Genomic DNA, 121,896 nt, shown 5'->3' with positions numbered 1-121,896 from the left:
GACATTCTCAACCTAGATTACTAGGACACAGTTTCCTTCTATAATCAACAACACACACTATAAGTGATATCATTTCCCAACTTATCGGGCTTATTGATTTATCGAACTAAATCTCACCCATTGATAAATTAAAGAAATAAATATCAAAAATATCACTACAACAAAAACCCTCATAGACATCGGTTTCCCACCGATTTCTATTTCATTTTCGACCGATGTCTATGAAGCCGATGTTAAAAGTCTGCCATTTTAGACATCGGGTTAAAACCGGTGTAGTATCACTTAACGACACTGTTTCATCAACGGTGTAAAACCGATGTAATATTGTATGTTAATAACACCAGTTTTGGCAGCGGTAAATGACCAATGTAATATTATTTAACAACACCAGTTTTGCAACGGTGGAAAACCGATGTAATATGTATATTTTTTAACAGCACAAATTTAATTTCCGAAACAATGAAAAACCGACAATAATAAAAAAAATACACAAATATTCACAAATTATACAAATATTCTTCATTCAACAATATCCATAAAATACACAAATATTCACAAATTATATAAATAATCTTCTTACAACAGTATCCATAAAATACCCAAACATTCTTTTTACATCAAAAGCTAGCTAATAGATATTAACATCAAGGTAGAACATTCTTTTAACAACACATCAAGGTAGAACCGCACTTCAAATGTAATCTAGCATGCATTCAGCCCACTCGAACCGCACTTCATCAATTTCAACTATGGAGTACTTGAGATTTGTAAATTGTAAAAACACATAAATAATATATTAGTAGGCATCATACAACAACTTACTAGGCATAATACAACAACTTACTAGGCATGATAATGGTTGAACAAAGAAATATGACTACACAACAAATCCAGTGAAGCATAGAAGAGCAAAGCTACCTCTGATGAAGCTTATAATTGCAGGGAGCAGTGTTGTCATTTTTAGTCAACTTCTATAAAATCTTCTACCATTGTTGAATGTATGTTTGTAGGACATAAACAATGTTTGTAGGTTCAAGCCGAAATAAATAAATGCTTAGGACATATTTGAAGGAAAACATCAAATAACAAAAGATGAGATTATACTATGTATAGCCAGCCGTGGTTATATTTCTTCAAATTTATTAACATATAAAGCAGTGGTATTCAAATTGTTCACACATGCTATTAGTCTGCCAAGAACATCATCAAATTTTAGTAATTCTTTTGCAACTTTAACAGAAGCATCAATTGCTTTAGAACTTAGTTGTATTTTTCCTTCTCATGAATACATCAAGTAAATTAGTTGTGTTTTAGAACTGTGGGAAACAACACCCAAGGTGAGACATGCATAAGACTTACAGAAAAGACATACTATGGTTGCAGAGCAATCATCTAGTAGAAATCAATTCACTAACAATTATTGAATTGAATCAGAGATGTAAACCAAAGACACGCAGGTCACTCTAGAATAATCATTAACAGTGGTTGAACTGAAGAAAAGATGTAAACCAGAGAGACGGGGAAAAAAATGATTTCTTTATTTATTAAACTTTTGATGAATACCCAAAATCACAGTGAAAACACTTCTTTAAATATCACAGAAATATATTGTATCTGTTCTCACTTATAATTTGTTTCACAAGGCTAATCAAGCATCATAACAGGTATCAATAAACTAGCACAGATGTAATTTTCAATCAATCTTTATTTAAAAAGATAGATTTTTTTTATCTATGTGCACTGCCTGTGATCTAATAATCTAAAACCCAAACGTGTGATTTTCTCAGATTACTTGATGAAATTGAATCTAAATCTGTCATATGAGATCAAATAAACTAATAAAAACCTTTGCAGCATCTATATGCTTGCATGTTCTGCATGACCTGACAGGATTGTTTAGCATAAAAAGAACAAACATGACTATGAAAGGCATGCTATCATCAGCATATAAATAGACTATTTAATGAAGCAGTGAAAAAAAGAATCAAGATGACTATGAAATACATGCTATTCTTGGCAGATAAGATATCTTACCTCTGAACTACTGTATGCACGAAGAACTGTGAAAGGTTGAGGTTTCCCTCGAACATCATAGAATACTACACGTCCATTATTTGTCCCAGCAGCCAATAGATTACCATCATCACAGTATGCCAGCGATGAGAAGGGTGCCTCAAAAGGCATGCAATATGAGGGTCTTTTTGTTCCAGAATCAAACATATACAACTTTTTATCAAGACCAACTGTAACAATAATCTACAGGGAAAACAAGTCAGGATATAATGGCCATTGATTTTCTATAGAACAAGCACCTCCCATCCAACAAAACTAGCCAAACCATGTATAATTATCCACCAGAAATCCAAATCATTTAATAGAATTTCTCCAAACCATTGAGTGAATGGAGATCAATTTTTTAGTGAATGCTGGGAACAAATACAATTTCTCCTTCATTTTAGCAGATTAAGAAATATTATTTTACTAACCTTTGGTCTGCGATCAGTTGTATCCCAAATATGAACAGATCCATCATCCCCAGCTGTTGACAAAAGATGTCGACTAAATCGAGAATAATCAAGTACTCTTAGTACCTGAAATCGCATCACCGATACAGATTCATGTTAAACCAAAAAAGATGTTAGTAGAGCGAAAGTTTGGAATTTTCAAAATATTTGACAGCCAATAACCTGCCCATTTGGATCCTTGAGTTCAGCCCGTGTTCCGGAAGCAAGATAATGAAGTATGAGATCCCCCTTCTCGTTGATGGATGCTAAATGTTCATCTTTGCAGTTGTACATTACACCTGTAATTGTGTCAATATGACCACTCAACCGTTTGATGCACCTTTTCCTCTGCAGGTCCCATATTTTGACAATATGCCCACTTCCTCCAGAGCAAAGATATCTAGAACTTTTATTACTAAAGCTGATACAATTTATGGATTCCTACAAAATAGAGAAAAGTAAAAAAATCTTTAAAATGTTTGATATATTATGCACTCATAATTACACAGATAAGAAGTGTTTTTATTACTTAAACCCATGGCCATATTGTCATTTAGGTCCTGTTAGGCATCAATCAGAATCGGTAAGCTTACTAAAAAAATACAGGTATAGTCACCCAGACTGCGAGTATGCACTAATTTGTCCCTAATCACAACAAGGGGAAACAAGGCTCAGGAGCGGTACTTAGCATTACAATGAAACATACAAAAATAACGTAAAGGATTCATATTATTACAATTGCAAATATCGAAACACGGCACAGTCATAAAATTTCTCTTAATTTTTACCATCAAGTGAAAACTTGCAGAATAATCAAGCTGTACTCATTCTATGTTTACAAGCAACATTTTCCATGCTCTGCACTCAAATGCAAAGAAAAAAAAACTACCTGGAAAAGGAGAAAATCTAGCTTTTAAGTCTCTTATTTCTTCAATGTGTAACATCAGAATAAGCAATTTTTGCAAAGTCATCAACTGTAAAAGTCAAAGTCAGACTTTGCTATATTGGCAGACATTGCTGTACAATTAGATGAAAAGAAATAACCTACCTAGCAAAAGAGATATGCTAGCTATTTTCTTCTTATTTGTTCAACATGTATGCTAAAATTAATAAGGGAGTCAAACGAACAATCACCATTGTTCGAAGAAAATATTGATGGAAGAAAATACCCAGACACAACATAGCAAGAAGGTGGCAATTTCTATCGTGCCAATAGTTCCAGTGCTTTTCTTCCAAGAGAGACAGAGAGACAGGGAGGAAAAAAATGCAGGCAATGATTTGAATGGCATCCGGGCATCTGTAAATTTCCAGAAAACCAGATGTATTGATCACAATAGAACAAATTAATGAGCAAACAATGAGCTACCTCAATGTCATCAGCAAGGTCGTTGCCGTGAGAAGGAAAGGATCCCATACTTTGGCCATTTTTATTCCAAAGTGATATCTTTTTATCGTCACCAGCACTAGCAACCACTAGGTCTGCACGAACATAAAGATTAACCTTTAGTAAGATTTTCCCACCGTAAAAGTCAGCCACCATCCGCTGGATTAACAAAATTAACTAAGTTATACAAGATACAAAATAAATTTGAATGATGAGTCATGGGAAAATTAAATTCTGACGGAAAAATTCCAATTCGATCATAATCAATGATAGCAATTAGTATTACCTCTCCCTTTTGCTTCATTCTGAATCACTCTCCATGGACATGGCCTTTAATCCTCTTCTCCTCTGCGAATTATGGAACAGGAAACAAAAGAACATGAGATGTGAATGGGATGCAGGAACGAGACGAGCAAATTAGTCGAAGGTAGAGAGAGAATTTCTACCTTTCTTGATCCCTTCTTCTCCCTGACTACATACCTCTCCTGTGAGAGATCTGACAGCCATGCTCCAGGACTCACCAACTAGATCGAGTTTGTCAAAGAAATTAGAGGAAAAAATTAGTTTTTTCGACTGTTTGATCTTAAAAATCAGATTTTTGGAGGGAATGGAAGCGTACGAGTATGCATTTTTGGACGAATTTGGATCTCTTCTTGGGTCGCTGCGGCAGCTTGCACCCCTTCATCACCATGAAGTCCTCCTCCTTCTCCTTGTTCGACAGTGAAACGAAGAATCGAGGTAGAGAGGCTGCCGAGGCTCTTTCGTCGGCGTTCTCGCCCTCGCATACCAACGCCGCCGATCCCCTGGTCGTGTAGCAACGGTCATCCTTATCCGGCGACGACGAGACAGATCGGGAGTTATGGTTCTCGCTCCCGGCCGATTCCGACCTCCTATGGATAAATCCGAGCAGTGGTTACTTCCATATCTCACCGCCGACACCTCAAACTAGATCAAACCCTAACTTTTCCGGATCAACCTCCGATCTATTACCTGAGGGGATAAAGAGGCGGGTGCAGGGGGGACTCTTGATCTGCCATGCGGCGGACATTCCGAGACGCGATTCCCCTCCGGACGCCAGATTTTGCGGCGGATCCTTTGTCCCTGACCTTGATGTGGCGGAGGCGCTTGCGACACCCCCATTGCAGAGTGATGCGAGGACCGTTGCAGAGCCCATCGTGGCGGAGGAGAGATTGTTTTTGTTTTTTCCTCCTCCTTCTTCTTCTTCTTTCAAACAGGTAAAGGAAAGTGCTGCAAAATCTAAACTCGAGAGTAAAGAAGCATACATAGAAAGCAACCACCACTCCAGCCACGTAATCGGAGGGCAGTTTAATGGAGGCACTAAAGAATCCATGGAGGTAGAGATCTTGCGACGCAAATGCAGCACCTGATCACAGAACAAGGTAGGTTCAAAGATGCCCCTTTCTTTTTTTAAAAAAAAATCTTTTAACAGAACCTATTCGTTGGTCGAGGGAGAGGTGGACAGTCCGGCCGTCGCCGTGAAGCATGAGATTGGAGTCTTCGAACTGTTGGGTGTAGCCTTCCTCAAAGGAGATAGTGGCGACGTTGGGTAACTCCGAGAGGAAAGCAGCCTCATGGGAAGGGAGCAGAACTGAACACAAAAATAGGAGGAAGTAGAAAGGAAAAGATAAAGTATGGACTACCGGAATGCGAAGAAGGCCTCCTCTTCTCAACCAAATGGAGGAGTTGGAGGAGATGCGGTGTGGTTGGAGGAGAAGCAAGTTCATCGTGTCTTGATCCTGATCGGGAAAGGATCTAGGAAGGGGGAAGGGGGAAGAGGGAGATGAGGCTGAGAGAGACGGTCGGAGGTTTAAGTTTAGGCTGAGAGAGATGTCTCGGTTTAGGTTTACGCGAGAGAGATGGTCCCACGGAGGAAGGGGCGGGATAAAGATTTAGGTTTGGAGGGAACTTCACAGTGTGCAGATTTTGGCTTGTGGGGAAATTAAAATATTTTATTTTGGTTCATTAACATCGGATTTTAAAAACCGATGTTAAAATTGGTGTCTATTAACGAAAAAAAGGGCGCTCATAGACATCGCATAAAAAACCGATGTCTATGAGCTAAAATCTGCGGTCATAGACACCGGTTTTTAGAAAAACCGGTGTAAAATACTCAAAGACATCGGTTTTAGCCTAAAACCGTTGTTGTTCCACTGATGTCTATGAGAGATTTTGTTGTAGTGTATGTGCTTGTTATTATATTAGGATTAAGAGCACACACTTCCATAATAACTGAGATCTTTGTTTCTTTATAAAGTCAGTATAAAAGAAACGACCTCTAATGGTCCTACTCAATACACTCTTAGTGTACTAGTGTAATTATATAGTTAAGATAAACTAACACCTAATTACACTACGACCTTCCAATGGTTTGTTCCTTTCCATCATAGTCATGAGCTACTGTTTATAATTTATAAGGTACTGATAACATGATCCTCTGTGTGTGACACCACACACCATGTTATCTACAATATAAATTAATTGAACAACTACATTTATCATAAATGTAGACATTTGACCAATGTGATTCTTATTTCTAGATAAATGTTTATACCAAAAGCTAGGCTTTTAGTTTGCACTCTAACACATAGTTGTTATCCTTTCATGCATATCATGTTTCTTAACATATCATAAAACATGCATATTTGGGCACACAGCACATGCATGAATCATAAGCATACATAATGAACATATCACTTATCATATCATAAAGCATGCATAATTGGGCACATAACACATGCATGGATCATAAGCATACGTAATGAACATGTCATTTAACTTAACATAAAGCCTGCATAATTGGGAACATAGCACATGCATGGATCATAAGCATACATAATGAACATGTTATTTAACTTAACATAAAGCATGCATAATTGGGCACATAGCACATCACAAGGACATTGTCATGCATGGATCATAAGTATACATAAAAGAGCATATCACCTATCATAGAAAGACATAACCATTCATGGAATCATTAAATAACATCTCTTAATCCATTTACATAGCATGTGAGGTACATCTAGGTCACTAAACCTATTATGGCCGAAAGTCATGAGTAGGGACATGATCTCTAGACAACATACAACATAAGAATCTCATGATATCTTCACATACTAGCATAAGAAAGATCATAAGCATGTTAACCTAAATTTTTAAGTCCTCCTAGGTTTCTAATTCTTTCATGGCCGAAACCTTCATGAAGAGCAATCAAGTTCTAAGCAACAAGCAAACATGTAAACCCTAAACTCATATCATATCATATTTCATAAGGAACAACTTGAGCATATTTAGTTTGGGTTCTAAGTTCCCTAAGCTTCTAACCTTATCATGGCCGAACCCTAGCATGTCTCATTCTAGGTTACAAGTAGTATGAAAGTGTTGAACCTTAAGCCAATATCCTACACATTTCATGAGGAACATCATAAGCACATTTGGTTCAAGTTCCAAAACTTCCTAAACCCATTAACTCAAGGTGGCCGAAACACATCAAGCATGGAAACTAGGTTTCTAGTGGCATAAGAGCATGAAAACCACAACTACATTTCATAGCATTTATCACAAGAAACATCATGAGCATATCTAAGTTGGATTCTAAATTTCTCTAGGCCTTTAGACTATTAGTGGCCGAAACATGTGAGCATGGAAACTAAGTTTCTAGTGGCATAAGAACATGGAAATCACAACTACATTTCATGGCATTTATTGCAAGAAACATTATAAGCATATCTAGATTGGGTTCTAAGTTTTCCTAGGCCTTCAAACCAATGTGGCCGAAACATGTGAGCATGGATTTGTTTTTCATGTGGCCTAAAAGCATGGAAACCCTACACAATTTTCATGGCATCATTACAAGAAACATCATGAGTAAACTTAGTTTAAAATCTAAGCATCCTACTTTAAAACTTAGTGTGGCCGAGAGTTACATGTAACCAAATTTCTATGTAACAAGCAACCATAAGAACATCAAACTAGTTTCATATCATTTCATCAAGAAGGTCATGAGCCTCCTAGACTTGGTTTAAACTTTCCTAGGCCTCAAATCTCCTCATAACCGAATCTTCATAAGCATGAAATAGAATTCAAACCAACATACAATCATGACATAACATTTTAGCTTCATATCTTGTCTTAGGAAAAATCTTAGCATACTTAGTTTTAGGTTTAAAACTCTCCTAGGCCTTTAGTTCTTCCATGGCCGAATATTCATGAGCATGGAGATGGAGTTTCAAACAACATACAAGTAAGAGAAAAAGTTAACAACACCATTATCATAGGGTACATAACACAAGAACAAGGAAACATGTTTAGTTGAGTCTTAAGCTTACCTAGTCCTCTTGTTCATGCTTGGCCGAGAGTCTAAGGTTCATGGATCTAAGTTTTCATTATTCATTCTAGCATGGAAACCTTAGATTAACCTCTTACATAAGATACATGTCACAAGAAAATAATAAGCATATCTAGTTTAAAATTTCTTAGACTCTTCCTCTTGTCTTGGCCGAAATTTCATAAAGCAAACCCTAGGTTTTTAAGCGTTCTATCTTCATGGGAAAAATCATATAAGCCATTGTACCACAGGTGAGGGGAATCTTACCTAGTGTTCACTTGTTAATCCTTAAAGAAAAGGGTACCCTTGGTGAAGAGGAGGAAGGGAGCTTCTTCTTCTAGCACTCCTTTTTATTTCACTTGCTTGGAAAAGGTACACCTTGAAGGCTCTTTCTTGTAGTTTAGTTTTCTTTAGAGAGAAAACCTAAACTTGGCTTTTGGAGGTGAGGGAGGAGAGCTCTAATTTCGGCAATGGTGAGGAAGAAGGAAGAAAATGAAATCCTTTTCTTTCTTTCCTTTTTATGCTAAGTGGGTGGAAGATACAAAGATGAACTTTGCTTCCCTTTCTCCTTAATTCATGTATATACTTTTCTAATGAGAATATGTCTTCATTCCTCTCCCTTAATCCTTCTCATCATTGCTCTCTTAAACCCCACGAAAATAGAGAAGAAAAAAAAAAAGAAAGACAACTTGTCTTTTGCTTACTTCTTTTTTTAACCAAGAGGTAAACAAGAGGGAGAAAGCTACTTGATTTTCTCTTGTTCCCTCACTTAATTATATCCTCACTTTTAACTACAATTCCCATCATTTTCCATTCATATGTTATTCATTATCCTAGTGGTTATCATACATAATTTTATTTCCATCCTTTGTGAGAGGTTCAAGGTTCAAACCTTCACCTCTCCTTTTTATTTCTCTTATTTCTTTTTTCTTTTGATTCTTCTTACTTTTATGCTCTAAAGCAAATAACACCCATATACTTATCTTATAATTTTGTGGGTGTTACACCAAGTCTTAGCACGAGTGCACATAGGATGAACAGAGCAAGCAAGAGCTCGAAGTGGAGACCCGTAAGGTAGAGAAGAGTCATCTGGAGCCGAGTTAGGTGGAGCCAATGAGGAGATATACACCTTGATATCGGGATCCACCGAGGATGGTAATTCACTAATATTGGGAAGAGTGACTGGACATTGTGGTGCACTTTGTGATCCTGAAGGAGATTGTGCAGCAACCTGTAGATCAAGAGGAACATGTACTAGAAAAGGGGAGAAGATAACCTGATAAGGCGGTGATGATGATGATGCAATGAAAGGAAAACTCATTTCGTCAAATTGAACATGACGAGAGATGAATATCTCCTGTTAACATATGAAGGCACTTATAACCCTTATGAGAAGAGTTATATCCAAGAAATACACATTTTATTGAGCGGAAGTCAAACTTACGTTGGTTGTATGATCGTGTCAGTGGAAAGCATGCACACCCAAACACTTTCATAAAGTTGTAGTTTGGTGATTAACCCAAGAATACCTCAAATGGAGATCTTTGAGCAAGAACTGGCGTAGGTAGATGATTGATAAGGTAGGTATCAGTTAAGAAGGCTTCATCCCATTAGCAAAGGGGCATAGATGCATGAGCAAGCATGATGAGACATGTCTCTGTGAGGTGCAGAATTTTACGTTTGGCAATGCCATTTTGTTCGTTAGTATGAGGACATGATAGCTAATGCTGAATACCATGAAGTGCAGTCAAGTTACTGAGAGATTGAAACTCACCTTCCCAATTAGTTTATAATCTTTTGATTCGACAATTGAACTAAGTCTCAACCAAAGCTTTGAACTGAGTAAAAAATGTGAATGACATCTGACTTGCGTTTGATAGGATATAGCCAAGTGTAGTGACTGAAATCATCAACAAAGTGTACAAAATAGCAACAGTCAGATTTAGAGAGTATTGGGGTAGGCCCCTAAACATTAGAGTGAATCAAATCTAAAGGTGCAGTAGATTTAGTCATAGATAGTTCAAAAGGCAATTTACGGGTCTTGCCCAAATGACATGCATCACAAGAAGAAACAGTCTTATTGTCTAACACAGGCAACTGAAAATGTGAAATAACATAAGAGGCCATGGCTGTGGATGGATGGCCTAAGCCTTGATGCTAGATGGTAGTGGAGCACCGTGTGCTAACAAGGGTTTGTTTGTGGGGCACACTGTGCTGATGAAGACAATAAAGCCCATCTTTAAGAAATCCCCAAAGGAGTTTCATCTTTGTATACTGGTCCTTTACAACACAATATGTTGGATGAAATTCAAGGAAAACATTATTATCAGCAGTGAATCGAGCGACACTCAATAAATTTTTGATAGTTGCAGGCACATGTAATATATTAGCCAAGTGTAGTGGTCTGTCCAGACTAGGAATAGTAGAGTTACCAATACTAGTAATATGAAGTGTCTTACCATCACCAACAACAATAGTTTTAGTACCTTGATATGGAGCGTGAACTTGGAGATTTTCCAGATCTGCTGTGATATAATCAGTAGCGCTAGAGTCAGGATACTAAGACGAATCTGAAACAGTGGATGGTGCAGCCATCATAGCGGTGAGTGTAGTGGTGTGCTGAAAATGTTGATCAACCCGCGAAAATAATTTATTGCAGAATGACCCTTGTCGTTGTAGATTTGACAATATGGAGTAGAACGATAATTTTCGACAATATGACCGAAACGAGAGCAGTTAGTGCATCGAAGACGACAATTACCACTATTTCAGGAGCCTCGGTGACCGCAACCTCAGGATTGGGCAAGGTTACACGTAGAAGCCCAATCAGAGTGTGACCCATTTGGAGAAGAACCATATGTGGGCTGCCCAATTTGTTCAAGTCCTCCATTCGTTAAAGGGTGAAGTGACCCATGGGAGCGAGATGGTGGATTTCCAGTGCTTGCTCACCATTGTCGCAAGGAAGGTCGATCTTCACCTCCCTGACGCATACTGTTGCGGTTGCTGCCGATTGAGAGATTGGCCATCTATGGAGTGTAGGTGAGTGACCCTAACCGATACTCGTGGGAGAGGAGCATTCCCGCCATATCGTTGAATGACATTGTGTCGGGTCGCGTGGTAAGTGCGACGACCAGAGATTCGTACTCTGGTCCCAAGCTACCAAGCATGTGGAAGATGAGTGTTGAATAAGTGTGAATAGAGAAAGAGGTGGAAGAGGAGAAGCTCCATTGTGAATGGGACTTTAGTCCCACATTGGGAGTTTCAAGACACTTTTGTTGGTTTATATTGATTCACATATATTGAGGTTATGAACAAATGCATGGGGAGATGCTCTCTCTCACACATGGGTGTGCAGGGGGGGTGTAAATCCAGGGTCCAGATTTGCACTGAACCAAGTTGACTCGTGTGCGAGTGCGACCTACGTACACGAATGTCGGACCGGGCGGGGCAAAAATTTGCCCAAGTTGAAACAATCAACATTTTGCCACGTTGATCTTTTTGCTGTTGTGAAACAGATGCATTAAATTCGAGATTAATGCAGAATAAAACCGGCCGAATAATAATGAGTGACTCGGTTAATAATGACCATTAAGGTCATTAACGCTGCCTTGATATGAGCCTCCTATATAAGGAGGCTGCGATCATAGGCAGAAAAATAGACACATAGCAAAGAAAGCATAAGCTCTCCTCCTCATTCCCCTCCTCTGTCGTGCAACTCCTGCTCGGCATAGTGCCCGCGATAGCATTCGGGTATTACTCAGCTCGCCGTGACCACCAGTGCTTAGTCGGATTCACGGTCGGTCGTTGTATCCTGGGAAACAGACGTCCCTTGTAAGCCTCGAAGCACAACCGGAGGTGGGCGAATCTGTTTCAAGGAAACTGCGCCTCGTAGGCCTCGGTCAGCTCGCCCGGTCGGTCTCTTTATCCGCCCGACCGATTTCTCTGCCCGCTCGGGATTCTTGCCTGGTCTGTCAGCTTACTCGGTTGGCCAATCTTTTGACAACCCGACCTGTCTGCTTCGCTCGATCGACCAGTCTTTTGACAGACCGGCCTGTCTGCTTCACCCGATTGGCCAGTCTTTTGACAGCCCGACCTGTTTGCTTCGCCCGATCGGCCAGTCCGCACTCGGCCTGTCTGCTCGACCCGGTCGATCTCTCTAACAGCCCGCTCGACCTGATTGCTTCGACCGATCTGCCGCTAGGCCTGTCTGCTGCCCAGTCTGCCTCCTGACAGACCTGTCTTCCCGATCTGTCTGCCTCTCTCTCGGTCGGTCTGCTCTGCCCAACCTGCCTCGCGGTCTGCCCGACCTGCCTCTCTGATCCGACGAATACTTTGCCTGGTCGGCCTTACTGCTCGGTCGACCTTTTTGATCTACTACGCCCACCCAGTCAACACAGTGCAGACTGCCTTCATCACTTGGCAGAAACCAACCTCTGCTGGTAGCCTGAGATTATCAGCTCAGGTCATCTCAATTGTAAGTTGAATTTAATTTGAGTATTTAAATTCAGCTAATACCCGGTCTATCTCCGGCTACAGATTGTTTGTGTCCAACAATGAGGTCATCATCGGAGATACATTGTCCAATGGCAACTAAGGTATCTACCATTTTCACTGTCTGAAGCTGGGAGCGCAGATGCATAATTCTTGCCTTCGATTATGAGGCAAATTGTTTCTCTAATGTTGTTGAGAGGCACCACGACGTCGTGCACGAGGAGCCAAAACTTGGCCCAATATAGTTTCAGAAAGTGTCATCATCAGCATGAGAGGAGTCGCTGATCTTGTGTCTCCTAGGCGGTGAAATCTGGATTGATGGAGTAAGCAATCTCTCCTTTGTCGTCTTTCTCCTCAATAAGTTCAGATGACGTTGTTTCTGTAGCATTAATATATAAATTGGTACAGGTGATGCCCCTTTAGCATAGGGGGTATCTGTGATTTCCACAGCACGTAGTTGTTTTGGTCGAGCTTTGTTGATATGGTTAAGCCAGAGAGCAGGTTTTGCTATGTCGCCATAGAAACTAAAGTTTGGCAGTTTTCCCTTACGCGCTCTGATACCAAGAAAGAAGATGAAGAAGAGTATAAGGAGGCGGAAGATAAGCTGAAATGATTTCTTGATTCGATATATTATTGTGAATAATTTAGACAATATTTATACATGGTTTACTTCATAGAGAATGATTCTCAATCCCTTGATTGTAGCATAATTACTATGAGTAAATATTCGATAATATTTTCGTGATTAGAATGATCCTTAATTCCTTGATTGTAGCATGTGATTGTCTTATCTTTATGAGATTTTGGTGTGATTATTTCTTTCCTTATCATTAATAAACTAATTGAAAGAAGTAAAGGATAAGTCACGTTTAACCTTTACCTATAGATACTATATGAAGGTGTGTGTAACTTGTTTCTCTTATGAATGATGACCTTGGCCTCATCCTTGATATGAATGACTCATTATTGATTTGCTATTGTAGACAAGTAGGAAGATAGAATATTTGGAATGTAAACCATAACATATCATATTTGCTGATATGCACTTAAATGTGCTTTGGTTATGATAGAGTAAATTTTGATTTATTCCTAAACCAACTTTCCATTGGAATGTTACTGGTCTGAAAGTTCAAAGAGATTTCCTGAGCTGATTGGTTGTAAGCACTAACAAATTTGAAAACAAGAGGTTCTTGGGCGTTGATGTTATTTGGAATTAGTTGGAGATTTTTTTTTTAATCTTAAAAATGACTATGCAAATAAAAAAAATTTGTGGCATTAGAATTACAACTTTTAGAATGGTAAGTTGTGTTGATGCAATTTTCTCAATTTAAAAGGAATGATTTAAACAATTTAATTCATCCAAAAATCATGACAGTTTGTTTAATTTCTTGATGTGCCAAGTCAAGCTTTTTGGTCTACTATTGTTTGAATTATTTAGCTGGGAGTCCAGCCATAGTACTAACCGATTACATGGGCAAAAAATAGTGGAGATGATAAAAATAGGAGAAAGTACCGAAGATAGCCACATAATAGTTTTTCTAAGCAATCATCATAATATACAAAAATAGAGGAGAGATGAGTGATTAGTTTATCCCTTAAATGTGCAGCCTATCATATGCCCTCTTTACCCTGCAATTGTCAAGGTGTGGTATCCTTCTTAAAGCAGAGAGCCTCAAAAGGTGAGCACAATTGTTGAGGTGATTTTTTTTTTTTTTGGTAGGGTACATCTAAGAGTTATTGCTAGTTAAGTTTGCATTTGCTAATCTTATTTCATTGGTTGAGAGGCCTCAGAACATCCACAATGGGGATATTTAGAGAGAGTATTTTTTTTCAAATATTCATAAATCCCAAATCTTCACCACTAGAAGGGGTGGAGATTGGGATATTAGAGCTTCCACGATAAGAGCAAACATTTCTCCTAAATATTTGTGATCTTCATGTCTATATCATCAATTAAATATCTCACTCCTCAAATATTCCAAATTCTACAATCAAATATTCCACAAACTAAATTTTTATAATCCCCACCCATCAAATATTCCACTCCCAAATATCGCAAATTTTACAATCAAATATCTCATCAACTAAATATTATAGGTCTCATTTTTATTTTATTAATTTACATCTAATTTTACATTTAAATAAAATTAATTATATTTTTCAATTCTTCAATTTAATATATTTTGTCTATAATTTGTCCATAAATATTTTTTACTTAATATCTATTTGCATATTTTGACAATTATTCAATATAATTAATTTAATATTAATATTTTATTTAAACAGAAATAGGACCGGATGTACAAATTTTAAAAGAAATAGTACAATATACAAATACATACAAATACAAATACAAATGTTTCACAAATTTAAAATTGAAATAATTAAATATTTCATAGATGATAAATTAATTATTCACTCATCACGACGATATGTTTTCCAGATGTGTTCAACTAAATCATGACGAAATTGATGATGCACCTAAATATCAAGGAACTTAGAAGTTTTTGAATGATTCAGCAAATTTGATGGTTGAGCCCTAATTTGTTGTGATAGTATCTTGTTCTTCGCGATTCCAAATCGATATTGCATGACCTTTGTCCTCTACAATCATGTTGTGTAAAATAATGCATGTATCCATGAACCAATGTCGCCTAGATCTCTTATAATTGCCCAACAAGCTTGGTGCACTGTAAATGCCCGCTCGACATCTTTTCTTGCAGCCTCTTGTCTTTCTTTATATTTCATTTTTTTCGGATTTGGGCCAAGAAAAACTCTTGATGAAAGTGGTTCATTCCGGATATATACCATATGTTAGGTAGTACCCTTTTGTATATTGTGTAATATTCACAATAAAATTAACCTCTGGTACATCTCCTTTTAGACATAATTAAAAATAGACGACTCATTAATCACTGTGATGTTATTATGATATCCAACAACTCAAAAAAAAAACATGTTATATCCACAAATCGACAGATGCGATCGCCTCAAGCACAATTGTTGAATAGCCATTGTCGCGTCATGTGTATTGTGCTCTCCACGCGATTGGACAATTTTTCTAAATCCTAATGCATGCAATCAAGACTTCCTAACATCATGCATTTCAAGCAAACAAGCAATATCAAGTTGCATTGGGTTTTCTTAAGTACTCAACTCCATGTCACACATTGGCAAAAGTTGGACAAGCATTCGAGGGCAGTTGTTTCACCCATCTACAGGTATTCGTCCAATTGGTCGAATCTGCCCAACCCCCAATTTTAAATATCTACTGGGATGATTTCCTAAATTAGTGACTATGCGCAAAAATAACTTTTTCCTCATTTGTTATTGTCGTCGGAACATGTCATTGGTATACACCAACTAGAAATAATCACTGACAAGTTGAGTGTGTTTAACTATATACGTTCTTTGTTAATTGACCTTCGTTATGTACTGTCATAATAATTTTGCATAAATTTAACCACTCTAAGTTGATTGTACACTACTATCATGTACGGTTCATTGATATCTAGACACTACGGATGGTTTGCAGTGGTCGGTAGGTAAATGGATGGTGCTTGAAGGGATGGTGCTTGAAGAAGATGACTCATCTTCGGATGTTGAACTTGAGACAAATATTGAGATCTGATCAGGCAGCTTTAGCTATTGCAGTCCAATAGCTTTCGCAACTTACAAGATTTAAGCATGTTCCTTGGGTTGAAATACATTGATTGAACTAGGAAGTCAAGATCTGATGAAACTGCATTTAAATCTATCTGTTTTTGCAAGTACAGTGCAGAAATTAATCTTCCAAGTTCAACATATTTTGTAGAAGAGATTGAAGTTCTATAGCAACTGGAATTAAGATTCAACACATTTTAGTTATGGCCAATTCTTTATAGGTGGATTAGTTGACATACAGAATATTGTTCATGGAGTTTCTCTTTGATTTATGAATGAAGTATTAGAAAATCTGATATGATCGAAGTAAATGATTCAGCACTAGTTTTATCTTTGCCAAGATAATTTGATGGATTGAATTGTATGACTTATTAGTTTATTTAGTAGAATTTTATACTAGAAATTATTCAAATAGGAATAAAACCTATTTTTAATCAGGATTCATATAACAAATCAAATATAATTAACTAACAATGATAAATTGGTTGTTTATTGCCTTCTAGAAAAATTGATGTGGCAACAAAGGATAAGGCGGCGTAGGAATCGAAATGGATTTGATAGTAGATTAGAATGGAAATGAGTATCATTATTTCAATATAGTGTTTAGTTAATTTAATATTTTGGAATGAGAATCAATTCAAATTCTAAAAATGCCCTTGAAGACCACATCCGTCCACATCCTCCTCTCTTAAAAATGTCCTCTCATCTCTCAAGAAATGTCCTCTACGTCCACATCCTCGACTATTTTGGCGTTGAGAAGCTTCACAAGATTACTGTCTCGACCAAATTGTGACCTTGAAGACCACCATCTACACGACGAATATATCGTCTGATTGGTTAGAAGTTACATACCCCTAAATCAAACGCCACCTAAGATTTTAGATATATGTTACAATTGGATTTGTAGACGATTCTTACTAGACAATGTGTGCATTGTAAACATAATGAATAAGAAAAATGATATGCTCAAGGAAAGAGTCACAATGCAATGCTTAAGGATAGACGCATAAAATGATGGGACTCACAAAAAGTGAAATGTTAAGTCATGAATTTATATGTTTATCCTTGAACATTCACTTTCCCTCAGTTTAGAAGGAGAGAGTCTATTCCACATCCGACTTTCCTTCACGAGTTCAACCGGTTTAGGCAAAGCTCCCCTTCCTTCCCCAAGCTTTGTGGTCTAATCCATTCCACTCGACATTGATGAGATTCGAGGTTACAATATCTTCCGGCACGCCCCATGTGGTCCTTCTTCCACAAGCCACGATCCAATCCTCCATTCAACTTTTAGTCTTAATTGTTCTTGTTAATTGTTGGTGTTTTCTATTCATTTTCCCTGCACGTAGTTATTACATTTGAGTTTGGTACTTTAGCTTCATTAATCTGCTTACAATGTGTTTGATGAAATGTTTCTTACAATAGTGTTGCTTTAGTCATGCAATTTTCTTTGATTCAAATTCCTGCAATGTTTTTTTTTTATGTACTTCAAATTAGTTGATCTTGTTAGTTGGTTGTGGATCATTTTTCTATTGATTTCATTGTGATCATAGATTAGTTTCATATCCTTTGTTAAGATCTTGGTTAGGTGCTTAGGTTTTCATTAATTGCAATTGCTCACTTGACTTGATCTTAGGATTTAGTTGAAACCTCAAAACCCTACGGAAACTTTGTCTAGAAATTGATATTCACCATCATGTTCTTCGAGAGATGATCCAGGTCATGCCTCTATGCTATAGTAGTGTAGCGGAGTTTGGTAATTAAATTGCAAGCGATTATTAGTTTGCAAGTTGCTTTAGGAAAGTTCTAACGTCTCCTCCTTCAGTTATTGAGTCTATAATTAGGTTCGGAATTGAAAAATTCATTGTGCTTAGAATCATGTGATTTGGTCGCTCCCCATTTTCAAATTCAGCCGTATGCTCCGTAGTGGTAGCACTAGCCATTGGCTTTAGTCAAACCGACCAATCAATTAAAAAACATTATGTGCTTGACTTCAAGGCCAGTAGTCGATTGTTATAGAACAACAATCTATTGATGGTTGTAATCGAACCGACCAATCGATTAAAAACTCTTCTGTGTCAGAACATTTGACCCATAGTCAATTGATGTTTGACATCAGTCAATTGCTAGAAGCAATCAAACTTATGCACAACAGTCGATTGCTAGGCCACAACAATCAAATGATGTTCACGCAGTTTTTCCTTTTCAGATTAAACGTGTCGGTTATCCTCAAAAACAGCAGCAATTGCCGCTGTTTTTCGTGTTCTTTGCTAAAAGACATGAGAAACTCAATAACAACTATGCAGTTTGTCCTTTTCAGATTAAATGCGATGGTTATCCTCAAAAACATCAGCAACTACCACTGTTCTTTGCGAAAAAAACAAGAAACTCGATAACAAAGTCTATCCTAGGTTTTTTTTCTCTATTGCTTTTTTGATGAACAAGGATCATTTTACACCAGTAACTTAAAATCAAGTGCAAAACATCGAAAATCGACGAAAATCCTAACTTTATCACTATAAGATTGATGAAACGACCTGTTTGATACCACTTGATGAATGTTTTCTAAATATGAATTTTAAACCGTATGAACTAAAAAAAAATAGAAAACACACAAATAAAGACGATGAAGGTGAATCACCTAAGTACAAAAGAGGCATTTTTCATATCTGCATCGCCTTGAAATTATCACCTTGATGTTTTTTTTTCCCCGTTTTGCATTATATCAAACCATACAATTTGCCTTTGTCCTCCTGAATTGAATTGGTTTCTATTCGATCCAAAGTGTGATCTTATGTACCTTTTTTTAATGGTTTGATTCATTTATCTAGTGGAATTTGCCATACCACACGGATTAGTGAGATCTTTTGGTCAGTCTCGGATTGATATCTTTATGCAGATTCAAATATCTGTGTATTAACATGAAAATCATTATGTTTGCATTGTAAATTTTATGCTACTAGATGAAAAAGTGCTAAATTCTCAAACCGTTTTGTGTTTGCTTTGAATAGGTACTCTTATTGCCTCATTCAACAATTTTTGAGGATTCTGAACTGTTTTCATTGGCAGGAAACATAAGCAAGAAGAGGAGATTGCTAGAGGCAAGACTAAGGAACCGTAAACTCTTGGCTGAAGTCAGGTATTACATTTTGTTTCAACATGAATCATCCACAGTTGAATTTTTTTTTATGTTTCAGAAAGATAATTGCCTCTTTTGAATGTCACATCCTAGATTTTGAGAAGAAAACTTGAGACCTTATTTGCAAACCCATATCATCAGGTTAGATTGAAGGAACCATCAAATACAACTCCAGTGATCAAACCTCCTACAGAAAAGAAACCCAAAGTATCTGAAGTTGCACGCACAACAAGTAACTACAGTACAGATAACTTGTATGCAAATGCATCATGGTATCAATTTAAAAGGAGGTCTCAGAAAAAGCCAGCCAAATCCATAAGGGTGATTATGTGTGCTCTTAAAAAGCATTATTCTTGTAGTGGTTCATCCCAAGGGAAGTCTCCTCTCAAAACATGATGACAATGGAAGCTACAAATGCTATCACTTCTACAACTCTTCGTGCGAATGAACTATCCTTTAAGGTATAGTCACCCTACCCAACAACTTATACAGTTTCATCTTTTGTCGACTTGCAATATTAAGTCAGTTATTAATTTCAGTTGGAGCAGTATCACATGCAAATGTAGAGACTCAATAGAGTGCCTATGATTGGAGGAGGCTCAAATGACAAGTTAGCAATTTGTAGAGATCTTGGAAACAGCTCAAAGAAGATTAGTAAGAGAGAACTCTCATGGAGAGACCCACTGGTGTTGAAGGCTTGAAGTCTTGATGTGAATTTTGTCTTGCAAGAGTTGACACAAAATATAACTCTTTTCTCAGTTGCCATTAGCTCATGCAAGATGAGATGGAGAGGACATCTGTTTTACTGTCACTAAGTGGTTCGTCCATGTTCATCTAAAGATATCTCGTTAAGAAGTGAGTTTGCCTATCTTTAATCTAAATGGTACCATTTGAATTCATTCAGTTTGATTTATAAATGAATTATGTTCTAACACACGGTATCACTGAGCAAGTGATAGATATCTTGGCTTACCTCAGCCCAAGAATCACAGATATAACATAAAACAAGCTTACATTATCTTGACTTCTGTCTGCGACCAAGAGTACCTTCAGCTTCTTGCATGACTTGTTTGTCCTGATTAATTTTTTGGGTGTCATCAGATATTGTCATCATCTTTCATTCAATTTACTTCAATGCAAGGAACATGCTTGATCTTGTGATAATCTTCTCCAGTATGTTTGTCGACCCTTCTCTCTATCATTTCCATTCCGCTTATTTCAATTTGTTTGAGCTCAGTCAATCTTACAAGTCCCTCTGGTAGCATTCTCATGTTTTTGCAGTCCCAAAGTCTTAGGTCCCGAAGGAGAGGCATTGCTCCCTCTCCCACTTCCCACTGCTCCATGGCACTCAATCTATACAGTAGGATCTCTTGGAGACGAGGAAACCCTCGCTTTGGAAACACCAAAACTCTTCCTACAAATGCATCAATACGCAATTGAAGAGTTTGAAGGTTTGCGAGAGATGCCAGCATCGCAATATCTTTATCCTTTTCCAACCTTGTTTGCCAAATAGCGAGATAGATCAGGTTGGAAAATATGCTGGAATTTTCTGCATCTATGTGAATCCTTGCAGGCCTTGCCCATGGTCCTCTCAAATACAGAATCTGAAGATGACGGCAACAAGATGAAGTTAGGAGGACACTCACCGGCAACGATTCCCCAAACAATGTCAACATCTCGAGCCGGGAAAGGTTCTGGATTGCATTGGCTAAAGCATCCCCATCAGAGCTTGACATGTTCTTCAAATGCAGTCTTCGAAGATTTCTCAGCTTCTCCAGTACACCACCATCACATATCCATGGACCACTTGAAATATTCACAAGTGTCTGAATGTCCTCCGGGCAGTATGTTGCTTTAGGCATGCTCGTGTTCTCGTTATTGAGGAATACATGTCTCAGTGTTCTGATTTTCCAAAATGCATCCGGCAAATGTTGAATCTTAGTCATTCGAATATCGAAAGTCTGCAAGTGGATGAGGTTTCCGATGGACGAAGGCAGCTCCTCCAATTTTGATTGGCTCAAATTTAGATACCTTAACAGGATCAAGTCCCCAATCTCCTTTGGTATGTGTTCAATGGGCAGTTTCTGAATATCCAAGACTCTGAGGAACTTCGCTCCGGCAATGGCAGCTGCCAGCGGTCTCTGAAAACCTTCATTCAGACAAACTACAAGTGACCGTAGTTTAGTGGTAGAGCAGTTCAATGAGATATGGTCATTGGCATTTTCAGTGACACTGAGACGCCGTAAAGCTCTTGGATCATCTTCACCTATATCATCAATGGACCCGAAGAAGTGAAGCTCACGAGCTTCATGACGTGCTAGATCAAGAAGAAGATCATGAATGCGAACATCCCGTGCATAAAGGTGATCCACTCTTTCCATTTGTAACATGGACCTGTCGATCAAATCCTTCAAATATGCCTCGGCGAGGTCCTCCATTGTTTGATCCACTTTGTCCTTGGTTTGTATGAAACCCTCAGCGATCCATAAAAGTCTTATCCTCTCTGCACTGATACTATAATCCTCAGGAAACGCTGCAAAATAGAGGAAGCAAGGCTTCAAATGATGCGGAAGATCATGATAACTGAGAGCTAATATTCTGAGGATTTGGTCTTCTCCTTCTCTGAATTCATAAGAAATATACTCCAGCTTTTTCCTCCATTCACTAGCTTGATTTGTACCTCTCAAAATTCCTCCAAGCACCACAATGGCAAGAGGCAGTCCTTTAGTTTTTTTGAAGATATCTACCTTGAATTGCTCCAACTCCGGCGGGCAGCACGCTGTGCGGAAAGCTTTCCTGCAGAACAAATTCCAGCTCTCTTCCGCATTCCAAACTTTCAGCTTGTGTGGAGGAACATCGGCAACGTTCGCAACGTTCATCTTGCGTGTGGTCAGCAACACTCTGGATCCAGTCGATTCTTTTGGGAAAGCTGCTTTAATGGCGTTCCAAGCTGCCACCTCCCAAATATCATCCATCACGACTAGGTACCTTCTTCCGTCGCTCAAGTGCTCCCACAACTTTTCCTTCATCTCTAGTTCTTCCATGCCTTTTTCTTCCCCATCCTTGAAGTCAAACACTTGCTTCACAATGCTGCGCAAGAGTTCTTTAACCTCGTACTTCTGCGACACGAACACCCATGCCTTGCGCTGGAAATAGTTTTTGACATCTGTGCTCCTGAAGATCTTATTCGCCAGCGTTGTCTTGCCCAAACCACCAGGACCGACGACCGAAAGGACAACGCGAGATGTTGAACTAACGTCGAACAACTGCCTTTTGATGTCTTTCATATCTTCGTCAAATCCGACAATGTCTTCTTCTAGTTCAAATCTGTAGATGAAATGATTTGTCAGATCCAACAAAGTTAACCACGAAGATGCTAGAATTATTTACCTTCGAGCAAGCGTTGCGTTGGCTGCAGAGGAGGAGGAGGAGGAGGAGGAGGAGGAGCCTAATTGGACGCCAAGTTGCGATGCTTGTTTGCATACATCTTGAAATCTGGCATGGATGTCCTGCAGGCGGCTCGCGAGCCTATGGCGAGTGCGGATCCGGGAGGGGAAGGCGGCGATGCGTCGGAGACGGCTCTTCCGGCCGCCGTCGGCTGAAGCGCGGCCTAGCCGCGTCGCGTATTCGTCCACCAGGTCCTCCATCTCGAACGCCAAGTTCCGGATCTGCCTCATCCACTCCTGCAGAGAGTGGCTCTGCTCGTATCTGGGCTTCTGGTCGGCATCCCTGAGAAAGGATTGAATCAGTGCCAGTGTTTCCGTCAGCGACTTGACCTCTCCGTCCACGTTCAGGAGGCCGACGACCTCGCTGGAAGCAAGCTCGCCCAGCTTCCCCACCACCAAGTTCACCGCCGTGTACGCCATCTCTGCTTCTCTACTCGACAATCCACAAGATCTCAAACAGTCAACGATAAATCTTCATTCATAAAGCTAGTGCTGAATTATTTACTATCAGATTTTCTCATACTTCATTCATAAATCAGTGAGAAACTCCATGAAAATATCCTAAGAATTGGCCATAATTAAAATGTGTTGAATGGTGAGGTGATGATCAAAGTCAAAGTGAGACTCTACCTATTTGGATGAACTAGCTCTCAAGTGTAAGACCCTTAATATAATCCCAAGTGAATTATCTGATCGGAACTATGGGGTCAGCCTAGAGCCAGTTGGCCCAGCGCTAATTGGATTTATGGAACTTAACTCCCCGCCTCTCGGTATTTCATATGAGCCAGATTCTTAGTATAATCCCGAGTGGGCACATGATCAACTGGAGCTACGAGACTTAACTCTTCACACTTTATGAGTCTAGCTCTTAACATATAGATGTCAAGTCCGGAGCTAATCAAATCTCAACTCCTCATTTCTTTAAGGTAACTCTTAATATATAGTCAGTCGGCCAAAAGTGCTTGCCGAATTTTTCGAAACTTAGCTCCTCATGCCTTAAGGACAAGTCTTACAGTATATGATTGGTTGGCCAAAGAGCCGACTGTACATTTAGAGTTCAACTCCTCAAGGGCCAACCCCTCGCATATGGCGGATAAGCTTAAGAGTTCGTAGGACTTATGGGGCATATCTCCCCCATCTTTTATAAACAAAGTTCTCAGCATATACCCCATATACCCACCTAGATCCAGAGTCGATCAAATCTTCTTTAGGAGACAATATTATCAAGGAATCACAGTAAACCTGTCATAAAATAACAATTTTTCATAAGAGAATAACAATTAGTCTGATATGTACATGTAATGGAACCTTCCTCTACCCGATGCATCTGTTAGGTAGAAGTTTCATGATAATTTGGTCATATGATTTGTGTACGATTTCCTTACGATTTTGATGTCAGAAGCAAGGTGTGTTTTGGGACTTAGTTAGAGCATGTACAATTAGTCTTCTAGATCGCTAATCTTACTCTTTTTGCCAAAGCTCTTCTCTCTGACTGTTAGCATGCATTTTTGAGTGTATACATTATGAATTTGAGGAATTAGGTAATTGGTAGAATAGAAAAGAGAATAAAGGATTAGTTATGTTGCACCTTTACCTATAGATATTATATGAAGGTGAGTATCAGTGTAACTTGTTTCTCCTATGAATAATGACCTTGGCCTCTTCCTTGATATGGATGACTCATTATTGATTTGCTATTATAGACAAGTAGGAAGATGGAATATTTGGAATGTATTGGTTATGGTAGAGAAAATTTTGATTTATTCCTCTCTGCCAACTTTCAGTTGGAATGTTACTTATGTGAAAGTTCAAAGAGTTTTTCTGAGATAATTGGTTGTAAACACTAACAAATTTGAAAATTAGTTGATGTTATTGAAATCAGTTGGAGATTTTTTTTAATCTTAAAAATGACTGTGCAAAAAAAAAATGGCATTAAAATTGCAACTTTTAGAATGTTAAGTTGTGTTGATGTAATTTCCCTGATTTAAAAGGCATGATTTAGACAATTTAATTCATCCAAAAATCATGACAGTTTGTTTAATTTCTTGTTGTGCCATGTCAACCTTTTTGGTCTACTATTGTTAGAATTATTTAGCTGGGAGTCCAGCCAATGTATTTACCCTGATTACATGGGCAAAAAATAGTGGAGAAGATAAAAGTAGGAGAGAGTACATGTTCGGGGAAAAAATGGAGAGACAATGAAAAAATGAGAAGATTAAACTACACTATTTTTTTCTAAGCCGATCATCACAAATATACAAAAATAGAGGAGAGATGAGTGATTAGTTTATCACTCAAATGTGTAGCCTATCATATCACTTCTTTACCCTGCAATTGTCAAGATGTGATATCTTTCTTAGAAAAAAAAATTAAGCAGGTTGGGTAACGTCGAATTTGGGATGATCGATCAACTCAGTATCTTTTAGTTGCATATCTTATTTGGAGGAAAAATTTCTACAAATTCGTCATATCTGGGACTCGAACCGCAAGTGTCTGGATAACAACCTAGATGCCCTATCGTTGCACCATAACCCCGGAGGCGTGATATCCTTCTTAGAGCATCTCCAATAGGATGTTAAATGAGCATTATAATATCCATTTAACACCCCTCTCCATTGCAAGAGAAAGGAGAGAGAGTGTTCAAAGATTTGAACACCCTCTCTCTCATTTTTATTTTTATTTTTTTTATTGTAAAAGTTTTAATGTTATTTAAAAAAAATAAAATTATTTTTTTTACAAGTAAGATTATTATTAAAAATAATAATTTAAATATTTTAAAATATATTTATTTAATATGATATAATTTTAAGATGAGTGAGTGGACGGTGGAGCCGATAAATAATGAGTATTAATATTAAAAAGGATGTGAGTGAAAGAGATATGTTGTTATAATGAATATGTGACAGTGGACCCCATACTTTTTGATGAGATGATGAGTATTATAATGACGATGCATTATGGATGCTCTTAAAGCAGAGAGCCACAAAAGATGAACACAATTGTTGAGGTTTTTTTTTATAGGGTACATCAGAGTATTGTTAATTAAGTTGGGGTTTGCTAACCTTATTTCATTGATTGAGAGGCTTGCTTTAGTCAAGCAACCTCACAGAGAGACTCCGAAAGGCCTCATAGTGGGTTTGTGGGGCCGCTAGAGATGAGCATAATCATTTTTTGTTATCAACTGAAAGACCTCATAGTATTTAATAGGTGGCACAAAAGGCCTCATGGTAAGGTTTGCGCTCACAGATGACTGTCCAAATCTTGAACTCACTGGAGGAGGATTGTTGGCCATAACCGGTTCCAAATTCATGGGTGAACTTATACATGCTCAAGATCCATTGCCCGTTACATATTCAGAATTAGAAAACAAAATTACCTGCGTCTATTGCCACTATCTCCATCTTTTCTAGTCAACTAGGGATTCTCTTCCTCTCTTATTTATATCTTCTCTCTATCTAGTTATCCACTTTATATTTTTCCTGCTGTTGCCGAATCAGCTCCAGTTCTTCGTGAGCCCATGGATTTAATGACAGCTTTGCAGCTGGTGTTGAAGAAGTCATTGGCCCATGATGGACTTGTTCGTGGACTTCATGAGGGTGCAAAGGCAATCGAGAAGCATGCTGCTCAGCTTTGCATTCTAGCTGAGGGCTGCGACCAAGCTGGCTATGTCAAACTGGTTAAGGCACTGTGCAGGGAACATAACGTGCACTTGGTAATTGTGCCAAGTGCCAAAACTCTAGGCGAGTGGGCTGGGGTGTGTCTATTTACTCTGCCTTTTCGCCATCTCTTTTTCTATAATATATCTTCCTTTTTATTCCTCTTACTTGCTAAGAATTGAGATTATGTATTTGCTGGATACCCGGAGATTTTGGAGAATTTAAAATTATAAAATTTAAATTCAATTTATAAGAGAGATGATCTAAATGGATAATCTTAGGCTGTCAATAAGTACTGATTTCTGCTACGTGTCGAAGAGTAGTAGATCGGACCAAATCGTTGAGCGGACAGATCTACTGAGCAGCAGGTCTATGTTGTCAAGCTAAGCAGTTGGGAGTGTCAAGTTCGATCGGATAGAGTAGTCGCCCGAACGGTACTGTCGGGCGAGCAGACAGATCGGGCGAGTAGACAGGCAAACAAGCCGGTTAAGCGAAGCAATATGGCCGAGTACGGATAGATCGATTGAAACAGACAAGTCGGGTGGCAGGCAGGCAAAGAGCGGACAGATCGGTCGAAGTAGACAGGTCGGGAGTAGTAGCGGGTCGAGCGCAAACTGGTCGATCGGGCGAAGCAGACAGGCCGGGCGTAGAGGCAGGTCGAGCGCAGAGACCGAGCGAGTGGTCGGCCAGGCTTCGACGCCAAGCGGGACCGACAGAACAGAGCGAACAAAGGACCAAGCCCTACGAGAGTTGCAATTTCCTTGAAACAGATTCACTCCACCTCCGGCAGTACTTCGAGGTTTACTCGGGTAGTCTGTTTCCGAGTATACAACAGTTGACCGTGAACTTCACCAAACACTGGTGGTCACGGCGAACTAAGTGACACCCGATTGCTATTACGGGCACTCCGCCGAACAGGAGTTGCACGACAGAGGAGGAGGAAACACTGGTACCTTCTCTGTGTCTAAACCTATGATCGTAACCTCCTTTTATATGAGCTCAGATCAACGGCTGCTTTAATGGTCTTATTCGTCGAGCAATGAAACGTCCACCATTTCACTCATGTGGCAAAACATTAATTGTTTCACTTGAGCAAATTTTACCTCGATCGATCCAGCATTCGACACGCACAAGTCGTACCCATACACGAATCAACATGATTCAGTGCAATCCATACCCTAGATTTGGGCCCCCCTGTGCATCCACAGGTGAGAGAAAATCTCTCCCCATGCACTTGTTTATATACTTAATGCATGTGAATCAATATAAACCAACTTACATGCCAGGAAATTCTTAATGTGGAATTAAAGTCTCATTCACAATAAAATTTTCTTCTCTTCCATTTCTTCTCCATTCACACATAATCAACAGTTGTCTAGACCATTTGATTGTTTCATCTTCTAAATAGTAACTACTATTTATGCAGCTTTGCAAGATCGATTCAGAGGGCAAAACAAGGAAAGTGGTGGGATGCTCGTGTTGTTGTGAGGGTAAAGAAAAATCTATCATCAAATTTCTTAATAGAAACTTAAATTGACTGCCTGCAAAATTTTAGCTATTTATTCTGTTTAACGATAGCTATTATTGTTTCATAGCATCTCCGAATTGTAATTTGCTGCTTACCTGCATTCCATTTTCATTTCTGGCAGGATTATGGTGAAGAATCCGAGGCCCTTCACATAGTTCAGGAATATGTCAAGTACATTAAGTATTGAAGTTTTATTCAACTTTGTGGTTAAGTTATGAGAAATTACTATGATACGGGAAGAAGCTGGTGGTGATTTAGACGCTCATTTATTACTATGATATGGGCCGATTGCTCATTAGTTTTTTTTTTTTCATCACCCGAACCGAATCATCCTCGACCATTTTTCTTCCTCTAAAATTCGTACACTTTTGTAGTGCTCCAACACGCTCGGAATCCAACTCCAAAGTCAACTCCAGGAGACCATTAAAAAAATCAAACTGAACCGGTTAAATTTAAAACTTGCACGATAAAATATTATTCTATATATCTGATTAATGCACTTAATTATCTATACATTGCTACAGCTTGGCTAACAAAATACAACAGCGGTTCGGTTCAAAAGTAATCGAACCGTACGGGTTCGTTGGGTTCGGTTCGAGCCTGGCCGGGCACCGTCGGGGGGCGGTTCGTGCGAAGCAGTGCCCATTTGAGGCCCTTGAAGAAGCCGTGGGCCTTGACGTCAGCCGCGCCCCGTCGCGATCCCAGGCGCGCCGCCGGGTCCTTCGCGAGCAGGCGGCTGATGAGGTCCCTCGAGGAGGCGTCGGAGGGGCTGGTCGCCGGCGGAGGGAAGGCCAGCGGCTGCTTCACGATGTTGCGGAGCGTCGCCTCGTTTGTGGCCCCCGCGAACGGGGTGCGGCCGTAGAGCAGCTCGTAGAGGAGGATGCCGTAGGCCCACCAGTCTACGGCGCTGCCGTGGGGCCCGCCGGAAGCAACCTCGGGGGCGATGTACTCGTGCGTGCCGACGAAGGAGCACGAGCGGGCACCCACCGGCTCCGCCACGAACCATGCGGGCCGGGGAGGCGGCGACGTCCGCCCGCCTCGGAAGGGGAGGCAGGAGGGCTCGACGCAGCGGTCGCCGGTGAGGGACTCAAGGGTAGGGGAGGCGGTGGATTCGTGCGAGAGGTCGAAGTCGGAAAGCATGATGTGGCCGTCGCCGCGAATGAGGATGTTCTCGGGCTTGAGGTCGCGGTAGACGATTCCGAGCATGTGGAGGTATTCGAGCGCCAGCAGCACCTCCGCCGCATAGAACCTGCCGACGTAACCAAGCAGAAAGATGCGGTTTTGATCTCAAATGGACGGCGAGAACACCAAAGCTCAAACAAACTGAAAGAAAAGATTCAATTTTGTGTTGTAAAATTGAATCACAGACCTGGTGGCGGCGACGGAGAAGCGGAGGCGAGGCTGGCGGTGGCGGAGGGTGTGTAGATCGCCGCCGCTGCAATACTCCATCACCACGCAAGAGTAATGGGGGGAAGCGTCGAAGTCAGCGAAGAGAGTAGGGAGGAAGGGGTGGTCGAGGACGCGCAAAATCCTCTTCTCCGTGTCCGCCCTCTCCTGCTTCTTCTTCTTCTCCAGCTCCAGCTTGTCGACCACCTTCATGGCGTACGCGCACGGCGACGCGTCGTCGTTGAGGCAGCAGAGGTAGACGGTCCCTATGTCACCGCTCCCGATGCGTCGGATCAGCTTGAAGTCTCGGGGGCCGAGGACTCCGTCCCCCGTGACAGACGAGCTCCGCGACCGAATGGCCGCCCACGCGGGGTCAGACCCGCGGTGGGGTTTGGAGGGTAGCCTCGACGGAGCGCAGAGGACCTCGCCGGAGAGAATGTCGTGAGCAGCCAGTGTTAAGGAGGCGTTGAAGGAGAGGCGCGCAAAGCTACTCCGGCTGTCATCGCCGCTACTACTCATCGAGCTCTCGCTCGAATTCGAAACCTCCATTCCGCTCTCACCGTCGGAATCCGGCGCCAAATCTAACATTTTTTGCTTCAAACCTTCAAATCTGCACTCTTTAAATAGCCAACATTAGCGAACAACACAATCGAAGACGACGACGACAAAAAAATCCAATCTTTTTAATTTCCAACACCAGAACAGAGCATCGCAAGAGAAGAGACATCACTCAGACAAAAAGGAACAAAAAAAAGACACTTTTTTTTTTTTTGAATCTTTCTCCGGAATCAAACCGGACAGAACTCCACCGAAAGCGATCCTCTCGTCAACAAACGAGGCGACTCACCGAACATTGAATTCAACAAAGCAGCAGCAAAGCGAAGAGAAGCGATGCTATTCCCTCCCGCTCTTCTCCATCAGTATTTAGTCCAAGTCAAAACAGGAACCAAAGGAAAGAACCAAAACAGTCCCTTCAATCTCCGTCACATCCGATGCATTCGGCACCGACTGCAGCATCCAAATCCAGCTCCGATTCCTGCCGCAAGAAACAGCAAACAACAGTTGTTCTTGGCGGAAAAAGGGGGCAGAGGGGGGGAGGAGCTGCAGCAGTCGCAAAGCCGAGGGAGGGGGTATCACGCTACTCGCCACGCGAATCCACTGTCGCAGGACCTATGCGCGTCCATGGTATTTATATGGGACGGCCACCCCAACAGCTCATCAAGATTCAAGAAGCAAGCTAGCAGCACCTGCGTTGCGTTTGCGTGTTTCCGGCGACAACTCTAACCGCAGGTGAGAGTAAGTCTCTGATCACCTACGAACCCAAAGGTCGCCTCCTCACGTGCCTCCCACGTGACATTTCTCCGTTGACTTACTTCCCATCCCGTGAGCCGCAGTTGACAGCATGCGGTAAATAAATAAATAAATAATTTTTTTTTGATGAATTAAATAATTTTATGGAAAAATAAAAATAAAATGGGTAGGGTTGATGGAAGACAAGTCCAGAATAATTGCATCGAACCAGGTCAGAGATGTACTAAAAGTAAGATATCGTATGATATGCCGAACCACGACAAACTTTATTCACATGTTTAATCACAACAATAAAAATAAAAAAAATATAATAATAATAATAATAAAATCAATTTTAATTTATCGTGGTGGGCATTTAGCATTTTGCCTCACGAATATATGATATATTCGAATTATGTAGGGGACCAAATGCATGGCGGAAATAACATTAAACATTTGGGTGATTGGCACATAATGTCCCTTTTAAGCTGTAAATCCAATGTCCCCCGGAGGTACACCAGGTGGGTCCCGCTAGTGATGGGAACAACTCGTCGCAGAGATGCTTGTTGGTTGGTTTACCTGGGCCAGCATCATGCTGTATAAAAGGAAGATTAAACATGTATTTTTATTTATTTATTTTAGAAAAATGATGAATTAATTCAAATAATGAGTTTTTAGTTTGGGGAATTAGGGTTTAGGTGGGTCCCCCATGGACACCCCTGCCTAAATGGTTCATTCACAAACTAAATATTTCATATAGGAGCTTGATGTCACCCTTCTTATGTTCGAATTTTTTTTTATTTGAATGGTTTCTATGCCGATATATCAATTATAGTAAAAAGGTTATTACATTCACTTAGACGTCCCTTGTAGTCTGCCCTCAAGTTATATGAAAAAAGGTAAATTATAGAATTAGCTTAAATGTCGATATATCAATACACATTAGTAATCCAAGCGTCAATATGATCGAAATGATTCCCTTATGATCAAATCAGTAATAATAAACTAAGAAAAAAGAAGAAAATGGAAAACACAAATGAGAGTGAAAAACTTACCTTTAGTGACCACCTGTCGCTATCCACGTGGGTCATCACATTTGCCTACGAATTATAAGGGATATGGAGTCATATAGGATGTTAGAGATTGTAGGATCGAAAAGCGCTAGAAGAGAGGAGGGGAAGGGGGTAAATAGCGCTCGTGGTTTTCACATTCATTTTTAAATAATCGATCAAAGATACGCAGCGGAATAATAAAACTCAAACGCAAACACTAAGATTTTACTTGGTTCAGAGCCTGTGCCGACTCCTACTCCAAGACCTGCACGTAAGAGTGCTTTTGGTGGGTAATTACTATAAATTCGCAGAATTACAAGTACAATGATTAAATGCAATAATGAAAATTATACCGACAACTAAGAATAGAGAATTTAAATCTTCTGATCATCAGAGTCGAGTTACGGCATATACAAGCTAGGCGCAGTCGAAATATTGCTAAAATCAAGTCTTATTATGGCTTCTGCTCGAACCAGCAATATACAAGCTGCTGAGGGCGCCTCCCATCCCCATGCGAGGCGCCTCCAATCAAGACTTTTATTCTGAATCTATAGCGTCGATAAACTCCACAGCACTCGCTGCTTATCCACCCGAAGGCGCCTCCAAGCTCCATAGAGGGCGCCCTCCATCCAGCGTCCAAGGCGTCTTCAGTAGCCTTGGAGGGCGCCTTCTGCCCTGCTGCACGGATTCTTCGACTAATTCACCTAAGGCGCCTCCAAGTTCCATAGAGAGCGCCTCGGGTACTATTCATCCGAGGCTTCTCATTTGCAAATCCCTTCCTGCAAGGCATATTAGTCCACAAACAAAGTATATCCTATAAAACAAAGTTAGCACAATAAAATACAAAATAATATAAGTATTTGACAGTCATCGAACTGTCCGATTCAGACTTCGAATTTCCTCCGAAAATCCTAAGTCGAACCGACGCCTACTGTTCCCTCACTGGGGAATGCGTCCTAACCTACTCCACTCAGGAGAGTTTACCTATTGATAGATCGAACCTCTCCAGACCGACTGAACTTTCTGTCTAAGGTTACCACCCCTAGAACCTAGGGTTACCACCTCCTAGGGTTTTCCATACCTTAGGGTTACCTCCCCCTAGGACCTAGGGTTACCTCCCCCTAGGACCTAGGGTTACCATTCCCTAAGGTTTTCCACAACCTAGGGTTACCACCCCCTAGGATTTTTCACCAGTCTAATCGCAGCTAGGACTTTTCATCATCTAAGGTTATCACCCCCTAGGACCTAGAGTTACCACCCCCTAGGGGTTTCGACCTGCTTAGAATACACTAGGACTTTTGTCTAAAAACATTTAGGATTTCCTGGAAGCTTATTCAAACTTGTTAAATCACAAGACAACTTAACTTTGGACCCTTTGACATAATTAAAATCCAGGTTCGATCATCAGATGATTCCCGCACCAACAGAGATATGACATCGTGCGTCTCATTTATTATTGTCGGTCTTGTCAATGGTAGTTACTGACAACTTTATATCAAAGCCAAAACTATGGGGATGCTTGGATATTCAAATGGGTAGATTCGATTCAGCAAAGATATATATATTTTTTTTTTTGTATGAAATGCTCTTGTAATTTAAACACACAATCTTGAGGATGCTCCCAATCGAGAATACTTCCATAATATAATGTATATGGAAATAATTTTTGATCGAGGAGGTTCCCAAAGTGGTGGTAAAGGGTGAATACGTTCGTCCCAGTGCCCACGTCAACCTGTCCTAGGGTCAACATGGAAAAGGTAAATCATGGGCGGCTAGTAGCCGTTGGAATAATGACTAACACATAAAGGAGACATTTATCTCGGTAAAACTAGATCGTCTCGAAGGGACGAGGAGGTTCCCAAAGTTAATACATGGTTAGAGTCCTATATTATTTCGGAGATATTTTGAAAGTAAATGTAGGATCAAAGTCCTGTGTAACCTGTTTTAGAGGCATTCTAGATGAAGTCGTGTGGCTTGTTGACATACCATCTTCCTGAGGCATCGACTCAATAAGGCCATGTTCCCGAGTGTATACTTACTTTCCGCGCGAGTTCATATCCTGAACATATATGCTTGTGTATCTCAAACTGAAAAATAAATAAAAAAGATAGTTCTTTTTTAATAAAAGATGATAATGTTCCTCTCAGATGACCTAATATCATAAAGGCAATCCACGGACTTCCATACCCATTGAGAATCGATGTAGATTTATTTATGGCAACATGTCACTATGTGAATCATTTGCGTCGGCCGTGGGGGCTAATAAGATGATTCTTTCGAAAAGGCCCGACAGAGTCGATGATCTGATGGAGAAAGGGATTAATCAGAGAGTTGGGTTGTGAGGAAGAGATGATGCCGCCACTTTTGGTGGCATTAAACGCCCACGTTAAGGGAGGAAAAGAGTTTGTTAATGATGGGCAAAAAGTAAGGTTTCAGAGGAAGACATGATGCCCAGAGGGCCCGAACTGTTCACATAAATTATGGCATCGAGTGTGGAAGCTGTGGAACTTTTCGTCGTTGATGAGGACGAAGATGAAGGTGAAGTTGACGTGACTTTAAATCGATGCTCGGAGGGAAGTTAGGCTCCACCTAACTACAGTTATGTTCTTTTTTGATGGGAAAGAACCCTACTCCCCAGTTTATTACTGTCGTGTTCGTTGGAAGGTTTAAGATTTAAAATTTAAAGTTTAAAATTTAGGATTAAGGGTTTAGAGACGAATCTCGGCTCCTAGAGCGCGGGTTCAGATTTTAGAAAAACGTAATTGGGCTGTGGGCCCAATTCAGATCGGCCCATTTGACCCATGAAGCTACGGATCTGGAGCCGTATACCATTCTTGTCTTGGAACTGGAGCGATCTAAATTCCGCACGTACGTATTTGTACGCGGTTCTGTTAATCGGTCGGCGATTTCTCGTCGGAGGATACGAGGGGCGGGCGATCGATCGATCGATCGATCGGGGATGTAGATTTCCTTCTCCGACGGCACGGCGTGAGGAATTTCGACGCCCGCAGGTTGGTGCTTTTTATTCCCTTTTTCGCGAGTCCGTGGGATTCATCTGGTTTTTGAATCCCTCCCCCCTCTTGTAGACTCTTATTAGGGTTTCGATTGGTTTTCACCCGTATGTTACGAGAGTCTTGGTCCTGTATTTTCGTTAGGTTCGGAAAATATCCCCTACGAAGTGTGATGAAATTAGTGCAATTTAAATGATTAGATTTTATTTTTTGTAACCATTTCATCCTGATTCTGTTAAATCCTTTTCTTATATTTCTAGAGACTATAAAAAGGGACCACGATTTGTTTGCTGTTCTTTCTCTCTTGGGATTTCACATTCTTTTGTATCCATTATCTCATTGTAATTACCTTTTGCTATTATGATTATCTTCCTAGTTTGAGCTTTTGTTTTCAGAAATTCTAGTTTGTTAGTGTGTCAGCTCTTGAAAGCCCATGCCATTTATTGCAACATTACTCATTCTAATTTGAGGTTTATTTGTGTTTATCACAATTACAAATTTCAAGTGGAAATTTTTTTATAGACATTTGAATCCTGTAATGCCAGACAAAGTATCTTAGTCATCCTTATTTCAGATATGAATTCTTCTTTAAACTAATCTCCATAAACTTGAGGACTTTGTCTTTTATGGTTCATGAATATTAGATACTGAGGCTTGTTCAAACAGCATTCTAGACTTATTAGGTGCATTGACTCAATTAACCATTCTGCTTTTATACTTTGAGAAGGTAGAAATTGATATGGTCAAATATACCTTCTTATTCTGTATGCAAAATAAAAATGATATTGGTTTGTGTCACCTTTCTGTCAGTTACTATGCCAATCCACAAACATGAAGAATTGCAAATTAAATCCCAATCTTTGGATATCTGGAGGTTTGGCACCTCCAAAGTCATGTAGCAGATTCATCAGCTCCTGCACCATTCGAGCCACCGTCTTCAGGCAGTACCAGCCATGTTGTTGAAGCATCCGATACTCCAAAACCGGGTGAAGTTGCTCCAATTGTTGACACGAATGTAACTAATACCAACAATACTCTTACAAGGCCTGTGCCTCCTAGGCTGTGGCAGAACTATGGTACTAGTTATGGAGGTAAAATGTTGGGATCTTTTCTGAAATGTTATCTTCAACATTTTTATTAAGGCACTGTAAGTCTCTCATTTCTTGAGCAGGTTATGGATCAAGCATGTACAATTCGAGCTATGGATCTGGCATGTATGGTTCGTATGGGGGTCTTGGAGGATCATATAGTGGTCTTTATGTTTTTTTTTTTCACTCTCATTTTGAATCTCGATGACATGTTTGGCTTATTGTTTTCCAATATGGTTTGCAGATGTAAGGTGTTGTGAATTTCTTTTGTCAAATTTCTATACTAATCGATCAGAATACTCAGGCCTTTCACTTGTTCATGGCCGCTCTTCTCCAGATTAGATTTCTAGCCAAACTTGGCTCTATCTTTATTCTTCCAGGATGCCACAATGATTTTTGACCAGGTAGCAAACATCTGCAGTTTTTTTGACCGTTCCGTATTGCTATATGGTGAGCTTGCAAGATTTGTATTGAGGATACTGGGCATCCGCAAAAAGCCTAGAAAAGAACAACTGGTACGTCGGGCGAATTCCCAGCTCCTCCTGGCCAGCATTTCCCGAGGGCTCTAAAGCTAAACGGTTCATGGGGTAATGTTTGGACTGATGATATGAAGGGATCTTCTTAAACAAAGGGTAAATTCTTTCTGCCCAACCTAGGAACTTATTCAAGTTTTGGAGGAATACCAATATTTTCTCGTGTGATATAAATGATATGAAGATATTTTTCAATAATTTAGATAGTCAAAATGATGTATTTTTGTTGTCCATTTGATATTCATTCATATCCTAACCTTAGTCTATGCTTTTGCTTTCGGGACTTCATCTTAGCTCTCACCTTTTACCCATTCATAATCAGAAAGTTTCAAGAACAAATGATGCAGGTTATTGAATGGCCTTTTAACATTGAGCTGCTTCCTTGTTATGGTGTGACTCTGGGTTTTGCATTGTTTTTTTTATATTCACTTTTAGAATGCATTCAAGTGCAATGTAAAATCGAATTTCAAACAAACAAGCTCCATCAGCACAATTTAGTCCATAAAGCAGTTCAAGTAGCAGTAGTTCAGGTCCATAATAAGGCAGTAATTCTTTCATACAATAATGCATAGAGGATTTCGATGCAGATGATCTTGAAGTCCCCGATGCAGAAAAAGCCAAGAATGAATTGCCTAGAACAACCATGTGAATGATGCTTTCCATTTGGTTGTCCAGAGTTGTGGAGGGTAGTCGACAAGCAGTGCTGCCACTTCTTGATCACCCCTCCGCTGCATGTCTCTTCAGACTTTGAGAAGATCGCAGCAGCCATCAGCTGCTGTTCCTGCTGCTGCTGCACCCCATTTGCCGTAGATGTCACTTTGTTCTCCATTCGTCATATTGAGATGGGAATGGAGATGAGACGGATGCAGACGCCGAGCAAGAAAGTTGTCATGATCTATCAGTTCCTGAGTGCACACGCTTGAGACTTCACAGCCTGATGCGCTTGATGACCCCCCGATTGCGGAGTTCAGATTAGCACTCTCGGAGCTTATAAATGCCGCAGAAGGAGATGGTGTGCATTCCTTTTTGGTGTTCACGAAACGGCCACCGCAGCCTCGGACTCTTCGCATGGCGTGGAGATGGCGTGACTCGTGCAAATATGGCTGTTGAAAAGCAAAATCAAATACAATCCTAAGAACAAAAGGTCTTGTACTCCATGTAAACTCTCAGACATACCTTCCTAGTTTTACCAATCTTCTCTTTATCTGCCTTGGCACGAGCCTTGCGCCGACGGAGAATTGCATGGAACTGCTTTGCATTCACATAGATTGGTGCTTCGGTCGTCATCTCCATTGGTAAAAGCACACGCCCGTCCTGCAATTATGCATCATTGACTCATTTGTAATTAGAATCAACAGAAAAACCACATGTTTAAACTTTTATGATGTATTTGGGTCATTGAAATAGTAATTCTATTCCTTAAATTCTTATGTTATTTCTAGATTTGAGTAAAAAACAAACTAGAAATAATATTAATTCCTATAGAAAGTATTTCTCCTTTATTTGATCCAATCTGAAGAGATTTGAGGAATATATGATTGAGAGGTTGATAGAGTCATTTCAGACATGCACAAGCTGATGTACCCATAAAAGAAAACATTTTACAAAGCTATTGTATGATAAACCATGCTTCAGTTAAATATATTCACTTGTGTATTCGATACACAAGATACTTAGACCAAAAAGTTTTATTAGTTGTGTATTCAATCGAAAAATACATAAATCTAACCATCTCACTTGCACAAATGATTCACAATTGGACTAAGGAAGAAAAGCTACAAAAGACTTAAAAAGAGTCATTGAAAGGGAGAAATAAAGGAGACTAACCATTGCTTGAGGTTCATAAGTTGCATATAAACCATAGCTAGCACAAACCTACATCGACATCGATACGATAAACAAATAAACTTTCTGTGCGATATCATGGGAAATAACAACCTGCGGTAGACTGACCATCAAATACCTGTTCCAAAGCACCAGGATTATCCAGTAGTGATGATTGTAGATACAAGGGCATAAATTGGTGCTGAATCTTCTGCTCCTTCCCAATATCGTTGGGGCCTAAAATAGGGATGACAATGATTGAATTTATCGTAACAATTATGAGTTAGAGTAAACACATCATGCTTACAACAAAGACAACAAACATGAATCTAGATAAAGGATCTTACAACTATTCAAACATATCGTCTTGATTAGTATAGTATCTTCCATATGTATGTTACTTTACATTTGCACTGCTAACTAATACACATGTTTACATTCAGCAGTGAATGATTTCTTGTAATTATTGATTTACCTTTTGTAACTTAAACATCTCATATGTAATATTGTTTTATTACATTTTAGCTATATATCCCTACTTTTTTGTTAGCATTCAGGAATAAAGTAGTTAATTGAACCCAGTGCATTACATGGAAATTCTGCTGAACTTTTGAATTAAGTTCATTACACAGTAGAGTCCAGCATTTGCATCACCTATAGTAGTGACACTCCTAATTCCAAACTTAGATTATTGCAGGACTTACTATACCATGACAATGAACTTACTATACAATGACAATGAACTTAGATTTTACTTTGCTTATTTCCACCAAAGAGATTGAAATAAGAGCAATCAAGGAAAATCAGACTCAATAACCTTCTGCAGGCAATGATTACAATAACAAATGCAACAAAAATGAGCATTTTCCTACACAAACATTAACATACAGTAGCATTAAGTTCATTATGAAGTATGAACCAAGTTATCATTTATTTAACATTGTCAAGTGCATAATAATTTGGACTTGTGTGATCGTCAAGAAAGTTATTTATCAAGATATTACTAATAGGGCATTGTGTGATCGCCATGTTGTCTTCCAAGTTGAGAAGATACGTGTGATTCCTACGATACCTCATTGAATTTACACATTCTACTTTCTCCTCCTACTCAAATTCATTATTCCAGCCAAATTGTGTTATGCTTTGATTTTCTTTTTCGCTCTATGAAAGGCTCAAAGGACCCAAAATTGAACCAAAGTCTTGTATCATTTTGATAGTACTGAATCTAAGGTGCTGCTATAATATTGTTGTGTATGTTCAAACCGAACCATAGCTCATACATAGAAAAGAAAGTATTCTGCTACATCATGAACTAAATATAAATTATCTCTACAACTAGAACAAAAGTCAGAATAAGTAGAAGGTTTCAACAAGAAGAACTGTTCCAGTAATGTTTATCATTATGTCTACAACATGGTCAGATCAGATAGGCCCATTCCCTTGCAAATTATCACTTCTCATTCAGTCCTGAGACAGAAGATGGATGTTAAAAGGTAAGCCCTGTAATGCAACGTCTAAGACAAGCTCTTAGGTTCCTAAAAGTCGGAATTTTCATAGAAAAATTCATAGATTGGACAGCCACACAACAAGACGGGAAAGTAGAATGAATCAAACAAATGATGGAAACTTCAGCAAGAACTATTCGATGAAACCGAGTACACCTTGAAATGGAGCAATTTTCATACACACAGTCGTTATTACTTTTAGAAATCACAACCAAAATTACCTGGAAATATAGACAACTTGGGTATGCAATTCCACCCTTTATCTGGGATTTCTTGCCTCGGATCTATAACATGATCATCCCCATTGACATAGTTGACATACAGAGGTTTCAGCTGGCCAAAAGGATCTCCATAATGGCTTTGAGATCCAACCAATAGAGGCACTAGATTTGAATGAGGAGCCATTACTTGGCTAACTCCATGATTCCTGAAGAAAGCTTTTGCATTGTAATCACTCCCCAAAACCCTAATCAATCAGAAACTTGTTTCATGCCTATCTTGAACTATAACCAACGCCAAAACCCAAACACAAACAACAACAGCAATCGAACAAAAAGCATCAAACTGATACCAAACATCCAACAGAACCAAAGAAGAAGGAGAAAGATGCAGTAAAAAAGACTCTACTTCCCCCTTTCCACCGCAAAACAAAACTTTCCAGGAAAGCGGTTCTCGCTTCTCTGATTCCCGTCCTATTACTGAGAGATCTAACATCCAAAACATACACACACACACAAAGAAAAAAAAAACTCCTTCGAGATTCAAACTTTCCATCAAAACTTGTTCGACAAGCCAAATACCAGAACCAAAACCAAGCATCCATCAGCCACAGGAGGCTGCAAACCCAGCTCGCACACAGCAATAACCAACCACAAACACACGCGGAGACACGCGAAAGAAGAAATAACACGAGCGATTGGAGAGGCAGCAGCGCTCACACTTCAGTCGAAGCAGCCGCCGAAACCCCACGATCCATCACGCGGTGAAGTGACTGAGACGCCGAACGGCGGAGGAGACGAGAACCAATGAGAGAGCAGCGTCAGAGCCCAATCTCTTCAAGGCATTGGAATCGAGTGGATTAATTGACTATTTTCCTGTGCTTTTTAATCACATTTACTCTTCCTTTTTTCTTGCCAGATTGTTTGTCTATAAAATAGGGGAAAATTTTAAATATTTAGTACAATATTAAACAAATTGAAGACTAAAGAATGTCAGTAATAAATTTCAAATGATTTTTTTCACAATAAAAAATTATTTGAAAACACACAAAAAAGTTTATGAATCTTTTTAAATTTAGTATCTTAACAATAAGCCGAACAGAACCATTACATTCTGCTTAAAAACAAGGATATGGAAACATTTAAGAGTGCATGAAACTTAAGAATAGTAAACATCATAACGCGTAGTACAACACGGCGATCTGATTGTATCGTCGTAGTGGATCGACTTCAGTCCCCGTTCGAAGTTGGGTATACGGACAGAGTAATACATTACGTAGACCGTGAACTACCCGACCAAGCTCATGTAAATATGTACAATAAAATGTTTGATACACAGAAACAAAATCCTAGGATTAGATACTACAACAACAAATAGAAAACTCAAATTGGACTCTCATTTCACCACTAATCATCCATTTCAAACTTTTGTGTTATCCTTGAGGGGCTTCTGATTCGCTGACCGGTTGGTTGCGACTTCATGGGAAGCTTGTTTTCTGACTCCTAAGCCTGCATGTTACCCAAACATGTTTGTGAGCAAGCTCAAAAACTAGCTGAATGGTTGATCAAGATTTAGTGTAAAGCATTCAAGAATAAAGGATAGGATTATCGAACTTATATCGGTGTGTCAGTGTTAGGAAAGTACTTATTATCAAATTGTAAGAATAGAAAGTAGCAAATGGCTGGTTAGATAAGTTAACTACTATAAAGAAAGGTGATATGAGGTATGATCAGACGCGCAAATACAGGATACATAAGAGAGAATAAGAAATGATGTTTGATTTTAGGAAAAGCAACTGCTGGAATTGAATGAATATGGAGCGTACGAGGTAAAGTTTGAGCATGATATGTTTCTGGGAAATTTCATACCGCTGTTCGGTAAGGACAGCCTCTTGGCCTGTGATTCCATTTGAGAAGTCCTCTCCTTTGGATTGCTGTATGATCTAGAACCAATTGCAGAAACTCGGGAAGTGGCTTCTCCATAAGCCTCCTCAGGTGTTTTTTGTTTTGGCCTACCTGAACGAAGGGCAGAAGAGGTCATCAAGCTGGCAGATCTGGTTGATGAAGAACCACTTCCCTCGGACATTGAAGGAATGGTTTTGTGGTTTAGGGAATTGGATTGGAGACTTGAAATGGGTTTCCGGCCAGTTGCTTTGGGCAGAGTCTTCGATGTGCTGGCTGCAGTCTTTCCTTCAGCTGCTCCATTTTCGTTAAGTTTAACCCCATCATTAAGATTAATATCAAGGAACCTATTCTCCCACGGGCGTACAGCCATCCATCTCTCTAACCAATTCCAACCCCAATTATTTTTATCTGGTTCAAAACCTGCAGGGACAGCTGGCTTCCTCAAACCTGCTTGCCACTAGAGCACAAGTGATCATTAACAAGAATTAGAAGGATATTATCAGGAATTGGCACACTCGACAGCTACTCAATATTTGCAAATAATGAAATGCTCCGAACAAAACATACTTAAAAAGGAAATAAGAATGCCATATTGAATCGACACAAGAAAGATTTAGTCGCGTGCTAGATCTTATATTGGTTTCCTTTGCTGTAGTAAAACAAAAAGATATAGAAAGATTATATAGCACAAAGGATATAGGCGACACAAATGACTGTCCATACAAAATATTAAACAATCTTTACAGGAGTTTTACCATAAAAAATCTCAACCCAATAAGACAATATGAACAATTTTTCTAACAAAGAATAAGATTCAAAGTGAATCATGAGTTATCTAGGTTGAATGATGAAAATAATTCAAATGTTTCAGGCACGATGTGCCTGTTGCTCTAAATTTGGTTCATGGAAACTGCTGCTGGTTTTCATCTTCAAGGAAAAGGAATTTGGAATTTGAGGATTCAAATTACAAAAAGAACATTTGTCATCATCAATTAGGCACCATTTCATAATTAATTTATTTTATATATTAGATGTTTGATCTTCCTAAAAACAACAATTCTTAGGTTAATACACAAATTTAGCATAATCTTTGCATGCTCTTTAAAAATCTAACATAATGTTTGTTAAAGTGTGAAAACGTAGCACCTATTAAAATTCCATCTAACTATCATTAAAAAGTTGATGTGACGGCAGCATTTTACCAACTCAGCGAAGTATGATGCTAACATTGACACTTAACATTTAGGATCCACTGATGGGTTTCTAGATTTTAGGGTATTAGCATAGCAAGGGACCAACAACATATTTTATCTATGTCAAGATTGGAGTGTGCACTTTATTAAGTTGGCAAAATACTACATGGTTGCCAATGTCAACTTTTTAACATAAGCTAACAGAATTTTAAGGGGTGATAGACTTTTAGATATTTTATAAAAATTATGCTAGATCTGAAAAAAAAATTGTTCAGCTATATTTGAAAAAATAAAAGGTTAGGCTAGATTTTTTTTTAAAAAAAAATTGTTATACTAATTACTAAACTTATTTATTAATCAAAAAATATTATAAAAAATTTGTTAATGAAAAAGGAAAACTGGAAAGTTTTCTTTGGTTGTACAATTAGCCATACATTTATATGTATATTATTACTATTTTCTTCCTTTTGATGGAATTGGAGGGAACAATTTAAAAGGGACAGCATAAGCTAAACTAGCCTAAATTTATACATTGCCATGGTAAAGGCTTTAATGAACATATCGAGCTTCTGAACTTCATAATCAAGCTTCCTTCTACATGATTATATGTTCTCATAGAGGATACCTGATGAGTGAGAGCATATGCCATTGCTCTTTCACGCTTGGCTGCAGCTTCTTGCCTCTTCAACAACTTTGCCTGAATTTCCTCCACAGAGCCAACACTGTCACACCAGCCTTCCTGTATTAAATTGTCAAACAGAAGTTTCTCAAATTTGTTTAAACAGAAACACCAATTTATTTTATATTGGTGAAACAAAGACACAAGCAAAAAAAGTCAAATTTTCATAAAATTTGGCACATGCTGGACTAATCTATGATATCATTAAGAAAGCCTTTTGTAGTTTAGTAATTGGGAAAGCAGCGAAAAGAATAGCATGTGAACCTCCAAATGAATACCTCTGGCTGTTATAAAAAGGATTTTATATAAAAGATAGGGAGTGGTCATAAGACAATTAATTAATGAAAGTAGCAATAAAATTCAGATGGTAAGTACAAGGTCATTGGTTCCAATTCAAACTTCTAATAATATCAATTTGCATTTAACTAACTGTTGTGTATGATAAATGGCTTCACCTGATTTAGATACCAGGAAAATACATTAAAATACTCCTCTAATTAGATTGCTTAGGTAGTTGGGACTACAAACTCATAAAGACTGAGAAAGAAATAGGCTTTCCCATCATTCTTTGCAGCCAGTTAGTTACAATACATGAGAAAGAAGAAATACAATTGGTCTTATCCATTTTATAGCCGTCAGTACTCAGTAGTGTTTTGGTAGCTTACTTCTATTTCTCTCACATGAGATTCATCTGACTCCTGTTCCTGATCCTTTTGATGCCCCAATTGACTTTCTAATGCCATGCGAACTCGCCTAGCTCTTACACGAGCCTGAACTCTGACAAGGGCTTGCATGCAGCGCAGAGTTATTGCAGCTTGTTTTCTCACAGCATGGCCCCTAACAAGGGCTTGCAATCTGACCAGCCCTTTAAGAGCTCGTAAAGCTCTTCTAGCCTGAAATGGAATGAGATTTACAATCACAAAAAACAAAACAGTTCATATAAGGTCCTACTTCATCATTAGTGTTGCATATCTCACTAAATTAGTGTCTCATATTGTTGTAAAGATTATTTACAGCAAAAAGTAAGAATAATTTGATATTAAGGAAAATTGCTAATAACATTTGCAGTACAACAGACAAACTCAATTTTCATACCAGGAACGCCCGAAAAGCAGTTTGAATGATTGTGGCAGCCCATTCCTCTCTTGTTTTTTCTTGAGTTTGTCTGTTATTTGATGTGGCAGGAGAAGAAGCAGAGTGTGAATCTGACTGGATGTTCACATCTCCTGTACCAGGAGCAAACACAGCTTCTTGAACAGCCACAGAATTTTTCTTCCGGCCATGAGATTTATTAGCAGATAGACTATTCTGTAATATATTCAGACCATGAAGCAGCGAATAACAAGTATACGGACAAAAATGCTGCAACAATATCTAAAGAAAATATAAGATAGAGACGTAAAGCTGATAAAAAGCAAGAGATACTGCTGAACACCACAATTATTTCAATTTCCAAATCAATAATATGTGACCCAAGTCCTAATAAGTAATAACACATGTCAGTCTTCGTTGAATGTTTATCATCATCATCATCTATTCTATGGTTATTTGTAGAAGCTTAAAGTCTACACAATTAGTTTCAACTCATTAATTTCAACATTGTCCTGGGCCTTTCTACATGATTAATACCCAAATTGGATCAGAATGAAATTTCACTATTATTCCATTTTTGTTATTTATTTATTTGTTGATGAAATCCATTTTTGTAATTTATTGATTTGGCATATAGTTGATTTGGAACAAAACCTTGTCCTATTCTTATACATGAAAGCCAAAATCCAAGACGAACAAGATTAAACTTATCACCAGAAAAAATGATGGTGCTACAGATATAAATGGAGGCAAACTAACATAAAAGTTGCATCTAAAGAATTTTACTCACATTTTCATCATTTTCCAGATATTGATTTTTTTCATGTTTCCTTATGCCGACTAATGATCTAAGCCACTTTGCAGAGAAACCCATGATGCTTGCAAGTCAAGCTTCAGACAATAACCTGCAAAAATAATGACAATGAAATTACAATCTAACCAATAGTGTGACCCTGATAGGAATATGAATGCCATTGGATAAAGAGATTTATCAAATCACAGACTATTAAATCATTTATTTGCACAAAAAACAGAACAATCAGAAGTGCAAACTAGAACAAATGTTAAACAATTATACTATTGCAAATAGAAGAATATAGTGGAGTTTGGGACATAATATAGGCATTTGTACCAATAAAGTTCAGTTTCCAATTAAAATTAGAATTGAACTGCTACTAGGTTTAGTTAGACCTAGATTCTGGACAGACATTGAAAGAGGATTGATGTTCTTCAGGGAAAATGAATTTCTGAAAATTTCCAATAATTCATATTCATCTGAAACGTCCAAAAAAAGTTTGGCAATTACCTTTGATTCACTGGAATTGGCAAGGAAGCGTTACTAATCAATCAAAACTAGCTGATCCTAGTTGATTAAGTTATTTCTTGGAATTTACTGCAGCATTATTAATGCAACCAATGGGATAGAATTAGCTGGCACAAAGTATAGATGGGAACTTTTCCCCTAAAATAGGAAACCTCAGCAACATCAGTCTTGTCCAATAGACATAGTTCAGATAGGAAAGAAGCATTCAGCACCATTTGAATTAAGATAAGTTCAACCGGACATAAATCACTTCAGAAAAATGAGCCCCTCAAAATCCATGTCAAATTTAACAGAGTCAGGCAATATATCAGTATAGGACGATTCAGTTAAAAAGAAGTTTTTGAGTGAATGTTAGCATGGAATAAGTTTGTTCTTTTGCTGAATAATAGGCCACCTGTTCCTTATTTGATAAATATATGTAAAGAAAGCTGGATTAGACTATTATATTATATGAGATTGTCGAAACATGGCAAAAATTACAGGTGTCACAAGCACCAAGATTGTGGAGAGGAGATATACAGAGATGGTGTGCTTCTTGATGCACCCTGGGTTTCATAATGCATTATTCCATTTATTTTTTCTGAGGCATGTTCATTATTTGATCCAAAGATTGCCTTGTATTATCTTTCCCTTCTCAAGACAAATATTTCAAATGCAAAAAGATGTGATAATGGATATCATGGCAGGTTAGAATTAGCTAACTCAAAAAACTAACGTTTTGACTGTAGTTGAGTCGCCAATTGCCTACCTTACCATATGCCTTACATTGGAACTAGAACAATCACATCAGTTTCAGCCTCAAATAAGAGAAATTGGACCAACACTGCTCGTGCTTGACTTTCTGACTAGAGCAGGGAAAAGGAAAGTTGAAAAAAAAAAAATGAAATCCAAGTAATTAAAGAGAGTGGATCAGAATCGCAGGATTATCAGATAACACCATGCAAGAATGCAGAAGAAAATTCACACCCAAAAGAGAATGCAGAAAGAAAGATGAAAATATCATAAGATCCAAGACAGATGTAATACGCGAGATAGTGATTCGAGAAGAAAAAACAAAAGGTTCAAACAACTAATTAAGACCAAATGTAAAAGTCAAATGCCCCTCTGCAAGTGTGAAGTGTATACAGACTGACGAGAAACCAAATACAGTAAAGTGGCTAAGTTTGTGAGCATGGATTAAACCAAATCGTAGAACCATTTCACTCCAAGCTAGCAAATTGACCTTTTTCAGCTCAAAATAGGCACTTCGCATCACTCATCTAACAATGTGGCAAGATTAAGATAAGACTAAAAATTCCTCCCAGGTCGTAAGGAAATAGAGATTCAGTTGGAGTCCCAAGAGATCCCATGGCACCCGATGCAGGGAAAAGTAGAGGGAAAGGAAAATTTAATAGTAACAAAAAGGTCTCGCCTTTGAAGTGGCAGAACCCAAACAAAAATCTCAATTACGTCGGATGCAGACTACAAATTCCTCCAATGTAGCAAAGAAATCGCGATTCAACTGGAGTACCAAGAAGATCCTACGCCGCCCAATGCATCAAAAATTAGAGGGAAAGGAAAATTAATAATAACAACAAAAGATCCCTCCTTTGAGGTCGCAGAAACCAAACGAAGGTCTCAATTGCATTGGACAGGAATCAAGAAGAAGATGGCGGCAGACAAAGCAAGAAAGCAGATCTGGTATCCAAGTCAACACTAGAAAAATCCCACAGGAGAGAGTGGATTCCACAACTCACCTCGGGAGATCGATTCGAGGGACGTACCATCTCTGATCTCCTCCCCTTTTCTACTTTTCTCTTCGCCTCCTTTTGCTTGTGGCCGGCAATTTCTCCTGCCCCGCTTCGTCTTTTCTCGCTTTTTTGCTCCTCCCTTCCGTAGACGAGAGCAGTTCGCAGGCCATTTTTTTTTCAATTTAGATAACGGATAAATAAATAAAAGGCAGAAGGTAACTTTTCACTTTTGTCCTTGGAGTATAAAAATTTCACCTTTTCTACGAATTAAGCTACAACCTTATATACTTCATCATCCAAAAACATATGTGGCAAAATACTATTGGCTGCCGAGGACAGCACAGAGGACACGTGCTCTTGCGGGAGACGCAAAACAGCACTTGCTGGTCTACCAGACGGTACTCAATTCGGTACCCGACTCGTGACTGTAGGTAGCGGTGGGTCCCGTGATTCTCGCTCGAGTACAAATGCTGTAGGCGATTGATGAGTGCGTGGCTAAGTAAATAGGTTCGCTTTATTGAAAAGACAAAATCACGGAAAAAGATATTTTCCAATTTGTCTTTTTTGTATTTTATTATTTTTATTTAAGCAGTTGGCGAACCAAATAATGAAGGCCATCGAGACAATTATTTATCATTGAAATATTTTCTCCTTGTGTTTAAAATTCAATCAATGCCTCCGCCTAAGTATTTAGCGAATTAAGAATAAATTCTTCTTAATAAACACTTACTACATACGAATATTAGAAGTCATTTATTGTAAGTGCATTTCAATTTATCACGAGACTAATAAAAAAAAGTTATATGAGGCACAATTAAAATTAATAGCTTGCATATCAGATGTTAACTTTAAAAAAATCAAGCATCTTTCAAAACATATAATTCATATTTAAATATTCATAGGTTTTAAATTTATATAAGGGTGAGAAAATAGTTGACAATTGGGGGCATTCAATGACAAAAGTCCTTCAATAATAGATCAATACGAAGAAGATAAATCATGAATAATTTATTAGTCATTAATATAAATGATCAAGGTATAAAGAGAACATGCTCAAACGTGAAATTTTAACTCCAAAAATTCATATGAAAATACTCAATATCTCAATCATCGTACTGTTGTGAGGGGACCCCAACATGAATTCACACACTTACCTTGCATGATTTAATGGGCAAATGTAGGGAGGAAAACTAATTTTTTTTATAAATTATTAAAATGACATTTCATTTTGATTTTTTTTTATTACAAAAGTTGTCTAATCCTCTGTGGTACTATTTGTGGTACTATATAAGATTATTATTTTTCATCTAAATTTATCATCTAAATTTTGAGTTGATTGAACACATTATAACCGTTATAATTTTATAATATTTTATAATTAGTACACATGTTCATGCATAGCAACTATAAAATTTTAACTATTATAATACATATTTAATTTATTCAAAAATATTCACAATGTAGTAATCATGATTTTATAATTATTATAATATAAATCCATCTATTGTAACAACTATAAAATCATATCTCTTATAATACTTACTTATTTTTTTTTAAAAAAATATTTATATTATAATAATTATGATTTTATAACTATTACCATGTGAATTCATAACGTTATATTACTATCACATGAATTCAACTTACTCACTAATATTCATATTGTAACCATTACAATTTTATAATTGTTACAATATAAATTCAACCTACTCACTTATTATTCACATTGTATCAAGTATAAAACTATAATTGCTACAATATATATAGCAATAATTGCTACAATATATGTAGTAGCTACTACAATTTCATATTTGCTACAACTCATCCAATCAATCCAGAAATTAGTAGAAGATTTAATCGTGAGATAATAATATTATTAAACAATACTAGAAGACATTTGGACAATTATACCCAGTTGAATAGCAAAGTGGAGCGTCTTTTTAATAATAATAAAAAACTTAAAAATGAGACCCCTGATTTGGAAAAAAAAAAGGCCGCCTTAATCTTTATAGATTCTTGAATTGGGGATGAAGTTTTCTTCCAAGTTCTTACAAACTGAAAAGTATCAAACTACAGATCGCATAACCTATTTAGTTAATTTGCAAATAAAAAGAAAATAACAGCCTATATGTGCCTCATTTCGCTCACTGGAAACAAGCATTTGCAATAATAGAACAGACGGTACATTGTATAGAACAACAAAAACATTACCATTAGCAAGAAATTTATCGGTCAAGCAGGTTTCGGTTGATTCATAAACGAGCCCACGCTCTTGAACCAGCGCATGAGGGTTCTATGGTCTTTAACATATAGCCATGCTTGCAGGAATGGGAAAAGCTTCTCGTCGACACCGCGTGTATGTATGAAGATATGGAATGCATTCCTGATCTTTAGATCTAGCTCCCTGGAGTTCAATAACAGTGATCAAAACATTGTATTGTGCTGCATTAATAAGAATCTCGATGAACTGGTTCTGAAAGTGTGATGTTATCTATAATAGGCAGTTGAGCAAACTTCTTTCAAAACTGAATGCCTTGCTGACAATTTTTCTATCATGTTAAGCTTAAAAAGAGGTTAATTAAACCAACTTATTAACATCTTTCTAGATGTTTACCGCTAATAGCTAGACAAAAGACAATCACAGGCATAAAATTTAATCATTTGAGCAATAACAACTACAAAAGGTCGCATAAGCATGCATCCGACTGACAAATGCTTCGATCAAAGGACATGTTTGTATATGACATAGAAGGCCAAGATCCGCATATAGAAGGGAAATTCAACTTAAACCATCCACATTTGTGATTATTAAAGACATAAATGTACTAACTACTTAAGGAAAAGAATATGAAAGTTATATCAATAGCTCCAAATGATTTCAAGGATATTCTGCAGGAGAATGGCAGACCTAGTTTAGTGCAGATAAACAAAAAAAAAAAAAAATCATGCATTTTGTGTTGTAGTGATATGTAAGCTCAGGGAACAGACACAACCTAAGCATGTTCAATTTCTAGTAAACTAAAAAATTATATATATTAATATTGACCTTCTCAATAATCTTCTAACTTCTCCAGCCATCACCCGTTCACCCTTGTTCTAAGCACAAGTGGCAAAAATGGCTCCTTTGAGCAGGCTAAGAAGGGTGAAAGAGATCAGCATCCATACTCCATGTCTTGATGCTGAGATGTAGGCCCACTAGACCAAACAAATGCTAGTGGGGCATGGCAGTCGCAAAAAGACAATTTTAATGAAAACAACCAAATGAAAATTGGCTTTCCAAATACTAGCCTTTCTGGCATCTTCAAGTGTATAGGGCTTATGCTTCATTGAGTAGGTCTTAAGCTTCAGTTGGTAGGGCTTAAGCTTTGAAGTAATAGTTTCTTTATTTGCACAAGGTAAGTGTATATTTCTATTCTAAAGAAAAAGATAAACATCTACATTCAATCACAGACCTCTCTAAGCCAGCCCTCTTTCCTATCCATCTCATTAACAAAGTAAAACAGCTTAAGTGTTGAAAAGAATATACGAAAATTTCTATGCTCACTAATTTGTTGAATTTGCATACCGTTCTTTGAGAATAATAGTTGTCAACAGGTGATTGTTGAAAAGAAAATATAAAAATTTTGCATGCTCATTAATTTCTATACTCTATGTATCATACGGTATATTGTGTTCATGTGAAATCAGGCATCAATAGAATACATGGAGTGCTAAATTGGGTTAGCATTATATATGATAATGAAATTCAAGCATGCCTATAAATTGTTGTTATATTATCTTCTTCTTGTTATAAAAGTTAAAATTTGGTGATGGCATGAAATAAAGATTACATGAAGATGTATCAATGTTGAACATAAGAGTATTATAACAAAGGTGAATGTAACTAAACTTCGATATCAACCTCCAGATGGCTCATTGATAGATACATGAGCATTATACCAGCAGCCCATTCGATTGATTGTTGGTGAATGTGCAATTTGGACTGCTAGTGATAAGAGAGTTGTACCCGAATTTGAGCACATGCAATGTACCACTCTGTTGTGTTGGAGAGTAGGGGGAACCCATAAGTTCCACACTCAATAGATAAACAAGTGAAATATTCAACCAAATATAATTGTGATTATATTGCATGTTATATTCCATCCACCCTTTTTCTTCTGTTTCATACAGTTGGATTCTCACTCAGTTTTTCCCAGCTAACACTCTATTGTTGTTTATCACCAGATTCTTTTGTGGCAGATATTAGTGGCAGTTAGCACATAATGTAAAATGCATTTGTTGTTGGGTTGGAGTTCTTACCGATTGAACTATTTGAATTTTCATTTCTTTACTCTCTGTTTCACATTTAGATTATTGTAGTTTCAACTATCTCTGTTCTTCTCAACATCTGACCGCTACTGTGCTTATTATATCTGTATTAATAAATGATCCTGTCCAAAAATGGGAGGGTAGAAAGCTGGGATGTGGCTGTTGCGTTAAATGGATGTAGACCACCTCCCACTCTGCAAAACAAACAACGTTAGTGCAAAATCAGGGAAAGGTCCCCGGCGTTAGCCCTCCGACGCTCAAGTCAGACACCGAAATTGTAGAGGAAAGCGGAACAACATTAGCACTAGCGCAAACAGTGAATAACGCGTACCTTCGCAGGTGCTTGGACCCCCTTTATATAGAACCCTCGTGGGCGACGTGCACACTACTTGAGGTGTGGACACGTTCTCCAATGTGTCCTATGAAAGGACCTGTCAGAAAAGTGCCTCTAACACTATACCTTAATAGGGTGTCTGACAAGACAGTAGAAGCTTTCGCCGTACGATCCACCTGTTGACTATGCCTTGTGTCAGCGGCACTATCTCCCAAAAGGATATCGAGAGATATAATAATAGTCTCGCTGCTTGGCCGAGCGAGATAGCCGCTCGGCCGGGACTCCTCCGCTCTGTCGACCTCAGCTTCTCTTCCTTGCGGTGATTGGGCGTAGTAGCTTGTCCCTCCCGATCAGAAAAGCTCTTCAGTCTCCTTAGCGTCCTGCCGTCCCGCACTGAGCGTCTGGCTGTCTTACTGTATTATCCCGAGCTGGACGGGTGGTCAGCTCGGACAAGTTTCTTGTCGATCGAACATTGATTGTCCCGATCGGCCATTGTAATCGATCTCCGCTCGGACACAGTAGGCGAGCCTTTTGGCACCTGACGTTGACCACCTTGACTTTTGACCTCCACCTTGGCATTTGACCTGGGCCAGGCGGGCCCTCCTTTATCACCGCATCAATAAAATTATCATTTTATTATATCTCTTGTTGTTTTATAAACCAATAAAAAATGGAGGGGTTGGATAGAAGGCAAGCTTTATTTGGTGGCCAGTACTGAGATTGCTGTGTCACTAAGTGAACTCAATCCCTATCAAGGGAAAGAATCAACTTAGGGCATGAAATGATGAGGACTGATATTCAAGTCCAAATAACATAGTTGTGCTGTCAGTTTATTGGAGTCAAGTAATGACGTACAGAGAAACAAGCAAACTGTAGAACTGTATATATGCTCACGGAATGAAAATACTAACACATTATAACAAGGAGGGCCTGTACTAGACTCTGCCCACAGTTGTTTGAAACAAAATATAAATTTAATTATTTGGTGGATGCTGCTTTGTAAAAAAAAAAAAACAAATGAGACTAGTAAAAAGAAAAAGGGAACCAGGATCTCCTGTCCGTGCAGCAAAAGAACCACATTATCTGATCAATTCACTAAAAACACCATGAACATCAAAGAAAGTTGGTAATATCTCCTATACAGAAAGAATAGAAAACAGAATTGAATAACTGATACTGAAAGAGAAAATGAAGAAAAGGTAAAGAATTGAGAGAGTAGAAGAGCATACTGAAACACGCGACCCTCGAACTTGGTCATATTGCTCGTGCCGGCGACCTTGGGTCGCAGGCTCACGGAGTGGATCCCGACGGCATCTGGATACAACCCGCAAAGGAACTGAATCGACTTCTCCTGCCCGGGCTTGGACACATCGACGTGGAGGAACAGGCTAATCGAGTTATCGCCTTTATCATCAGCGGCGCCAGAAGGCAGGATGTTTGCAAGTCGCATCACGGATATCGATATCTCCTCCTCCTTGCAGGTTCTGCGGAGGACGGGGCCGTCGCGGTCCAGCGCGCTCTTCACGATGGAGTAACCCGCCGGTGGATTTACTTTCTGTGCATTAGAGAAGCCAAAGGAGGTTGCTTATCCTGGAATCCTAGTTGAAAAAGCAGCGAATGAGAACCATAGAAAAGGGGAGAAACGTACCGGCGGCGGAGTCATCTTGGAGACCTGGAAGTAGTGCTCCTTGAGGGAGCGGAGGATGATGGAGTCGACGGAGGAGGTGGCTTCGGAGGATAGGGATCTTCGGTCGAGGGAGCGCCAGAGCAGGGCGGCGGCGTCGCTGCTGGCGGAGCATCGTCCCAACGTCTGGATGCTTCGTCGCCACATCTCAGCGGTCGATGGGGGTCCGATCTGGGGTTTTCACGAGGAGGAAGGGATACTCGTTCGAGTTGGTTTAACTCGCTCGGATTAGGACTCAACTAAATCGGTTGAAAAAAATACTCTCCATTCAAATATAGAAAATTGTATTCCTTAATTTGTTGATGCAAATAGTGCTATTTTTTTTGTTATTATTAAAAAAGTATTTCATTTAAAAAACATTTGTAAATAATTTCCATCTTAAAAATATCAATTTTTCATTACTACAATATACAATAAAAATTACTTCAATTATCTCATGCATATTCTTAGGCGACTCTTATAGGTCCGGACATCTAGAACCTCTTCTAACACCTCTCGTATCCAACTAAGAGAGCCAACTCACGCAGGGTGCTCAAAAGTGATCTGAGTGTCTGATAATGCTAAGGGCACATTTGGTTCAAGTTATGACATATAACATTGGTTATATGATTACCAAGTAATCACATAACCAAGGTTATAGGGAATGAAACATAACCATTGGTTGTTTGGTTCAATTTAGGTAATCTAATAAAATCTTGTTTATTTGAAGGTTTTAGTATATAACCTAATGTAATATTTTACCATATTACCCTTGATTTAATAATGATAATATTATATTATTAATAGTGATATATATATATATATATATATATATATATATATATATATATATATATATATATATATATATATATATATAAAAGTGATATATATATTTATATGTATAATTAGATTTTTTGTTTTTTTTATATATTTTATGATTTTTTGATTTAATAATGCCATTAGGCTCGGCATGTTGACACAACATCAAAACCATCATATCATTCTAGGCGAGATACCCTAGCTCAAAATAGTATTTTAAACTACTGTGTGATTAAAGGACGCAAGACTCATAAAGAAAAAAAATGAAATATGGTAGCTCGGACTTTAGCCATCTAATCTCATCAAATAATCTTGCAAAACAACAATATGCAAGGAAGGCAACGAGATTGTAATTTGTAGTTCAAAGCAAAAGTACATAATAATGAATTATCAATAGGAAAAAAATAGACAAACAAATGTAATAAGTAAAATTGGTTCCATGATAAGTGGAAATGAAATGCAATGGATGAGAAAGACACTTTCAATCCAAATCGATTGCAGGAGTGGACTTTCTTGTATAGTTTCAAAGTGTCAGCGAATTGTCATCAGTTTGTAAACTTTATATGTTGTACTGCAATTGTCTCATCTCGTGCAAGCATTGCATGACGGAGACAAAATGTGTAACTAAAAGATGGTTATCTACTTCTTATGCGGTCCCTGGACGAAGTAACTGAAAACGGGCAATCGGAGACAAAATCACAGAATTGACATTTCCATTTCTCATCCTCTGACACAAAGCTTGCTTCCCTGTATCCCAACCAAAACTCAAGGCCCCTATTGATCTGTGTCTTAAGCCAATTAGAATCATAGGGAAAATGGTATTCTTCTAGTAATGATTGATCGGATTGCAACTCGTATCTGCACGAATAAAGCAATGTACTGCTAAGCTTGTCATTTAGTTGAAAGAAGACACTTCATAGTAAGTCCATCTTGTGGTTGTTACCTCAGGAGGAGTTGTTCGTAGGATTGGGATAGCAAACTAGACGTATCTCGGAAATGAGATAATTCATCATCAAGAGTCTGTAGGCAATAAATAAATGAGATCACAACCAAGAGCAGCACCTTTCAACCCACATTTGCTGCATTTTAACTTTGATGCTCGCTTTAGTTCTAATTCAAAGTTTTTCACGATTTCTCTAGAAAAATACACTTGGGGAGCCCTAAGTACACAATCACCAAACAGAAAAAGGATCAGTAAGGAAGAAGCATAAACCATCTAAGCTCCAGAACTCCAAATGATAAGAAGGAATTGCTGAAGGCACAAGAATAAACACTAGATATGGATTTAACTAGTGATGTAACAATCGATGGAAAGAATGTGACAAGCTAGAAAATTAAATCATCATACGCAATTACTTTAAAATCTCATAATTCTGAAACATTTATCGAAGAAATAACTTACCATACAACGCACTTTTCATGAACATATATTCCATCAGGCTGGTTTGCTTCCTCCAATGCAGTGAGTTTTCCATCTTTGTAGCAATACATAGGTCCAGAAGCCTGCAAATGGCAATTTGTTAAAAAAAATATTGTTGCAGAATATCCACTGCAAAAACAATCAGCGGAGGAAAATGCAATGTACCTGCCTTTTTTGAATCGGAGGAAAATGTAGCACCAATGCTGGGTAAGGACACACCATCATCAAAACATAAATATAACAACAAAACTTAATAATATAAACATTTTTGAACCAGCAATACAGACACCAAATATATACTATCATCAAACAAAATACAAACAGAAAATAACATACTATCATCAAGTTCAATCTAAAATGACATTCATCCAATAAGTTTTGACAAACAATTTTTTTTTTTTTGCAAGATTCTTGTTAATTTGTAGTTGAACGAATGGACCAAATGACTTACCTTGACTAGGACCTTGGATTTCCCCATCACTTTCACCACCTCTCCAACATACGAACCAGGCTTCTGAAGCAGCTGTAGCTCTTCTCGGAGCATTCTGACTGCAACCACAACGTACAACAACAGACAACCAGAAAAGTTATTGCAATGGATCTGACCCTTACTTATTGCTAAAATCTCTGTTAAGAATCCGAAACTAAATTTTCAGCAGAACAAGTAAAATCACATTGGGAACCACTTCTATCAAGTATCGAAAAACCTAAACCTTCTCAGGATTAGGGCATCGTGGAAAATGGTACAAAAACACACATCGAGGGTTGGGATTCCTAATCGCGAGAGTTGAGATCGTTCTGTTGGGCCTCGAGGCGCTGGAGGTTGTTCGCCTTCTTCCTGATCTGGAGCTGGAGATCATGGATGTACTGGACATAGTACTGCCGCAACCCCTTGCCTCCGCCTCCTCTCACCTGCGCCGCTGGCACGCACATCTCGCCCTCCACCTCCGCCGGTTGCTTTTTCTCCACCGCGGCGGACGCCATCGCCTTCCGCCTACCTCACCGCTGTCGTCACTGCGTCTCGTTTCCCCTTGATTTCGCTCGGCCTTGGGTTCGCAATGGGCACTCTCTCTAGGGCTGATAAATTAGATCGCTACGAGAGGGAAAGGTTATGCGCGAGAGGAGGAGCGGCGAACAATGGCTAGGTTATTTTTTTTTTTGAGAATCGGGAGCCATCCGAGTGGCAGATTGAAATTTGATAGATCTGTAGGATTATTTTTATCTCAAATAGTAAATAATGAAGGATAATTTTATCTTAAAATTTTTGTTAACCCTGGAATCAAGGATAACTCTACTTTTCTTAGGTTTTGTGATTCCGGATTGTATGCCCAAATTGCTGATGTGTCAGGCATGCATCATGACTTAGGAATCATCAATTACTTAAATCAAATAAGGTTATCCTTGATAACCTTGGATGGATAACCAAGATTATCAAGGATAACCCTGAACCAAACGCGCCCTAAGAGTCATCCACGAAGTCGAGAATGTGAGGTGAGCACTATATATATATATATATATATATATATATATATATATATAATATTTTATTGAAGACTAGTGCATTTGGCGTTTATTTATTATTTTTTATTGATATTTTTAGTTTGTGGGTATGTCATTTAGGATTTTATCTTTAGGGTTTAAGGATTGTATGTTATGTTGCACATCAATCTGTGAATGCCAAGTATTATTTTTTTTAGGATTTATGGTATAGTATTTAAGCTAAAAAAAATAAAAATTTAAAAAGAAACACTGGATGTTCATGGTATACTTATGGATAGGTGTGCAAAATATGGTATACTTATGGATAGGTGTATATATATGGATGGTATCCTACACATCTTACTCTATCCACACCGTGAGCCCCTAAAGTATTTTTCTTTTTGGGTTTTTTTTTTGCCTTTATACTATAATTCAACCCCTAAACTCTAAAAGTAAAATCGTAATGACATAATCGTGATTTTAAAAAAAAAAAAAAATCAAGATAAAATCTAATATAACTTAAATGATATCCTGTGTATCCTTATCCTGCACACTCATGGAAGATCTTCACATATTTGGATGCTCATAAGGACTTTCGGATGCCCCGATTCTCAAAAGTAAGATAAAAAAATTAAATATATTTGATCCTGTCCGAGCTCTGAGTCGACGGACGCTGGGGATGTGGCGCTCTCCGCTGTCCTTTGGTGTCGAGGTGGACCTCCGGCGAACCTGCAAAGAAGCCGAGCCGGGAGGGGTTTCCCGGCGACGACCCTCCGACGCTCAAGTCAGGCAACGAAGAAACAGAGTAACGTTACTGTGGTTACAGTGGTCAAGATTGCATACCTCCGTCGAAGTCTGGGGGTCCTTATATAGGACCCCGGGGAGGCCCAGGCACGCTTTTCTATGCGTGCACGCTTCCCCAAACATACCTCAGTAGGGTTGTATCAGAAATGTACGCTTGACGCCATTCCACAATCGTCCGAGCATATCCCGGATGTGATGGTGGAAGCTTCTACCGTACGATATTCTGTCCGCTCCGGCCACCGACCATGCTGTTTGTCGGCGGCAGGTGTCTCGAGGACGAAGCTACCAGCTGTCCGTTTTATCTCCTAGCGCTCTTATCTGTTCCCGGGCCGAACGGAACAGCCGCTCGGCGCTCATGTCCTCCAGGAAGCCCTATTCACGTGCTCGGCTAGGATTGCGGATTACTGTCCTGCAGCTCGGCCGAGCAGCCGCCTGTCGGACCGGCACGCGTTCGGCTGGGATTGCGGATTACTGTCCTGCAGCTCGGCTTAAAGACTCTTTTACCTTGAGCATCGGAAACCCGTCTCATGGTCGGGTTGTCTCTTGTTCGACCGCTTGGGAGACCCGGGCCGAGTGCCTGGTCAGCCGGATGTCCAGGGATGGTCCGCCAGTCCGCTCGGCATGACCTTGATGTTAACCCTCTTAACCCTTGACCTCCACATATCGTTGACCCCCTGCTATCGAGGGTCCCTCATCCTTATTACCGGATCAATATTTTTTTTCCAATCTCCTTTACAAATGAGTTCTTATAGCCTGCTTCACATATCCTAAGAAAAGGTTCCATTTACCTATGTTTTTAAACTCCTTTGAGTTATTGAAAAGTTGAAAGCAAATTCAAATCACTTTCGTATTTAGATTCGACAAAGGTTTATAATTGTTAGATTTAAGAATGGTGAGTATTAGCCCCTGGAACAGTTCGATGATAAAAGTAGGACGCCGAGATGGATTTAGAAATTAGAGTTAGGGTGCCTATTTTAAAATAATTTAAATTATATTTCTAAATAAATAAATAAAAAAATAATAATTAAATAAATAAATAATTAATTAATTGTCGTGACTCAATTACTTTATTAAATAAGCTTAATTACTATGGTAATTTGTTCTTCTCATTATTGGCATTTGGCAAAGTAAACAAAAAGACCAAAAGATAAACTAAACAAAACAACAGGAATTACTAATGCTGGTTTTGCTTGAACTGGCCAAAGAAAACGAAGAATAAATAACAACACTACAAGATGAAATATAGAGAATTAAACACTACAAAAACAAAAAAAAGTATAATAGCGATGAAAATTTTGTCGCTAACATATGGCATTTCTTCGCTAACCCTATATTGCGCCAATAAATATTCTTAGCTAATATTGTCACAATAAACTTGTCGTAAATGATATTTACTAAATTTAACGACAAGACACAAAACCGTTGCTAAATTTACAAAAAAATCATCATCAAGGTAAAAAAAAAATAGCGATGAATTAAGCCAATGTTGTCATTAATAATTACTGCAAGAGAAAAATATGAAATCATCACTAAATTAAGATGGTTAGTGATGAAACTGACTCATTTTGTCGTTAACAATCATGGTTAGGGATGAAACAAACGCAAATCATCGCTAACAATTTTTGTTTAGCGATGATTTTAGATTTTTCTCGTCGTTGATCTTCAAAACATTGCTGCCAAATTTACAATACATTGAGATATATTGAATGGATTAGCGACGAATTCATCTGAATTCGTCACTAATCAACCAAGTTAGTGACGAATTTAGCATCGCTAACCCCTATTTTGCTTTTAAAAAAAAATTTATTTGTTTCATTCATATCTTATATACAAATTCACAGACTCACAGACAAATGTATAAACAAACTCACAAACAACTCTAACATTCACATCATCAAGTTCACAACAATTACAAAACATTCACAAACAACTCCAACATTCACAAACAACTCCTACAGCTCTTCAAACAAGTTAAATAACAAATAAGTAACATGATTTTAACAACAAGTTCACAATATCAAGTAGTATTACAATAAGTAATTGTTGGCGAACACAATATATTGTCGGAGATTTACAGGGTATTAACTGAATTTAAATTACACTGAACTCAATTCATTTATCTGTCAAGATGACCTGAGCTGATAATCTCAGGCTGCTAGTAGGGGTTGATTTTTACTAATTGTAGAGTGCAATCCGAGCTCCGAGTCCGAGCAGACTAAAGGACCAGGCGGGCAAGTAGTAAATTGGCTGACTGGGCAGACAGGTCGAGCAGGCAGTAAGGTCGAGCAAGTTCGGCCAGACAGAGAGCAGACTGGGCCAAAGGTTGGCCGGGCAAGCAGACAGGCCGAGCGAGCAGACAGGCCGAGCGAGAGGTCGGTCGGGTGAACAAACAGGCTGAGTGAGAGGTCGGTCGGGCGAACAGACAAGCCAAGCGAGCTGGCGTCGGCCGAGCAAAGAGGCCGAGTGGACAAGCGAATAGGCTGACTGAGTGGAAGAAGAGGTCGCCCGGGCAGATGAGGAGACCGACCTAACAGATGTAGAGGCCAAGCGAGCTGACCGAGCGTCCGAGCAAGTGGTCGGTCGGGCTTTGACGCCAAGCGGGACCAACAGTACAGAGCGATTAGCGGACCATGACCTACAATTGATGCAGTTTCCTTGAAACAGATTTGCCCCACCTCTGACAGTGCTTCGAGATCTACACGGGTCGTTTGTTTCCCAGGATACAACGGTGAACTGTGATTCCACCAAGCACTAGTGGTCACGGCGAACTGAGTGGTACCTGAACTATCACGAGCACTTCGCCGAGCAAAAGTTGCACACAGAGGAGGAGGGAATATAGGTGGAGAGCTTCTTCTGCTTTCCTATGTGCGTAACCTTTTGCCTGTAGTCGTAGCCTCCTTATATAAGAGCTCAAGACCAACTGGCAGTGTTAATGATCGTTTAAAGATCATTATTCGCCAGCTATGAAACACCAACATTTCACTCGGTACATTAATATTTCTTTAATGCATTCGTTACACAAGCAACAAAAAGGTTTAGGTGGCAAAATGTTAGTTGGTCGATCTGCTTGGGCAAATTTTACTCCGACTGGTCCGACATTCGACGCGGCAGGTCATACCACACACGAGCCAACATGGTTCAGTGCAATCCGAGCCTTGGATTTGCACCCCCTGCTCACCCACACATGAGAGAGAGTCTCTCCCCATGCATTTGTTCACATCCTCAATGCATGTGAATCAATATAAACCAACTAACATATCATGAAACTCCCAATGTGGGACTAAAGTCCCATTCACAATGAAGCATCTTTCCTCTTCCACCTCTTCTCAATTCACATCACTTATATCTAACAATCTCCCACATGAATGGAGATAAAGTATGTGATATCATTCAGCAGTTGAGTCTAGTATAGGATAGGTAGGTTTTACCCTTTGAACCTTCTCTTATGAAGACCTGTTTGCTTACTAGCTGATAGTAGACACGATGTTCTTGAACTATTCTGCCGTTTGTATAAGCATTAACATATCTCACCCAAGACTCTTCCTGATACAACTCAGTTCTCATGAATGTGTTCGTTCTTGGCCATGAACACACCTGATTTTGTGAGAATCTCTAAAATTTGTGCCTCCAATTCTCTTCGAAGCGACCCCACTTATTTTTCACATAGGTGATCCCTCGAGAGTAGTCATCTACTCTTCTTGATCATTAAAAGCTCATCAACTTATGGACATACGGGCTGATCCTCGCCGCTCAGAGGTCACACCCATACTTTTTGTCGCATCTTATCATTGTGTTGATCAACATCACTCTAGGGTGGGTTCTCGTCAACCTTGAAGCATCTGGCTGGCTCATCAAGTGAACCATAGAGCTAATCAAATTTGACATACAGTACCAACCTAGATTGACGATCAAGGTACAAATCTTAGCCAATTTTGTGATGGAAGTACAAAATGCTGAGCCGAAGACAACTTAAAAAATCTATGTGGACATATCATCCACCAGGTAGGACAATGACGTGAGCATACTTCTGATATCATCACGTGAAGATCGAATGCAGCTGTCTGTTCAACTGGACTATCGGGCCACGAACAATGAGGCCGAGTACAAAGTGTTGATCATCGGGTTGCAAGCGGCTTAGCACGTAGGAGCCACTCGAGTCCTTATCCACTCAGACTCTCAATTAGCAGCACAACAACTGTCGAGGATTTTTGAAATAAACAATGCAAGGCTAAGGTTGTACGCCGAGGTGTTCAAAAAGTTGAAGGTTGCATTTCAAGAAGTAATTATCCAAAAAAAATCCCTTGAGCAGAGAATCCAGTACATCTTACAAGAAGTTTATCAAGGTCGTTCACACTAATTGGAGACCATCAGTACAAGAGAGCCTTCTCGAGATCATTACTCAAGTGCGTCAGAGCGGAAGACATCTAGTACATCTTACAAGAAGTTCATCAAGGCTCCTTTGACAGTCATCTTGGCGGTCATTCGTTGACGAGAAAAATCCTACTGACGAGGTACTTCTAGCCTACCTTATAGGCGGACGTCGCCCGGATAGTGTCCACCTGCCTCTCTTGTCAGAAATACTAGAACATACCGCACCAACCGATGGAAGAACTGAAGGCATCCATGGTGTCATGGTTGTTTGACCAATGGAGCATAGACATTGTAGGATCATTCTTCATGGTGATTGGTCAGAGAAGATTTCTACTTGTGGCGATGGACTATTTTTCTAAATAGATGGAGGGTGAACCGCTCACCAAGATAACCGAACAGATGGTTATCAAATTTCTGTGACAAAATATTGTATTCAACTCCCCTTATAAATTAGCTTCTGACAATGGAAGACAGTTTCAAGGACAGAGGCTCAAAGAGTGGTGTGTCAGCTATGATATTATACAGGTCTTCACTTCAGTGGCTTATCCCTAAAGTAATGGTCAGGCAGAAGTTACCAATAGAGAAATTCTCAGAGGACTCAGGGTCTGACACGACCACATGGGAGGAAGCTGGGTGGATGAGCTACTGAGAATACTATGGTCTTATCGCACTACTCCTCAGGAGGCCACTGGCATTACCCCATTCCACTTAGTGTACGGAGGAGAAGCAGTTGTCCCAGTCGAGATTGTCATAGAATCCGATCGACGACGGCTATATGACGAGGATAATCCTGGTCGGTGACTTATGAAGCTAGATCTGATAAACAAAGTCAGAGATAAAGCTATCGTTCGGCCGATTACATATCGACAGACAATGAAGTAAAGCTATAATAGACAAGTCATTCCTAGATCATTCTAGGTCGGTGACTTAGTCTGGAAAAGAGTGAAGCCAGTTGGTGACGTGACCAAACTGGAGGTGCCATGGGGAGGACCTTACAAAGTAATACATAAACTCAACTCGGGATCGTACTATCTACAAGGCGAGAACAGAAGGAAGCTCGACCGGCCATGGAGCACGAAGCATTTGCAGCCCTATCGGGCAGGATAGTAAGCATGGAGTAGAATTTGTTGGGGATCTTGTATATGGTCGGCTAGAAGGGGGGTTGGATAAATGACACTGCCAAATGATTCGCTTCCTACGTATTTGTTAGATGCGCAACTTGAATCTAATACTAAATACAAATACGAAAGTTAAACTAAAGACAAGAAGAGAAATGCAAACCGCTAACACGTTTGTCTACGTGGTTCAGAGATAACTTGCTCCTACTCCACGACTATCCATAAGGTGGACAATCCCTCAATCCGTCGGTAGATTAATCCCTTAAAAATCTGGCTAGCACAATCCTCCTTGTCAATGGAGAAACCTCACCACAGCTTGACCAAGAGCACTCGGATTGCTAAGGCACTAGTTGACTATTAATTAGAGTTAACTACCACTAATTTCGTTAACCTTAACCAAACTTCCAAGCCTTGGTTATATAGGCCACGGAAAAGTGCTAGTTGACTACCCTCTATAGAGATTCGACCATTACAATCCAACGGCTCGATACCAGTCGACTGATGAAAGTACCAGTCGACTACTCCACATTGACCAAGCGAACAAAAGCATTCTGTTCGCTCCCAGTCGACTGAACCAGTCGACTGATGAAACCACTAGTCGACTGGTACCTGAGTACAATCTCTCAGTACTCGGACCCTCACCCTTACGACTCACTTAACTCTTCGTTGTAGCCTTTACATCTTGCCTTCAAGCCTACTTTCTTTAGCTCTCGCCCCTCGGATGCATCCAAGCCCACGACTCGTCCCTAATGTCATCCTTCGCATATGCCTCGAAGTCGCTTCCCTCGGCCCTTGTCCTTGCTGCATTGTCCACGGTCCTTCGGATGCTCCATCCTTCACCAGACCCGAAGCCATTAACCTGAGTCATATGTGTATCCTGCAAACTTGCACAACCATATACACATATCAAATACAAGAGTGAACCTAACTTAAACCCTTTGTCCAAACACCAAAACACATGGTCGTATGGACCATTGGGATTGCTCCAACAATCTTTCCCTTTTTAATGTTTGGCAATACGTTTAAGTTAGGAAAACCATAATAGCAAAACAATATGCTAAAAACAATGGACTTACATTGCAAATGCTACACACTTGGACTTACACTGTCGAATGGACTTACGTTGCCAAGGCTACACACTTGGACTTACACCGCCGATTGGACTTACGTTTTGAAGGATACACACTTGGACTTACACCGCCAAATGGACTTACGTTGTCAAGAATACACACTTGGATTTATACTAATGGACTTACGTTGCCAAGGCTACACACTTGGATTTACACCGTTGAAACAATATGCAACATGCATTGGAACCTATCCCAAGGCTCCCTCTACACCTATGCTCCCTATTGAGATAGAAATTTACCACAGGGCTATTTGAGAACCTATCACAAGGCTTCCCCTACACCTATGCTTCCCATTGAGCTAGGAATTTTACCAAATGCAAAGACATTTAAGATTTTCTGACTTAAACCTTATTTCTCCCCCTTTGCCTAATATCAAAAAGCTCCAACAATATCCCAATTATCGGAAACCTGATCACCAAACTGACAATAAACTCGTGTATTTATCCCCCATAGATCTCATACACCTATACGAGTTGACCCGGTCAAAATCACTGCTGAAAAATAATTTCAGGCTGGTATCAGTCGACTGCTCCTATCGAATTTAGCACATAAAATCATTTTGTGTTCGAAATACACTATTGCCAGTCGACTAGTAACTGCACCAATCGACTAGCACACTATTTTCAGCCCAATTCAGTATTTCTAACTCAATTTCAGAAATGCATAAAAAATTCCACAGACATCCAAAAATGCCTAAATTTTATGGAGATGTCTACTTTACCCATGTCTACTTGGAAAAAATACATTCAAAAATGTATCTATCACTAATCCCAAGATTAACACAAAACCCAAAACTAGTTAAATGGTTCAATTGAACCTTAACCTAAAGCCCTAGTTTTGACTTCCTCTTGATGTATTTGCTCATATTAAACCATAATGCATCCCTAGCATTGGTTTATATGACATCTATACATCTAAAACCAATTATCATGCAATATGACCCCAATGCCATATTTCCTTGCATGAAACTAATCCAATTGTGGCAATCCCTAGGTTTGAGACTCAAGTCCATCTCCAAAACCCCTTAGCACATTCCATGGCTCCTCTAGACTCCTAAGTAAAACATATTTGAGATCCATTTTTCATGGATCTCAAATTGACTCTTTGAGCTCCCCTTAGAGCTTTTAGCCTTGGTCACCTCCCTAGGTAATTCATCCACAATTGCTAGGCCACACCGGTACTCCTCTGATCACACTTGGCCTACAAAATTAACTTTTTTAACCTTGGATATCTTGTCCTTGGTTAATTTCTTTTTACCATTAAATGACTTTCCCTTTTCATTTATTGACTTTTCCTTGCTATAGTCATATACAACCATAGCATAAGACTTTCCCTTAGCATTAGAGATATTAGATCGGTATCCCAAGCCCGATCTATCATTATTGGGTCTTTGACTACCCAACACCATACTTAACCCTCTAAATCCAACATTGAATCTATCTAGGATTTTCTTCAATTGCTCAAGCTTTGCCTTCAAAGCTTGATTTTTCCTTTTTAGGTTCCTAACCCTAGAATTGAGTTGGCCACATTGGACACTCCTAGACCTATCCGTCTTAGGCATGTATCTCCCCTTCTTGGAATTGATGCCTAAGTTCTCCATTACCTTCTTCTCCTTAGGTAATGAGAATTTAATTTGCCTAGGTCTATCATGCATAGGTCTCCTAGAGTTATGACCGACATTTAGCCTATTCCTATCATGATATTTAAAATCAAAATTTTCCATGGGTAAATAATGAAAATTATTTCCAGCATGCATGGGAGAATAAACATTTGAATTACGATTCAAATTAGGGTATACCTCCCTTACCCTTGAAGCTCTCTCTCGACTTGAGCTTTTCTTCTTCTTCTCCCATTTGTTCAAATGATCCAACTTCTTGAGCTCTCAATTCTTAGGGCATTTGGTGTGGTAGTGACCCTCCTCCCCACACATGAAGCACATAATGCACATTTTTCTTCTTTGGGCTTCTTCCTTCCTACTACCCTTGTTAGTATTTAAATTAACTTGAACGAGTTTAGGAGTTACCTTCTTCTTACATATTGGACAACTACTCTTGTAATGTCCTTTCTCATTGCACCCGAAGCACACAATGTGGTCTTTTGACTTGACTTCGGTGGAGACGCTCATTAGGTTGACCTCCAAGACCTCTCCGTCATCCATCTTGGATTCTTCTTCAACCCTTGAGGATGTTGATGATGCTTCCTCATCCTCCTTCTTCTCCTCGGATGTTGAGCATAGCTCAACTTCCGGTTACTCCACCTCCTTTCCTTAAGCAATTGAACTTATTTCCTTGGGCTCTTCTTCTTCTTGTGTAGGCATAAGTTCTTTGCCTAGAACTTTCTTTACTTTGCTCCACAAATCATGTGCATTCTCATATTCACCTACATCACTTATCACGTTAGGTGACAAAATATCAGTTAAAATCAATATTACCTTTGAATTTGCCTTTGCCCGTGACGTTTGCTCTTCCGTCCAATATCGTGGTTGGAGTTTATTCCCTTTCTTATCTTTTGGGACTTTAAATGATTCCTCGACAACCAATATGATGTCCCAATCCGTCTCTAATAAGTTCTTCATTTTCACCATCCAAAAGGTGATGTCCCAAAAGCTTCCTCCTTCATACATCCGCGGTTCTATCAAGTCGGCCATCTTCTTGTAGTTGCTCTTCTCGACGATTAGTTCGATGAAGTGTGACCTTGTCTTTGATACCACTTGTTGGGGATCTTGTATATGGCCGGTTAGAAGGGGAGTTGGATAGACGGGCGCCTCCAAATGATTCACTTCCTACGTATTTGTTAGTTGCGTAGTTGGAATCTAATACTAAATACAAATATGAAAGTTAAACTAAAGACAAGAAGAGAAATGCAAACCGCTAACACGTTTATTTATGTGGTTCGGAGGTAACTTGCTCCTACTCCATGGCTATCTGTAAGGTGGACGATCCCTTAATCCGTCAGTGGATTAATCCCCGGAAACTCTAGCTAGAACATTCCTCTTTGTCGGTGGAGAAACCTCGCCACAACTCGACCAAGAACACTCAGATTGCTAGGGCACTAGTTGACTACTAATTAGAGTTAACCACCATTAATTTCATCAACCTTAACAAAGCTTCCAAGCCTTGGTTATATAGGCCACGGGTTGGAAAACTCTGCATACCAGTCGATTGGTAAAAGTGCTAGTCGACTGTCCTTTGTGGAGATTCGACTGTTACAATCCAATGGCTCGATACCAGTCGACTGCTCCACACTGGCCGAGCGAACAGAAGCATTCTGTTTGCGTCGAGTTGACTGAACCAGTCAACTGGTACCTGAGTACAATCTCTGAGCACTCAAACCCTCACCCTGATGGCTCACTTGACTCTTCATTGCAGCCTTGACCTCTTGCCTTCAAGCCTACTTCCTTTGGCTCTCGTCCCTCGGATGCATCCAAGCCCGCGGCTCATCTCCAATGCCATCCTTCATATATGCCTCGAAGTTGCTTCCCTCAGCCCTTGTCCTTGCTGCCTTATTCACGGTCTCTTGGATGCGCCATCCTTCACCGGACCCAAAGTCATCAACCTGAGTCATATGTGTATCCTGCAAATCTGCACACTCACATACACATATCAAATACAAAGGTGAACCTAACTTAAACCCGTTGCCTAAATATCAAAACATATGGTCGCATAGACCATTGGGATTGCTCTAACAGAATTGATGTAAATTGTAAAACTATTTATTCTATGAATGCAGGAAGGTTTAAGTGTCAAAGACTCTCGACCCGATCGAGTGAGTTATAAGCAAGCATGCACTCGCGCGTCAAGATTATTAGCCACGGGATTCAGACCGTCCCAGACTCATGAGCTACTCGACCATATTATAAGCGAGCATACCCTCGCGCCTAAGTGTCAAAGACTCTTGACCCGATCGGGTGAGTTATAAGTGAGCATGACCTCATGCCAAAGTATCAAAGACTATCAACTTGATCGGGCAAGTTATCAGTGAGCATGCACTCGCGCCTCAAAATTATTAGTCACAGGGTTCAGACTGGGTGTGTCCTAGACTCACAAGCTGCTCGGTTGTGTTATAACATGCCCTTGCACCTAAGTGTCAAAAACTCTTGAATTGATTGGGTGAGTTATAAGTGAGTATGCACTCGCGCCTCAAGATTATTAGCCATGAGGTTCAGACCGAGCATGCCTTAGACTCATGAGCTGCTCAGCCGTGTTATAAGTGAGCATCCCCTTGCGCCTAAGTGTCAAAGACTCTCGACCCGATCTGACAAGTTATAAGCGAGCATCCAGTCGTACCTCAAGATTATTAGCCATGGGGTTCAGACTGGGCGTGCCCTAGACTCAATAGCCACTCGACCATGTTATAAGTGAGCATGCCCTCACGTCTAAGTGTCAAAGACTCTTGACCCGATCGGGTGAGTTATAAGAGAGCATGCACTCATGCCTTAAGATTATTAGCCACGAGGTTTAGACTGGATATGTCCGAGACTCACAAGCAGCTCGGCCTTATTATAAGCGAGCATGCCCTCGCGCCCAAGTGTCAAAGATTCTCGACTCGATCGGACGAGTTATAAGCGAGCATGCACTCGCACCTCAAGATTATTAACCACGGGGTTTAGACCGATCGTGTCCCAGACTCACGAGCCACTCGGCTATGTTATAAGTGAGTATGCCCTCGCACCTAAGTGTTAAAGAATATCGACCCAATTGAGCGAGTTATAAGCGAGCATGCACTCGCGCCTCAAAATTATTAGCCATGGGGGTTCAGACTAGGTGTGTCCCAGACTCACGAGTCACTCGGCCATGTTATAATCGAGCATGCCCTCGCACCTAAGTGTCAAAGACTCTCGACCCGATCGGGTGAATTATAAGCGAGCATGCACTCGCGCCTTAAGATTATTAACCATGAGGTTCCAACTGGGTGTGATCTAGACTCACAAGTTACTTGGCCATGTTATAAGTGAGCAAAGTTCTTACGCTCAAGTGTCAAAGATGTTGGGACTTTCGGGCCGCAAAAATCGCTTTTTGCGTTGCGGAAACCCCGAGTTCCATGCCACCGGATCCGTGCGAAGATTAAAATTTCGTGTACATGTTTTCTAATCCTATATCTACATGGTAGAGAAGTTATACCTTTGATGCGAAGCCCTTCACTTATCCCGCTCGTCCAAGTGTTGTCAGATCTCGAGTGTGTTCAAGTGTACACACCTCTAGTAGTATCCACACGAACAAGAAGTGATTCTCAAACCACTCTAGATGGAGAAGAGAACAACACAAGTGTACTATCACTCCAAGGGCTCTCGGATGGGATTAGAAGAAGAAGATAGAGAAAATAAAAGATAGAATGAATCTCAAACACTCTTCTTATTCTTTTATGTGACTATCACTCTATCTTTCTTCTTGGAACTAAAACTCACTAACCTTCTTGCCTTGCTTGGAGATCTCGGCCAAGAGAGGAGAAGGAGCAAGATGAGAGCTAAGGAGGAAGAAGCATTCAATCACCAAAATCAATGCCACAAATGAAACTCATATTCCTTTATGTGGCCGACCACACAAGGAATGCCAAGGGTCTTTGACTCTTGACATTCCATGCCTCTTGATCTCCTTTGATGATGTGGAGATGATGTGGCAAGGCTAGTCATGCCATGTAGGAAGAGTCAACCTTCATGATGTGGCATTTGTTCAAGTCAAAGTTGATGTTTCAACTTCCTATTTTGGTCAAGTCAAACTTGATCACTTCTCTTCTTAGGTGAGTTAAATCCAACCTTTGTTTAAAGTCAATTTCAATTCAATGGATCTCAATTCATTAATATAAATTGACTCAATGAATCAACTTTAAATTAGACTCATTCAACAATTGAATCTAATTGAGTCTAACTCAATAAGTCTACTTTGGATTACTCTTAATCCAATTTTGATTCATCACATAAACCTAATCCAATTGGTTCATCATATGAACCTAATCTCCATCCACTTGTTCTTTGTGTGTGACCCAATAGGTTCTTGTAACGTTGGCAATGTTTCTAAATCTTATTTAGAAACATAAACAATGAGCGACATCTAGCAATACATCATTGCTACCCAAGTTACAAGAATATTGAGATCCAATATCACCTTGTGACTATTAATTGTGACTCTTCACAATATATGACAAGTGTCCTTCTATCCTTGACATCTAGGTTGATCAATTTGAGGCATAGACGATGTCATCCTCCGATCAATCTAAATCTTGAACTCCAAGTAGACTCAGTATAATCAAATGAGCTCAATATCTCATATTGACTCATTTGGGCATGACCATGCACTTAGTGATCTCACTCTATCAAGAATAACGATATCACTCCCATTATATAGGAGGGATATATCTCATCTACATCACTCACATCCCTCCGCATAATTTGTTACATACCCAGTAATTGTTGGTTGCTACTCGGAAAACCTAGAGGTTCCACTGTACAAAAATTTTGTACAAAGGTCTGAACCTTTTCCTAGCTACCATGTGTTCTTTTAAATTAAATTTTGGATCGCCTGCGAAACTTAACACGTTTGATCCAAAACTTAATCTATTTGTTCTTTTAGGTTTTGACTTGGATCTCCTGCGGAACTTAACACGTTTGATCCAAATCACCTAAGTTATTAATTCCATTAAATATTAATTTTCAAAATTGGTTCCCAGTACTGACGTGGCGAGGCACATGGCCTTCTTGGATATGGGAGCAACCACCACCGACTAGACAAAACCTTTTAAGGAAAGCTAATATTTAATTTCATAAAATAACTTTAGGTCAACCGAAAAGAACAATCAAATCACAAGGAAAAGAAAAACAAAAGAACACTATATCGAAAACAAATTCGAAACACTAGAATCGTATGCCTCTTGTATTTAGTATTATTTCCAAAAATAACTAGTATGATGCGGAAAGAAAAATTACTAGTTATACCTTTTAGAAAGACCTCTTGATCTTCTACCATATTCCTCTTCTAACCTCGGACGTTGTGTGGGCAACGATCTTCCGAGATGAGAACCACCTAGCACCTTCTTCTTCCTTACAAGTTTCGGCCATCAAAACTTCTCCTAGGATGAAGAGGTTCGGCCACCACCACCATGCTCCAAGGGATGCTAGAAAAGAGACTTCTTTTCTCTCCTTCTTCTCCTTCTTAGTTCCGGCCACCAAAGCTATCTCCACCATGAGAAGGTTTCGGCCACACAAAGGAGAGGAGAGGAAAGAAAGGGCCGGCCACACCCAAGGAAGAAAAGAGGGAGAAAAATAATAGAGTTGTTCATCCATGAAGGCACCTCTACCCCCTCTTTTATAATCCTTGGTCTTGACAAATAAGGAAATTTAAATAAAAACTTCCTTAATTCTTTTGCCATGAAAAGGAAAATTAATTTAATTAAAAATAATTTTTCTCTTCTCAATTTACAATGGCCGGTCATTATACAAATCTCCAAGCAAATAAAATTTTAAACACAAATTAAAACTTCCTTATTTGCTTCCGGAAATTTATAAAAATTTTCCAATAATTTTATCCCTTCATGATTGGTTAATAAAAAGAAATTTTATAAATTAAAATCTTTCTTTTAAACATGTGGATAAAAAGAAAGTTATCTCTAAAAATTAAAATCTCTTTCAATCTACAAATAAGGAAAGATATCAAATCTTTTCTTAATCTTTTGTAGAAACTTATAAAAGAGATTATTTAATTTTTAAACTCTCTTTTAAATAATGAACATGTTTAAAAAGTAAAGTTTTCTTAAAATTTAAAATCCACCTTTTAATCAACAAATAAAGAAAGATTTCAAAATTTTAAACTCTCTTTTAAACATGTGGATGATTTACAAATAAGAAAAGTTTTTAATAAAAATTAAAACCATCCTTTTAATCTACAAATAAGGAAAGAGATTAATCTCTTCTCTTAATCTTTTGTAGAAAGCTATAAAAGGAAATTTTAATTTTTAAACTCTCTTTTAAATCATGATATCCACATAAGAAATAATTTTAATAAAAATTCCTTTTAATATTCTAGTGGTCGGCCACCTAAGCTTGGGACCCAAGCTTTGGCCGACCACCTACATGGCTCATCCACTTGGTCTTGGCCGGCCCTAGCTTGGGTTCCAAGCTAGCTTGGCCGGCTCCATTGGATGGGTAAGAAGGTGAGTATGCGGTGGGTATAAATCTCTATATACTAGAGGCTACGATAGGGACCGAGAGGAGGAATTGGTTTTGGTCTCTTGATAAAATTAAGCATCCCGTGTTCACCTCGAACACACAACTTAATTTTATCAATAATAATTCATTCCACTAAAGAACTATTATTGAACTACCGCACCAATCCCAAATTACATTTTGGGCTCCTTCTTATTATGAGTGTGTTAGTCTCCCTGTGTTTAAGATAACAAATGTCCACTAATTAAGTAAGTTACTGACAACTCACTTAATTAATATCTAGCTCCAAGAGTAGTACCACTCAACTTCATCGTCATGTCGGACTAAGTCCATCTGCAGGGTTTAACATGACAATCCTTATGAGCTCCTCTTGGGGGCATTCTTAACCTAGATCACTAGGACACAGTTTCCTTCTATAATCAACAACACACACTATAAGTGATATCATTTCTCAACTTATCGGGCTTATTGATTTATCGAGCTAAATCTCACCCATTGATAAATTAAAGAAATAAATATCAAATATATGTGCTTGTTATTATATTAGGATTAAGAGCACACACTTCCATAATAACTGAGGTCTTTGTTCCTTTATAAAGTCAGTATAAAAGGAACGACCTCAAATGGTCCTACTCAATACACTCTAAGTGTACTAGTGTAATTATATAGTTAAGATAAACTAATATCTAATTACACTACGACCTTCCAATGGTTTGTTCCTTTCCATCTTGGTCGTGAGCTACTGTTTATAATTTATAAGGTACTGATAACATGATCTTCTATGTGTGACACCACACACCATGTTATCTACAATATAAATTAATTGAACAACTACATTTATCACAAATGTAGACATTTGACCAATGTGATTCTTATTTCTAGATAAATATTTTATACCAAAAGCTAGGCTTTTAGTATACATTCTAACAGTAATCGCCTTTATAGTCCACCTAATTACGGGTGACGTTTGAGAAAGCCAAAGTATGCAACTCCTTATGTAGGGAACCATGGTGACTTCAGGTCCAAGGACTAATAGTCATACTAATAGCCACATGAGAAAGTATATAACACTCATATAACGATCCATGATACTTTCTCATGGCGGGTCATTCAGTATACATTCTCCAATACATACCCATGTGTCAACTTGATATCTCTATATTCATGACTTGTGAGATCAAGTCATCGAGTTGACCTACATGCTAGTCTCATCGCATTAACATTGTCCCTGAATGTTAATACTTGACTAGGAATGATTAAGAGTAGTGTTCCCTATATCATCTCACTATCGATTCAACCAATCGATTGATATAGGTAAGAACATTTTACTCAAGGACGTTATTATACTTAGTTATTTGGCACCAATACAAGTAAGTATAATAAATAAAACAAATGCCTTTATATACATAGGAATATGATGCAATGAGTCCATACAACAATCATCATATGATTGGCTCTAGGGCTCTAACTAACAATCTCCCACTAGCACTAGTGCCAATCAGTGTAGGGTCTAATACCCAATAACCTAGTGTGACCATCATACTTTCTCTGTGCCAAAGTCTTGGTCAAGGGATCAACAACGTTAGCCTCTGTGAACTCTTCCAGCTCACAACACCACCATTCAAACAAAACACGAACCCAGACTGCGATCTATAATCATCCTGGTCAGTTTGGAAGCTGGCATCACTGTAACCCTTTACAGCTAGCTCGTCATTGCCTCCATATATCAAGAAATATTCTTTAGTCCTTCTCAAGTACTTAAGAATATTCTTGACTGCTATCTAGTGACTTTCACCTGGATCTGACTGGTATCTGCTTGTCATGCTCAAAGCATACGAGACATCAGGACGAGTACAAAGCATGACATATATGATAGATCCTATGGCTGAAGCATAAGGGATCTGATCCATGCGGTCTCTCTTCTCTCTAGAAGAGGGACTTTAAGTCTTCGAAAGACTCACACCATGTGACATCGACAGAAATCCTTTCTTGGAATTCTGCATGACAAATCGTAGTAATATCTTGGCAATATATGTACTCTGACTTAGGCCAAGCAATCTCTTAGATCTATCTCTATAGATCTTTATGCCTAGAATGTAGGCTGCTTCACCTAAGTCCTTCATTGAGAAACAATTTCCTAGCCAAGTCTTTACAGACTGCAGTAAAGGGATGTCGTTCCCAATGAGTAGTATGTCATCCACATACAACACAAGGAAGACAACTGTGTTTCCTACAACCTTCTTGTAGACACAAGGTTTATCTTCATTCTTGATGAAACTAAACTGTTTGATCACATCATCGAATCGAAGATTCCAGCTCCGAGAAGCTTGCTTTAGTGCATAAATGGACTTATGCAGCTTGCATACTCTACCAGTATGCTGTGGATCTACAAAACCCTCAGGTTGTGTCATGTACACATCCTCGAGCAGGTTCCCATTCAGAAACATGGTTTTGACGTCCATATGCCAGATCTCATAATCGTGGTATGCTGCAATAGCAAGCATGATCCGAATGGACTTAAACATCGCTACTGGAGAAAAGGTTTCATCATAGTCAATACCATGAATTTGTTTGAAACCTTTAGCTACCAGACAACCCTTATATATCATCTATCCATGTCAGTCTTTCTCTTAAAGACCCACTTATACCCAATGTGTTTTATCCTTTTAGGTGGATCAACCAAAGTCCATACTTGGTTGGTGTACATGGATTATATTTCGGATCTCATGGCCTCTAGTCATTTCTCAGAATCTGGTCTCATCACAGCTTCCTGATAGGAGGTAGACTCATTCTCAATGAGCATAGCGTCATCATGGTCAGAAAAGAGAAATGAGTATCTCTCAAGCTAACGACGTACCTTATCAGACCTGCGAAGAGGTATGTCTACTTGAACTGATTGTTGCCCCTCAACTTCTTATGGAACAATCTCATCATCCACAACACTTTGTGGTTCCAGTTCAACTTCCATCAAGGCTTCAGTGCTATGATCCATATCCTGAACTTCTTCAAGATTGAACGTACTCCCACTAGTTTTTCTAGAAACTGTAGGTGCAGCGGAGACCGGCAAGAGGGGGGTGAATTGCTGAAAACAAAAATAAAATATACCCTCCTCGTACTTTCAACTCAATTAGTGCAATAGTGATAAAATAGTAAAACAATAAAAACTAAATACAGAAAAACAGAGAAGACTAGGATTTAACCTGGTTACAACCAAGGAGGTTGTTAATCCAGGACAGTAGAAAAAGCGTAGTAAGAAAGATCTCCTTCTCTGAAGGCGGAGAAGCCTTTTACACTTTGGAATCTCAGTAGTTGCTTAGGAGTTGCTTACAAATTGATTGCTTGAGTTGTTGTTGAATTCCTAGCTCCAGGGGCCTTTTTATAGCTCCTGCAAATTCTATCCCGAGGGTCCAAGGCGCCTCCAACAAGGTCCAAGGCGCCTCCAGCTCGGTGAGTGCATAGAATTCTATCCGGTGCTCGAACGGTCATTCTGACCTGGCTCAAGGCGCCTTCAACAAGCAATGAAGGCGCCTTCAATGTTCAAGACGCCTTCAATGCTTGTTTAAGGCACCTTCAAGCTACAGTAACTTCTGCTACAGTAATTTCCAACCTCTTTTGACTCATTTTCTTCTTCGCTTTGGCTTCCGAAGCTCCGTTCTTTTAGGTGATTGCGGCCAACCGGAATAGGGCTCACCCGAACCCAATTCCCGGCCTTCTCCTCGAGCAGCCTTCCGTCCTGGCTTAACGTCCCTCGAACACCGCACACGCTCTTCACATCCATCGGAGTACTCTTCCGCAGCTCTCTCGTCCTTCGGATGCACCGAGCCCGTCAGCTCCCTTCCCGTGCCGTCCTTCTCGTTAGCTGCGTCTTCCGCTTGACTTCCTGTGCTCCTAAGCTCCTGCACACTCAGACACAGGGATCAAACACAGCAGGACCTAACCAACTTGGTTGATCACATCAAAACTACCACGGGGTCCAACAATCTCCCCCTTTTTGATGTGCATCAACCCAAGTTCAAGTTAGGGTTAAAATAGACATAAAAAGTAATTTTAAAGAAAAATTACTAAACTAACAAGTTAAGCATAAGTTTTGCAAAAAAATAAAATTGCAACATAAAAAATTTTAATTTTCCTAACTCCCCCTCAACTTGTACTTTTCTCTCCCTCTTTGATTACAACAAAAATGAGGTCCTAATTAGAGGGAACTTTTAAAATAAAATTCTAAGTTAAAATATTTTTTGAATTTTCAAAAATTCTAAGGATTTTAAAAAAAATTTCAAGTCAAAAAGCAAATTAAGTCTTTAGAATATTTCCAGGAAAAAATATTTCTAGAAATGAATTTATAAACAAATTTTCAAAAATGTTTGATTAAACTTTCAAAACATTATTTAATTCTAATTTTTAAATCCTTTTTCAAAAAGTTAATTAAACCTTTCATTTCAGTATTTCAGCTTCCAGGTCGTGGTGAGGCACTAGGCCTTCTTGGTTATTGGAGCAACTGTTAGGATCGACGGATGCGGCTAGAGAGGGGGGGGTGTGAATAGCCGACCCCAAATTCGCGTTTCTTTCTACAAATCAAGTTAGCGCAGCGGAAAAATAACAACAGAAACGTAAATGGAGAAATCAAACCTCAAGCACAGCGATGTAACGAGGTTCGGAGATGAAACTCCTACTCCTCGGCGTGTCCGTAAGGTGGACGAATCCTATCAATCCGTCGGTGGATGAGACCCCGAAAAATCGGCTAGTAGAAACTCCTTCTGGGTGGAGAAACCTCACCACAAACTTCTTGCAACAGCAAGATAGGAGTACAAAGATACATCACAATACAAAGGCAGTAAGAATGTAAAAACACAGCTTGCCTTCTCGTCGACTGGATGAAGCAGCAACTTCACGAACCACCTACAACAGCAGGAACCAGCCGAAGGAAACTTCTTTGAAGCTTCAGGAAAAATGAGAGCTCAGCAAAGCTCTGATTGCAGTAAGATCAAAAGGAAAAGAGAGGCAGCCACTCATCCTGTAGCCCTCGACCTGTTATATAACCTGCGAAGAAGAAGACACATAAACTAGCCGTTGTGTCACAACGGCTAGGGCCTGGACCGATCAGGCTCCACCCTGATCGGTCCAGACCTTCTCTAATCGGTCTTGGGGACCAATCAGGACCTATGCTGATCGGTCCCCAGACCGATCAGCATGTGAATCACAGAGAGTTGCCGAACTCTCTGATCAGTCTGTGGACCGATCAGGACTCAGGTGGATCGGTCCACAGACCGATCCCCCTCTTTCTTCTCCCGGTCTTCTTCGCTTCTGTATGATTACTGATCGGTCACCAGACCGATCAAACACACTGTTTGGTTACTGATCGGTTACCAGACTGATCAGTCAACCAGCGTATCACTAGATCGGTCACCAGACCGATCCAGGTTTAGAGCTCCCAGCCCTAAACCCTACCTAGTCCTGAGAACGAGCTACCGAGCCCTCTCTGACCTAGTCCGGAGAACGAGCTACCGAGCCCTCTCCGACTCCATCCGGTCCAGAGAACGAGCTACCGAGCCCTCTCTGACCTAGTCCGGAGAACGAGCTACCGAGCCCTCTCCGACTTTCTCCGGTCCAGAGAACGAGCTACCAAGCCCTCTCTGACCTAGTCCGGAGAACGAGCTACCAAGCCCTCTCTGACTCCATCCGGTCCAGAGAACGAACTACCGAGCCCTCTCTGACCACAGTTCGGAGAACGAGCTCCCAAGCCCTCTCCGACTTCCCATGCCAAGTTTCCATACTTGGACTTTTCCATGCCAAGTCTCCATACTTTGACTTTTCCCGTGCCAAGCTCCCTACTTGGACTTTTCCGTGCCAAGTCTCCATACTTGGACTTTTCTCATGCCAAGCTCCCTGCTTGGACTTTTCACCAGATGTCTGGTCAACCTTGACCTATCTGGATTTCCCTTGCCTGGCTTCACTCACCAGGACTTTCCAACTGCCTGGCTTCACTCACCAGGACTTTCCCTTGCCTGGCTTCACTCACCAGGACTTTCACGAATCAGGTCGACTCACCTCGGGTCAACCAGGTCAACCTTGACCAAAGATTGCACCCACAATCTCCCAAGTTTGTATTCTGTCAAACATCAGAATACAACTTTTCTACTCTCGTCAAACATCAGAATAGAACTTTTCTATTCTCGTCAAACATCAAAATACAACTCGAGTCAGGTCAACCAGGTCAACCTTGACCTAGGGTTGCACCAATAGCAACAACCACTTCCTTGACAAAGCTTTATAAAGAAATTTACTATTTAATTTTGTTCTTTAAAAGCGCTAAGTCTAACATTTCAACTAAGATCAAATATTATGATTTTTAAATTTCCATTTTAACTTCTCATAAGTTCTTAATTCACAGTTTTTTAGAATTATGGCAACAAATATTAAGCATGCAAAAAATTGTACATTTTCTATTGTTAGTTTGTCAAAATCTTTTAATTGACAAATTGTGTCTTCTAACTCAATATTCTTTAATAGTTTTTCAATTTTTAATTTAAAATATTCTTTCGACGAAATAATTTGTAATTCACGAAAACCTTTCGACAATATTTCAAGTGAAACAATTAATTTGCCAAGAGGTGGAGACCATACCTGACTTACCTTGTTGGCAGTTAATTCTCCCCCTGTTGAGTAGTTTTCGTCTTCTGATGTTTCTCCCCCTTCATCGATGCTCATTTGTGATGAGCATTCTAGGTCTTCAAGTTGGAGTTCGGTTACTGGTTCTGTCTCGGCACTTACCTCAGTTTCGGACTCTTCTGACGTCGGATCAGTGTCCATCGAGGAGTCGGATTCAACTTCAATTTGTTCTTCATGGAGTTTTAAGAACTTTTCCCAAAGTTCTTTTGTACTATTGTACTCTTCGACTTTGTCGAGATCTTCATTTGGTATTGTGGTTAGAAGATGAAATTCAGCATGTACATTTGCCATAAACTCGTCACGTTGTTTCTCGTTCCAGAGGTATTTCTCGAGCTCTTCTCCATTTGCTTTCTTTGTCTTTTCATAACCAGATTTCATTATTAAATAAATAGAAAAATCAGAGTTAAGGTATACCTCCATCTTTTGCTTCCATGAAGCGAAGTCTCCGTCGAACTTCGGGGGATGGATGTTCGCTCCGGCCATCGTCTTGATCGTAGTGCTTCAGTTGGCGGTTAGTCCTTCTGAGGTGATCAGGCTCTGATACCAATTGTAGGTGCAGCGGAGACCGACAAGAGGGGGGGTGAATTGCTGAAAACAAAAAAAAATATACCCTCCTCATACTTTCAACTCAATTAGTGCAATAGTGATAAAATAGTAAAGTAATAAAAACTAAATACAGAAAAACAGAGAAGACCGGGATTTAACCTGGTTACAACCAAGGAGGTTGTTAATCCAGGACAGTAGAAAAAGCGTAGTAAGAAAGATCTCCTTCTATGAAGGCGGAGAAGCCTTTTACACTTTGGAATCTCACTAGTTGCTTAGGAATTGCTTACAAATTGATTGCTTGAGTTGTTGTTGAATTCCTAGCTCCAGGGGCCTTTTTACAGCTCCTGGAAATTCTATCCCGAGGGTTCAAGGCGCCTCCAACAAGGTCCAAGGCGCCTCCAGCTCGGTGAGTGCATAGAATTCTATCCGGTGCTCGAACGATGATTCTGACCTGGCTCAAGGCGCCTTCAACAAGTAATGAAGGCACCTTCAATGTTCAAGGCGCCTTCAATGCTTGTTTAAGGCGCCTTCAAGCTACAGTAACTTCTGCTACAGTAACTTCCTGCTACAGTAATTTCCAACCTCTTTTTACTCATTTTCTTCTTCGATTTGGCTTCCGAAGCTCCGTTCTTTTGGGTGATTGCGACCAACCGGAATAAGGCTCACCCGAATCCAATTCCCGGCCTTCTCCTTGAGCAGCCTTCCGTCCCGGCTTAATGCCCCTCGAACGCCGCGCACGCTCTTCACGCCCACCGGAGTACTCTTCCGCAGCTCTCTCGTCCTTCGGACGCACCGAGCCCGTCGGCTCCCTTCCCGTGCTGTCCTTCTCGCTAGCTGCGTCTTTCGCTCGACTTCCTGTGCTCCTAAGCTCCTGCACACTCAGACACAGGGATCAAACACAGCAAGACCTAACCAACTTGGTTGATCACATCAAAACGACCACGGGGTCAAACAGAAACAAAGTCCCTTTCTAGAAAAATCCTAGTCTTAGCCACAACTACTTTATGCTGACTGGGAATGTAGAAGTAATATCCCTTCATTTCCTTGGGATATCCTATAAAATAGTACTTATTGGATTTTGGTCCCAGTTTGTCCGAGACTTGACGCTGAACGTAAGCCTTACAACCCCAAATCCTCATAAAAGACACCTGGGCATATCTCCTAGTCCATATCTTATATGGTGTCTTTCTCACAGCCTTGGATGGAACACGGTTGAGTATGAAGGTTGCTGTGTCCATAGCATAGCCCCAAGGAAGATCTGTGTGACTCATCATAGACCGTACCATATCTAATAGGGTACGATTCCTCTTTTCGGATACATCATTCCACTGTGGTGTTCTAGGAGAAGTGAGTTGGGATAGAATCCCACACTCAGCTAGATAGTCACGAAACTCATGGCTAAGGTATTCTCCACCTCGATCTGATCAAAGTATCTTAATACTTTTGCCAAGCTGGTTTTGTACTTCATTCTTGAATTCTTTGAACTTTTCAAAGGATTCTGATTTATGTGTCATCAAATACACATAACTATATCTACTGAAGTCATCAGTAAATGTAATGAAGTACCTATAATCACCTCTAACAGCGATATTGAAAGGTCCACATACATCACTATGTATAAGTCCTAACAAGTCAGTCGCTCTCTCACTGTGTCCACTAAAGGGAGTCTTGGTCATCTTGCCCAGTAGGCATGACTCGCATGTCTCATATGATTCAAAATCAAATGAGCCCATCAAACCATCTTTATGGAGCTGGGATAAACGTTTGTCATTTATATGACCTAAGCGACAGTGCCAGAGATAGGTTTGGTTCATTTCATTTGATTTGAATCTCTTGGTATTTATGCTATAGATGGAGTTCTCTAAGTCTAGAATGTAGAGTCCGTTTATCAGAGGTGCACTACAATAGAACATATCATTTAAATAAACTGAACAACATTTGTTCTTTATTATAAATAAAAAACCTTTCTTGTCCAAAGAAGAAACTGAAATTATGTTCTTAGTAAGAGCAGGCACATAACAACATTCATCTAATTCTAGTACAAGCTCAGAGGGCAGAGATAGAAAGTAAGTTCCTACAGCAACAACAGCAACTCGTGCTCCATTGCCTAGTCGTAGGTCTATCTCGCCCTTCGTCAATGCCCTGCTATTTCTCAGCGCCTGTACATTGGTACAAAGGTGAGAAGCACATCCGATATCTAATACCCACGATGAAGAAATAGAGAGATTAACTTCTATAACATGTATACCTGAAGTAGAAATCTTATTTCCCTTCTTCTTAAGATCTTCTAGGTATCCTTTGCAATTCCTCTTCCAGTGCCCTGCTTGTCCTTGATATAGTTGACGAAGATGCTCAACCATGTCATAAGCAGTCATCAACTCATGTTGCTTCTGAAGCTCAGAGGTCATGGTTGTGAGCATGAGGCATGACACATCTAATGCGCCATCTTGATGCTTCTTATAAGCATCTCTGTCAGCTCGCGTGGCAGTGGCAGGAGGTGCCTCGATAATGGGCTGCTCCAGGACGTACAGTTTTCTTTCTTGAGTGAGAACTATTCTCAGATTCCTGTACTAGTCTAGGAAATTAGCTCCATTGAGCTTGTCTTTATCAAGGACAGAACGCAGGGAGAAGGTGTTCGTATTTGACGACATGGTAATCTACAACAGAAAATGCAGAAAATAAATAATCATATTTCACTAATCATTTAATTAGGCTTTTACCTAAATGATGCTCCCACTGAATTATAGAACTTTTGTAGAATCAAGTCATGGATGTGGTCAAACCACACTTACTAGATTCTAACCAACTAGCTATAATTCTTGAGGGACAAGATCCACATCATACTACGCCTTGAGTTAGCTTTGGCTAAATCGCCCAAGACTTAGTATGATCGGTAGGTAACTAATTACCAATTACATCTCTATGCAACTCTTGTTTATAGGATCAAGATCCGCATGTATATTAAAACTTGAGTTAGCTTTGGCTAAATCGCCCAAGAGTTAATATAAATGTGATTTTGACCTATCTACCAACTATTGAAAAATGCATATAGTTAAACCCGATCCAATTGAGTTTAACTAGTTTTACTCAATCTAATTGAGTTTGTATTCACCCATGCGTTGATAGCCGGACCAAGATTGTCCCTCTGCACCCTACCAAGATAATATGCATTGCTCTGTTTTGACAGATTCAACAACAACATGTGATCAAAGTAGTGATGGGTATCACGGCATGGTAGGCATTTTGAGTTGACGCGATTAAGATCTAATCTAATCGTCGATGTGTATCATATACACGATTTAGATCTAATCTAATCGTGGTGTATCATATACACGATTTAGATCTAATCTAATCGTGGTGGCACTAATTAATTACTCTACTCTAACATGCATCACATACACACACACAAGCAATTAATTAAATTGTGATTAGTCATGACCCTACTACGATCTTCTCAAGCCAATGAGAAGATCGGATGGTCAACCTAGGGTCAACAGCTTCTCCAAGCTCCTCCCTTTGACCGCCATGTGTTGCTCGCACCCTCCTCGTAACTCCTCCTCGAGTGGACCTTCCACAGCTCCATTTTTGTACATTAAAAAGATGAAACTCGAGTTAGATTCGAGTCTAAACTATTTTACAACAGGAAATAAAATAGAAATGCACAATGCACAGGTCGCGCATCACATATACAACACGCACAATTACACAAAAATGGCGCGCAGACCATAATATGAATTACAACACATGTATCCAATCCAATTGGGGTTTTTGGGCCATGACCATTACAAATACATACATAATTCTAAATTATGTATTTTATATAAATTTCTACAATTTTACTACTATTTTTACAATTTTATGAGTTACAATTTTCCGACGGTCCCGTTTAGCGATTTTCGGGCGCAATCGCGGGACAACGCCCCTTGCGGGGTTAGGGGCAGCACCCCTACTCATCAAATGAGTCTCATGAGTGTCCTACTACGATCTTACAGTGCCTTAATCCGCTGTCCCAAAACTATTTGGGCGAAACCTTGCCGTTTCGGAAGGTTTTTCTCGGTATATGAAGCCTACAAGTGACCAAGCACTTGTTGCTTCACATCTCCAAGAAAAATACTCATAAAAACTATAAAAAACATAAATTTACAGAAACTTACAGATCTAATATTTTTTCATAAAAATACAAACGAAACATGTACACGCTTCGCACGTGGTTCTGATACTACTGTTGGGACTTTCGGGCCATAAAAATCGCTTTTTGCGTTGCAGAAACCCCGAAGTTCCATGCCACCGGATCCGTGCGAAGATTTAAATTTCATGTACATGTTTTCTAATCCTAGATCTACACTAGATCTACATGGTAGAGAAGTTATACCTTTGATGCGAAACCCTTCGCTTATCCCGCTCGTCCAAGTGTTGCCGGATCTCGAGTGTGTTCAAGTGTACACACCTCTAGTAGTATCCACACGAACAAAAAGTGATTCTCAAACCACTCTAGATGGAGAAGAGAACACCACAAGTGTGCTAGCACTCCTAGGCTCTCGGATGGGATTGGAAGAAGAAGATAGAGAAAAGAAAAGATAGAATAAATCTCAAACACTCTTCTTATTCTTCTATGTAACTATCACTCTATCTTTCTTCTTGGAACTAAAACTCACTAACCTTCTTGCCTTGCTTGGAGCTCTCGGCCAAGAGAGGAGAAAGAACAAGATGAGAGCTAAGGAGGAAGAAGCATTCAATCACCAAAATCAATACCACAAATGAAACTCATATTCCTTTATGTGGCCGACCACACATGGAATGCCAAGGGTCTTTGACTCTTGACATTCCATGCCTCTTGATCTCCTTTGATGATGTGGAGATGATGTGGCAAGGCTAGTCATGCCATGTAGGAAGAGTCAACCTTCATGGTGTGGCATTTGATCAAGTCAAACTTGACCACTTCTCTTCTTAGGTGAGTTAAATTCAACCTTTGATTCAAGTCAATTTCAATTCAATGAATCTCAATTCATTAATATAAATTGACTCAATGAATCAACTTTAAATTAGACTCATTCAACAATTGAATCTAACTCAATAAGTCTACTTTGGATTACTCTTAATCCAATTTTGATTCATCACATGAACCTAATCCAATTGGTTCATCATATGAACCTAATCTCCATCCACTTGTTCTTTGTGTGTGACCCAATAGGTTCTTGTAACGTTGGCAATATTTCTAAATCTTATTTAGAAACATAAACAATGAGCGGCATTTAGCAATACATCATTGTTACCCAAGTTACAAGAATGTTGAGATCCAACATCACCTTGTGACTACTAATTGTGACTCTTCACAATATATGACAAGTGTGCTTCTATCCTTGACATCTAGGTTGATCAATTTGAGACATAGAAGGTGTCATCCTCTGATCAATCTAAATCTTGAACTCCAAGTAGACTCACTATAATCAAATGAGCTCAATATCTCATATTGACTCATTTGGGCATGGCCATGCACTTAGTGATCTCACTCTATCAAGAATAACGATGTCACTCCCGTTATATAGGAGGGATAGATCCCAATCTTTGATTCAAGTCAATTTCAATTCAATGAATCTCAATTCAATAATATAAATTGACTCAATGAATCAACTTTAAATTAGACTCATTCAACAATTGAATCTAATTGAGTCTAACTCAATAAGTCTACTTTGGATTACTCTTAATCCAATTTTGATTCATCACATGAACCTAATCCAATTGGTTCATCATATGAATCTAATCTCCATTCACTTGTTCTTTGTGTGTGACCCAATAGATTCTTGTAACGTTGGCAATGTTTCTAAATTTTATTTAGAAATATAAACAATGAGCAACATCTAGCAATACATCATTGCTACACAAGTTATAAGAATGTTGAGATCCAACATCACCTTGTGACTACTAATTGTGACTCTTCACAATATATGACAAGTGTCCTTCTATCCTTGACATCTAGGTTGATCAATTTGAGGCATAGATAGTGTCATCCTCTGATCAATCTAAATCTTGAACTCCAAGTAGACTCACTATAATCAAATGAGCTCAATATCTCATATTGACTCATTTGGGCATGACCATGCACTTAGTGATCTCACTCTATCAAGAATAACGATGTCACTCCCGTTATATAGGAGGGATATATCTCATCTACATCACTCACATCCCTCCGCATAATTTGTTACATACCCAGTAATCGCCTTTATAGTCCACCTAGTTACGGGTGACGTTTGACAAAGCCAAAGTATGCAACTTCTTATGTAGGGAACCATGGTGACTTCAGGTCCAAGGACTAATAGTCATATTAATAGCCACACGAGAAAGTATATGACACTCATATAACAATCCATGATACTTTCTCATGGCGGTTCATTCAGTATACATTCTCCAATGCATACCCATGTGTCAACTTAATATTTCTATATCCATGACTTGTGAGATCAAGTCATCGAGTTGACCTACATGCTAGTCTCATCGCATTAACATTATCCCTAAATGTTAATACTTGACTAGAAATGATTAAGAGTAGTGTTCCTTATATCATCTCATTATCGATTCAACCAATCGATTGATATAGGTAAGAACCTTCTACTCAAGGACGTTATTATACTTAGTTATTTGACACCAATATAAGTAAGTATAATAACCAAAATAAATGTCTTTATATACATAGGAATATGATACAATGAGTCCATACAACAATCATCATATGATTGGTTCTAGGACTCTAACTTACAAAAGACTCATGAGTCACTCGACAATGTTATAAGTGCACTTAATTCTGACATCTCAAGACCACTGAGTCGCTCGACCTGATATACACGGTAGAAGAGAGAATTCTAAATTACTGAATGGGCATACATTGATTGATACTTAGAACTTTTTACAAGCTGATCATGGGAAATATAAAAAGTTGGTGAGAAGTTTGAAAAGGAAACTAAGCAAGGTAATCGAGCACGTCGTTTGGAATCAACTCGGAGATCTACTCCCTCTTTATGATTTTGCTTGATAGGTCAGGGGAAAGGTAGCTGCCGTCCTTCAGTTGTCGGAGGGTGTCGTTGATGCCATACTTGAAGAGACGGATAGTTCGGTTAGTGAGCATATCGTTAAAAGCATCAGAGCGAAGGTAATTTACTCTGAAGGATTCCAACTGACCAGGTTCCTCTTTGAACTTGTGGAAAGATTCCTTGGACGCCTCTAACTCAGCCTTTAGGGCAACCAACTCGACATCTTTTTCATCAAACTGGAGCTTGCTTGCCGTTTGCTTAGCCGTTTGGCTAGCCTGCTCGGCCGTTAAAATAGTTTCCGCCTCTTTAAGATTCTGAGCCAAGACTCGAGCCTCTTTATTTTTGATGTCAAGGTCTTCGATGGCTCAGAGTTTCTTGGCATTGGTGGAATTTATCTTCGACTCAAAGTTATCAGCCCGCTTGGTTAGCCGGTCAAGTTGGAGGGTCGGCTTGTGATTCTTATTCTTCTCCACGTTGAGCACCCGTTCAGAGCCCAACAGTTGCTCGGAGCTCTGCTCCAAGTCTTTTTTCAGCTCGGCAACCTCCGTGGTGAGTTGCTCAGCCCGAGCCTGCAAGGTATATGCTTGGCTGGATGGGGCTCGCAATTGTTGGTTCTCATGCTCCAAAATGCTAATCGCTGGTAGATTGCCAAACTCTCCACCCAGAATTACAAGACAAAAGAGTTAATTAGTTTTGATAAGGGAATGCAGAGAAAAGACTTAGTTAAAATTTACCCTAGTAGATTTTTGAGTAAAGTCGCCAGCTAGCTCTCCGAACGGAAGGGTCACCGCTTTGGCCCTAACATCTGCCCAGGTTTGGGCAAGGGGACCTTGGATGGTTATTTGATGTCAAGGGAAGCGAAGGATGACCTTGATGCTTTGTCGGCCACTCGGGGCTAATGACTTTAAAGTGACCGGACCCTTGAACTTGGACATGGGGGAGGAGCGAATTATGGATACTTCACCAGGCGGGCTAGTGGGCGGAGGCGGCAAGAAGGCAACCGACGATGTACATATTATCCCGGCTGGTAGCACAGACAAAGAAGGTGTTTGATCGGAGGATGAAGGGGTAGGTAAGGAAGCCTCCCTCTCAAGGACTGCCAAAGATGAAGTTTCACCTCGCTCAGATGGATGAGGGGAGGTTGAAGGAGCAGAGGGCTGGAAGGCTGAAGTGGCTGAGCGGTAAAAAGCCTCCACCCCGTGCCTCTTGCGGCGTTGGATTAGCGGCTCACTTGAAGTGCCCGACTCCGAAGGCACTGCGATTGGCCCCATAGATTTCCATTTGGGGAGTAGTCACTAGTTGTGGTCGCAACATCGCTAGCTGCCACCTTGCTTCCGTCTACTTCGCGGATCGGCTCTTCCGAGTGCTTGACCGATAAGAAGCCTCGACTCTCTAGCTCGGTGATGCCTTTACCATTGATTTCTGCACTGACAAGCTTGCTCTTGCCACTCAATCATTCCCTCAACATGACTTGGGTTGTAAGAAAGGACGAAAAATCAGTTAGATTCAAGGACGATAAGAAGAAAAAAAGCATACCTAGGGGGAGGGGCAGCGTTCTAATATGGCTTAGCCCAAACACATACAGGATGCCCTCCAATAGCAGTCGGTGTATGTGATATTTCTGACTAGCCAGGCTCACGACTACTTTAAGGTAGTCCGACCAACCTCAATATCGACCGACCGGTGGAGACTTCGCCAACTCAATCTGCTAGTCGATCGGGAATTTGGGCTAGATGGCGAGATGGACGTAGAAGTAATGCTCCCTCCATTACTTATTTAAGGAAAGTATTTTGTCGAAGTAAATGACACCCACTCAGGCTTGAAATAGAAAGGTGTCCATCTCGAATAATTTATGGTAGTAGAAATAATGAAATACATGGGGGTACCAAAGGAATGCCATGTAGGTAGAACAGTATGACGACCTCGCACAACAATTTAAAAGAATTGGGCACTAATTGATACAAGGAAATATGAAAATATTTACAAACTTTAGAGAAAAAGAGGTAAATGAGAAAGCGTAGGCTGACTAGAAACTGATCCTTAAAAAAGGGCAGAAAACCATCGAGAGGCTTATGAGGACGGTCATAGGTGGACAGGATGATAATCTTATAACCTTAGGGGAAATGATATGTTAGCTGCATCTGGTCGACCTCGTTGCTATTGAAGTTAGATTCGATGGAGGTGTACCAGAGCCTGGGGACGACCAGGGGAGGATGAGGAGATTCAGCCATAAAGCAGAGAAAGGGAAGGAAAATAGGGATTCAATGATAAAGAAAGGACTTACTACAAAAGAAATTGTTAGAAAAGGTTGTGGACGAAGAGGAGAAGGTGACGGTGAACACGGGGGAGATGATAGGGTAAAACAAGAACCTAAGGCTTAAAAACCTAGAGGATGGCTATTCTGAGCCGTTCGATCGAAGGCTTTAGAAAATAGAGATTCATCACGATCGTTGAATTCGAAAAGTTGCTATCACATCAAACCCAAACAACCATCTGTCACATCACTTCTGTGACAGCATGCAAAAGTGGCACATGGCATTCAATTATAGGTGACATTAATGAGGAGGCAGGGAGCATGATTACAGGGCATGACCAAGTGTGCTTTGTGTTAATGGGTAAAGATCTGAATGATTTTTGAGAAATTAAGGTGACGTTGATGGCGATTAAAAAGGCATTACAATCTAAGTAGAGATCAGTAAGGAGCCAGAAAATTGGCTAAGTGTGACACACAATTGAGCTGAACAACGGGTATAAACTCTTGAGTCAGAGAACATCGAAGCCAAATAACAGCTATAAACCTTAGAATAGTAGACGTCACAACTGAACGATGGCTATAAAACCTTGAGTCCAAGAACGTTGATAGTCGAACGATGACTGTAAACCCTATAACACCTGGTCGGGAAGAAAAGAGTTCCCAAATATACTAATCGCCCAGTCATTCGGACTTGTAGCCTTCAACTAGATTTGAGGGGAAGGCTTGTGATGCGGTGATGAAAGGGGACCCCACTAGTAGGTTAAAGTAGAAGAAAAGTAGTGGTCATGGACGTCAAGGTCAGAACAGTCAAAGACCCAGATCCATGAAGTAAACCAATTAAGCCGAGCGTCAACCTTATCTGTTCAGTCGGGCTTGACAACCAAGTCAGCCCTAGTCGTGCTCGAACGACTACTCTAGGAAAGCTCGTAATTAAATCTGATAGCCAAGCAGCAACTCCCCCGGATCGCTACCCTGGAGCGGGAGGCATGCCCGGTTGGACAAAGGGCGGCCCTCCGATAACAGTACAACCGAATGAAAAGCAGGACAATAGTTCTGTGCATTACGTCCGGACGAGGACGACCCGACTGAGTAGCGGCCGGTCGGCCGTGTGTGGGCTTATTAACTATCTCATCATATCATTTTGGGAGTTTGTGTTGCTGACAGTAAAGCATGTCCAGCAAGCAAATCATACTTTAGAAGCTTTCAGGCTGTCACATTAGAAAGTTGCATGACTACTTAAGGAATGATGTCAGAGACACTTTTTGACTTGTCTTTTCCTAGAATGCTTAGGAAAATGTGTCTACGCTTTGAGATATGTGCACGAACACTATAGTAACACTATAAAAGGAGATTCCCATCTACAAGCGAAGGTACACAACTTCATTTTTTATACGCCTTAGTTACAGTTCTCCACTTTTCTATATTACCGGAGATTGACTTGAGTGTCGGAGGGCCAACTCCGGGAACCCCTTCCCAGCTCGGGACTAACGCTTTTGTGTTGCAAGACTGCGAGGAGAATTTGCCTCATCAAACTTCCAATCACATCCCCAGTTTGTCGTCATCTCAGTTTTCGGACAGAATCATATATATTAAAGAATTTTTTTCCCCAAATCCACTAACTATTTTTGTTGTTGTTAGGAATTGGTTATATAGAAGTTTAATATATTTTTTAATTATATATATTTTTAATATGATGTTAAATCTAATATGCTTTTGTTGAATGATGGTAGTTGGATAGAAAAAATAAAAATTATTAGTATAAAAGATATCTAATCCTTTAATGGGTATGGATATAGGGATGAATATCCGATCCCGGATGAATATGGGGATAAAGAATATGGAGTCTGACTTGAATCTGACTCATTGTCATCCCTATTCGTGTTCAAATCACTCCTGATATTAAGCCATCCGTTAATATGACCCATCTATACTTTCCGGATTTACCTTGATGGCCAATGAGAAATTTTTATGGGTCAGATCGATCACTTTTAGGATTAGTCGGTTCAAAGAGTTGGATATTTGAATTATCAAAAAAAAAAAAAATAGACAATTACATATAGATTGTAGTATTTTTTTTTTCATGGAAGAAAAAGTACATATATATATATCACTATGATGAAATTAAGAAAACATATTACACTAGAATTATTTGACTTTTTTTTTCTCATAATCCAGGTGTTCGAACTAATCTAGTTCTGAAAGTAGACGATTTTTTCATTAGTTTTCCTGCCATATAAATCCGGAGCACAACTTGTATATACTTAAAAACTAACTTTCAGGATATTCACCTTATTTAGAATTCAAACTGATCATTTTATTGTTCATCACCCATATGAGAAAATAAATCCACATTTTAGTATATTACTATGAATTAAAAAATGTAATCAAAATGGCTAAATTTAAATATCGGATTACCAAAAGAGATTAATACAATAAGTAGCAAAATGAGCCTATAAGACTAAAAGAAATACACTTGAAAACATCAAGTGACATAAACCTAAACTCATATCTAAAGGATTCACTCAGAGTAGGATACTAATTAATGATCCGCCTTCGCGATTTTTAAAGAAGCTAGTGTTTTATCATGATCAAATTAAACAAGGCAAGAGGTTCCTTTAGGCATATCACAAAAGACATTTTAAGTATCCCAACATTGTTTAGTTGGAGGTACAAGTAGTTAATTATTTTTTATAAATTATTAATTTTAAGCTTCCACATGCAAGTTTACATCGATCTTTTCCAAACAACATGCAAATTCTCTAAACTCGCCTTTGATTCAACAACTAAAATGAGACATAAAGACAAATAGGACTAGTCAAATAAGATAGTACTTACAAACAAATCCAAGTTTACTTGGCAAGGGATTAAAGGGTTAGACAATTAGACCTTTTAAGCTCCAGTTTCACCAAACTAAACACTTTGTCCATGATCAATCTAATCACCATGCATGTGCATGCTCTAGATCCAAATTAAATTTAAGTGTCCAATCTATGTGACACTACATGAACAATTACCCCTACAAGATACTCAATATCTTGTCCACCTAAGGACACATTGTGTAGTGCACATGGCCATAATAAAAAAAATTATATATATCGGCCCAATTCCATTTGTTGATAATATATTATCATCAATAACAATAATATATAATATATCTTTTTTAACAGTCGAGCCAAATGCTAAAGAACAAATACAAGAGACAAGGAGTAGATATATTGCAAGTCTTGTCACACTTAAAAAGTACCTGAGCAATTGAATGGTGAAGACATGGCTATGGGAAATAATTCATAGTCCAAGCACTCTTGATTGGAACTCTTGAGCTACAAAACTTGAGATAGATCTTTTCATTTTGTTATCTTTAATGTATTTTATACTAATCGAGTGTATTTCATCTATGGTATATACACTACTCTTTATCATTTTGCATAGATATTTAGATGAACTTACTAAATAAAAAACACCCATGATTCCATCATCAAATATTAACTATGATAATTAATTAGACCCAAGAAGGAAAATTAGGTACTTGAGACGATAAGATCTTGATAAAGCAGTCACTGAAAAAGAAGGAAAATTCATCACTTTCTTTCTTTCTTTCTCACTGCTAGGGTTCCTGTCAAAAATTCAATGTTATATCCTTTTCCAAGAAAAAAAAATTTAGTGAAGAACTGATCATCCGATATGTGAATGAAATATTTTCTTTTCTGTCTCAGGATTAATACAATCTCGTGTACCTCTTCCTCTCTCTGCCTCTCTCTGTCTCTCTTTCTGTCTTTCCTCACATGCTTCATGCCTGTACATGGATTACAGTACTGTTACAGAGATTGGATTGAAATCAAGGCAGTAGAAGCCTCTCCTCTCCTCTCCTCTCCTCTCCACTCACTCATTATTGTCTCAATCATGGCCGCTCCGACATAATTCCACCACTCGGCCACTACAATCCCCCTGATCATGCCCCACCCAACACCATGCTCATGTCATTGTATTCATCCAGCTCTCAAGCTAGCTACATGCATAAGGAAGCAAATTAGGGCAAGGAAGAGATAAGAGCAGCTCCCCTTTCCTATATAGCTACCCTTCCTTTTCCGTTCCCTCATCATCGTCGATCGAGTAGAGAAAGAGAGAACAAGAGATTCAAGTAGCATAATGTCAGCCCAAGCTTTGCCTGAGCACATTTGCTATCTCCACTGCCACTTCTGCAGCACCCTCCTTGTGGTACATACATATATAGATATATAGATCATTTGTTATTTTGTTCATCGATCGACTTTTGGTCTTCCTTTTTGGTGGAAAAAGAAGAAGCTGAAGAGTATATATTGTTTGAGATGTGTGCATGTGTACAAATGGCATAATAACAGGGATTCTTCCTTTTAGGTCGTCTAGTTCTAGGGTTCTTCCTAGGTTTCCTGTGACTAGACATTGTTGACTGCTATTTTTATATACATGACTGCACAGCTAAATTAAAGCATTTTTTAATATATATTCTTGAGAATCTAACCCTCAAGGCTTTGAGATTTGCAGATCTCTTAGCTTAGCTTGTTAATTCATCATCATTCTTCTTCTTCTTCTTCTTTCACCTTGATCTCTTGAGGGATGTGCCATTGAGCTCCAAAAGTAGCTAGCTAGGCATTGGGAAATGCAAAGTGAAAGCTCACACACCCATGAAAGCTTCATTCAGAGACCACTAGCTAACATTAATGTGATTTGATTAATGCACATGCCTGAACAGGTAAGTGTTCCTGGGAACAGCTTGGTGAACATCACTAACATTGTGACAGTCAGATGTGGGCACTGTTCTAACTTGCTGTCTGTCAACCTTGGAGCCTTGCTTCACACTCTCCCTTCGCATGATCATCTCCAGGTTAATTTGGCATATATCTCTGATCGTATATAAAATGTGTAGAAGAGGAGCACTAGTTGTGATTGTTTGATGTGTTTAGCAGAGAGGAAGCATGCAACAAGAACAAAGAATGGAATGCGGTTCAACTTCCTTAGAACCGATGCTCCCCATCAGCCGTAAGCCTCTAATTACTGATCACACTTAATTGCATCCATGAATATATATTTAATCAGAAAGAAATTTGTAGTAATTGTTAAATTTTTTTTGTGTCTCCCCCTCTTGAACAGCACCAGAGAAGAGGCAGCGTGTGCCTTCTGCATATAACAAGTTTATCAAGTGAGTTTTAATTTCTACAGAAACTTTCATTGGATGTTCCAAATCTTCAGTTCAAACAACTCAATGCGATACCAATTATGCAGGGAGGAAATACAAAGAATAAAGGCTAACAATCCAGACATCAGCCACAGAGAAGCTTTCAGCACTGCAGCAAAGAATGTAAGTAATCCTCTTTTTCTTCTTTTTAAAGAGTAAAATAGTTCCTTAGCACAGTAAACATTGATGAAATTGTTTCTGCAAGTTTTTTATAAATTTCTCAAGATGAGAGTAATCATGATCTTTTCTTTGGCAGTGGGCTCACTTTCCTCACATCCATTTTGGGACAACATTCGATGGCGATAAACAAGAGGATGATCAGGTGGATGAACCGGTGGTTGCACCGGCAGGAGACCAGTTAGGTCATCAGAGTTTCTTCTGAGAATCATATATAATAATTAGCATGCATATGAACATTAATAATCAAGTCGCAGTATTGTTCCTAAAAATCGATGATATCTTCTCTATTTATGTGTGCTTTACTTTGTTATGATCGGTTGTTCCTTCAAAAGAATATGTTATTCAATTCAATTCCTCTTAATGTTGTTGAAATCACACTGTTTGAGAAGCATCGATCGAAACCCTAATTCATGTCATGAGATCAAACAGCTGTTGGACACTACAGTGATCTATGCAAGTACAATTGCGATATTGATCAAAGATGTCGCACACTAAAATTTTCTAGGATTTTGAATGTGCTCAGCTACAAACAGTAGAAAAGCACAGCTATAAGCTATATACTACGTAAGTAGCTTGAACTTTAATGAACTTTTCAGCAGCCATGCACAGAGCTCCACGATGTGGTCAGTCAAATTTATTGTATGATCAGCTGCATGCATGGCACTTAAAGAGAGGAGACGATGACTTGTCATTCTCTACCATGCTAGCTAGCTAGCCACTTATGCCATTGGTCTATAGGAAGTATGTGAGCTGAGGAACATGCTGTAGCATGATGTGCTGTTCTGTTTTTGAGAGACTCCAGGGTCGAGTTGGGACTAACTGTAGATGAGGGTAATGCATGATGTTTTGAAGGTTCTCGGCTTATTCGAGAGCATGCTCTTGCGCGTGTAACCGAGTTGCTACTAGGATGATAGAATTGTAATACATGAGTAAGGCTAGAATCTATTAAGATTCATTCTTTTAGTGAATAAGTTTCTCCTAAGATTGTATTATCGAGGGCAGAGCTAGGATTTAAAACTAACTAGGTTAACCATCGATTATAATTGATGTTATAAATTAATTAATTTAAAATATATAAATAAAATTAAAAAGTATGTGAATATTAATTTTCTACAAATATGTAATAAAAAAGTATTTACTATTTAATATATTCAAAAGCATCGAAAAAATGTCTTGAAGTTGTCATCTTTGATTTTTCTTATAATCAACAATATTAGAATTAAAATCATTAATTATTTTCTTGTTATTAAGATTCATTGTTGCATTAGAAATGTGAAGAGTTAAAACAAGATGAATAAACCTACTAATTAAATAAATATATTAGATTCAATATATAAGTAAACCATATAGTTATAATTCTCAAATATTACCACTAATGAACTATTTTTTTTTAAATTCACAATAATAAATTTTAGGCTAAAAAAAATCTAAACTTGAAAATTTATAAACATCATTTTCCATAACTCAAATAATTACAACTAAATATTCAACATAAACAATCAAGAAGATGAAATCAAGTTGAAAACTCTTGAAAAAAGAAGCAAAATTGATTTGGGTCACGAGGTGGTTTTACTAAAATTGCTGACAAAAATTTAAAGGAAGGTGATGGTCATGACCATATTTGGTTAGAAATTTTCCTTAGATTTGAATACACATAGCCCATGACCTAAACTTTAGAAAATCATCGAAATGACAGAAATAGAAAGAGAACAACTCAGGTATATAACAACAATAACAACAACAATAACCAAGCCTTTTCCCATCAGGTGGGGTCGGCTGTATGAATCCTTTTACGTCATTGAGCTCTATCTCCTATTATATCATCATCTATATTTAAATAAATTTTATTTTATTTTATTGTTGCTAACCAAGTCTTTTTTTGTCTTCTTCTTCCTCGTTTGATATGTATTTTTATCATAGTTTCACATTGCCTAACTGGAGTATTTATTAGTCGTCTAAGTACATGTTCGTACAATCTTAAACATGTCTCTCGGAGTTTTTCCTCAATAGATGCAATTCTGACTTTCTCTCTAATGCTCTCATTTCTTATTTTGTCCATCCTCGTATGCCCACACATCCACCTTAACATCCTCATCTCTACAACTCTTATCTTCTGCTCATGTGCTCGAGTCATAGCCCAACATTCGACTCCATATAACATAGCAGGTCTAACTACGATTTTATAGAACTTACCTTTAAGTTTAAGAGGTACTTTACGGTCACATAAACGCTCGACGCTCCCCTCCATTTCACTCATGTTGCTTGTATTCTATGTAAGACATCTCTCTCAATCCCTCCATCGTTTTGCAAAAAATGATCCTAAATATTTAATTAAATCTCTCGGTTCCGGGCAACTCGTCCTCTCCTATCTTAGCAATTGTTTCATTACTTCTAATATTGCTGAACTTAAATTCCATATATTCCATCTTTAATCTATTAAGCTTAAAACTTTTCCCTTCTAGTGTTTCCCTCCAAGATTCTAGTTTAGCATTTACTCCTTTACGTGTTTCATCTACCAAAATAATATCATCTGTAAACAACATGCATCACAGTACTTTGTCTTGAATATGCGCAGTGAATTTGTTCATAATTAGTGTAAAAAGATAGAGACTTAGAGCTGATTCTTAATGTAATCCTATTTTTATTGAAAATGCTTCAGTTACTCCGCCTGAAGTCTTTACTCTGGTCGTTACATCCTCATACATATCCTTAATTAGTTCAATATATGTTACGCTAACACTTCTCTTTTCTAAAATTCTCCATATAATTTCTCTTGGAATTCTATCATAAGCTTTTTATAAGTCAATAAATACCATATGTAGATCTTGTTTTTGCTCCCGATATTATTTAATTAATTATCTAAGAAGATGTATAGCTTCTATTGTCGATCTTCCGGGCGTGAACCCAAATTAATTTTCTGTCACTGTGGTCTCCTTCCTTAATCTTTTTTCGATTACTTTTCCCCAAAGTTTCATACTATGACTCATGAGTTTAATACTCCTATAGTTTGTACAATTTTGTATGTCTCCCTTGTTCTTATAGAAGGGAACCAGAGTACTTATCCTCCATTGATCAGACATTTTTTTTTGCTTTCAATATCATGTTAAATAATTTTGTAAGTTATTCAATACCTTGTTTCCCTAAGCATTTCCATATCTCGATCGGAATATCATCTAGTCCAACGATTTTTCCATTGTGCATCTCATTCAAAGTTTATTTTACTTCTGAAGTTTGAATTCTACGATAAAAATTAAAATTTCTATGTTCATTTGATCTACTTAAATTACCTAAGTTAAGTAGGTCACCTAAACCTTCATTAAAAAATTGATGAAAATACCTCTTCCACCGCTCGTTTATCCATCGTTTACTAATACCCTATTACATTCATCTTTAATATATTTTATTTGGCTAAGATCTCCTGTTTTCCTTTCTCTCAGTTTAGCTATTCCATAAATGTCTCTTTCCCCTTCTTTTGTATTCAATTTTTGATATAATCGTTTAAAAGTTTCATTTTTTGCTTCACTCACTACTTTCTTAGATTCTTTCTTGACTATTGTATATTTTTTTAAGTTTTCCTCGTTCTTACAAATATATAATTCCTTATAAGTCATTCATTTTTTCCTTCTCTTCCTCTTGTACTTTCTTATTCCACCATCAAGATTTTTTTTTTCCGCTACCTTAACACCCCCTAGTGCCGGCCCCATGGATATGGAGGGAGGTTCATACAGTTCACCATCAAAATTCTTTAGTTAGTGATGCATGTCTCTTTGACTCATCAGAAACCATTCAAATATGATTTGCCTAAATTAGGATTTATTTTACATAATTTCTTACTAAATATTCAGATTCAAATCTTTTCCTGTATTTTTTTAATAGTAATTGGTTCGAAATTGTGAGTAGGAGAGAGCTAATAAGAATAGTGAATGAATTTGTTGACATTGAAAAAAACGATAATCAAAATACATAACAAAAGAAATTGGGGATAGAGCAAGGAGGCTCCGCCCCTGGGTATAATAATTAAACCTTGGGCGCGGACCGCGCGTGAAAGGACGTTTGGGATTTTTGCAACACGTCGACTTCTGTGAGAGCGATGGCACTTGGGCACAGACTTAGTCCCGGCCAGCGCCGCGCCGCGCCGCGCCGCACCCGCTGGGATGGTGCTGAGCAGCTAGCGGTCAGAGGCGACTGTCAGCAGAGGCTGCACGCGCGCAGGCAGCAATGGCACAGAAATTTATAGACAGAGGGGAGCAGACAACGGAGTTGACGAATGAATTTTATATCTGTTAAAATTAATATATAATCAAGAATAATGGGTAAAAAGTCTTTTTTTATTAGAATTATTAAAAAATCGTTCCTTTTCGTTTTTTGTTTGTTTTTCGTTAAAGGACATCCCATCCTATTCCATCATTATCTTTTGAAAATAACACAATTATTTTCCAGCTCCCACCTCATACATTAAATTATTATAATGGTTATAATAGTCAGTAGTCTGTGTAGATATTATAAAAGTTACCAGGGAGGGATGGCTCTAAAAACTTAAAATTAGGAGTGATCCGGCGAATGAGGAGGGCCTTCAGGTAGGGTCTATTAAGGCAATAGGATCAAAATAGGATCGGAATAGGTGACAGTCAAACGTCGAAGGTAAAACAAGAACTAAGGAATATGCCTAAGAGGAAATTTCTTAATATTGATCGGACACTCTTAAAGACTCAGCTCCTCATTCAATCGAATATTTATGAGGCTCTGCTTCTTATTATATCCTGATCGACTAAAGTTGGCCAGACTACTAGGAGGGGCTCAACTCTCCACTTAACCAAATATTATAGGGTTCTGCTCCTCGTTATATCCTGATCAGACTTGCTCTCAGAGGTCCAGCTCCCCGCTCAACCAGATATTTATAAGGCTCTGCTGTCTATTATATCCCGATTGACTAAAGCTGACCAGACTTACTCGTAGAGGCCCAGCTCCCCACTCAGCTAGATAATTACGAAGTTATGCTCCTCATTATATTCCAATCGGCTAAAGCCGATCAGACTTGCTCTCAAAGGCCCAACTCCCCGCTCAGTCGGATATTTATGAGGCTCTGCTCCCCATTATATCCCGATCGGCTAAAGCTGATCGGATTTGCACTCAGAGGCCCAACTCCCCGCTCAACTGGATATTTATATTTTCGGGGCTCTGCTCCTCATTATATCCCGATCGGCTGAAGTTGATCAGATTTGCTCTCAAAGGCCCAACTCCCTGCTCAACTAGATATTTATGGGGCTCTACTCTCCATTATATCGAGATCGGCTAATGTCAATCGGGCATACTCTCAGGGATGACCCAATGCCCCGCTAGTATGTTATCAAGGCCCAGTCACTCCTAATGAAAGACTGGGCTCCCTATTTTTGGCTCATCTTCTGACTAACATCTCAATAGGTCTTCTACCCCATAAGCCTATTTTGACATTAATATAGCATGAGGGTTTGTCTGAGAATTAGATGATTGTATCTTTGCGCATATACACAATGCCCCCATACCTATGATGGGATGGCAGGCTACGACGAGAGCATGGTGATTAGCCAAGTTATCTAATAACAATGTGATGCCTTATTAAATACGAAGATTATGAGAGACAATATAAAAAAGAGTCCTTCTCCGGTGGTGCAGATACACAAGTCCATTGCCTTTCTTCCATTACGCCACTATCCTTCTTCTTCCCGGATTTTGACTTGATCATCGGAGTAGCTGTACTAAGAACCCCCCATGGCCTGTTTATTGACTATTTTTTCTCCTCCTCATGTTGGTTCTTGAAGGCATTCCTTGACGTTCTCATGTTGAAGTCTTCTTCCAATCAAACTCCTAGCCAATTCACTAGCACCTCGCGACCTCCATTCTAATCCTCTCCTTCGTTCCTCTACTCTCCAAAGGCTCTCTAGACAATTCAACACTCCCTGCACCTCATGGTGATAACCTTCTACGGGTCCACAAGCATCTCCTATGGCCCCACTTTCCTCTTGGCTTTTCTGGCGACGAGGAAAACTCACCTTTTCTTCTGAGACTCCGCTACCTAGTCAATATCGAAGATGACTCACCTTTGTTGGGGCAATTTCCCTAGGTCAAGTTTGACCAGTTTGACTAAGCTTGAGTTGAGTCAAGCTTGAGTCAGGATTTGAGTTTTGATGTTTGACAATATAAGGAAATTGTTGGAGCAATCGTCCGGTTATGGAGATGGTCAAAAGGTTGACTAGGTTGATGATAATACAAGTCAAGTAGGTCAAGGTTGACAGGAGACTTGACTGAGAAAGTCCTAACTGGATGTTAGGTATTAGGAAGGTCCTAGTGAGGAGCTAGGCAGGAGAAAGTCCTGGTGAGAAGCCAGGCAGTTGGAAAGTCCAAGTGTGATCTTAGCAAAGGAGAAAGTCCTGGTGAGGAGCGAGACAACGGGAAAGTCCTAGTGAGGAGCTAGGCAGGAGAAAGTCCTGGTGAGGAGCCAGGCAGTTGGAAAGTCCAAATGTAATCTTGGCAAAGGAGAAAGTCCTGGTGAGGAGCCAGGCAATTGGAAAGTCCAAGCATGTGGTCTTGACAAGGTAAGTCCTGGTATGACTTGGCAAGGAAGACCCGACAACTAGGATGAGGCTGAAAGAAGCTCCTAAAGGCAAGGCGTGAAGGATGAGGAGATATCCGAGGGACGCAAGGCCGATGGAGGAGGCTAGAAGGCTAGTTTGAGGTTGGTCGGGTGTGGCCAAATGCTAGGCATGGAAACTCAACAGGTCACGGTTGACCGGAAGTTGGGTTTGGGACTTTGGACTTGAGTTTGAGTCAAGTTCAGAGTGTTCAATCGATCGGGCGATCGATTGAACAAGGTCCAAATCGATCGGTCGATTGATTTGGACTGTGCTGCGATTGTGGGAAGACCCAATCGATCGACCGATTGATTGGGATATGAAATCAAGAGCACAGAGACTTTCCCAATCGATCGGGCGATCGATTGGGAGCTGCCAATCGATCGGTCGATCGATTGGGCAGCAGAAGCTCTCACGCGGACGCGAGAGCACAGAAAGACACTGAATCAATCAAATGATCGATTCAAGCAGTCCCAATCGATCGGTCGATCGATTGGAAATTGACCGTTGGGTAGGATGCAGATGATGGACGACTGCGATGGAGCAGTGCTGACGTGGCAATCAATTGGGGTTGATTTCAATTGATTGGAGGCACTGTATATAGCCTGGGCGGAGCGTTTTATTCGCCAGATCTTTGCGATCTTCTCCTACGAGCTTACAACGATCTTCACAGCGATTTCTCCAGCACTCACACCAGTTCTTGAAAGCACTTGAGGAGCATCTTCAAGGTTCAAGAGGCAACAACAAATAGCAAGAAGAAAGGTGTATTCACTTGTATTCTTAGAGTTTCTTCTTGTATTTGTGTTTGTGTTGTGTGTGAGTTTGTATGAGGCTTCTCCGCCTCCGGCTGCGATCGAGAAGGAGGTTTTCATTAGTGGAGATAGCATGTCGTGTGTGGATCCTTGGATTAGTCACCTCTTCTTGAGGTGGATACCAAGTAAATCTTAGGTGTTAGCATTGTGAGTGTTTGTCTTCGAGTATTCCGCTGCACAACAACAAGACGAAGCAAACCGATGCAAGTGCGATGAAATGCTATTCACCCCCCCTCTAGAGGGCACATCAGTCCCAAAAAATGGTATCAGAGCGAGGTCGCTCTTCTACGGACTAACCGCCAAGAAAGCAAGAAGCTAGAGGAAGAAGATGGAGTCCGAAGGACCGCTCGGATGGGACATCTGGATTCCACCCCCCGTATGACAAAGAGGACTTCAATTTTTGGAGAACTCGGTTGGAAACATGGTTCTAAATGGATTGGAATCCATTCCTTTGACACATATAAAAAGCATGCTAGAAATAATTCTTATCATCTTAATGCTATTTATCATGAGAATAGGAGGCATGATAGCCTTAAGGATAAATATATTCCTCCTCATGCTAGATCTACCACACCTAAGGTTAGGAAGGTAAATAACAACTTAGGCAATAACACCAAGGACTTTAGATATATGCCTAAAAATAGACATGCTCAAGGATTCAATGAAAAACCAAAATCTAGGGATTTATTGAGTGAAAACTAAGTCTTGAGGACAAGACTTGATAATTTAGAAAGGACCTTAGCAAGAATGGAAAACATGCTTAGGGGTCAAAATGAGCATAACCTAAGAAAAGTTAGACAAGAGCCATCCAATGGCTATAGGGGTTTGGGATACAAACCTAAAGCCAAGAAGGATGTGACTTCCTTTTATAGGGTTCCATATAGCTATGGGACCGACCCTAGGTGTAGAGGTCAAGTTAAAGATTCTAGGGAAGGAATCCCTAAGAGTACTTTTGACAAGATCAATGTGACTAAGACTTCTAAGAAGTCTAACAAAGTCACAAAGAAGGTCGCAAGGGAGGCCATCCCTAAAGTTGATCTAGTAAAGGTGACTAAGGCTCCAAAAAGACCTAATAAAGTCACAAAGAAGATTACAAGGGAAGTTATTCCTAGAAGTGACCTAGTAGAGGTGACCAAGGCTTCTAAGAAGCCTAGAAAGGTCCTTAGGAATGTATCTAGGGAAGCCATCCCTAGTGAGTACCTAGAGCATCCAAGGAGTATCAATAGGTTTTAGGTTCCTAGGAGCATATTCTCTACACCCTAGATAGGTTTAGAGAGTGTCAACTCTAATTGGAAGGGTAGTCAACCCAACCTTGATGAAGTTGGCACTTGAAGAGTATTTTCAAGGTTTTACTAACCTTTGAAAATGAGAAGGATTATTAGTGTTACTCTTTGAAAGAGTAAAATGTGTCAAAATTTGAGGAGTTGAATATAATTTAAATTGACACACTTGAGAGAAGCAAAAGAAATGCCAAATTGGAAATGTGACATTTTCTTATAGAATTAAGGGAAATGTAAACCTTAATCCAAATTGTCACTCTTAGAAAGAGCAAATTGTGCCAAATAAAATTTGAGGATTTAATTTTTACTTTCAATTGACACAAATAGGAAAGGGTAAAAGACATGCCAAGTTGGGTTGTGACATTTCTTCAATAGGCAAGCTAGGATTAGAATTTAAAGGTTTAGCTAAGGGATTAAGAATACTTAGATAGTCTATCTAGGTATATTTTATATATGCTAAAGTGTCATGATTGATTGCTTATCACATGTCATGACATCATGTGTTGCATTCATTTTTAGTATGTGATCCGGTAGTAAGAATGGGGGACCACATTTAATAAGAGTCAACGTCACGGGAAGGTTGAAGAGTAAAAGGTCAACCAGAGGATTGGCCGAGCGGATAAATATTGGGGCGACCGGCCGAACGAATCCGAGCGGAATCAAAGACAGGCCGACGGGGGAGTCGGGGTTCCAAAGCTCAATGAAACAGTAAATAATGACCGAGCGGAAGGCCTAAGAGAAGGCAGGACGTAATGGGCGCGCCGCCCGGCCGGCGCAGGGAATTAAAGCCTTCCGGACGGCGCTCTTCGTCTAGCCGGACGGACGGATGTCCTGGCCGGCGGTGGGTAAATATGGATAGGAACAGACAGCCGTCAAGTCGTATGGCTAAGCCATACTCCTAGTCTGACAACAGGGTGTCCTGTTGTCCCATCGAAGGCGCGATGGGACTATTGCAGTAATTGCGTCAGGTAAGCTTTCTGACAAACACATACCGAGGCATGGGCTGCGGACACGTACGCGCCTCGGTGGGCGTGTAGAAGCTCTTTCACCGCTCTATATAAAGAGCCGTAGACTTCGCCGGAGGTACGCGTTTAAGGCCTTTGGAGCTATTTTCTCCACCATCTGCTTGCCTAACTTGAGCGTTGGAGGGCCGTCGCCGGGGACCCCTCCCCGGCCCAGCTTCTTTGCAGGTTCACCGGAGCGTCGTCCGACCGGCCTGAGATCCACGTCAGCGACTCAGAGAGCGCCACGTCCCTAGCGTCCGTCGATTCAGCATTCGGACAGGATCAAATTGGCGCCGTCTGTGGGAACGTGCCTGCATCCGAGTGGAAGAGATGGATGAAGCTGGACGACCACACACCGTGGCACTCTCTCAAGAGGGATTGAACGCTCTAATCAAGGCAAGAGCAGCTAAGGCCGTGGAGCAGCAGAAACAAAAAGCGCAAGCCGAACGCCTCGAGCAACAGGCGACGGCAGCATCATTAGGCCAAGCGGAAGTACATCTCCGACCGGAAAATATCTCAACATGTGGCCGAGATAAAAGTCCGGTCGGCACTCAAGGGGAAGCACCACTTGCCCAAGGGCATTACAGGTCGGCAACCTAGTATGGAAAAAGGCAAAGGCGGTTGGAAGAGATGGGCAAGTTGAAGACTCCTTGAGCAGGCCCCTCCAAAGTCATCGAGAAGCTCCGCTCGGGTTCCCATTATTTGGAACGCAAAGACGGGCGACCCGGAAAATTCTGCCATCCTCATGGCCTTGATGGGTTTTGATGAGTACATCGTATCCTCACTCCACGGGTATTCGGGAGTCGAGAAACTGAATTAGATCCTCTGCTGGTCGGCAGGTTAGTTTTCCAGCTGTATTTTATTTCGGTCATAGAATTTCAGTTCCTCAAACGAAGGCCCCGAGCCGTTCGGCCGGAGGTTAATTATCCGAGCCAAGCGCTCGATGATGAAGGCCCCGGACCGTTCGGCCGGAGGTTAATTAGCCGAGCCAAGCGCTCGAGGACGAAGGCCCCGGACCGTTCGGCCGGAGGTTAATTAGCCGAGCCAAGCGCTCGATAACGAAGGCCCCGGACCGTTCGACCGGAGGTTAATTATACGAGCCAAGCGCTCGATAACGAAGGCCCCTGACCGTTCGGCCGGAGGTTAATTAGCCGAGCCAAGCGCTCGATGACGAAGGCCCCGGACCGTTCGGCCGGAGGTTAATAAGCCGAGCTAAGCGCTCGATAACGAAGGCCCCGGACCGTTCGGCCGGAGGTTAATTAGCCGAGCCAAGCGCTCGATGACGAAGGCCCCGGACCGTTTGGCCGGAGGTTAATTATACGAGCCAAACGCTCGATAACGAAGGCCCCGAGCCGTTCGGCCGGAGGTTAATTAGCCGAGCCAAGTGCTCGAGGACGAAGGCCCCGAGCCGTTCAGCCGGGAGGATTATATACGAGCCCGTGGCTGCCATGGGCTCGATGGTGTAGACCCCCGAGTCGTTCGGCCGGGAGGATTATATACGAGCTAAGTGCTCGATGGTGAAGACCCCCGAGCCGTTCGGCTGGGACGATTATATACGAGCTAAGTGCTCGATGGTGACCCCCGAGCCGTTCGGCCGGGAGGATTATATACGAGCCCGTGGCTGCCACGGGCTCGATGGTGAAGACCCCCGAGCCGTTCGGCCGGGAGGATTATATACGAGCTAAGTGCTCGATGGTGAAGACCCCCGACCCGTTCGGCCGGGAAGATTATATACGAGCTAAGTGCTCGATGGTGAAGACCCCCGAGCCGTTCGACCGGGAGGATTATATACGAGCTAAGTGCTCGATGGTGAAGACCCCTGAGCCGTTCGGCCGGGAGGATTATATACGAGCCACGGGCTCGATGGTGAAGACCCCCGAGCCGTTCGACCGGGAGGATTATATACGAGCTAAGTGCTCGACGGTGAAGACCCCCGAGCCGTTCGGCCGGGAGGATTATATACGAGCCCGTGGCTGCCACGGGCTCGATGGTGAAGACCCCTGAGCCGCTCGGCCGGGGGATTAGCCCTCAGGGCCGATGGTGAAGACCCCCGAGCCGTTCGGCCGGGAGGATTATATACGAGCCACGGGCTCGATGGTGAAGACCCCTGAGCCGTTCGGCCGGGAGGATTATATACGAGCTAAGTGCTCGATGGTGAAGACCCCCGAGCCGTTCGGCCGGGAGGATTATATACGAGCCCGTGGCTGCCACGGGCTCGATGGTGAAGACCCCCGAGCCGTTCGACCGGGAGGATTATATACGAGCCAGGGGCTCGATGGTGAAGACCCCCGAGCCGTTCGGCCGGGAGGATTATATACGAGCTAAGTGCTCGATGGTGAAGACCCCTGAGCCGTTCGGCCGGGAGGATTATATACGAGCTAAGTGCTCGATGGTGAAGACCCCCGAGCCGTTCGGCCGGGAGGATTATATACGAACCACGGGCTCGATGGTGAAGACCCCCGAGCCGTTCGGCCGGGAGGATTATATACGAGCCACGGGCTCGATGGTGAAGACCCCCGAGCCGTTCGGCCGGGAGGATTATATACGAGCTAAGTGCTCGATGGTGAAGACCCCCGAGCCGTTCGGCCGGGAGGATTATATACGAGCTAAGTGCTCGATGGTGAACACCCCCGAGCCGTTCAGTCGGGAGGATTATATACGAGCTAAGTGCTCGATGGTGAAGACCCCCGAGCCGTTCGGCCGGGAGGATTATATACGAGCCACGGGCTCGATGGTGAAGACCCCCGAGCCGTTCGGCCGGGAGGATTATATACGAGCTAAGTGCTCGATGGTGAAGACCCCGAGCCGTTCGGCCGGAGGATAATTATCCGAGCCATGGGCTCGATAACGAAGACCCCCGAGTCGTTCGACCGGGAGGATTATATACGAGCCAGGGGCTCGATGGTGAAGACCCCCGAGCCGTTCGGCCGGGAGGATTATATACGAGCCAGGGGCTCGATGGTGAAGACCCCCGAGCCGTTCGGCCGGGAGGATTATATACGAGCCAGGGGCTCGATGGCGAAGACCCCCGAGCCGTTCGGCCGGGAGGATTATATACGAGCTAAGTGCTCGATGGTGAAGTCCCCCGAGCCGTTCGGCCGGGAGGATTATATACGAGCTAAGTGCTCGATGGTGAAGACCCCCGAGCCGTTCGGCCGGGAGGATTATATACGAGCCACGGGCTCGATGGTGAAGACCCCCGAGCCGTTCGGCCGGGAGGATTATATACGAGCCAGGGGCTCGATGGCGAAGACCCCCGAGCCGATCGGAGGGGTTTGAATTAGCCCTCAGGGCCGTCGAGCTCCGACGTTAAATATCGAGAGACGAGCCGGCGTCTATAAACTTCCGAGCGGAAGACCGTCGAGCTTCGACGTTAAATATCGAGAGACGAGCCGGCGTCTATAAAATTCCGAGCGGAAGACCGTCGAGCTCCGATGTTAAATATCGAGAGACGAGCCGGCGTCTATAAACTTCCGAGCGGAAGACCGTCGAGCTCCGACGTTAAATATCGAGAGACGAGCCGGCGTCTATAAACTTCCGAGCGGAAGACCGTCGAGCTTCGACGTTAAATATCGAGAGACGAGCCGGCGTCTATAAACTTCCGAGCGGAAGACCGTCGAGCTCCGACGTTAAATATCGAGAGACGAGCCGGCGTCTATAAACTTCCGAGCGGAAGACCGTCGAGCTCCGACGTTAAATATCGAGAGACGAGCCGGCGTCTATAAACTTCCGAGCGGAAGACCGTCGAGCTCCGACGTTAAATATCGAGAGACGAGCCGGCGTCTATAAACTTCCGAGCGGAAGACCGTCGAGCTCCGACGTTAAATATCGAGAGACGAGCCGGCGTCTATAAATGTCTGAGCGGCTCGCATTGCGAAAATTTAGCGAAAACTCCTTTGAGGTAAGGTGCAAAAGATGGTTAATCGGAATTAAAAATGTGAGCAAGTAAACGAGTTACGTTCGCGCGCCGAACAGCTGCTTAATGTCGTGGCGAAAGACGTCATTGAAGGCAGGCAGCTGGGGTCTATGTTAGAGCGTGAAGCCGAGCGGAAGAATTTTAAAGAACACAAGGCACGGACAAGATACCGCCGAACGGATGAGTATCCCTATGCCTGGCCGAGCGGCCTAATGCAATGATCATTACTCAGTCAGATCGGCAGTCCAGTCAGTCGGACTTCGCCTCCTTCGACTAGACTTGAAGGGGATGCAAGTGATCCGGTAGTAAGAATGGGGGACCACATTTAATAAGAGTCAACGCCACGGGAAGGTTGAAGAGTAAAAGGTCAACCAGAGGATTGGCCGAGCGGATAAATATTGGGGCGACCGGCCGAACGAATCCGAGCGGAATCAAAGACAGCCCGACGGGGGAGTCGGGGTTCCGACGCTCAATGAAACAGTAAATAATGACCGAGCGGAAGGCCTAAGAGAAGGCAGGACGTAATGGGCGCGCCGCCCGGCTAGCGCAGGGAATTAAAGCCTTCCGGACGGTGCTCTTCGTCTAGCCGGACGGACGGATGTCCTGGCCGGCGGTGGGTAAATATGGACAGGAACAGACAGCCGTCAAGTCGTATGGCCAAGCCATACTCCTAGTCTGACAACAGGGTGTCCTGTTGTCCCATCGAAGGCGCGATGGGACTGTTGCAGTAATTGCGTCAGGTAAGCTTTCTGACAAACACATACCGAGGCATGGGCTGCGGACACGTACGCGCCTCAGTGGGCGTGTAGAAGCTCTTTCACCGCTCTATATAAAGAGTCGCAGACTTCACCGGAGGTACGCGTTCAAGGCCTTTGGAGCTATTTTCTCCACCATCTGCTTGCCTGACTTGAGCGTCGGAGGGCCGTCGCCGGGGACCCCTCCCCGGCCCGGCTTCTTTGCAGGTTCGCCGGAGCGTCGTCCGACCGGCCTGAGATCCACGTCAGCGACTCGGAGAGCGCCACGTCCCCAGCGTCCGTCGATTCAGCATTCGGACAGGATCAGTATGAAAAACACAAAAATACCATGTCATGCCATACATACATCATGTAGCTATAGCATTTTTTTTCCTTTTGAAAATTACTCATTTTGATGTATTCCATGTAACATCATGCATTATGTTAATTTTCTTATAATTAAGGATAAAAGGCATTTATCATGAATGGTAAATATCTCAACAAGTGGGATGCCACCAAGTGACATCTTAGGTGGATGATCATAAGTTTCATAATGCCTAGATAATTATGCAAGATCCCTTAGTTTAGGGAAAAACCAAATATACATCTCACAAAGAACCATAAGGTGACTTGTATATGTTTTAGTATACATTAGATACAAGTGAGATGTTAGGATGACGAACAAAACTCAAGAAGTTGATTTAGTGCATATTGTGAAGTTTTAGGTTCATCAAAACACATAGTTATGTGTTTTCCAATCATTGGGAAAGCTAATGTACAAGTCATGTGCATTGCACCCAAAGAACATGGTTGTATATTGATTTTTAAAATGTTTTTAAAATACTTTTGAAAACCTTGGTGAAGACTATCTTTTGATAGTATTCATCATTGAAAAGTTAGACACAAACTAGGAGAAAACATTGAAGTTTTCAAATTTGTGTCACTATTTAAAAATAGGAAGTATTTTCATAGAAAACTATTTTTTCTTGATAGAGTATACCCTAAAGAGTATCTACATGAATTTTCACGATTTTTGTAATTTTGTATAATTTTTGGGGAGTTTCTGAATTTTGCTGAAACTAAATTTCAGAAAATCAAAAACTCAATCGATCAGCCAATCGATTGGGATGGTTTTAATCGATCAGTCGATCAATTGGGAAGCCAATTCCCGCGAACAGAGGGTCAGTGGATCGATTAGACGATTGATTGACCCAAGCTGGATCGATCAGCCGATCGATTCAGAGGGAATTTCTGCAAGCAGAAGCTTACGGAATCGATCAATGGATCGATTGAAGTAGCTTCAATCGATTGAGTCCCAACTTCAATTGATTGGGAAGTCAGATTATGGCTGGAAAAGCCTGATTTTAGCACATTAAGCCACTTCAAGTTCCAATAACCATTCCAAATCCCTTGGAATATATTTGTATATATTTAGAGGGAGTTCTCATGATGAAAGCAAGTATAGATTAGTTAAGGTAGACTTAGGTGAAGTTTAGGTTGGAGTTTAATTTCATTATTAAATTTTGAACTTCAAAACTTCAAGTTTTGGTTTTCCTAACTATTTAGGAACTTCAAGTTATTGTTGGTGCAATAACAGAAGTTTGACCATGTTTTTAGGGGGAGTTACTCCTTGAATTCATGAAAATTTACTTTCAAGGACCTTGGAAGAGGGTTAAACCTACGTGATGGATAATACTCAGGGTCAAGTATTGGGAACAATGGAAGATTCGTTATCTTCATTGCTAGAATGATAAATGCTCTCAAATGAGCATTGTGAAGTAGGTTACTGCTCAAGGGGGAGCATTAGATTAATGAAGGGGATCAGACCTTCATTGGTAAAGTGGGAAATGCTCTCGGATGAGCATTGTGAAGAAGATTACTGCTCAAGGGGGAGCATTGAATAAAATGAATGGGAGTTTCATTGGGAAGTTGATGCATACTCTAGGATGAGCATTGTGAAGTGAAGTAGAGCTCAAGGGGGAGCTTAGGCGGCAATGAAGAATATGAGATCTTTATTGTGGGGTTGTTAACAACATATGAGGTTGTAAACAACGTAGATTTAACTCTTATGGAGAAGAGTTTGTTTTCAATTTTTGATGTGTGACAAAGGGAGAGAATTGGAGGTTAAGTTAGGCCTTCATCCCAAGAAGGGGGAGTTTGTTCTCTAGGAAAGGGAGAGAATGAAGGAAACCTTCATTTATGCTTTATCATGAAGTTAAGGCTATGAGATTTAGCCTTGTGATAAAGAAGAGGTTAAGGCTATGAGATTTTGCCTTGGTGTAAAGAAGCGATTAAGGCTAAGGGATTTAGCCTTGTGATAAAGAAGAGATTAAGGCTATGGGATTTAGCCTAACTTAGATGTATTGTCAAACATCCAGTTTGACTAAGTTTGAGTTGAGTCAAGCTTGAGTTCTGATTTGAGTTTTGATGTTTGACAATATAAGGAGATTGCTGGAGCAATCGTCCGGTTATGGAGATGGTCAAAGGGTTGACCAGATTGATGAGAATACATGTCAAGTAGGTCAAGGTTGACAGGAGACTTGACTGGGAAAGTCCTAACTGGATGTTAGGTATTAGGAAAGTCCTAGTGAGGAGCTAGGCAGGAGAAAGTCCTGGTGAGGAGCCAGGCAGTTGGAAAGTCCAAGTGTGATCTTGGCAAAGGAGAAAGTCCTGGTGAGGAGCCAGGCAACGGGAAAGTCCTAGTGAGGAGCTAGGCAGAAGAAAGTCCTGGTGAGGATCCAGGCAGTTGGAAAGTCCAAGTGTGATCTTGGCAAAGGAGAAAGTCTTGGTGAGGAACCAGGCCATTGGAAAGTCCAAGCATGTGGTTTTGGCAATGTAAGTCCTAGTATGACTTGGCAAGGAAGACCCGACAACTAGGATGAGGCCGAAGGAAGCTCTTGAAGGCAAGGCGTGAAAGATGGGGAGATATCCAAGGGACGCAAGGCTGATGGAGGAGGCTAGAAGGCTAGTTCGAGGTTGGTCGGGTGTGTCCAAATGCCAGGCATGGAGACTTAACAGGTCACGGTTGACCAGAAGTTGAGTTTGGGACTTTGGACTTGAGTTTGAGTCAAGTTCAAAATGTTCAATCGATCGGGTGATCGATTGAACAGAGTCCAAATCAATTGGTCGATCGATTTGGATTGTGCTGCGATTGTGGGAAGGCTCAATCAATTGACCGATCGATTGGGATATGAAATTGCGAGCACAGAGACTTTCCCAATCGATCGGGCAATCGATTGGGAGCTGCCAATCGATCGGGCGATCGATTGGGCAGCAGAAGCTCTCATGCGGACGCGAGAGCATAGAAAGGCGCTGAATCGATCGAGCGATTGATTCAGGCAGTCCCAATCGATCGGTCGATCGATTGGGAAGTGACCTTTGCCCAGGATACAGATGATAGATGGCTGCGATGGAGCGGTGCTGACGTGGCAATCGATTGGGGTTGATTTTAATCGATTGGAGGCACTGTATAAAACCTGGGCGGAGCGTTTTCTTCGCTAGATCTTTGCGATCTTCTCCTGCGAGATTACAACAATTTCTCCAGCACTCACACCAGTTCTTGAAAGCACTTGAGGAGAATCTTCAAGGTTCAAGAGGCAACAACAAGTAGCAAGAAGAAAGGTGTATTCACTTGTATTCTTAGAGTTTCTTCTTGTATTTGTGTTTGTGTTATGTGTGAGTTTGTACGAGGCTTCTCCGCCTCCGGCTGCGACCGAGAAGGAGACTTTCATTAGTGGAGATAGCGTGTCGTATGTGGATCCTTGGATTAGTCACCTCTTCTTGAGGTGGATACCAAGTAAATCCTAGGTGTTAACATTATGAGTGTTTATCTTCGAGTATTCCGCTGCACAACAACAAGACGAAGAAAACCGACGCAAGCACGACGAAACGCTATTCACCCTCTCTCTAGCGGCACATTGGTCCCAACAACCTTTTCTTCGGAGACTCCGTAACCTGGTCAATATCGAGGACAACTCACCTTCTTCTTTCTCCTGGTCATAGTGACTTAGTCAACATCATCGATACCTCACCAGGGGCTCACCTTCCGGCAATCTTAGGAAGGAAAAAATTGGTGTCGTATGTGGAAAAACTGAATTAAGATCCTAAATTGAGACGCTTAGATTGATGACTGATCCGGTGGTAAGAAGCCGGAACCCCATAACGAGGGGTCAACACCACGGGGAGGTCAAAGGGCCCAGTGGCCCGCCGGAGAAGGACGAGCCGACCGGATTTAGAAGAAAGGGACATCTGGTAGTAAAAGGCACCCTGGTAGGGACCAGGGTTCCGACGCTCAATGAAATAGTACATAATGATCGAGCGGAGGGACGGGCCGCCCGGCCGATGCAGGGAATTAAGGCCGTCCGGACGACGTTCTTCGCCCGGTCGGCCGGACGGACGTCCCAGCCGGGCGGTGGGTAAAGGAAGGGAACACCCTCTAACAGCCGTCAAGTCGTATGGCTACGCCATACCCCTAGTCTGGCAACGGGGTGTCCTGTTGTCCCATCGAAGACATGCTCGGACTGTAGCAGTATGGTGTCAGGTAAGCTCTCTGACAAGTACATACCGAGGTATGGGTTGCTGACATGTCTGCACCTCGGTGAACGTGCATTAGTTCTCTCCTCGCTCTATATATATAGAGCCTCTTACTTCGCCGCAGGCACGCGAAAAATCATCTCTGGAGCCACCTTTTGCATTATTTGCTTGCCTGACTTGAGCGTCGGAGGGTCGACGCCGGGAACCCTTCCCGGCTCGACTTCTGTGCAGGTTCGCCGGAGATTTGTGCGACCAGACGGAGGCCTACGTCCTCGACTAGGAGCGCGCCACATGCCCAGCGTCCTTTGGTTCGGTGATTCGGACAGGATCAATTTGGCGCCGTCTGTGGGAACGCTCCTGCATCCGATCGGGAACAATGGACGAGGCTGGACGACAACACGTGGTGACGCTTTCGAACGAGGAACTCAACGCTCTGATCGAGACAAGGGCCGCTAATCTCGTGGAGCAAAAACAGAAAGCCGCATCCGAGCGGCCGGAGCAGCAAGCAACATCAGCATCTGGTGGCCGAACGGAAGCACCACCTGCCACCGTCGCATTTCATCGGGCTCTGTTCCGCACCCCTGAAGCCTTACCAACTCACAGAGATAAGGGGTCTTCTTCGGAGGAAATGCCTCGATGAGACGACAGGAAGGGGAAAGCCCCCCGAGCGGACGCGTCGCCCGAGCGGATCAATCGCCAATTTTCAGAGGTCATTCTACGAGACCCTCTGCCCAAGCACTACACGCCCCCGACGATCGGCGAGTATAATGGGACAACCGACCCGGATGATCACCTGGGTAAGTTTGATAACACGACCCTCCATCAATACACAGATGGAGTAAAGTGCCGAGTTTTTCTCACCACTCTCTCGGGATCGGCTCAACGGTGGTTCCGGAGGCTGCCGGACGGATCCATCACAAGCTTCAAGGACTTCCGAACGGCCTTCCTCCACCACTTCGCCAGCAGTCGGCGTTATCAAAAAACAAGCGTAAGTCTGTTCGCCATCAAGCAAGAGGCCCGGGAATCGCTTCGAGCTTACATCCAGCGATTCAACCAAGTGACGATGGACATTCCAACGGACACTTCGGAAACCATGATGAATGCCTTCACACAAGGCCTAGTGGATGGAGATTTCTTCCGATCGCTCATCCGAAAGCCGCCCCGGGATTACGATCACATGCTACATCGGGCTAACGAGTACATTAACGTGGAAGAAGCACAGGCGGCCAGGAAAAAAGAAACTCCCACCGAGCGGCCTCCTCCAGCCGAGCGGAAAGCCGACGAGCCCCATCGTTAAAAATCGAGAGCCGCGCCGACCGGCTATAAATAACCGCGCCGTCGAGCACCGACGTTAAATATCGAGAGACGAGCCGGCGTCTATAAACGTCCAAGCGGAAGGCCGACGAGCCCCGTCGTTAAAAATCGAGAGCCGCGCCGACCGGCTATAAATAACCGCGCCGTCGAGCACCGACGTTAAATATCGAGAGACGAGCCGGCGTCTATAAACGTCCGAGCGGAAAGCCGACGAGCCCCGTCGTTAAAAATCGAGAGCCGCGCCGACCGACTATAAATAACCGCGCCGTCGAGCACCGACGTTAAATATCGAGAGACGAGCCGGCGTCTATAAACGTCCGAGCGGAAGGCCACGAGCCCCGCTATTAAAATCGAGCCGCTACCGACCGGCTATAATAATCGCGCCGAGCACCGACGCAATATCGAGACGCGCCGCGCCTATAAACGTCCGAAGGAAAGCCGACGAGCCCCGCTGTTAAAATCGAGAGCCGCGCCGACCGGCTATAACCGCGCCGCCGAGCACCGACGTTAAATATCGAGACGAGCCGCGCCTATAAACGTCCGAAGGAAAGCCGACGAGCCCGCTGTTAAAATCGAGAGCCGCTACCGACCGCTATAAATAACCGCCGAGCACCGACGTTAAATATCGAGACGAGCCGGCGTCTATAAACCGAGCGGAAGCCGGACGAGCCCCGTCGTTAAAAATCGAAAGCCACGCCGACCGGCTATAAATAACCGCGTCGAGCACCGACGTTAAATATCGAGAGACGAGCCGCCGTCTAAAAGTCCGAGAGGAAAGCCGACGAGCCCCGTCGTTAAAAATCGAGCGACGGGCTAAATAACCACGCCGTCGAGCACCGACGTTAAATATCGAGAGACGAGCCGCGTCTATAAACGTCCGAAGCGGAAAGCCGACGAGCCCCGTCGTTAAAATCGAGAGCCGCTACCGACCGCTATAATAACCGCGCCGAGCACCGACGCAATATCGAGACGCGCCGCGCCTATAAACGTCCGAGCGAAAGGCCGACGAGTCGTTAAAATCGAGAGCCGCGCCGACCGCTATAAATAACGCCGTCGAGCACCGACGTTAAATATCGAGACGAGCCGCTATCTATCGAGCGGAAAGCCGACGAGCCCCGCCGTTAAAATCGAGACGCGCCGACCGGCTATAAATAACCGCGCCGCCGAGCACCGACGTTAAATATCGAGACGGCGGCTATAAACGTCCGAGCGGAAAGCCGACGAGCCCCGTCGTTAGAAGCCGAGAGCCGCGCCGACCGGCTATAAATATCCGCGCCGTCGAGCACCGACGTTAAATATCGAGAGACGAGCCGGCGTCTATAAACGTCCGAGCGGAAAGCCGACGAGCCCCGTCGTTAAAAATCGAGAGCCGCGCCGACCGACTATAAATAACCGCGCCGTCGAGCACCGACGTTAAATATCGAGAGACGAGCCGGCGTCTATAAACGTCCGAGCGGAAAGCCGACGAGCCCCGTCGTTAAACATCGAGAGCCGCGCCGACCGGCTATAAATAACCGCGCCGTCGAGCACCGACGTTAAATATCGAGAGACGAGCCGGCGTCTATAAACGTCCGAGCGGAAAGCCGACGAGCCCCGTCGTTAAAAATCAAGAGCCGCGCCGACCGGCTATAAATAACCGCGCCGTCGAGCACCGACGTTAAATATCGAGAGACGAGCCGGCGTCTATAAACGTCCGAGCGGAAAGCCGACGAGCCCCGTCGTTAAAAATCGAGAGCCGCGCCGACCGGCTATAAATAACCGCGCCGTCGAGCACCGACGATAAATATCAAGAGACGAGCCGGCGGCCGAGCGGCTCTCATCCAGCGAAAACCCCTTTGAGGTAAGGCGCGAAGCAAAGGATGGTTAATCGGAATTAAAGAGGCAAACAAGTTTGCGCGCTGAGCGGCTGATCAGGCGCGTAATGAGACATTAAAGATAATTCGCTTGTCTGGCATAGCGAGGTGCCGAGCGGAATGGTTATAAAGAATACTTAGTAAGTTCTTGACACAATAAAAGGTGAAAGAAACAGAAGATCATCTATTACGCAAGCCAAAAGAGTCATTACAGAGATAGTCTGGGCCGAACGGCGGGAATACAAAAAAGTTTATAAAAACGCTCCTCACACATCAAAATCAAAAAGAGCGTCGGGGATGGTGTCCATCACGCTCGCTAGATCCTCGGGAGGGATGGTCAGCTCGGCAGGCAGGTGACCTTTGGTCTTTAGATATCCCTTCGAAGCCCTCCGAGCAAAGGAACGCTTTCCTCACTTCGTCAAAGCGGGCCGACTCCCCCTCTTGGTATTCCTTGAGCGCGGCATGGGCGGCATCGCTGGTGGCTTGGAGCGCGGCCAAATCTCCGTCGAATCTTTGGAGATCCGCCGAGCGGCCCTCCTTCTCGGCGGCCAACAAGGCGTCCAAGTCTTTGATGCGTTGTTCCAACCCCCTGATCTCCACCTTCATACGGTCCATATCATTGATGGCCTGTTGCTTCCGAGTGGTCGCCGTTTTGATCTCCTTCTCTCGTTGCTTGATCATCGCTTCAAGCCGAACGACTTTGCTCGCCAAATCGTTAGCCCTTTTACGTTCGGCATCCATCGATTTTTTGGCCTTCTCCAGAGCGGCAGTCGACTGCCCGTTACCCCCTGCGGTTTTTTGTTTTTTCAACTCGTCCTCCAGCTCGGCCAATCGATCGCTAATAGCGATCTGCTCCACCCAGTTCTACCAACAAATGTCCACAGGTTAAAAACATAATTCGAATATGCAAACAAAGAAAAGGAGAGCATACCCCGGTGGCCTGTTGAAGGTTGCTATCGCCGAGCTGCCCGGGAGTCATCTTGGCTATGCGACGCCGAGCATCTATCCAAGCTTGGGCAAGAGGGCCCATCAGAGTAATCTGCTGCTCGGGGACCATTGGCCGATCAGCAGCAGCCATGTACGCCTCTGAGGGGAGGCGCAGAACGGTCTTTATCAAAATCTGGCCGCTCGGCTCGCTCTGAGAAGCAGCGGCCTTATCGGACGGCCCACCGGCAGAAGAGGAGGGAAGCTCACCCATACGCCTGATACGGCGCAAAGTTCAGAGATGGCCCTCGGAGAACCCTGAGGGGTTGGGGTACTCTCGAGGGAAACAGTCCCGGACAGCACCGGTGCGCCCGCGCTCCGCTCGGGCTGTGGCTCATCAAGTTTAGAGGCATGGGCAGATTTTGGTCGTCGGCGCTTCCGAGTGCGTAGCGGCACATCATCGGCCGAACGACCCTCTACCTCAACCTCGGTAGGAGGTTCCAGGTCGCCCGCGACCTCATTGTGAAAGGCAGGGACATCTGAGGCTTCGGGGACAATTGGTGCCCCCTCACCTTCTCCACCGGCCGGATCAGATGGAGCAAGGCCCCGCTCGGCGGCCTCCTTGTTCGTCACCTCCTCAATCTGAGCGGCCTTCAGTTTGAGCTTCTCGGTAGCTCTCATGACTTCAGCTGCAGAAGCAAAAAATAAATCAGTTAGAACAAAACAAATGGGAAGATAAGGAAACTTACTCATGCTGCAGGGTAGATCGGCTGGGATAGAAGACAAGCCGAATATATGCATTACTCCCGGAAGGAGCATCTCGTCAATATGATAGCGCTGACCGACTAGCCGTTCGGCTGCATGGAGATAGTCCGCGTCGCCTCTAAACTTGCCGAGCTCCGGTTGCGCCGGCGCCACTTGGTGCGGAAAGTCGGCCGCTCGGGAAAACGTATATAGAAAAAATGCTCCTTCCAATGTTTGTTGGAGCTCGACATATGATCAAAAAGCACGAAGCCTATCCTAGACTGGAAAACAAAGGTACCCCACTCGGCTTGCTTGGGATAGTAGAAGTAGTGGAATATTTTTGGGTCCAAGGGGATGTTGTTCAGCTTGAACAAAACTATCACTCCGCCCAGCAGCCTAATAGAGTTGGGAACTACCTGGCCGAGCGGAATGCGGAAATAGTTGCAGACTTCTAAGAAAAATTTGTGAGGTGGAAAACGCAGTCCGGCCAGAAATTGGTCTCGGAAGAAAAGCACTGTGCCGGACGGCGGTTCATGAGGCCGATCGGCCGGTGTGGCTAACACTATTTGGTGGTCGGCCGGCAGGTCATAAGTCCGGACGAGACGCAATGCGTCTTCCTCATCAAAACGGCTCTCCATGGTCGTGTACCATAGACCTGGAGCGCCGCCGGTCGACTGTGAAGTGCTAGTCATGGTCAAGGGACGAGAATATAGGATTCCGAGGGAAGGGGTGAGCAAAGAATGGAGAAAAGCCGATTGAAGGAAACGGGTAACAAAAAGAAGAAAGCGCTGGGAACAAGAAAAAAGGCCTTACAAACAAAGAAGATGATCGACGAAGGGCTGAGGTTTGCCGAAGAGTTGAGGGGCGAGGTCGCCGGAAGAGAAAACGAGCAGAGAAGTGCCGGAGGAGAATGAAGCAGCGAGGCGGCGGCAGAAGCGGAGCCGCAAGCTTTATATTGCCGCCCGGAAGCAACCTCCACCGTCCGATCCAGGTCGTTGATAACGAGGTCATCATCCAATCGTTCATTTCAAACGACGGCTGTCCCATCGGAAGTGACGCCACCGCCATGCGCTGACAAGCGCACGATCGCCACGCGTCAGCGAGATACTGGCTGCATTTAATGAGCTCCCCTTACCGTGCGCAGTGCACGTGATAAACAGTGGGGGGGGGGAGCATTGGACATGGATTCCGAGAGAAGCACAAGGCATGGACAAGATACTGCCGAACGGATGAGCATCCTTATGCCTGGCCGAGAGGACTAATGCAAGGATCATTGCTCAGTCAGATCGGCAGTCCAGTCAGTCGGACTTCGCCTCCTTCGACTAGACTCGAGGGAGAGGCAAGTGATCCGGTGGTAAGAAGCCGGAACCCCATAACGAGGGGTCAACACCACGGGGAGGTCAAAGGGCCCAGTGGCCCGCTGGAGAAGGACGAGCCGACCGAATTTAGAAGAAAGGGATATCTGGTAGTAAAAGGCACCCTGGTAGAGACCAGGGTTCCGACGCTCAATGAAACAGTACATAATGATCGAGCGGAGGGACGGGCCGCCCGGCCGACGCAGGGAATTAAGGCCGTCCGGACGACATTCTTCGCCCGGTCGACCGGAAGGTCGACCGGACGGACGTCCCGGCCGGGCGGTGGGTAAAGGAAGGGAACACCCTCTGACAGCCGTCAAGTCGTATGGCTACGCCATACCCCTAGTCTGGCAACGGGGTGTCCTGTTGTCCCATCGAAGACATGCTCGGACTGTAGCAGTATGGTGTCAGGTAAGCTCTCTGACAAGTACATATCGAGGTATGGGTTGCTGACACGTCTGCACCTCGATGAACGTGCATTAGTTCTCTCCTCGCTCTATATATATAGAGCCTCTTACTTCGCCACAGGCACGCGAAAAATCATCTCTGGAGCCACCTTTTGCATTATTTGCTTGCTTGACTTGAGCGTCGGAGGGTCGACCCTGGGAACCCTTCCCGGCCCGACTTCTGTGCAGGTTCGCCGGAGATTCGTGCGACCAGACGGAGGCCTACGTCCTCGACTAGGAGCGCGCCACGTGCCCAGCGTCCTTTGGTTCGGTGATTCGGACAAGATCAATGACATTGGAAGACCTGCTACCCTTATCATGACCTCGGAGGATTTCAACAAACCCATCATCGCCATGTTATAAGAGCAAGAGAGTAGAATTTCTTAGGCATTATTTTCATTCGAGCACTGCACTAGAAGCCCTCGGGTTTTCGTGCCAGTGAGATCCTTACTCTCCAGATTCTCGCTTGGCACAAGAAATCTAAATTTCATCAAATTTCATATGTCATGTTTTTATATATATCTCGGCCTACCGATCAACGTCATTTCTATATATTGATACGATGTTCAACTTCAGTGTTGAGCCTGGTTTCTTATTATTATTCTCTCTCTAACTCCGTGGACACTTGAGAGTCGCAGAATTGAGCCTATTATATTCTCTCCTCGACTCTATTGGCACTTGGGAAATGTAGGATCGAGCTATTCTCTCCCTCAATGGAATCGAGTTATTCCCTCCCTCAAATCGAGTCTTATTATATTCTCTCCCTGATTCCGCTGGTATTCGAGAGTAGAGGGATCGAGCTATTCCCTCAGTGGAATCGAGTTATTCTCTTCCTCGGCTAGATTGAGTTGATTATTCTCTTCCCGACTCTATCGGTATTCAGGAGTCATGGGATCAAGC

The 121,896-nt window shown here is 41.2% G+C and overlaps 10 protein-coding genes across 21 annotated transcripts; 3 read left to right on the top strand and 7 right to left on the bottom strand.

The window, feature by feature from the left end:
• Nucleotides 1–1,835: 1,835 nt before the first annotated feature.
• Nucleotides 1,836–4,064, bottom strand: LOC121979391 (protein NEDD1-like). Its single transcript, XM_042531384.1, has 5 exons — nucleotides 3,871–4,064; nucleotides 2,688–2,945; nucleotides 2,487–2,591; nucleotides 2,035–2,256; nucleotides 1,836–1,883 (listed from the first exon to the last, which is right to left on the bottom strand). The coding sequence occupies exons 1-5, from the start codon at nucleotides 4,042–4,044 to the stop codon at nucleotides 1,836–1,838; spliced, it is 807 nt and encodes a 268-aa protein (XP_042387318.1). The 5' UTR covers nucleotides 4,045–4,064.
• A 16,559-nt stretch (nucleotides 4,065–20,623) lies between these two features.
• Nucleotides 20,624–23,722, bottom strand: LOC121979555 (disease resistance protein RPP8-like). 2 transcript variants are annotated; one of them, XM_042531552.1, is made up of 3 exons: nucleotides 23,603–23,722; nucleotides 22,917–23,402; nucleotides 20,624–22,853 (listed from the first exon to the last, which is right to left on the bottom strand). In XM_042531552.1, the coding sequence occupies exons 2-3, from the start codon at nucleotides 23,390–23,392 to the stop codon at nucleotides 20,648–20,650; spliced, it is 2,682 nt and encodes an 893-aa protein (XP_042387486.1). In that variant the 5' UTR covers nucleotides 23,393–23,402; nucleotides 23,603–23,722; the 3' UTR covers nucleotides 20,624–20,647. The 2 variants fall into 2 exon arrangements, with proteins under 2 accessions (XP_042387486.1, XP_042387485.1); XM_042531551.1 differs by having other exon boundaries at nucleotides 23,496–23,613.
• Nucleotides 23,723–26,196: 2,474 nt separating this feature from the next.
• On the top strand, nucleotides 26,197–28,343 carry LOC121979390 (40S ribosomal protein S12-like). The gene is made up of 4 exons (XM_042531383.1): nucleotides 26,197–26,204; nucleotides 26,432–26,726; nucleotides 28,055–28,160; nucleotides 28,252–28,343. Exons 1-4 carry the CDS (start codon nucleotides 26,197–26,199, stop codon nucleotides 28,341–28,343), a joined length of 501 nt encoding a protein of 166 aa, XP_042387317.1.
• Nucleotides 28,344–28,574: 231 nt separating this feature from the next.
• On the bottom strand, nucleotides 28,575–30,732 carry LOC121979556 (protein kinase PINOID-like). 2 transcript variants are annotated; one of them, XM_042531553.1, is made up of 3 exons: nucleotides 30,390–30,732; nucleotides 29,526–30,159; nucleotides 28,575–29,405 (listed from the first exon to the last, which is right to left on the bottom strand). In XM_042531553.1, the coding sequence occupies exons 1-3, from the start codon at nucleotides 30,394–30,396 to the stop codon at nucleotides 28,712–28,714; spliced, it is 1,335 nt and encodes a 444-aa protein (XP_042387487.1). In that variant the 5' UTR covers nucleotides 30,397–30,732; the 3' UTR covers nucleotides 28,575–28,711. The 2 variants fall into 2 exon arrangements, with proteins under 2 accessions (XP_042387487.1, XP_042387488.1); XM_042531554.1 differs by having other exon boundaries at nucleotides 29,526–30,152; nucleotides 30,390–30,730.
• A 5,013-nt stretch (nucleotides 30,733–35,745) lies between these two features.
• Nucleotides 35,746–36,464, top strand: LOC121979389 (peroxisomal membrane protein 13-like; the record flags this gene model as incomplete). Its single annotated transcript, XM_042531382.1, has 3 exons — nucleotides 35,746–35,986; nucleotides 36,067–36,147; nucleotides 36,228–36,464. Coding segments are annotated over 3 exons (420 nt in total), but the record flags the coding sequence as incomplete, so codon positions are not given.
• Nucleotides 36,465–36,980: 516 nt separating this feature from the next.
• Nucleotides 36,981–40,928, bottom strand: LOC121979551 (nuclear transcription factor Y subunit A-10-like). Of its 4 annotated transcripts, none has more exons than XM_042531546.1 (6): nucleotides 40,784–40,928; nucleotides 40,067–40,272; nucleotides 38,480–38,577; nucleotides 38,344–38,391; nucleotides 37,693–37,830; nucleotides 36,981–37,619 (listed from the first exon to the last, which is right to left on the bottom strand). In XM_042531546.1, the coding sequence occupies exons 1-6, from the start codon at nucleotides 40,819–40,821 to the stop codon at nucleotides 37,257–37,259; spliced, it is 891 nt and encodes a 296-aa protein (XP_042387480.1). In that variant the 5' UTR covers nucleotides 40,822–40,928; the 3' UTR covers nucleotides 36,981–37,256. The 4 variants fall into 4 exon arrangements, with proteins under 4 accessions (XP_042387480.1, XP_042387479.1, XP_042387482.1 ...); XM_042531545.1 differs by having other exon boundaries at nucleotides 40,067–40,311; nucleotides 40,784–40,917; XM_042531548.1 differs by lacking the exon at nucleotides 40,784–40,928 and adding an exon at nucleotides 40,646–40,748.
• A 250-nt stretch (nucleotides 40,929–41,178) lies between these two features.
• LOC121979549 (protein IQ-DOMAIN 5-like) lies at nucleotides 41,179–48,159 on the bottom strand. 3 transcript variants are annotated; one of them, XM_042531541.1, is made up of 7 exons: nucleotides 47,993–48,159; nucleotides 45,723–45,837; nucleotides 44,936–45,148; nucleotides 44,506–44,733; nucleotides 43,787–43,900; nucleotides 41,933–42,425; nucleotides 41,179–41,572 (listed from the first exon to the last, which is right to left on the bottom strand). In XM_042531541.1, exons 2-7 carry the CDS (start codon nucleotides 45,804–45,806, stop codon nucleotides 41,484–41,486), a joined length of 1,221 nt encoding a protein of 406 aa, XP_042387475.1. In that variant the 5' UTR covers nucleotides 45,807–45,837; nucleotides 47,993–48,159; the 3' UTR covers nucleotides 41,179–41,483. The 3 variants fall into 3 exon arrangements, with proteins under 3 accessions (XP_042387475.1, XP_042387476.1, XP_042387477.1); XM_042531542.1 differs by having other exon boundaries at nucleotides 48,020–48,159; XM_042531543.1 differs by lacking the exon at nucleotides 47,993–48,159 and adding an exon at nucleotides 47,668–47,959.
• A 1,848-nt stretch (nucleotides 48,160–50,007) lies between these two features.
• LOC121979547 lies at nucleotides 50,008–55,017 on the bottom strand. The gene is made up of 3 exons (XM_042531539.1): nucleotides 54,277–55,017; nucleotides 53,858–54,183; nucleotides 50,008–50,390 (listed from the first exon to the last, which is right to left on the bottom strand). Exons 1-3 carry the CDS (start codon nucleotides 54,457–54,459, stop codon nucleotides 50,219–50,221), a joined length of 681 nt encoding a protein of 226 aa, XP_042387473.1. The 5' UTR covers nucleotides 54,460–55,017; the 3' UTR covers nucleotides 50,008–50,218.
• A 424-nt stretch (nucleotides 55,018–55,441) lies between these two features.
• On the bottom strand, nucleotides 55,442–57,708 carry LOC121979546. Of its 5 annotated transcripts, none has more exons than XR_006111410.1 (6): nucleotides 57,247–57,708; nucleotides 56,985–57,082; nucleotides 56,699–56,736; nucleotides 56,516–56,616; nucleotides 56,057–56,273; nucleotides 55,442–55,971 (listed from the first exon to the last, which is right to left on the bottom strand). XR_006111410.1 is itself a non-coding variant. In XM_042531535.1 (6 exons), exons 1-5 carry the CDS (start codon nucleotides 57,406–57,408, stop codon nucleotides 56,239–56,241), a joined length of 390 nt encoding a protein of 129 aa, XP_042387469.1. In that variant the 5' UTR covers nucleotides 57,409–57,708; the 3' UTR covers nucleotides 55,442–55,971; nucleotides 56,057–56,238. The 5 variants fall into 5 exon arrangements, 4 of the variants coding, with proteins under 4 accessions (XP_042387469.1, XP_042387470.1, XP_042387468.1 ...); XM_042531535.1 differs by having other exon boundaries at nucleotides 57,291–57,708; XM_042531536.1 differs by having other exon boundaries at nucleotides 56,057–56,133; nucleotides 57,291–57,708.
• A 35,979-nt stretch (nucleotides 57,709–93,687) lies between these two features.
• On the top strand, nucleotides 93,688–95,861 carry LOC121982604 (protein YABBY 2-like). Its single transcript, XM_042535743.1, has 6 exons — nucleotides 93,688–94,296; nucleotides 94,811–94,942; nucleotides 95,025–95,097; nucleotides 95,209–95,257; nucleotides 95,341–95,416; nucleotides 95,550–95,861. Exons 1-6 carry the CDS (start codon nucleotides 94,228–94,230, stop codon nucleotides 95,673–95,675), a joined length of 525 nt encoding a protein of 174 aa, XP_042391677.1. The 5' UTR covers nucleotides 93,688–94,227; the 3' UTR covers nucleotides 95,676–95,861.
• The last annotated feature ends 26,035 nt before the right edge of the window (nucleotides 95,862–121,896 follow it).

This window comes from Zingiber officinale, chromosome 5A (genome assembly GCF_018446385.1).
Source record: "Zingiber officinale cultivar Zhangliang chromosome 5A, Zo_v1.1, whole genome shotgun sequence".
In the NCBI taxonomy this organism is placed as follows: Eukaryota; Viridiplantae; Streptophyta; class Magnoliopsida; order Zingiberales; family Zingiberaceae; genus Zingiber; species Zingiber officinale.
The sequence above is the reverse complement of the archived record's forward strand: the minus strand, read 5'-3'. Positions and strand labels throughout refer to the sequence as shown.

Bases quoted from the DNA above. Each gene is read 5' to 3' on its own strand.
- LOC121979547 (XM_042531539.1), bottom strand. From the start codon at position 54,459: ATGTGGCGACGAAGCATCCAGACGTTGGGACGATGCTCCGCCAGCAGC. The intron at 54,184-54,276 runs GTACGTTTCTCC...TCTAATGCACAG, and splicing joins CCAAGATGACTCCGCCGCCG to AAAGTAAATCCACCGGCGGG. The intron at 50,391-53,857 runs GTATGCTCTTCT...ATTGAACTCCAG, and splicing joins TTCGAGGGTCGCGTGTTTCA to GGAGCTAGATCTAAAGATCA.
- LOC121979551 (XM_042531545.1), bottom strand. From the start codon at position 40,821: ATGGATCGTGGGGTTTCGGCGGCTGCTTCGACTGAAGT. The intron at 40,312-40,783 runs GTGAGCGCTGCT...CTGATTGATTAG, and splicing joins GCGGCTGCTTCGACTGAAGT to GGTTTTGGGGAGTGATTACA. The intron at 37,831-38,343 runs GTTAGTCTCCTT...GCATAATTGCAG, and splicing joins CTTATGAACCTCAAGCAATG to GACGGGCGTGTGCTTTTACC.
- LOC121979391 (XM_042531384.1), bottom strand. From the start codon at position 4,044: ATGGTGGCTGACTTTTACGGTGGGAAAATCTTACTAAAGGTTAATCTT. The intron at 2,257-2,486 runs GTTAGTAAAATA...TTTTCCCTGTAG, and splicing joins CAACTGATCGCAGACCAAAG to ATTATTGTTACAGTTGGTCT. The intron at 1,884-2,034 runs GTAAGATATCTT...CAATCCTGTCAG, and splicing joins GTGCATACAGTAGTTCAGAG to GTCATGCAGAACATGCAAGC.
- LOC121979390 (XM_042531383.1), top strand. The intron at 26,727-28,054 runs GTGTGTCTATTT...CTATTTATGCAG, and splicing joins CTCTAGGCGAGTGGGCTGGG to CTTTGCAAGATCGATTCAGA. The intron at 28,161-28,251 runs ATTGACTGCCTG...TTTGCTGCTTAC, and splicing joins ATTTCTTAATAGAAACTTAA to CTGCATTCCATTTTCATTTC.
- LOC121979549 (XM_042531541.1), bottom strand. From the start codon at position 45,806: ATGGGTTTCTCTGCAAAGTGGCTTAGATCATTAGTCGGCATAAGGAAA. The intron at 45,149-45,722 runs GTGAGTAAAATT...AATATATTACAG, and splicing joins ATCTGGAAAATGATGAAAAT to AATAGTCTATCTGCTAATAA. The intron at 44,734-44,935 runs GTATGAAAATTG...ATTCCATTTCAG, and splicing joins CTGCTTTTCGGGCGTTCCTG to GCTAGAAGAGCTTTACGAGC.
- LOC121982604 (XM_042535743.1), top strand. From the start codon at position 94,228: ATGTCAGCCCAAGCTTTGCCTGAGCACATTTGCTATCTCCACTGCCAC. The intron at 94,297-94,810 runs GTACATACATAT...ATGCCTGAACAG, and splicing joins TCTGCAGCACCCTCCTTGTG to GTAAGTGTTCCTGGGAACAG. The intron at 95,098-95,208 runs GTAAGCCTCTAA...CCTCTTGAACAG, and splicing joins ACCGATGCTCCCCATCAGCC to CACCAGAGAAGAGGCAGCGT.
- LOC121979555 (XM_042531551.1), bottom strand. The intron at 22,854-22,916 runs GTAAATAATTCT...TTTCATCTACAG, and splicing joins AACGCAACGCTTGCTCGAAG to ATTTGAACTAGAAGAAGACA.
- LOC121979556 (XM_042531553.1), bottom strand. The intron at 29,406-29,525 runs GTCTGTGATTCA...TTACGTCGGCAG, and splicing joins TTCTCCGTCGCCGCCACCAG to GTTCTATGCGGCGGAGGTGC.
- LOC121979546 (XM_042531534.1), bottom strand. From the start codon at position 57,408: ATGTCCAGTACATCCATGATCTCCAGCTCCAGATCAGGAAGAAGGCGA. The intron at 56,617-56,984 runs GTAAGTCATTTG...TGCCATTTGCAG, and splicing joins AATCCAAGGTCCTAGTCAAG to GCTTCTGGACCTATGTATTG. The intron at 56,274-56,515 runs GTAAGTTATTTC...TTGTGTACTTAG, and splicing joins CATGAAAAGTGCGTTGTATG to GGCTCCCCAAGTGTATTTTT.